Source organism: Macaca fascicularis, chromosome 3 (genome assembly GCF_037993035.2).
Source record: "Macaca fascicularis isolate 582-1 chromosome 3, T2T-MFA8v1.1".
Lineage (NCBI taxonomy): Eukaryota > Metazoa > Chordata > Mammalia > Primates > Cercopithecidae > Macaca > Macaca fascicularis.
The window spans coordinates 125,799,544-125,943,722 of NC_088377.1; the positions used below are offsets into that span (position 1 = coordinate 125,799,544).

At 38.3% G+C, this 144,179-nt stretch overlaps 2 protein-coding genes across 6 annotated transcripts; one reads left to right on the forward strand and one right to left on the reverse strand.

The window, feature by feature from the left end:
• Positions 1-1,228: 1,228 nt before the first annotated feature.
• ASB4 (ankyrin repeat and SOCS box containing 4) lies at positions 1,229-54,320 on the reverse strand. Its single transcript, XM_005550171.5, has 5 exons — positions 54,105-54,320; positions 44,589-44,888; positions 12,866-13,356; positions 4,890-5,003; positions 1,229-3,872 (listed from the first exon to the last, which is right to left on the reverse strand). Exons 1-5 carry the CDS (start codon positions 54,289-54,291, stop codon positions 3,684-3,686), a joined length of 1,281 nt encoding a protein of 426 aa, XP_005550228.3. The 5' UTR covers positions 54,292-54,320; the 3' UTR covers positions 1,229-3,683.
• A 56,793-nt stretch (positions 54,321-111,113) lies between these two features.
• On the forward strand, positions 111,114-141,022 carry PON2 (paraoxonase 2). Of its 5 annotated transcripts, XM_074035479.1 has the most exons (10): positions 111,114-111,276; positions 111,958-112,126; positions 121,106-121,176; positions 129,540-129,595; positions 133,383-133,548; positions 134,080-134,206; positions 135,774-135,974; positions 138,831-138,912; positions 139,645-139,773; positions 140,397-141,022. In XM_074035479.1, exons 5-10 carry the CDS (start codon positions 133,440-133,442, stop codon positions 140,553-140,555), a joined length of 807 nt encoding a protein of 268 aa, XP_073891580.1. In that variant the 5' UTR covers positions 111,114-111,276; positions 111,958-112,126; positions 121,106-121,176; positions 129,540-129,595; positions 133,383-133,439; the 3' UTR covers positions 140,556-141,022. The 5 variants fall into 5 exon arrangements, with proteins under 5 accessions (XP_073891580.1, XP_045244756.1, XP_045244757.1 ...); XM_045388821.2 differs by lacking the exon at positions 111,958-112,126; XM_045388822.2 differs by lacking the exon at positions 111,958-112,126 and having other exon boundaries at positions 134,116-134,206.
• Positions 141,023-144,179: the final 3,157 nt, after the last annotated feature.

Below are 144,179 nucleotides of genomic sequence, written 5' to 3' on the forward strand. Positions count from 1 at the left end.
GTGAATAGAAATCTACAATGTATCACCTGCAGCTACAGCTTCACTCTAAGGATATACTACTCCACTGGTGGGAGTCTATCTGTACAACATAATGATTACGACAAAAACAAGGACATGAGTAGTAATAAAATGCTACTGAGTGTCATGGTCTGCTCTACATGCTTTAATCTGTTAATTAACTTAACCTTCAAAACAATCCTACAAAAGTCCTATGAAGTAGGCACCATGACTATTCTCATTTTACAAATGAGAAAACCCAGGCATAGAGCAGGTGTGTCATTTTCCATATACTATGAGTCAGATAAAGAGGGGACCCAGACAGATAGCACTGGAGCCAAACCTCTGAACGTCTAACTGTAATGCATCTACTTTATCCTCCTAAAGAAAGTAACAGGAATTCCTTCCAGATACTAGCTGCGGTGTTTGTGTTTCAAAGAAAATGAGTGAGTAGTTGAATTCATTTGTAAAAGTTTTGAAAGTGTACCAACTTAGAATTTTGTAAGTTCTTCACAATCAGATAAGTAATAAAAACATAAGGCTCAGCCGTCTTTTCCAACACTGATAACCCACTGCAAATGGTTTGTTACTTTTCTTATCCCTACAATCATCGTTCGACTACTGTGTTTTTATCAGAACCCACTGGGTTTAGAATGGAAGGACGAAGTAGAGACATAACACTCGGTGATTAAAAAATAGAACACAAGTATGTCTAGTTCCTAAGAAGCAGAGAAAACCAGATAGGTGGTCTTTCCCTCATATCTAAGATTCTTCCTCTCATGTAAGTTTCAGAAGAGAGATAGTTTTTTCTTCAAGATAGTAGATCCTATTTACAGAAAGTTTTCTAAGAAAGTAACAAAGGCATCAGGAGGATATAATTTCCTCTGTGGCTTTGCCCAGGGTTTAGTGGACAGTGAGAATGAAGGAAAATGAAAAACCCCAGGAAGACAGATACGGTGAGAGGCAGAGGAGAATGATTCAGTACAATTTCTTTATTATTATTAAAACACCCTGTTCTTATAGCAAGAGTCTGCACTGTATTTGTGTTTTGGTCACCCTTTACTTTCTTTTGAAAACATTATTTATTTACAGGCACAATCCCTGATTCTCTTTTTCTTTCTAACTGTTGATAAAAGCAATGAAATGTATAGAGTTCTTCAGTGCCATTGCTGAAAAGTCAAAGTTGGGTTAGGGAAAAGAGTCTTATTGGTAAGTAAACAACTTACAAAGATGAAAGGAGACAGAAGAGCTTTATTTAAGTTCTCTAAATAGAAGTTCAAAGTTAAGGAAAAATCACTTTAATTCCACGAATAAAAAAATTACAAACAAGTAGCCATGTATTCTACACTAGATGAACATGAGTGTTTAAGCACAAGCAAGGTGAATAAGAAAGGTTTTCATTTCCCTTGGCGAGGAACATCTTCTCCTTTGTCCTCAGCATCAGTTTTACCTGCCCCAAGTCAGTGCATCACAAGTTTTTCTGTTAGAATACTCCTTAAGATGCAGGGCAGCAAGCAATCCTCCAATTGTTCCAGGGTATGATCTTGTTTTACTTTTTAAATTACTACTATTTTAAGATTGCAATAGTTTTGGGGGTCCAGGTGGTTTTTGGTTACACAGATAAATTCTTTAGTGGTGACTTTTGAGATTTTAGTGCACCCATCACTGGAGCAGTGTCCCAATATGTAGTCTTTTATCCCTCACCCCACTCTCAGGCTTCCCCTTGCAAGTCCCCATAGTCCATTATATCACTCTCTATGTCTTTGCATCCTCATCGCTTAGCTCACACTTATAAGTGAGAACATACGGTATTTCACTTTCCATTCCTGAGTTACTTCACTTAGAATAATGGCCTCCAGCTCCATCCAAGTTGCTGCAAAAGACATCATTTCATTCTGTTCTAGGATGTGTTCTAATACCAGTTGTTGCAAGCAAACTATTTTTTGAAGGATCAAGATTTATATGAATAATTCATACAAATTCAGCATTCTATTCCATAATATAGATCTTGTTTTAGTACAAAATATCTCTACCAAAATATCTGAGTAAAACTGATACTTAAAAGAGATTACTGTATCCACCTATGACTTTTCCTACACAGCCCTGGGAGTAAGACAATCCCAGTTGAGAAGCACAGTCTCAACTGGGATTAACCAGTTAGGTGATTGCCAGTTACATTAAATGATAGCCTATTGGAATATCTGACATCATCTCTATTCAACACTCCAGCATCCAAAGTTAAATATGACGGAGAACCACACACATAAAAGAAACCTGCTCACAACTGACAGATTTGTTTGCAATTTACTTCTGCTTTAACCTCTAAAAAATGATGCTAAGAGGCAATGAGCTTATCTAAAAGTGATTAGCAATAACAAAAAAAGTGAAGCAAAATTGACCTCATAAACCACAAAGCCCAGAGCTTAATCGCCTACATTTCTCTTCCTGCAATCCACTAACTAGCTAGCCTGACTAACACATTTATCTTCCCATGTTTCTCAAACTTTTACCATTTTCAAAAAGTCTCTCTATTTGCTTTTTGTAGCCCACTGTCACTAGCAAAGTGCTCCTTATCTCTTAGCTACAATGCTATGAAATGTCAGTCTGCTACATAAAAAGACCAAAGTAATCAACTAAGTCCCCTCACACACTTTCTTTCCCCCATTTTCCTATGCTTCCTTTCCACATGCACTGGAGCCATTGAGTGTGCAATATTTTTCTCAAGGAGTCTGAGAAAGTGTTAATACTAACAAAGAAACCATATCAAAATGACACACTTTCTAGAAAAAACCTTAAAAATACCCTAACAAGAGCAGGAGATCCCTCTACTTTACATAACCCCTTCACTCTTTATCTTCATGCTTAAAAGAAAAATCACACTTCATGTCAGAAACACAACTTTGAAAGACAAGCGTTAAAAATGAGTCTGCACCTGTACTCTTGCCCCGTCACTTTATATTGCAATTAACTGTGTATATGTCTGGATCCTCTGCTAAATGGTGAGAACCTGGAGGGCAGGAGTCACATGGGACTCATCTTTGCATCTCCAGTCTCTGGCTCAATGATGTCTGTTCAAATGTCCATTCTTGACTATTAACTGGACTGATGTTTCTTTCTCATTTCTAATTTGACTCCAAGATCTCCTTGTTTTGACTATGCTCATATGCTTTCATCACTGAAATAAATTCGAGTAGCTTGGTTTGGGGGGCAGGAGTTTGCAAAACGAGCGACAGTAATTACTGCTAAGGGGTAATGGGGGAAGACACCAAGTTTAAGAGGCCAATTGCAAAGGCTACTATATGGCCATTAGAATGAGAATGTAAACATATTACTGATAAGGCACAGAATTAGATTGGTTGGAAGAAAACCTGGGTCCCATTTCAGATGAGATAAGATATGAGAAGTTTTACAAAAATATTTCAGGTACTTAGAGCACTATACGTATTAGTTATTACTGTTATATCACTGCATTCTGAATACAACCTTGTCTTTGAAAATTCCTTAACTTTACTTCTTGTTTATTTCCCCATACCATGATATTCTAGGATTAATGACAGTGTTTGTAAAGTGTTTTGAAATCCCTGAAGTGTTATAATCAACCCAAGTACCATTTTATTTATGCAAACTGTGTCTACGCAGCAAGTCCACTTAAATACCTACGATTGGGAACTGCTGTCTCATAAGGCTTAATAAATAATTCCCTCTGGCTCTAAAAGCAAGTACTTTTTCAATGACAATGGGAGGGAAAGCAAAGGAATTGCTCTATGGCATCTGTTGTGTAACGTTCTTCTAATGGCACATCTCGATAAATGCATGAGAGTCCTTGGAGAGTTACAGCACACAGTAAAGAGAGAGTGATAAAAATCCCAGTATTTCTGAAAAGGAAGGCAAGACAAATTAAAGTTAGCAAGTCCCCACAGTTTACATCAATAAAAATCATCAAACTAACCTCTACTTTACACATAATGGCAGCTTCCTAGGGTCTCTATTGGTGAGGCAAAAATTAAATGCAATATTGAAATGGGAGCAGTGAGGCGGTGGTATACAAGGAAAGGGGAGGGGAAATAACACTCTACAATTCAGAACCCAGGAGATAAGATAAAATATGCATGTGTGAACTGCCTGGACCAATCTAAACCAAAATAGCAATTTTAAACACATTATATGCTTGGTGTGATGCATATATTCAGATATTTAATGGAAGTGAAGGATTAATGCAGCTCACTCAAGTTAGGTGACTTTAAAAAGTAACACAGCTAATAAGTAGCAGAATAAGATTACACCTAAGCCACAGACCTCCAAGCCCAGTGAACTTTGCACCCTGTGCCTGATACCTTTCATGTGTTAGAGACAGACTTTGACTTCTAAAACCAAGAACCAAGGATGTTCAGTGGGAAGGACTGGTATACATAGGTAGCGAAGTCTGAAAGTCTGCAAGTGAGAACTTGACTCTGCCAATAGCTTTCTGTAGGACCCAAGGCAGGGTTTTTAAAACTCTTTCCTGCCTGATAGTCACTTCACGATATTTAAAAGTAAATGAAATAATCTACACAAAACGCTTTAATATTCCAGTAAAAATACTATATGAGTAATCCCAAATGCCATCATTTAACTCATCTAAATTAATCAGAAGAAAGGAAAGCTGCTCCCTTTATATACTTAATTCAACTTGCCCTTAAATGGAGGAATTCCCCAAAACACTCCTTAATGCCACATATTTGATGGAAATATTAACTCTCAAACTCGTATTTTATAACCCTTTGTCTCACTGCATTTGAATAGGCTATAAAGGCATTCTCAAAACCAACTGTTTTATTAGAATTTTGCGTACTTCTAGAGCAGTCTGGAAGTACTCGATAGTGAAAATTATAGGAAAGGAATCGATTATTTACCTCCAGGTCATCATTGGGGATAGCTCTTCTCCACTTTGTGTTCCATCTGATGTGTTCATAGGCATTGACTACAACTTCAATTGCTTTAGGACAAGAATGGCAGGCCTGTATCACCTGCAGAGGAAGCACAGAGTTTCATTAGCTTGATACACATATATGGTTCATTCTTTTTGCTCACAGAGGCATCAAGAGTTCACAGACCAGTGGGCATGGTAGCATGTTCCTGTAATCCCAGCTACTTGGGAGACTGAGGCAGGAGGATTGCTTGAGCCTAAGAGTTCAAAGCTATCTTGGGCATCATAGCAAGACCCTATCTGTAAGAATAAAAAAACAAAAAACAAAAAACAAAAAAAACCCAGAACCCACAGACTAATTAAGCTCCCTGTATTGCTAAAATGATTTTAAGAAGTCTCATGCCTTTAAGTATTCCAGTACACTGCCACCATGGCAGATAGGCAGATTAATAAAAATCAGATCAATTTCTTTCACCTTCCACGAGCAAGTGAAAAAGAGTCACTAACAAAGAAGATGAGAACCGAAGAATTACTTTGCCTTTGTACATAACTGAAGCAATTTTGAGACAGACTGGACACAGAATACGTTTCCAGCTGCCTGGGAAACTCTTCCAGCTCTACAGAACATTTTATCAAAAAATTCTATGTTAATCAATCAACTTAGATTCGCTGGTGACCACGAGGTAAAGTAAACTACAGAGTAACATGCAAGTTGAGCCTCGTTATCTTCCCAGTTGAATACCTGCAGAGGACTGGTGTCATGTACTAAACCACACTTATTGATGTTTTACCTTTCATCAACAAATAAAAGACGACATGAAATTCAGTTCGCTCTTAGCACACTCTGCTTAACAGTTTATTGACCAACCAAAAATACTCGAAAGCAGAGTCAAAGTGGCCAGAATTTCCTTCAGGAGACAGAAAGATTTAGGTTTAACATTTAGATCAAATTAGATGGATGTTTATACACTTAACCAACTTTTGGTGTGGCCAGGAAAAGGCCCTCCTGAGTCCTAGTTTAATCATCTTTCTTTCCATTGCCACCAGACAAGCAGCTCCAGCCACAGACCTGCTCTTCTAAATTTTCTCATCATGAGTTTCATATCAGTCCCATTTTTCCCTTGAAACTTTGGAAAACATAAATCAACTTCTCCAAGGGGTCCTCCTAAAGCCCCTTTCACTTCATGTTAGGTGAGGAGGAAGCCAATCCTTCACCATTAGAAGAGAGGCATGCCTCTGCACTTAAACAACTTTCTCCAAAGACATTTCTTCCTAATTTCCCAGACCATCTCAACCTCAACTTATTATTGTTGAGCAAAAGATCATAAAACCGACTTTCCCTCCATAGGGAAATGTGATGCTTGACAACCTTCCTCATAGGTGGTCTAGCATTGCCTTTTTCAGTGTAGGGTGGTAAAGACCTAATGTCTTGGGATCACAGATAAAACACAGACGGAAAGGCTATGATCTTAATACCCAACTAAGTAAGAGTGTGTGCATGTGTGTGTGTGAGTGTGTCTGTGTGTGTTGACAGTAAAGAGGCCAACCTGGATGGAGTCAGGGAAGGGCTAAGGGTCAGAGCTGGTAAGATGAAGCCAGCTGGCAGCACACCTGGAAGCCAGTCTGAAGAGCTTGGGATTGGCTTGACAGAGAACAAGAGGCTATTATACACTCTTAACAAGAAGAGGTGATATTCAACCTATCCATTCCATTAGGAAGCCTTTATTGAGCACAGGTGTAGTACTATGACAGTAATTCTGGGACATTTATGACCTGTTTTTTGTCTTTAAGGAGTTTACAACCTAGTTGAAGAGAAAAGACACAAATAATTTCAAAGAGTTAGAGAGCAATATAAGTCAGTAAGCAATAAAAGACTAACTTAAAGATCATCAAGTGCTGCTTGAGCACCATCAGCAACGCACAGAGGAGACCAGTGCATCAAGGGCAGAGAGTGGAGGGGAGGCTGACGGGAAGTACACCAACCGGCTCCTAGGCTGGCGTCAGCGCTAGTGCTGGGAAGGAAGGGTGGCTGAAGCTGGGAGAAGGAACAAGTCTAGGGCTTAATATTAATCAGATAGGAGGAGGAAAGAATACAACTTGGAAGCCAGAGATAGAGGACAAACAGAGTTGCCACTGATTGACAGAAATGAGGAACATACTAATCTGGGATGGACAGATAATGAGGAGGAGGATCGTTCTTTTTTTTTTTTTTTTCTTTTTTTTTTTTTTTTTGAGGCAGAATTTTACTCTTTTAGCCCAGGGTGGAGTGCAATGGCACAATCTTGGCTCACTGCAACCTCCACCTCCTGGGTTCAAGCAATTCTCCTTCCTCACCTCCCAAGTAGCTGGAATTACAGATCATGCCACCACTCCCGACTAATTTTTGCATTTTTAGCAGAGACGAGGTTTCACCATGTTAGTCAGGCTGGTGTTGAACTCCTGACCTCCAGTAATCTGCCCGCCTAGGCATCCCAAAGTGCTGGGATTACAGGTGTGAGCCACCGCACCCAGCCATTCATATCAGCCAAAAATGTACACAATAGCGGCTCCCATGAGAAGGCTGATATATAGTTATTATGTGTCATCAAAGTATGTGCTAGCTAAAGCCATAAAGTTCAGTGACATTCTAAATGGGTATAAATGGAAAAGATAGAGGATCATTACCTACAGCTTCAGAAATCCTAGTAGGCATGAGAGAGGAAGAAAGGAAAATAACAGCTACCATTTTTTGAGGACTTACTATGTGCAAGAGACTGTGCTAAATCTTCATATACTTTAACTTGCTTAGCCATTCAACAATCCTATGAGATTGGTCCTATAATCATCCCCATTTCAGAGATTGAAGGCCAAAGGCTGAGAAAATTTAACCTCTGGGTCTTTTAGCTAGGAAATGGTAGAGTCAGGATTTAAACTCAAGTCTGCATGACTCCAAAGTCAAAAGAAAACCAGACACGTCAGAGTAAAAGACACCAAATGAAGAAAGCATTCAAAGTGAGGTTATCACAGGGGTCGTGAAGATCAAGAGATGAAGACAGATTAAATACTAGCAGATTGAATTAGAAGGTTAAGTCACTGGGAGTTGAGTGGACTGAAACAGGTAAGGAACAGATTATGGGGGATAAATAAAGGATAAACGAAAAGTTGTAGCTAGGGCTGGCCTGCCCTCATCTTTAAGACCCTTGGTGTCATAGCATGCAGAGTATTAGAGGCCCAATAAATAATTTTCCCTTCTTAGTGTAGGACCCATTAAAAAATGAAATGAAGATGACAATCAGAGATCAGAATATCATCTTTATTACCGATAAAATAGATTACATATGTTTAGTTAGGGGCCATACACAGATTCTAACACTCTGCCCCTAAACTGAATTTATGTCCCCAAATTGCAGGCCTCTCCCTGCCAGACAGAGTTTATTATTGGAAGCTTGCCACATGAATGAACAAAGAATTCAAAGATCCTCTAGACCCAAGGTTAAGCAAGCTAACTCAACTCCGCCTCCCAACTCATCAATCTGTTAAGTGAAGTGAGAAGGTTGGGGACAGAGATTAGTGGGGGTTTTATTTTAGTAGCATTTTCCTCATGAAAACATGAGACAAAGGAAACATGAGACAGCAGACTGGTGTGGACCCCAAAGGGAGAAACCACAGCCTCCTTTTGGCCTTCCCAGCCCAGAAAACAGAAGATGCTCAGTAAGCTTCACCTTCATGAGTCTCTGGCATCTCTATTCTCCCTTCATGGAGGAACAATTAGACAAAAAAAAAAAAAGCTATTTCTACTGTGGTGACTACTGGAGAGAGATTTAGATACCTCACCTTATCATCCAACCCCAAAATCATGGATTAATACACAATCTATTAAAAAAGAGATTCAAGGTAAGTCTCCCTGCCTCTCTTCTCATCCAAACATCATCTGTAAGTCACTTCAGCAGAAACATTCTCAAGCCACTTGCACTCTTATATATTGATATATATGTGTTCAGAAAGGTACTTAATGATCAAAGAGAACTGCCTAGCTTCATACACAGCATTGTTCAATGGCAGAAATCATCCTCACCTCCCCCAAACCCTCATGTTACCTTTCCTCCTGTAGAAAAATGTCTTTCTTGCCCTACAAGAAAACCCGATCTTGGCTCCCTGGGGTGTCACTTTCTTCTGAATTATGCTGGGAGGAAAAAAAAAATCAAATGTCCTTTTGTACCCTGGAAAGCAATTGCAGACCCTATAGTTCTTTTTTCCCCTGCTTATGTAATTTACACATTGGCTTTCAGTGAAATACACCCTCTACAAATTTGCTTTGTGTTTGGAAGAAAGCATCTTCAGCTCTGACCTTGTTCCTTGTAAATAAGGAAACTGAATTCCCCATCCACACAAGAATGAATCACTTTATCTTCTGGATAAATGAGTCAGTCACTTACTTGTCATAAAGATGACTTTCTCTTTGGAAAGTCAGACTGTGGAGTAGTTGTTCTAAATCACTTTGAAGCATGTACATAGTAAATTGAATAGTTTTGCTTTGCTTTTCCTTTGGAAGGGGTCCAGCTCTCCTACACAGTCTGTTGAGTAGCAACGAAAATGTTTGTTTGTAATACCAGCCATCTACCAGTAGCCAACTCTTATCTTAATCTCTTTAGCATACAGCCAAACTAAAGGAACTCAAAGGAACAAAATAACTGAATAAGAAAATGCTAACCATGGACAAAGTTGGTTGGAACACACAATTGTATGCCTACTTTAGAGGCTGGTGGAGCCATCAAGAAAAGCCAGCAGGGGAGATGCCTATGCTGGACCAAGAGCACATGTTGAGAGGAGGAGAAAAGAAAACACCAGGGTTGAATGCCACTACTGGAGTCCACAGCAAGTTTCAGAATACAACTCAACATTTAGTCTCTGGGCAGGGACTCACACACATACTGTCGCTCCTGGTTGGGAAGATCGCTATAGTAAACCAGGCCCAGGAGCACCAATTCTCCTGCTCAACACATGTGTAAGAATAATAATAGTCATAGCCATCATTTGTTTAATGGTTACCATGCCCATGGCACTGTGCTAACCACTTCTCAAATACTATCTCATTTAATTCTCAAAACAACCTTACAAGAAGGCTATTACTAATCATGGATAAAGTGATAGAGTATGTTTCTCTGGCACCTTCATGCCCTGTGTCCCTGTCCATCCTTTTCCCTGGAAGGAAAGTAGTCTTTGAACGACAATATGCAGAAAATCATGCTTTGTGAAGTGAGCTGTATTACAGAGGTAGATGTTTTTGTCTTCTAGAGGTAACATCATGAAGAATGACCAGCCCTTAGCAAGATGTAAGTAAGAAAAAAAGATGGAAGTAAACAAAGATAGAGATGTTTATAGATGCAGGATAAGACTGAAGGGAGGAACTGGAAAGAGACTCTGCAAGGACTGAAAGAAGTCCAAGAGAAAGGGGAAAGAAATGTTTGGCACCATCCTCTGGGCTTTGAGCATATTTGTGATGTGCTATGAGTAGGAATAACTTCCTTCTGGGGAAGGATTCAGTCTGCATATTATTGCCAAGGCATAAATTCAGGGTATACTCATTCAACAGGGGAAGAAACTGAGGCCCAGAAACTTTCAGCAGTTTATTTAGTCACACTCTTAGGTAAGTGACAGAAATCAAGTTTGACCCCAAAGTCTGTGCTTCTCACCACCCTCACTATTTCCGCTGTGAGTCTAAGCTACCCTCATCTCTCATCTAAATTATTACAACTTTGCTGGCTCCCACTCAGAGTTATTCTCTTAAAGGCAGTCTAAAGGATCATTTTAGAATGTAAATCAGATTTTTATTTTTCCCAACTCAAAATCTTTCAGTGACTTCCTCTCCCATGCGGAGTAAAACACCAAGAACATTCCCACAGCTTACAAGGCCACATATATGGTCTGCAGACAACCCACATATATACCTCTTGGATTTATCTTCCCCTTGCTCACTCCACTTCAGCCACTGTGGCTTCCTTGCTCTCCTTCAAACATGCTTAGCCCTCTCCTACCTCAGGACCCTCTCACCTGCTTTTCCTTAGGCCTGGAATGCTCTCCACACCTCCCCATCAGGTGTTTGCATGGCTTGTTCCTCCACATCCTTATTTTTTCTAATCAACTTAAAGTAGCACACATAATCTGGCATTCTCTCTCTTTTTTTTTACCCTGATTTTTCTCCATAGTACCTAACATATCAGAGTATATTTATTTGGTTTTGTTTTGTTTGTTTTCTGTCTCCCACTAGAAAGTATCTTTCATGAAGGCCTTTGGTTCATTGCTCTACCTCCAGCAAATAAAACAGTGCTCGACACTTTGGAGGTGTCTAGTAAATATTTGTTAAATAAACAAATGAGTGAATTTGACACTTACTCTGTGTGACTTGATGAAAATATATTAAGACTATTAGCTTTAGCTTAATCGCCTTTTAAATGTGAATAATGCCAGTGCCTACCTCAGAGTCGATTATAAAAATAAAACGAAATAATCTGTATAAAACCTATTTAGAGCTCAACACAGGACAGTTATTGTAACATTCTTCTTACTCTATTCCTCGTCTTAATCATTTATAGTTCTCTAAGAAAGTTTTGTAAAAATTCATGACATTCTGGGTTTTACATACAATTTAAAAAAAAAGAATTAGTTAATCTTCCATTAACATCCTGATAACCAAGAGAAAATTCCTTACTGAGATCACAGGAATTGCTGAATCCATCAAATCTTCATTTGAAAGTTCTCTGGTTTGTCCATCTGGAATTTGTCCTGACTGAATGAACTACCCTTAAATTCTCTAGTAGAACTTTTCTTCTAACTGAGCCTCACACTGCAGGACTTCAGACGAGTCCCTGACATTTTACCCAGGTAAGAGGTAGAACTTAAGCTGTGAATTCAGAAAAACATCTGTTAATTTGCTTTCTGTGGCCTACTTAGTCAGCTGTTGTATACTTCAAACTCTTCTTCTTGTTAGTTAAATTTTTAGAGTAAGGGAGAATCCTAAGTATAGTACTATTTGATTTATTTTCAGATAAAATGCATTTTGGCCTCCAAATTACCAGCAAAAAAAACTATGCAAAATTCGCTCTCTTCCATATTCCTGTAGCACTCATTATTCTTCTACCTTATCATTTATCACAGCCTATTAAAATTACCCCTTTATTTGTTTGTCTCATCTGCTAGATTCTAAGCTTCTTGAGGATAGGTCCCATGTCTTGGTCATATCAATACTGTTAGCAACTGGTCCCTACGAGTCTGTTTGAGATTACGACTGTTATTAAGAAAAACTGTGCAGTGTGATATCATAAGAATAGATGCTAGAACCAAAATATCTAAGGTTGAATCCTGGCACTGGCACTGTGGAAGCTCAGGTAATTTACTTAACTGTGCCTCAGTTTCCTCCTCTGTAGAATAGGGGCAATAATAATATATACCTTGTATGATTATTGTAAGAATTAAGAGATACAAAATTCTTGTAACAGTGTGCTTATTTATTATATATAATAAATATAATTTTTAGTACTTAATAAATGTTAGCTTTCATTAAACTGGAAAATCGGGTGGCCCTTTCATGGCTACAAGCTAATTTCAAAGCAGACTGAGTCATCTTTAGATCAGTCATTCTGTTTAAAAGATGGCAAATGTATGCCTGTCTAACACTATTCACCTTTCTGGCAGACTTACCTCAGTCCCCCAGGAAGCCACCAGTGCATTGGTGTTCACACAAGGTATAAAAAATTATTTGCTACTCTTGTTCTCATTCTAGCTGTCACACCCAATTTCAAGCAAACCTAGACTAGGATGAGATGAGGAGACAGCTAGGATTAGGTATGTAATGGAAGGTCAGAGAGGATCAGAGGTAGTTAGCCCAGGACTCAAGCCTCAAACAAGCTTCAGTTACTTGGAGATTTCAGACAGGGCCGCCATTTGAATCTCCCTCAACCTCCTGACCACTGGGCAGAGCCTCACCTTGTGGAACTGGGGAGGGTATATTCGGGCGGCACCATGGTTCAACAGGAGCTGGTAACAGATTTCAGGCTGGGCAGCAGGGCGCACGGAGGTGACCTTCAGCACGTACTGGATGGCAGCACAGCCGTTGATATCCATGAGATTGGCTTCGGCGCCAGCTTCCAGCATCATGTGCATGAGCACGTGGTCACAGTTCCAGGCTGCCTTGTGGAGGGGAGATTTAAAGTCGTCATCCCGGGCATTGACTTCGGCTTTGTAGTCAAGCAGCATGCGGCAGACGAGGTGGTGCTCTGTGCTGTACTCCTGCTCCTTAAAGCGGAGGGCCCAGTAGGCGGCGATGGCCAGGGGGGTCTCCATGTGGGCATTCACACTGTCCACTATGGCCCCGTGTTCCACGTAAAAGGCCACCAGCTCTGAAAGGCCGAAGTGGGCAGCCGTGTGCAAGGGCGTCTCCTCATCTTGGTTGTTGGTCTTCATGTTCACATTCGCCCCTATAAAGGGAAATTGAGGAAGACAATTATTTAAACGGGTTTTGTCATTATTCCTAAGGTTCATTAAATAAGACTTTTCTCACTGTTTCTCTTTTAACTTCTGACTGCCATATAGTATCCCCAGCCCTCAACCCCTTTGTCCCCAGGCTCCCTTCCTGGGCCTGGTGGAAGCCATTCCCTTGAAGCAACATTGCCATCTCCTGGACAACCAGCAAAGGTACCCAAGGGAGGAGAAGGAAGGATTTGTGCCAGAATGCTGGAGCCTTGCTGAATTTTGCTTCTTACTCCCAGGTGGACTTGGAAATACCAAGAGATTTCTATAACTAAGTCGTTTTTATCAATATAACAATGATAATTGCTAATATCATTAAAAGCAAATGTTATATCACAAACTTTGACTCTTTAAAAATCAACCGTTTTGAATATTCCACAAAATAATACTTCTCTTCTCTTTCATAGCAGATGAACCTAAAAGTTTGATGCAAGTAAACTTCAGTGGTATGGAAATTTCCTATCCCTTTGACTGAAATTACAGTATTAGGGCTGCCCAAGTCTGTGAGGCTTTCTTGGAACACAGTACCACCACCACCAAATATGCATGTGCGTGCACACACACACATACACACACACACGACTTTAGTCCCCAAACTAGCCTAAAGGTTATACTTTTCATCAAAAGGTGTAGAAGCTGGTATAGTAGAAATACTCACTGAAAGACAGAAAATGATTCAGAGACTGTAAAATGTTTGATTTATGGTTGACAAAGGATGTTAGAAATACGAACTTTTTGTGCTTGGAAAGCTCCTTAGAATTACTTAATCCAACCCACTTATTTAACAGATTAGAAAACTTAAGTGAATTTTGTTTTTCTAATTCGAAATGTTAAGTGTGAGAGCGGTCAACTCAAGAAGCTGAAATTTTCCTTCTCTGCCTAATTTAATGAGGTGAACCAAATGACCCCTAGGGGGCCAACTCTAATTAATCAACTCTACTGGAATTTTTTATAGCTACTTCAAGTCTGTAGAGACTTATTATTATTATTATTATTATTACTATTACTATGCTAGTAACTAGTATTTATTAAACTCTTAACCATGTGCAACATTCTGGGCTAAATGCTTTTCATATACTGCTTCATTGAATCTTCCAAGTAATCCTTTGCAGTAGGTGCAGTTTTTATCCTAATTTGACGGATGAAGAAATTTGTACTCAGAGAGTTTAATAATTGGCCAAAAGTACAACCAGCTAGTTGTCACAGGTGCAACTAGCTGGGGTCAGTGTCACAGGTGGTAAAGTAATTTACCAAGACAGTTCTAGGTAAAGAAAGGCAGATTTATTAGAGAAGTATGAAAATACATTGCAAGGTTGCAACCGGCAGCACAGCAGAGAAGAGGCTGGGTAGAGGCAGGGTGCAACTGCAGCGAAGTTTTATAGGGTTGTGCTGGAGGGAGCTGCTGTGCTGAAGGAGGTCATTGTGCGCACAGAACAAGGTCATTGTGCCAGGAAGAAGTCATTGTGATTTCCCATTTCTCAGAACAATTGTTCATTGTTCTTCCCCACCTGGGGCTCTCGCCCACCAGGGACCCCTTCCTCATTGTTGAACCAAGGTTTGAAAACAGATAGCCTGGCTTGGAAATTCCTTATCACTGTTCTATTTTACCTCATATTACTTTTCTGAAGGAAAATTTTTCTGTAGTTTACTCTCTTTTACTATATGAAAACCAGAAAGTAGTAAAAAGATAACATTACATTTTGTCAGCTTTAAAAAAATCCGTTCACCATGTTCCTTTATGCCCTTATTTATGGCATCTGCTGATCATATGGAACATATTTGAGAAAACCAAAACTCCTACAAGCATGCTCAATATCCTATACAAAATCAGTCCCCAAGGAAGGTACCCAAGAGTACATTGCTCTGTAAACTCTGAGACTGTATTCGTAACTTGTAGAAGGCAGAACTGTAACCAAAGATGGTGTTTCATGAAGCCATCTGTGTTTATCAGTATTCTGCCCTAGAGAAGTTCTGGGTCAGGTCTTATTTCAGGTCAGCTCGTCTTTGCTCTAGAGTGAAATGGAATGAATGAGAATGTCTTCCCAGAAGCCATGTGCAGGGTCACTTCAGACGCTGGAGAATTTCCAGTAAGGAAGAGAATCAAAGGGTCAGGATGAAATTCTTACAGGCCAACTTGGAACAAACCACATCCTTTACTTTTTAATGCAGTTGGACATTTACAATTGATCTTTGACCTGTTGGTACAACTAGATATGCTACATGGTTTCCTTTTCTGAATAGGAGTTCCTTATTTTCGTACTTGAATTATGTCGCCAGTATAACTTTTCCAGGAAATATATAAAGTACAATGATTTGACTACTTTTTTATTTTAGATTTTGTGATTTATTCAATAAATTAGAGATCAGAAACATAAATTCCTGGGAGCTTTGAATATATTTTTAATGTGAAAATACAATGTATTAGTTTCCAAGAGCTGCCCTAACAAAATACCACACACTGGGTAGCTTAAAACAACAGAAATTTATTCTCCTACACCTCTGGAGACTAGAAGTCCAAAATTAAAGTGTCTAGTGTTGGTTTCTTCCAAAGACTTTGAAGGAGAATCTGCCTCAGACCTCTCTCCTACCTTCTGTTGATGGCTGGCAGTCCTTGGCTTGTAGAACTATCACTCTAGTCTCTGCCTTCACCGTCACATGGCATTCTCTCTGTGTCTCTGTGTTGTAGGAAAATCCGGGTTCTTGTCACATGACCAGGTTAATTTGGCATGCAGACACTTTGAAGGATGAGTGGTTACAGACTTTATTCAACAAAAAGGAAAAAGACTCTCAGCAAAGTGAGAGGGGTTCCTGTTAACAGGCCCCATCTCACAGACTGAATCCCAGGTTACCACCCAGGAACAGGAGAGGCCAGGCTGCTCTCCACTGCAAACGGCAGGAACTTCCATAGCTCCATCCCATTCTCCCAGTGTGCAGGTTGGTTGGAGGGTCTCTGGGGACCCCATTATACTTGGCTGTCTCATTTGTGTCTCCACATGGTCATCTTCTTATAAGAACAACAGTCATACTGCAATAAGGAAAAACCTTACTGTAGTATGATTTTAACATAACTTAATTATACCTGCAGCAACCCTATTTCCAAATAAATTCACATGCTGAGGTATTGGAGATTAGAACTTGAATGTATCTTTGTGTGTGTGTGTTTTGGGGAGTGGCACACAATTTGACCCATAACACATAACATACATTACACAGTATATAAAAATAAGTATGCACAGTTTTTTAAAATTATTATAAAGCCATCACCATCTAATTACATCCTTGGTCAAGAAATTAGACACTCTTAGACCCAGAAAATCCTTCCATTTTTCAATTTTTGAATTTTGAATAAATGGAATCATAAACACAAATTCTTTTGCTTCTTTCACTCAACATTGTATTGGTGAAAATAATGTATCTTGTGAGGTTTAGTTCTCATTTGTTCATTTTATTATATCTGTCTTTTAGCACAATTTATCCATTCAACTGGAGGTGGGCATTACCCGTGTCAGGCTATCCCAAGCACTGATGCCATGGGCATTCTTGCACATTCTTGTACTCTGGTGCTCACGTGCAGGGGTTTCTCTGGGCTCTACATCTATGAGTGGAATTGCTGGGTCACTGAGTATGCATATCTTCAACTTCATTAAGTACTGTCAGATAAGCAGTTGTACCAGCTTACACTCTGATAAGCCATGCATGAGGGTTTCTCATTGTACTACAACCTTATCAACATTGGTATTTTCCGTCTATTTAATTTTAGCCAATTTGTTCGTTGTAGAGTGATATCTCATTTCATCTGAATGGTTTTCCTAATTACCAATGAAGTTAGACATGTTAATATTTTTACTGACCAACAGTGCTTTTATGTTACTCTTAGAAGCATTTCCATGTTATCGTATAGACATTTTAAACATAATATAAAATAACTACATACTCCTTAGAGTAAGTTTACCCCACTGTGTTGATTTTTTCCAAAATTTTGATCTTAAAATTAATGCTACAATTAATAATTTTGTATGTAAGTTTTAGGATTATTTCCTTGTAATAAATTCCCCAAAATAGAATTATTAAGCTGAAACATTTGAACTATATTAAGGGTCTTTATTAATAACTACCAAAAGTTACATTTTTATCTCTCTCTGTGATGCATAAGACTACTTACTTCACTAACCAGTATATTACACATTTAAAGAGAAATTCTTGCTAGTTTGGTAGCAAAAATAAAGTCTTATTTTTTTGAAATCCAAATTCATTTGACTATTAGAGTTTAGACACTTTATCTGTAATTATTAACTAGTGGTATTTCTTTTTTAGTTAATTGTCCAAATTTAGTTCTCACATCTTTATTAGTTGAAATTGTTCTGCTTTCTTTGCACTTTTATGAGCTCTTCATCAAGATATAAGCTTATGCTCTCATAATTGCTATAAACATTGTAACCAGTTTGATTTTTCCTAAATACAGTGATGTTAACTTTCGATTGTCAAGTTTTCCCTTGTCTTTTCCTTTGTACCAGAATGTCCTACTCCTTTCATAAGTTGCATAACAATCTCAATTAATTATAATCTAGTTTTTATAAATGTTAAAAAAATGTTTAACATTTGATTCGCCTGGATTTTATTTCGGTGTACATATCAATTTAGGAAGAATTGACATTCTTACAGTAGGGAGTCCTTCCATGCAGACATACTTTCTCTAAAAAGTTTTCTTTACATTTCTATAAACTATACCCTATAAAATTTGCAGCAGTTTTCATTCTAGATGGGCAGAGTACATTGTTTCTTGGGGAGATAAAGTGACTTTTAATGGGAGAAGTTCCTTCATGAATCTTTTAATTTTTGCAAGAGGGTCTCCAGAACTAGTCTAGAATGATAGCAAATGAGACAGATAAAAATTTAAATTTTCTCTGCATGATAAAGAAGAAGGAATTTTCAGATTTCATCTGTGGGCAAAAGAAACACTGGTTTGTGTGCACTGAGAATGGGATGAAGAGCAGAGACAGGATAAGAATTTCAGCAGAGAAGATGGAGACCTCTTCCGGTCCTGATGGTCTTGATTCCTTGAAGAGCCTTTCTGTGGTACTAAATGGGAGGACCAACTCAGATAAGTGCTTCCCATCCCTTCCAGACACTTCCTATGCTGCAGTGCATGCCATAGAAAGCAACATCTACCTTCACACATAATCTTTTAAAAAGAAATATAATGCCCTGGCTAACATGTAGAGGAAAACTCATGATTGTTAAAAATAGAATAAATAAATTATAGTGATGTAGTGTGAAATTCAATATGTTAATATTTAGGAAAGATTATCCTAAGTGAGATAATGAAATATGATTTGCTCGAACCCATGCATAGAATCCAAACAGCTACATATTCGAACTGATAGAAGTGTTTTATATTGTAATTCAAACACCACGAGCATCATTGCCATCATGAATGGTATTCTAAAATAAGAAAAATTATTGGTAAAGTTCTGAATAAATCAAAGTTCAGCCTCACCTTGATTTATACCATAGCTGCATTTCTAGAAACCTCTATAGTTATTTAAAAATTCAAAATTATTTTGTGTTTATATATAAAAGAGAGAAGTCTGCTGTGTTACTGCATCTAAATATCTATGATTACATCAGCACTAAATATAAGTCTTTAATGAATTATGAAATAGTCAAACACAGGGAAAATTCCAGAAAATATTGACACCTGTATACCATACCCATATTTGACTGAATTTAATTATTGCCATATTTGCTGTAGTTCTCTTTTGTCCTATGAATTTTACAGAAAGCCCTAGCCCTTTTCTTTCTTCTCTCCTCCCATGTTTTTTTTCCTCCACAGAGATTACTACTGTTCTAAAATTGATGCTTGTCATTGCTTGGTAAATTTTTGTTCTTTTTACTATTTGTATGTGTATCCATTTAAAAAATATACTATTATTTTGTGTTTTAAAAAACTACATACATTGTGTCTCACTTTTGCAACCAGTTTTTATCCATCACAATATATCTTTGAATAGAGAACTGGTGTTTTTTTTTTTTTTTATTTCAACTGCTGAACAGAATTCCCTTGTATAAACCATAGTTTAGCTATTCCTTTACGAAGGTAAAGTTGTTTTAGCTTTTTCCCAATAATAAGTATCTTTCAAATTGTGCAGTAGTTACTTGAGAGGAAGAAATAGAATTACCGGGAAGCAATGTATGAACATTTTCAACCATATTAAATTATATTCATCAGTGTATATATCAATGTGTATGTCCATCAGTAGAGTTTAAAGGTTCAAAATCATTTCCAACATTTGATACTCTCAAACTTCTTAGTGTTTGCCAATTAAATGGTATTTTGATTTAATTTGCATTCTCCTGATTACCAGTAAAGTATATTCTTATATGTATACAGGCCACAGAATCTCACTTGTAAGAATTGTCTCTTCATAGCTTCTGCCCATTTTTCATTGGGTTGTGCTTTTCTTATTTATTTTTCATAATAAAGGTCATATTCAAAAAGGAAACATTTCTTTATGTATTGAAAACATAATCAGAATATATAAAGATCTACTATGAAGGAAATGATAAAATTTTTATTGAAGGCAAAAGACAATAAATGGAAAGTTTTACTAAGTTCATAAATAGAAAGACTCATTATTGTAAAGATGGCAATTCTTTCAGAATTAGTCTATAAATTCAATGCAATTTGAACATTCTTCCCCACAAAATTTGCAGGGTAAAGAGCAAAAACAACATACCAATTTTGGGAAAGTGAAGTAAAAAGAATGAGAAAGAAATTTTTTTTTAATTACAAAAGAATAAGATGGAAAGAAAAGACAGTGAATAAGGGTACTTACCCCACCAAATATCAAAGCAAACTAATTAAAATACTGTGGTGCTGATGCATAAAGAGAAAACTGGACCAATGAAATAGAATGTAAAGCCTAGAAACAGACCTACCTACAGAAAACATTTGTAATGACAGGTGTGGCAGTGGATAAATAATGGACTCTTAATACAGGTATTGGAATCAAAGACAAACAAAGTTGTAAAAGCACAGATTTCATCTCTAGTGTGTGTGGATGGGAATGGGGGGTGGGGAGTGGGAGTGCGTGTTTAATTTCAGATAAATTAAAAGTAAATGAAAAGCTAAATAATAAGCTTCTAAGATAAAGATATAGAAGTAGGGATTGGAAAAGAATGAGCAATACTCTGTATTCAGTCACTATGTTTCCAGAATACCCTCTCAGCTTATTTACTTTTGATGGGTGCATTTTAAGCCAAGTCTTCTATTAGATCTGAAACAACAGAGCATTATTATTTTTTTTATTCTTCCACCAGTTGAGCTTGTTTGAATACTTTCCAATAAACCTGAGTTTGTAGACAGAGTGTTAATTGTTTTCATTTTGTTCAGTCTCTTAGCTGGCTGGAAGAGGTGGAGAGATCAGCCGAACAGCTGTTAATGGCATATTTTGTTTCTGCTCCCTTTGTCCATAACTTCCTTAAAGATCCTGCAGTGCAGTACCCACCACCGTGTCAGAGGCACATGTGCCCCTGTTGGGGGACATTCTCAAAATTCAGAATTCAAATTATTCCTTAACTCAGGGCTATAGCATGTTATTGAATATAATGCCCCAGCACTGAAATTTAATATTTTATTAAAGGTTTTTCTGGGTTTAGATGTTTTCATTAATTTTACCAAAACTGAACCTACCCATTTCATCTCTAAACAAAGGCATGTTTCTTAGATGAAGGTTTTTTTCTTCTACTCTGTTTTGATACATTGTTCATATTAAAAAAGAAAACACTTCTTTATGTATTGAAAACTATAAAACCATTTTTGCTTAAAATATTCACCACCCACCAATTATCAAGTAAGTTATAGTCAATGAAAAAAAAATCCCCTCTCACAATTTTTAACTCCAGTCCTCAAATGCATGACTTAAAACATAATAAATCACTAATGCCTGCCTTTTTAACATCACCTTAAAAAATTACACTTTTCTTAGCAAAGGGATTAAGACAAATCAGAAAGACCATGGAGAAAATATTACCATGGTTTATTAGTAAGGATTTGAGAAGAAATTTGGTTCCATTTACTATAACTACAGGTAGAAGTTCAGAATGCTTGTTAGTTGTTTATTTTATCTGAGATGTTTGATCCTTGTTGGTTTACACTTGTTCTCATCACCTTGATCTGCACCTGCCTCAGTACAAAACCCTGCTGGGCTGGTATAGGCTTCTGTGCAAATAAAGAACAGCACATTTGTCCTGCGTTCTTTTATGAAAATATTAATTGTGTCTGCTATTTTTTGAGCACTCACCAAGAGTTTTACATATATCATCTCGCTTATTTTTCATAGCATGTATTATTTAGAAACATCTATTATTCAAAGGTTAGATCCCTTTTATTCTATTCAGGACTTTTCATTTTCTGTGTGTTCTGGAATTATTTCTCAAGTCTGCTTCTTTTTCAAGGATGCAATTTTGTACAGTGTCGAGTATGTTATGAACTGTCACCAACGCATATTTTCAGTTGGCTGCTTTGTTCTAGTTTCAATTTTGCCCTTTCAGTCTACATTCTATGGCAAATATATTCTGTTGTGTCTTCCATAGTCTTGTCTCAAATGAAATCTTAAATGAAATACTATTTTCCTTAAGTTCTCATTTATCTAATACTCACATTCTCTAGAGTCTGGGGTTGAGAACTACCTTCTTCTAGAGCAACAGGCACCATTAATTCCTCACCTGTGCACCTCATTCTTTAAGATTTATGTCATCCAGTGAAATTACCCTTTATTTCTTCTTATCTATAATCTTACTAACTCCCAGTGACTCTCCCATTTTCCCTGAAGGCATAGGTATCTGGCTCAAGTCTTCCTTTTATCTCTGTCCTGACGTCACCCTCAGAAACCTTTATGGATGCCCATTCAACACACTTGCACTCACAATTCTAAACCTTCTGGGGCAAACTGTATGGCAATGATAAAAAATCTCATTGGTCATTCCTGCAGTGGACTCCCTGTTAAAGATTTGTACATCATCTTGTTGGACTCAGTTTGAGTTACTGGTTCCAGTTGCCCAGTTTCATCTCTATCTTACCCTTATTTAGGTATCTAGGTCATTCGACTCTTTCTTGAGTGCCAGTATAGTTTATTTTTTTTTCCTTAGGTTAGGATTTAACCAGAATAACCTTAATTATGCTGTTGTAAAGACACTCATATTTCAGTGGCTTAGAGCAACAGAGGTTTATTTCTCGCTGTCACATAGTGCACTGCAGTTCCAAGGGGCAATTCAGAATCAAGGCCCTCCATTTGATTTCTCAGGGCTCCGAGCTGCCTCGGTCTTATGGCTTCACCATCTCTACCTGAGGCTTGCCCCACTGTCACAATGCCATGGGGAGAAGAAGGCTTTAAAAATCCCTCATGGACTTTTCATTGTCTAAGCCTGGAAGCCACTCTCATTTCTTTTGTTCACATGTCATTAGCTAGAAGAGACATATGCCTGCTGAACTTCAAGGGGACTAGAAAATGTGGTCTTCCATGAACCTGGAGTGGAAGATAACTAGATATTGGTGATAGTTATTTCTACCATAGCTGAATTGAGTTTCTGTGGGTTTTGGTAAAACAAACAAAAAATGCTGACTAATTCAGCATCTTTACCTTCTCTTTATATTTTAGGGTAAGTGAGATCTCTCCTCCAATTTAAGACCAACACCTTCCTCTTTGCAATGGATCATACACCCAGCAGTACAATGTTGCTCTACAAGTAATTTATCTGTATTATTTACCCAACATCTCCACTTACATGGACTCTTTGCCCTCATTTTCTAAGCATACTTAAGCTTTTGCAACTCTTTTCTCCCGTTTAGCTAACCTCTAATTTCTTTCTGTTGCTTTTTGTTTGAAATCCTGGAAAGGGCAGTCTCTGTTTTCTGCATCCACTGTCTCACCATCCACACACTCCTCAGTCCAGCAAACCCTGCCTCTGTCCCCACATTCCACTGGAACTGTTCAGACCAAGATCACTAGTGGCGTGCAATTGATTATCTATAGTTTTCAACCTTCCAGTTACCACACTTCTCTACTACATCTAATGGTATTGATGACTCATTTCTCGAAATTCTTTTCTGGTTTTTTTTTTTTTTTTTTCAGTTTTCTTGGGTGTGCTTTCTTCTCCCTCTCTGAAAACAAAATCCGAGATGATTTTTCTGTTATTTCTTTCTTCCCACTCCCTAAATTTTTGCTTCACTTTGGGTGTCATCATTTGCTCCTTGCACTTCCTATTATGCACAACTTCCTTGAGCAATCAAAACTACAATTTTCTCTTTATCTGTGAAGACAGCTCCCCAAATTCTATCATCATATATATGATAAAAGACTTGTGTCTAGAATACATAAAGAGCTATTAAAACTAGACCTGGCATGGTAGCTTACATCTGTAGTCCCAGCATTTGGGGAGTCTGAGGCAGGAGGATTGCCTGAGCCCAGGAATTTGAGGTTAGAGTGAGCTATGATGGCTCCACTGCACCTCAGCCTGGGCAACAGTGAGAACCTGTCTCCAACAATAACAACAAAAAATAGAACTATTACAACTCAATAGAAAAAGCCAAATAACCCAATTTAAAAATGGACAAAGTATATAAACAGACATTTCTACAAGAACAAACCACGCAAATGATCATTAACACAGGGATAGGAAACACCTTCATTCTGGACATGGAACGCTTGAGAGGATAACTAAACATCCAGTGGAGACAGATTATATACAGTTGGATAGATGAGTCTGGAGTTCAGAGCAGAGGCTCAAGCCAGAGATACCAAGCTGGAAGTGAACACCATTTGATGACATTTGAAGTCATAGGAGCAGATGGGATCACACAGGCTTGAGTTCAGATGGAGAAAAGGGCCTCTTAGACTGAGCCTAGGACATGCAAACATTTAAACATAGAAAAGAGTAACGGATCCGGCAAATAAGACTGAACAAACACCACTGAAGGAATAGGAAAACAGCTCGGTTTTATAAATGCTTATTAAACCAAACTATTTGACACTTGGTCTGTTCTCATAACGAGTTTCTTCTTCTTTAACAGCTACTTGTATTTTTTAAGCCATATTGAAAACAGGAAGCAAATATCACAAACTATTTCCCCTGTCTCCTGAAGCAAATCTTTTTCATATCAAAGCTTACTGCCAACTCCTCAGAATATTGCTTCTCATCCTTTGGGAGACACATTTTTTTCATTGAACCCATGTTTATTTATCATTTTGTTTATTTTTAATTTACTCAACCTTAAAGAAAAGATATCTTTCTAGACGTGCTGTTGGAGAATAACCAAGATGCAGACACTGAGCTCAGTCACCCTGCATTTATTTTATTTTTTATCTCTTTAATTCCAAAAAACTATTGATTAAAATTTTGCAAAGTAACCATAGATAAGACTGAATAACTCAGACTTTGGAATATGTACATTACTATATTATTTTGCACTAATCTGTTGAGCTCATGAAATCAGACCATATATTATCATTGGAGAGATATTTTCACTGAAGGAAATTAATGCTGCTATTATCATTCAACTGAAAAAGAGGTTAATCCTGAGGAAGACTGATTTTTTTCAGAGGGTACAAGTTTGGATAAAGTGATAAGGACTTCTTCCCCCACTCAGGGACAAAATTCTGTCTGTTCTGGACTCAAAGGCAAGAGGAGGCCTGGACCAGCCCTAGGGGTAGAGGTGAATGGCTCTGGCTCATGGAGGTGGACTGGAGTGGAACAGGGAGATGATATGGCATGAAGGAGAGTGGTACCAATGGGGCATTGGGTTATCAGAAGCCACTTGTATGAGAAGGAATTCGTCAAGCAACAGTGAGCCTACATTTTTGAGTGGCAGTAACAGCAGCAAAAGCAAGGGTGATGATGCCCATCTCTGGAGCAGCCAGCATCTTTGATAACAAGAAAGGAGTCCTTTAGTCCAGGGGGAATACCAGGGTTTATTCTACAACCAGTGCCTTACATAAAGAGCAACTGCAGCCAGGCACAGTGGCTCATGCCTGTAGTCCCAGCACTTTGGGAGGCCAAGGTTGGGGGGATCACAAGGTCAAGAGATTGATATCATCCTGTCCAACACGGTGAAACCCCATCTCTACGAAAAATACAAAGCTTAGCTGGGCTTGGTGGCACATGCCTATAGTCCCAGCTACTCAGAAGGCTGAGGCAGAAGAATTGCTTGAACACAGGATGCGGAGGTTGCAGTGAGCTGAGATCGCACCACTGCACTCCAGCCTGGTGACAGAATGAGACTGTCGAAAGGAAGAAAGAAAGAGAGAGAGAAAGAGAGAGAGAGAGAGAGAGAAAGAAAGAAAGAAAGAAAGAAAGAAAGAAAGAAAGAAAGAAAGAAAGAAAGAAAGAAAGAAAGAAAGAAAGAAAGAAAGAAAGAAAGAGAGAGAGAGAGAGAGAGAGAGAGGAGGGAGGGAGGGAGGGAGGGAGGGAGGGAGGAAGGAAAAGAAAAAAGAAAGGAAGAACAGTTACTTGGACAGCGGTTGTCTCTGCTGGGAATTCATATCAGGAAGGAGTACCTTGAAGAAACAACATTCCCTGCTAACACAGTATGTGGAGGACCATAGCTGTTAAACACAGGGGTACCTAGGTGTGATACTGTCTACTTTACCAGCTGGTGAAACTAGGGCTATGGCTATATAAAGGTTTAAGAACAGCCCCTTAGGTGAATGGAAGAGAGAAGTTTTTTTTCCTCCAGCTCCCTTTGCATTTCTGCCTTTATCTCAGTCCATCGTCTCCTTAGGTCTCATAGAGGCCAAGTCCCCTTCACACTTTGGATGGAATTAAGCAAAAGCCTTCACAATTTTTGTCTGTTTCTTGCAGAAAGACCATTTCAGAATTATCTTCCCCTGCATAGTCAGGGTAGGGCTCCCTCTTTGCTGGGCCGGAATATTTTCATGGACTCCAGGTTGCACTTCTTTGTACCGTCTTCATCACTGAGAAATGGGTAAGACAGGCAGTGACTAATCATCTGAGAGTGTCTCTTCGAATACCTGACAGGTTGCATGCCTGTCAGAATGATGAATTTAAGGGGAGGGAGAATTTGTGTACCCTGAAGCCAGACACTGAACATGTCAGTCAACCTCTTCCTCTAACTCTTGGGGGCGTTGTCTGTCCATTTTGTTTAAGAGGGACATCCAAATTAATTCCCTTTTATTATGTAATTAATAGAAATTTCACCATTCTTTGGTTTATAGTTTGTTCATATATTTAGTTTACATAGCTATTGCTAAAGGGCTTTGTTTGGTAAGTTTTTCTGTATTTTTATAGACGATTTAATAGTAGGCAAGGAGCAGTGTATTAGAGGTGTATATGGTCTGTGCTAATCTAGAAGGATTGTACTGTGGCAAAGTGATAGTATCAGTGAGACAGTAATTCAAGTAATCAACAAGGAAGCCCAGACTGAGTGGAGAAAGAAATGAAATTAAGAGAGGGTGAGAGACCTGTATACAAAAAGGGGCAAGGAACTGGAGTCATGAAGACATTAAAGAATTGGCGCGGTGTAACTGAGAGAGAATGATGGAAAGATAAGAAGAGAAAATACTGGAGTGACATAAAAGGGCCAAGGATGAGATCATGTGAGTGGACAGCTGACCTGGAGTGAAATGCAGGTTGTTAGAATTGTGGAGGTCCAGGAGTTGTGAGGGTGATTTTGGACTGGTAATTTATGTCAGCATCAAAATCCTTTGTGGATGATGGCAGAATTAAAGAAATGAACCAGAACTGAGAGACAGATGACCAAGTCCTCAAAAGGAAGTCACTTACATTATAGCAGATAGTAATGCCTAGGATGCCTAGGGTGCCTAGGATGGGTAGGTGAGAGTCCTAGCTTCTTATTGCTTCTGTCACAAGTTACCACAAACTGGGCAGCTGAAAACAACACAAATTGATTATTTATAGTTATGCAGGTCAGAAGTCTGACACAAGTCTCAGTGGATGTAATGGTTAATTTTATGTATCAACTTGACTGGGCCATGCTGCTTAGCTATTTGGTCAAACAATATTCTGGATGTTTCTGTGATGCTGTTTTTCTGGATGAGATTCACATGTAAATCAGCAAACTTTGAGTTAAAAACAGATTGTTCTCCTTAATGTGGGTGGGCCTCATCCACTCAGTTGAAAGTCTTAGTAGAACAAAGACTGACCTCTCATAAGCAAGGAAGGGCTCTGGCAACAGACTGTATCTCTTCCCTAGCTCTCCAGCCTACTGGTCTTCTCTTCAGATTTCAGACTTGTACCTTCACACTGCGTGAGCCAATTCCTTAAAATAAATCATTCCCTCTCTGAACACACACACACACACACACACACACATACATACACATACATTCTATTGGCTTGATTTCTTAAAATAAAAAAAAATTTTAAAAAACCCTGACAGTGGGCTAAGATCGAGGTCAAACAGAATATATAGAGGAGTCTATTTCCTCACCTTTTCCAGCTTCTAGAGGCTTCCCACATTTCGTGACCATGATCTCCTTCCTCCTTCTTCAAAGCTAACAATGGTGGGTAGAATCCCTTACACATCCTATCTCTCTGACCCTCCTTCTATAGTCATATTTCCTCTAACTATAGCCAAAAAAGGTCCTCTGATTTTAAAGAGACAGGACCAACATGGATAATCCAAGATAATCTCCCCATCTCAAAGTTATTAATTTAATCACATCCGCAAAGTGCTTTTTTGCCATATAAAGTAACATATAATCACAGGCCCCAGGGATACGGACTTAGACATCTTTGGGGGTCATTTTTTCTGCCTAACACAGTGATAGAATCTGCCCTCAGAAGAGAAGCTGGAAAGAAGACTGATGTACACAGGGCTAAATGGAGTTCTTGCTGCACCAAATATGAGTTCCCCTTCTAGCTACAGGCCCTCATTTCATTCTTCTAAGCCAGCATTACCCAAAGTGTGCTTTGTGGCATATTAGTATTGCAAGATGCATTAAAAACAAAAGCGCTGTGGTTAAATAAATGTGTAGATTCTATGTACCTTTGTATCTTTACAATTCACATTAGCATATGAAGGATTCTGAGAAGTTTATGATGAGGAAGTCTGTCCCGTTTAACATGGGTTTTCCAGGACTTATTTTTCCAGGGAATTCTCTTTTTGAAACACCTATTAACAGCTCCAGAATCATTGTTTAATACAGTGGACTTTGGGAAATGCATTTCTAGACAACACAAAGATACTTTCACAGGTCCAGGGATGGGGGAAAAGAGCCTTACATAATCCGTAAAGCCTTGCTGGAGTTCCCTAGAATCAACTTGAATTATCCATAGCCCCATTTAGTAGGTGAGGGATAAGATTCAAAGAAGTTAAATTTTGCCCTCATGAGTGGAAGAGTCAAGGTCTGAACCCAGTGTGTCTTACTCCAGAACCTTCAGTTTTAAGCACTGTACTTGAGTTCCTTTTTTCATATTAAGCCATGTCCAAGCCTCCTAACCAGCCCTTGGTTGAACACCACCCCTGGTCTAATAGGCTACAGCATGGAAGGATCAAGTGTTACAGAAGATAGCACCTGTGCTTCCCCTACATCAGGGGCTGTGAGCAAGGCAGTTATAGAAGAAGCTGAGGGAATGGCAGGTTTGCTGACTGACATATACAGTCTACAGTGGAGATGAGATTCACAGAATAAGGCAACAACAGCAAAGTCCCCTAAGGCAGTCCCAAGACTAAGTTACATTACCAGCAGGACTCTAAGTAGCAAAGGGAAGGCAGCACCACCTAGTGGACAAAACGAGAGCTCTGCAGTGAGGTCACTGCGGTCAAAACCTGATTTCACTATTAAGCAATTTGTCTCAAGCTCAGTGTTTTAATCCGCAAATTAGGATAACAGTCTTAACATCATAGGATAGTTGTGAGGATTAGTGAAAGCATAGACAAAGTGCCAAGCGTGCAAAATAAATGTCATATCCAGCTGTTGTTATTATTATCTTTTCTTTTCTTTTCTTTTCTTTTCTTTTTTTGAGACGGAGTTTTGCTCTTGTTGCCCAGGCTGGAGCGCAATGGCGCAATCTCGGTTCACGGCAACCTCGGCCTCCCGGGTTCAAGCGATTCTCCTGCCTCAGCCTCCCTAGAAGCTGTGATTACAGGGTTATTATTAATTATTAAGTCCAAGCCGATCTTTCTTCATGGCTCTTCCTCCTGGCCCCACCCAGGTTAATTCAACTATGCTTGCAAGAAGTGCGTGTACTTCCTCCTCTTACCACCCAGGGCTTTGGTTGGTGTGGCCCTCTTAATTGAAGAGTGTTGCTGAGGGCTGCGAGAATTCTGAGGCCGCAAGAAAACAAAGCAAAAGGGGCTGGAGTGATTTGCTTTCAGCGGACTCCCTAACTGGGCCTTCCCTGCAGCGTTCACTTCTTTGTAGCTCTTGGTGGGGGCTGGCTGCCAGCAAAATGTTTTGTCTTGAAAAAGAGAGGGGTCCACCGTTATTCTGTCTCCATTAGCTTTCTAATTAGTAAAAACTTCAAGAAGCTGGCATGTGCTTGATTCTTAGCATCCAATTCTGAGCTTTCATCATTTCACCTATTTGTATGTTTTCTTGGTTAGCTTAATGGAAAAACCTTCTAAAATTCTTTAGATTATCTTCCATAAGTTATTACTTACAGAGATGACAAAGAAAACACTTGCATTTCTGTTTTTAAGTCTGATATCTTTTGCTAAATGGGTATTTTAAATGTTCAGAAGATAATAAGATCCAGGCTCCCCTAAGTAAGAAACAAATTAAAGAAAAAGTGCTGATAGAAAATAAATAAAGAAGTACAGGCCCAAGGAAATTTCATCCTTTAATTTCCGGTTTCAGATGCTTCCAGTTATAAAACAAAGATAATACACCCAGACTGAAAACTCAGAACAGAAGACACATATGGTTTTTGATTGTAGAATTTAAAGAGAGTCGGTCAGAGAAGGAAACCTATAATGCTAACAGGTGGGAAAGAAGGCTGTGATTACTACTTCTCCTCTGAAAATGCACTTGGGAATCACCTGGCTGCAGTAAGCAACCCAAACTTGAAAAAAATTGACCTAAAATTGTCGTATAGGTGAGACCAAAACAATTAGTGTTTGGAGAAAAAAAGAAAAATGCTAACATCTAAGGTTAGTGACAGGGATATTTAACATACATCTAGTTATTTCTATTATTTTAAACCTTGCTATATTACATTGTTGGAGGTAGAAATTAGAAATTGATCAAAGTGTTGCTTTTAATTAAAGAGTTTAATTTTAAGGAAAATGAATTAATGGATTTTCAATATATCTTTTTCAACCACTTATCTACACCTTTGTTGGAGCAAGTCCAGAAACCAAAATAAAGGCATGATACTTAAAAGGAAAGGATCAGTTTCTGTGTTGAGAATGTGCTTTGCAACTCCAATTCTTCATGTGAGAAAACGATAGAATGGGGATAAACAATTGCCTTGGTGGGACTCATTTCAGAAGAAACATCGACAGTTTTTCATGTCTTTTAATTAAACACACTTCGAATATACCCAGCTGCCTTTTTTATTTTTTTAAGAAAAGCCTTTTAAAAATCTTAGGATAGTTAATTTTTTTAAGCTAATAGAATTCTGATATAGCATTTAAGTTTCTCTTTTAGATAGTGTCAGCTTAGCACAGTCTTTTCTCCTAATTTTTTAATTAGCCAAATGTCCCAGAAAGATAAGCATTATACAATTTCCAGCAAGACACAGTGGGAGCATCACAGACCCAAAACAAATAAAATTTGATCGGCTCGAATCTGACAAGCTTTGTGAACTGAGGCCTGATTCAACTTATCTGAGTCTGTGATTCCTCATTTTTCAAATAAGGAGAACAATGTGCAACCTCACATGGTTGTTGCAAGGATTAAATGAAACATTTTATTTTCAAGTACCTGACATAGCCACATCATAGATGCTTAATACATGTTATTTTCCTTTCAATTTTCCCCTTCATATGCATATATACCGGCAACATTAATTTCCTTTATATGTAGCCCCGATGCTGTTAACTTTATTAAGCTAGATTTTCCATTAAGCATTTATCCTTATTCATTAGCTAGGAGGACTGACGCACAAAGATATTAAATTATTTACTCAAGTTTAATGAATGAAATTGAAAACCCTTTTCCTCTGCTTAACATGAATGTGCCCTTTTCAGTATGCAGAGCTTTGTTGCATTTATTCAGAAGCTATTGCTAAGTGCTTAGTTTGGAACATAGGATTAATGAGCCCGGAGACATGGCGTTGGTCACCATGGCAACCAAACTAGCTTTGCTGTGTTCCAAGCTCAAACAACGGATGTGGGATGCTTAACTCTGGCCTGCGGTATATAGCTGGGTGTTCTTTTTCATATGTCTGACTCCCCATTGCTCCTTCCAATTACTCCCTAATTCTCGTGGAAAGATAAATAAAAAGAACACCCCTACTTCTTTAGGGCTTTGCTTTTTCAGCTATACCACCTAATCTCCTTCCCTAATATAATTATCTTCCCATCTGTTTCTTAAGATTTTGGCACCTACCTCACATTACTCCTCTCCTCAAAAATTCCTGACGTTATTCTGGGGGTCTTTAATACTGCCTGAATGACCCACCCAATCTCCTGGTCTCCCCGTTTCTGAATTTCATTCCCTTCAGTGACTTTCTTCTACTCTGACTTGATGACTCCAACCCACAGTCAAACCTGGACTGAGTCATTACCTGAAATTTATCTGTCTCCAGAAATCACTGATTCACATATGCAATCCTCTGCCCACAATCTTCTATCTATGCATCTTGCTTGTTCAGTGTCCACTATAACCATTCTTGGACTCCATCAGATCCCTCTCTGTGTTCTCTTTGTCCATTAAATGTTCCTTTCTTCTCTCCTTCTCTATCCAGCTTAGTTCCATATTTTATCATTTTAATAACTCTTTTGCTGAAACTTTAAATTCCCTTCATCTCTTCATAGCATCTACCTGGGGCCATTATGAGTGACCCTAACCCTGCGTGAGCCCAATTATCTGCTGTCTCAGCGTCTGCACCCAAGCAGCTGAGTGCTGTGTGGCAAAAAACACCTGTGCCACCTGTGCAAGACCAGTACCATCATAAAGTCAAACATCAGAACTCAGCTGGACCCTCCAGACTGCTCAGAAACCCAGTGTTTCTCTGTTTTACTTAGTTTCCCATTCTCTGTAATTCTCTATAATAATTATTCTCTATAATTACAGAAAATATAATATATTCTCTGTAACAATTATTTCAAACCTCTTTTTGCCTTGAATCTTTTATACTTCTTCTCTTTTCACTCTCAACTCTCTTCACTTCTTACTTTACATAAAAAATGCCCTTCGAAGGGAAGCTTCCTTAAAGCCTTCCCACCACACATATCAACTCTCATTCTCTCCTTTTCTGCTTCTGGCTATGATAGAACAAAGTTTTTCCTCTCCAAAGTCAATCCCTTTACCTGCTCTGGATCTCATTTCCCAAACTTCTCAGAATCCTCACACCAAAAATTATCCCTCCTCTCTTCTTTGTCTTCAATCTATGCCCTACTGGTGGATTTTTCCATCAGTTTTTTAAATGCTCAGGTTTCTACCATCTAAAAAAAAAAAAAAAGTTCAAACCCATTTTCCTCTTCATCTACTTCTCGTCTTCTCTTCACAAATACTCCTTAAAAGACTTGTTCACACTTTCAGACACCCTCCTTTTTAGTTCTCAATCGCCCCTGCTCTGATTTCTGCATCCATCGCTCAACTGATTGGTATAATCTTCAGTTCCATCCGTGTCACTAAATCCAATAGCAGCTGTTTAACTCTCAACTTACTGGATCTCTCCATAGTATTTAACACTTCTGACTTCTCCCTCCTTCCTGACATACTCTCTTCATATGGGAAAGAAGCAATGTGTACAACTGAGCATGATTTTACCAGTAATGATCATGAAATTGCTCTGGTTCAATCGCACTCTTTTCGCTAGTGCTAGAACTTGTTGTCAATTAAGCATTCAATAAATTTTTAACAATCAACACCCAATATGTACTATGCACTGGGCTCTGCCAAGCAAAATGGTCTCTGCTTTCATGAAACTTATGGTTTAGTGAAGGAGGCAGATACTAATCAAAGAATTCAACAAATAAAATATAAGTACCACAAAGGAAAGCTACAATGAGATATGAGAATACAGAACATAGCATAGTGTCCTAATTGAGTTTAAAGGAATGAAGGAAGACTGATCCTCAGAAGTGAAGTCTGAACTAACACCTTGCATAGGAGTTGAAGTTTGCTCAGCAAAGAAGAAGGACAGGGCATTCTAGATAGCAGATATGCTATATTTGCATCCCCAGCCTTTTCCCCTAACTTAGCACCTGGAATAATGGCAATTAGGTCTTGATTCTCTAGGAAAAAAAAAAACAGATTTTTCTTCAGAGAATCTGACTAATTCATAAGAGACTATGTCAGAGATTCCTCAGATGAAACGTCCAGCCAGATACTGTACAGCAAAAAAAAAAAAAAAAAAAAAAAAAAAAAAAAAAAACCACTCTCCCTAGATAATTAGATTCTGAATCAGCTTTTAGTGACTCGATCTTAAATATAGGCAGACAGCCAAGGATAATAAGACATCTAAGGAAAACCTCTAATATACTTGACGGAGGCAATAAAAACAGAGAAAAACAACCTAGAAAAGATCTCCCAGAAAGCAGAGAGTAAAGAAACGTAAAATGGGAGAGATGATACAAGACAATTTAGAGAAACAGTCCAGGAGGGTCAATATCCAAATAATAGTAATTCAAGAAAGATAGCATATAGAAAGCAGAAGAAAAGAACTCATGCAGGAAACAACTCAGGAACATTTCTCAGAACTGATAGACAAGCATTGTGGAATTGAATGGACTCAGTACAAAGGATGAAGATAAACCTACCAAGGCAGTTCATTGTGAAATTTTAGAACATCAAAGACCAAAAAAAAAAAAAAAAAAAAAAAAAAAAAAAAAAATCTAAATTCCCCAGAGAGGAAGATAATAAGTCCCATAAAAAAACAAAGAAGTACATGGCTTTCAATTTTCCAGCTGCAGTACTGGAAACTAGAAGGCAATGGGGCAATGCCTTCACCATGCTAAAAGAAAATGTTTATGAATCTAGAACTCTACGCTAAGTCGTGGGGTAGAATTCATGCACCCTTTCTCAGAAAGCTACCAGAGGATTTATCTAACCCAAACAGGCAAGACACCAAGATTTAGGAAGACTTGTGGTCCAGGAAACAGGGGAGAGGAAAAGGGTGTTCCTGGGATGGTAGGGAATGGGGATCCCAGGATGACAGCGGTTCACCAGATGCACATCAACCTGAACCTAGGTGGAGCAGGTCTGAAGACTCCAGAAGGAACTTTTTCAAGAAAATAAAATTGATAAAATACCCACTAAGTTTAAATATTTCAGAAAAGATTAAAACTATTGTCTGACCAGGCACAATGCCTCACACCTATAATTCCAGCACTTTGTAGACATAAGCAGGAGGATCACTTGAGGCCAGGAGTTGGAGACTAGCCTCATCAAAATAGCAAGACCCTGTCTCTACTAAAAATAATCTTTTAAAAATTAGCCAGGCACGGCCCATGCGCCTGTAGTCTCAGCTACTTGGGAGGCTGAGGTGGGGGGATTGCTTGAGCCTGGGAAGTCAAACCTGCAGTGAGCCATGGTCATGCTACTGCATTCTAGCTTGGGTGACAGAGTGAAACCCTGTCTCTAAAAATAAATAAAATAAAATAAAATAAAACTATTGGCAAAAGCTTTGAGGTTAAATAGCAATGAGTATGTAGAAAATTAAGCCAAAGAATGAAATAAGACAATTTTCTACAGAGATAACAAACATTGCACAAAAAAAGAAGCTATCATAGTTGACCACAAGCCTCATAGTTATAATGTAACTCCATCATAAGGGACAGGGAATGAAGAAGTACTTGGGGAGAGGGACACGGAGAGCGGAAAAGGAGCCAGATCCTCATTTTCCATTAGAATCAATCAATAGATTCTCATAAAGCTGCTTCTATTGCTACTTATTCTTTTCCACTTTTATGGATAAATAAGTGGTATTTATTTAGTAGTTTGGAGTGAAATATCAAACTAATCAGCTCAAGGAAGTAAAAGTGGTTGCCTCTGAAGAAGGAATAATCTAGTACTACATATTTCATAATAAACCTTGAATATGGTATCTTCTTAATGTCTTTTAAACAATGTTCATATTTCTTCCACCTCTTTTGCTAAATATATTTTCTAGGCCCCTTAAATTTCTTGTGATATTTTAAATATATCCTTTCTTACATTACAATTTCTAGCTGCTTATTTCTGGTATACAGAAATGTAATTGATTTTTATATATTGATCTTAAATGCACTACCTCTGCAACTCAATTACTAGTTGTAACCATTTAATTGTAGATTTTCTTGGATTTTCTATGTAGACAAACATCCTGTTTTAAATAATGGCCATTTTGCTTCCTCTTTTCAATCGTCATACATTATTTAGTTTTCTCTTCTCTTTGTGCCAGTTAGGACCTCCAGGACAGGGCTGAAGAGACTGTGATGAGAGCAGAAAAGTTGTTTCATTCCTGATTCTAAAGAGATGCTTCTACAATCTCAGCACTAAATAGACTATCAACTTGAAAGCACTGCTTAAGGTTGTGTTCCCCGAAGTGTGGTATGATTTTTCGTGGAACATTCTTTACGGGACTGGAGTAACTGCTGACTGACCAGGTGTGAGATAGGGACTGCAAACTCATTTCAAGTTAACTCACTCAGAGCAGAATGATTGGAGGCAAATCTTCTGGAAAAAGCAGTGACCAGAAGACGCAGCTTTTTAGAGTCATTTTCTGCCATCCGAGAACAGAGGGTCTCTGAGCAGACAGAGGTCAAGAATTTAATTGCCTTTTATTTACTGTTACTGTTACCCTCAATGTATGTCAAGGGATTTTGGGTTTCGATTTTTTATAGTAATATCAGATTTCCTTTAAAATTGAATTTAATAAGTAATATCAATTTGATAAGAACATTAAATTCATATTGTACAGGTGGTACTCACAATTCAGCAGATGTGGCAAAAATCCTGAGGGTGGTTTGCAAATGACTGGTCAGATTTATGCTATTACAATGTATAACTTAGAAGATGAAAAGATGGAAGGCGATGAGGTGGTAAAAGCAGTGTCTGTCCAGCAGGCATATCTATTTCGGATTAAAATGAAGGCCAGTGACATCTTGCCTTACCAAGTTACACTTCATTGACCAGGGAATTTCCTAACATGTGGGTGAGTTGTGTCACTGTCACATAAAGTAGCAGGGAACAGTCTTTTAAAAGGCATGGTCCCCTTTACATTGCCCCCATGCTACATTCTGCTAAGGAACATTTGAATTTTTATGGCTTTCCTGCAGTAACAAATTTTTCTCCTACTGTCAGGATTTGCTTCATGCAGAGTAAAGCAGGCAGCTTTCATTTTCCTCTTACGAATGGAATAGGTAGAAATAATATGCTGCTTGGCAGCCACCTAAACCTGCCCTGACTCTCTTTATTCATAGGGAAATGCAGGATTCAAGGAGAGGACGTTTTTCACCAAGGTAAATAAGCCTTCTCAACTGATGAACGCTATTATACTAACACCAAAGGAAACAAAGGCCAGGAGATGGGGGCATTAAGTAGAAAGGCAAACAGAAAAATAGCAGACAAAATCCAGCATGGGGACAAAGCAGGCTCTGCAACACTGAAAAAACAGGGAAAAATCCTTTAAGAGAAAATTGGATGCAATTTTTTGGCCTCAATTAGCCTTTTCCACAAAGAGCACTTTTCCACAAAGAGCCCATTAAATAGCAAATGAAATTACATCGGTTTTCAGTTGCCATGGCATTGGTTCTTCCTCTAATGGACTTCTCTGGTCCTGAGCTTAATGTTAGCCTGACTTATTTTCCTTGTCTGTATGTTGTCTCAATTTCCTCTGTCCTGCTACAAAATGATGTATTTGAGTTCTCCCCCAGAGTACCTATGATATAATCTAAGAGAGAGAAAATTTAGCCTTTGGCTATATCTCTAGAGACTGAGAGGGTAAAACTGATGAAGAGCAGCATTTCATTAACCATGAACCACGCAGTTTTCATTTATTAGGTGGCAGTGGGTCCCCATCCATGCACTCAGGGCTTCTGGAGCCATTCCCAGATCTGTCAGTAACTTCAGTAACTATTTATTGAGCACTTTCTATGTGCCAAGCACTGTCCAAGAAGCTGAGGCATAAAAATGCAAAGGAAAGAAGACAAGATGCTCACAGTCTTTTAGTTTCCAGGTTAGAAGACCCACCTGCAAAACACTTACTTTCTCCTTCTATTTCCTCATCCATAAGATGGGTTGAAATTGTCCCCAATGATCTGATACACAGGTTTGTTTTCTTATTTATATGCCTGCCAGCTGCCACACTTTAAAAAATTATTCTAACAGCAAGGATCCGAAATAATACATTAGCCTTTTTGAAATTGCTTAGCTACAGTTAAGCATTAGCTATGATATCAAGTTTGACTCTGACATTTTAAATATTATTTTGATATGCATAGTCACATACAATGTTTTAAAAAATACATCTATACAGTCCATACTGTCCTATAAGCTGCTTTTTACAACCTTCCCATGTGAACGGACATTCTTTTAAACATCGTTTTAAATATCTGCACAGCGTGGCGGTAACAACATGAAATTTTCTATTAGATATGTAAGTGTTTTTCAGTTTTTCAGTAATATAAATGACTCTCTGAGGGCAAATAGGACTCAAGCAATTTTTTGAGACTCTAAATACATTTAAAAATTAAAAGTGCCTATCTATATATTTTCAATTGCGGTACATTTTAAATGATTTTCTTAACCAATCAAAACTTCTAAGACAAAAATGTAAGGTAAAATAAGTAAAATGTACTCTAACTGCATTATTCTGAAAACTTACAGAAGTAGGAGAAAGTCTCTAATTTCTAGTGTACTGCAGGTCACGTGACCATGCACAATTCTAAGTTACATGATCAGTGTCTCTTTTTCTTTCTCCTCAGTTATCTCTTTGACTTTAGGTATAACCTAGTTCAGAAATAACATCTAAAGTCTGAATTTGAGGTCCTAAGTAAATGATAGCCCTGGGTAAAAAGGTCCCCTGCCTAGAATTGGTCCCTAATCCTAGAGGTGAAATTTCTAAGTTAAAAGAAAGTTTTCAGCTTTTTATATGTGTTATCAATTTGCCACCCAGGCTTGTACCTATTTCCTTTCTATTAAGAGTGTGTGAGAGCACTTCCCTATGTGTTTGTCACATATGTGTTATCTTTCATATGCTTATTAATGTAATAAACAACAACAAAATATCTCATTGTTATTTTAATTGACATGTTACTGATTACCAATAAATGCTATCATTATGTCATACATTTATTTGCTATTTATATGATTATTCCTTTTTTTCCCTTAAATATTCCTGTTCTTGGTCCTTTTGTTCTTTTTCTTTTTTTTTTTTTTTTTACCTCCGTCTCTCTTCTTTTATTTTTTAGTTGTTAGCCTCGTTACTTTAATTGAAAAACTTCTGTATATAGTAAGCCCTTTGTCATATAGTCTCAAATATTTTTCCCACTTTTATGATTGCCTTTTAATTTTATGATGTTTGCCCTACTGAAGTTGAACATTTTTGCTTTCTCTAATTTATCTTTATTTTCTTTGTGAATTCAGCCTTTGATGACATGGCTTGAAAGAGTAAGTGGATCTTTAATGGACTTCCATTCTCTCTCCTTGACTGTTGTAAGCCTAATTCATTAGTGTCAGCCTACAAGCATTGCCCAAGCTTCCCCCTACCTCTTTCTTCCTTCTCATCTCTAGGTAGTCTCCCTCTGTTGACAGGAACAAAAGAGATGGGGAATAACTGTACCAGCTGGGAAAGGTGACGCCTCTAGGGAGTGAAAGGTTTGGCCACTCTGTCAGTTCGTGGTTGATGAAGTCACATGAAAAGGTGACAATATAAAAAGTTAACAAAGTTTCAGTTATGTGGAATGAATAAGTTCTAAAGATCTAATGTACAGCAGGATGACTATAGTTAGTAACACTGCATCATTTACTGGAAATCTATTGAAAGTAGATATTAAATGTGATTATTGCAAAGTAAGACAAAAAATGTTTTAATTAAAAAGTTAATAAATTAATACATAATTTCCAAAATTCCTAAAACTCTTAAAAATAAAAGCTTGCATGTTTAAACTAATTAAATTTTAAAATCAATAAAGATAAAAACTAAATCGAAACATAAATGAATGAGTAAATGTGAAGAGTGGTGATGGCCACACATAGAAAATGTGGGTAAGCTCCAAATGATGCCTAACCTTGTCCCTGTAGCTTCCTTCCTAAGGGGGAGGTTGCAAAAGCAAACATAAGAAGAGCATGATTGCTGGAAGGAGGTCACAGACCAGTATTATCTAGAGTTGGAGATCAGAGAAAAACCTTGTGTGCCAAAGGAAATGATTCATAGGAAGAAAACAGTTGAAGATGCATGAGACAGGATAACTGAAAGCTTCCAGTCTTTCAGAAGTTGAGATGAGATGAAATCCAGAGAATATGGGATACACCCTCATTTTTAACAGGTGAACCAAAGAAGAAGGAGAATAAGCTGGGCTGAATTTTTTCTTCCCCTTCATTTCCACAGGTTGAAAAGATCATGGTTTTGTTTCTTTTTGTTTGTTTGTTTGTTTTTTTTTGAGACAGATCTTGCTGTGTCACACAGGCTGGTGTGCAGTGGTCCAATGATAGCTCACAGCAGCCAGCCTCAAACTCCTGATCTCAAGCAATTCTCCTGCCTCAGTCTCCTGAGTAGCTAGAACTACAGATGCACCACCATGCCTGGTTAATTTATTTTTCCTTTAGTAAAGATGTGGTCTCATTATGTTGCCCAGTCTGATCTCAAACTCCTGGCCTCAAATGGTCCTCCTGCCTCAGCCTCCCCAAAGTTCTGGGATTACAAGCATAAGCCACGGCTCCTAGCCGCACGGCATCTTTTATAAGTCCAGTAATCCTACTACATTTCTTTAGTAAGCTTTTTCTCCCGTTTTTTTTTTTCCTCCGGAACTTCCCATTCCTTCTCCATTCTTGTGAAAATGTCCACACTTCCTGCTCTCCTCTCATTTTTTGGCTGATGACTGCCCGACACATTGTTGAGGGGAAAAGCCATCAGAACTCCCTCATCTTAGCGTCATCAAATCTACAAACATTCTGGCATTTAAAACCATCTTTTACTTTGTCCCACTTCTTAAAAATGAGGATGTTCACAGCTACCAGGGAGGCAGAGCTTGCAGTGAGCCGAGATCGCGCCACTGCACTCCAGCCTGGGCGACAACGTGAGACCATGTCTCAAAAAAAAAAAAAAAAAAAAAAGAAAAAGAAAAAGAAAATAAAAGAGGATGTATCCCATAGTCTCTGGATTTAATCTCACCTGAACTTCTGAAAGACTTTCAGTTATCTTGTCTTGTGCATCTTCAACTGTTTTCTTTCTATGGATCATTTCCTTTGGCACACAAGCTTTTTCTTTGATCTCCAACTGTAGGTAATACTTTCCTGTGACCTCCCTCCAGCCCCTCCAGCAATCATGCTCTTTTTATGTTCACTTCTGCAGCCTCACTTCTTTTCAACAACTGTTTACCTGTGACATCTCTGGTTTCTAACCACCCATTTGCACTTTATACCATTCAAATCTGACTTTTAACACTGTTTCACCGAAACTATTTTTGTCAGTGATAACTCTGTCACCTAATCTAATGAACATCTAATTAACCCTGGGTAGCTATCACTATAGCTGGCCACTCTCTGCTTCTGGAACCTACTACCTCTTTCTTAGTCCTTGTGTTGCCAAAATACTCTTGGTTTTCTCCAACTTTACTTATCAGTATATCATACTCTCCTTTATTGGCTTCTCACTATCCTTCTAACATTGAAATGTTAGAATTCATTGGGGCTTATTCATAGATTCACTTTTCTCTGTGTATATACTCTTTATCCAGGTGATTCCATTGATTTCCTTGGCTTCAAATACAATCAATAGGCTGACAATTCTGAAATTATAGCTTTAGTCCAGGGCTCTGTTCTGAAATCTATACTTTTATATAAAGTGCATCCTTGACATTTTCACTGAAGTCTCAAAGAGAGATGAAAACTCTCATACTTAAAACAGATCTAGGAGGACTTACTCTATCTGATTTCAAGACTTGATACAAACCTATGGCAACCAAGTCAGTGGAGCATTAGGAAAATGAAAAGATATATAGGTCAATGGAATAGGCTGGAGTCCAGAAAGAAACCCAAACATATATTGCCAATTGATTTTTGGCAGAAACACTAAGGCAATTCAATGGCGAAAGAATATTCTTTTCAACAAACAGTGCTGAAACAATTGGGCATCCATATCAAAAAAGACAAACCTAACCCATAACTTATACCATATTTTAAAAAGTAACTCAAAATGAATCCTAGACCTAAAAGTAAAATCTGAAATGACAAAACCTCTAGAAATAAACATAGGAAACAAATTTTGTTGCTAGAAGGAAAAAAATTTATAAATTGAATTTATCAGAATTAAATACTTCTCTTTGAAAGATACTGTTAGGAAAATGAAAAGCCACAGAATGAAGAAAAGTATGTGCAAACCGTGTATCTGATAGCACTAGTATTCAGAATATACATAAAGAACTCTCTCAAATCAATAAGAATACAGGCAACCCATTTTTTTAAAGGAGTAAAATTTACAGACATTTACCAAAGTAAATAATATACAGATGGCAAATCAATACATGAAAACATGTTCAACATCCTTAGGCATCAGGGAAATTCAAATTAAAACAATGAGATACCATTACAAACATATTAGAAGAGCTAACATTCTAATGATCTACCCCCAGTAGAGGGACATTTAGAATGTTAGCTAATATGTTAGTCATTCTAATACGTTTGTAATTATTGCAAACTGATGTTGCCCACGCTGACCTCAAACTCATAGACTCAAGCAGATCTCCCATCTTGGCCTCCCAAAACACTGACACTATAGGTGTGAGCCACCATGCCCAACCTAATTTGTTTTTTATCTCACATTATCAAGTTCTGCCAAGCAATTGGAATTCTCATACAGTGCTGACAGAAATACAAAATGATAGAACTACTTTGGAAAACAGTGTTGCAGTCTTGTAAATTAACCACATAGCCATCATCCCACTCCTAGGTATTTACATAAGAGAAATAAAAACATCCACATAAAAACCTGCATGCAAATGTTTATGTCAGCTTTTCTTTCAAAATTGACAAAAACTAAGGACATTCCAAATGTCCCTCTACTGGGGGTAGATCAATTTTTTTATGTGTATACAATGGAATACTACTCAGCAATAAAAAGGTCGAATTTATTGGTCCATGCAACCACATGGATGGATCTCAAATGCATTATGCTAAGTGGGAGAAACCAGATTCAAAGGCCTACATATTTTATAATTTAATGTATATGACATTCTGAAAACAGGCAAAATTATAGGGACGGAAAACATCAGTGGGTTGTCAGTAGATGTAGAAGGGGAGAGGACTAACTACAAAGGGTGTCAGGAAACTTTTTAAGATGATTGGCATGATGGTTTCACAAAAATAGTATTTCTCAAAATGTTAAATTGTACTGTTAATTTTGCTGCATGGTAATTATACATCCATAAACTGACTTTTTAAAAAATGGATTTAATTATTATCCCTACATAGGTGCTTCTTCCTCAAGTTTCTTTATCTCAAAAAATGGCATCACTATCTGCTTATTTTCTAAAACCTGAAACCTGGCAATGATACTTGGGACTTCCTTTTTCCCTCACACCCCACCCACATCCAATCCATCTCCAAATCCCAACAATTCTACTTCCAAAATGTATTGCAAACCCATCTCCTAAACTCCCTATCTAAACTTGCCCCTAGTGCAAGCCACCATCTTCTCTCACCTAGACTATTAAAATAGCTTCCCTACTGGTCTCCCTGCTTCCATTCTTGTCCACCTCCAATCTGTTTTCTGCCGAACTCCAGAATAATGACTTTAAAGGAAAATGAAATCATGTCACTGTCTTACTGAAAACTTTCCTGTGGCTCTATTTCAGAGCCCTACACTTTCACCTTCGAAGGCCCTGCAGGATCTAACACATCCAATGTCATCTTGTGACTCTCTCCTCTACCCTCTTGTCCTTCCCACCCTACCCCACACCCATGATACTCTGATCGTAGTAGCCCTCTTCTATCCATTTAATATTCCAAGTTTTATTGCTCTCTTAGCAACTTTGCTCAAGTTGTTTCCTATAGCTAGACCCCTCTTCCTCTCGGCTTTCTTTTTTAATGGCTGTCTCCTTCCCATTTGATTTTTGTTTGTTTGTTTTTGCTTTTTGTTTTTTTGTTTTGAGACAGGGTTTCACTCTGTCAGTCAGGCTGGAGTGCAGTGGCATAATCACAAGTCACATAATCACAGTCTCCTGAGTAGCTGGGACCATAGGTGCATGCCACCATGCCTGGCTAATTTTTTTTACTTTTTGTAGAGATGGGGTCTCCCTATGTTGCCCAGACTGGTCTCGAACTCCTGGGCTCAAGTGATCCTCCCACCTTAGCCTCCAAAGATTCTGGTACCACAAGCATGAGCCACTGCACCTGGCCCTCCTTTTCATTCTTAAAGTTTCAGCCTACCTAGCATAATATCCTTAGAGAAGCCTTTACACATTTTATAGTAATTCACTTCTGACATTCTCATTCATAACTCTGTTTTCTCCTTCACAACACTTTCCCAATTTATAATTATATATTTATGAATTTATTTTGTTAATATTTACCTCCCCTGATAGAATATACTTTCTTTGAGGGCAGGTGTATTTTCTCTTTTTCATTTACTTAGTGCATTACCTGATGCATAATGGGAGCTAAATAAATATTTGTTAAGTAAATGAATGAACTTCCTGCTATTAAATAATAATAATAAGATTCCAATGTGATCATCACTAAATTACCTGGATCAACAGAACTATGTATTTTTAGGGCCCTCTGTACTAGGTGTAATTGCATCTTTATGCTTACTACATCACATGGTCACAAAGTCTTGAAACCATGAGTATACAAGCAGACAACAATGTTGGCCACCCAGAAAGGCTTACCTTTCCAAACCAATTGCTTGGCACAGAGAATGGAACTTGGAGTTGTACAAAAGTGCAAAGCTGTATGTCCACTTAAGGAGTAGCAATTGAGCTTTGCCCCACGATCACAGAGGATCTTAACACAATCCGCATTGGCCATTTCACAAGCCACGTGAAGAGGGGTTTTCCCATTGGGTCTACAGTTGATTGTAGCATTGTGGTCCAGTAGCACCAGAAGGCATTCCACATGACCAAACAAGACAGAGAGATGCAGGCCTGTGGCCCAGGAAGACTTCAATTTATAGCTAGGCAACCAATAACCTGAAGAAAAAAAAAAAAAAAAGAAAAAAGGAAAGAAAGTTTAACTTCTTGACCTAGGCTTTCTCCCTGTTTTATGCGGATTTTTATAAGGTATTTTATTTTGGTCACATTTACAAAAGTGGAGTGGAGAGGGGATGACAGAGGTTTTAAATTAACAGCTAGTGGGTCTGCAGGCATTTTGTTTAATAGGGTATTCTGATGTTCATCAGGGGAACAGGCTTTCTCAAGCTCTCACTGTCTCTACTATTTCTTATTACTGTGTCTTGTTCCTTTATTTACTTTACCTTTCTAGGTCTTACAAGCATTTAATTTTGGGATTTTCATTTAGGTAATTGTATTTTATTTTGCATGGTGAGTTACTTGAGATGCTTCAAGGATATTTTTTTTAAAGCTGTCAATCATTGAGAGTTTGTCTTGAATGATTCCAAGGCTATTAGTTGCAAGCTTATAATTTTTATTCTATCCAAAATCTGTTTTCCTATAGTTGTTGTCAATCAAACATATGAATGTGTTTAATCTTTTTTAAAAATTATCACTCCAAAATTTTATTTGCCTGCCTGTTGATTTATGCAAAATCTCTTTCCAAAGATGAATTTAAGGCAACTCTCAACTTTCACACACCTTAAGATTTGTAAAACGATTTAGAAAATAAGGGCAAAATTAAAAAGTAGGAAAATTAAAATGTCAAAAGTAAGATAAATACATACACAAAACATAAATTCTATCCTGTACACTAGAATGGCATTGCAAATTTGCCTTTGAATTTCCTAGCAGCCAAAATAAACAGGAAAATAAGATATGTTGCATAATTAATGATGTCTACAGCCCTACATAAATGAATTGGGCAGGAGAAGTGTAGATGCGCCTAGAACTGAGATCTTTGATAATTTTTCCCATTGGTTTTTGGAAATGTGCATTCTCTCTCTCAGCCTCTCTCTCTCTCTTCTCCCTCTGATCTCTGACTTCTATATGCTGAGCTGGTCTTTTTTCTATAAGTCTCCAACTATTGCCACGTTTGACAAGCTATAACTATGATGACTTTATAAACTTCCTTTCTATGTCAATGTCAATAGCCATAGCATTTAAGCTTTTATGAGTGGAGAATGGAAAATAGGTACAGAAAGAAATACTGAGGGCAAGAAGATGAAGAGATAGTTATTCAACAGCCACAGCATAGAAGTTACTTTAGGTCTGAAACAACAAAATAGATTTTAACATGAGTAAATCAAAAGTTTGCTTATAGGTTATAAAAATTCCACTTATAAGTACAAGGTAAGCAGAATATGATTTAATGGTCATTTATTTGAGAAACAACCTAGGGATTTGAGCTGTAATCTCAAAATAAGCCAACAGTGGGATGGTGCTGCCAAAAAACTAATACAATCTGAAACTACATCAATAAAAGTGTAGTGCCCAGAACAAGAGAAGCAAACATTGTATTGTTCACTGATTAGATAAGACCAGAAGAAATCTAGAATATTACGATTACTTCTGGGCATTGCCCCTTACAAGAAATGATGAACCACTAGAGGGTGCTCTGAAGATGATGACCACATTAAAAGTGGGCCTGGTGATCAGGTATTAAATTTCTCTCATTTAAGTGAAAAACACTAGGGACATGCCACTCCTGTGTATTTGCTATAAGCATAAACACCCATGTGAAACATCCTAAAGGACCACTGTATTGCACAACTTCACAAAGAACACCATTTGTATTGTACTCTGTGAAACATGCTCCCGGACTTAGGAATCTTGACAACCTGGTCTACATATAAGAACATGCACTACACTACAGAATTCTTTGACTGGTTAAACAACCTCCATGTCAATTGATAGGAGACTTCTTAAATAAATTATGATACATCCATCCAATCAAATATTATACAACCATTAAAAAAAATGGGGCAGTTCTGTATAGACTGAAATGGAAAGATCTCAAGATATATTACTGAGTGAGACAAGCAGGGAGCCAAACAGTATACAGACTATGCTATCATATGCAATTATATTTGTAAACACCGAGAACAAGAAACTGGTTATAGTGGTGGCCTCCAAGAAGAACTGGAGGGTTAGTGGATCAGGACAGACATGCACTTGTTCTTGAATACCCCCTTAGTAACTTTTAAATGTAGTATCCTGTGCATGTATTGCTTTTTAACAAAAATAAATAAAATTAAAACAAGCAATTGTCTCTCTGTCCGGAGGGGAAAGAATTATTTAATTTGAATAAGCTCTTTACAAGGTTGTGCACAGTGATTAATCCCACAGGAATGAATGAACTCAACCGGAAGTTTGTCTTTCTGCAATGTATCCTCCAACATAGCTTCACACACACACACACACACACACACACACACACACACACAACTTTAATCCCTTTTTTACTCCATTCAGAATTCAAGAGCCATCTTGCTTTCTCTCCCTCCCACCTTTCCCTTTATCCAAATCTACTCTTTAAAAAGAAATCCAGTTATTTCACATTAAGGTCTAATGGACTGAGGATTGTTTAAAGTGTGATCACTCTCAGGATTATCTGAATTTATGGAAAAATCTATATTCAGCTAATAGAATTAAATTCTAAGATATTAATTTGAGATTCCAGACACTGGGAAGAGATGGTGTTGGATTATACGGACTTTCCGTGGCAGAACTAAGTAATGTCATAGATGGTCTGAGCTGGGGAGTATCAACTCCACGCCTCGTGTGTATGTGTATGCAAACTGATATGCACACACTATGTATGTGCATATAGATTCATTTATACATTTCTACTGAGTTATGTACGTTGAACCTCTGTTCCAAGCAGAGTTCTTAAGCTGTATGTTATGCAGCTTGCTTTTGATGATGAATGAATCATATTAACATCAATACTTAATCAGTCATTTTAATACTCAAATTTCCTCAAAAAGCAATTGACAAAAACAGTCTTTTCTAACTGCCTAAGAAGTTGGTTCCAGGTCTGAAAACCAGGGTGTGTTTTGCCTGCTGATTAACAGCAAAAATTAGGCAGCTCTCTGTGACAACTGATTGGAAACTTGCGCCTGCTTCTGCAATGGGAAGAAAAATGATCCCAGAAAGGAAGCAGCAGAGAGCTGATTAAGAAAACACCATTTTGATGTAAAATCAAAGAAACACAGAATGTCAGCACTGGAGGGAAGATTATCCAGTCCAAGCCTTTTTATTTTCCAGATGAGAAAACTGCCACTTTTTCATCCTGCTAGAGCCATGAGTTGCCTGCCTCAATCCAAACTCATAGACTCAGAATACCCGCAATGCAGAATTTCTATCTGTCTTTGTCTTTGTCTTTGTGGAAGCAGAATAGAATTACCTCCAAGCCTGCTTCACAAATCACAAGGAAAGGAAGAAGATCCACAATTCATCTGTAATATTTCACATCTCTGATGTGGAAATGCATTTGCTAGTTGAATCTTTTTCCTCCTCCTAACTTGCCAGTAGCACCTAAAGAATCTCTCCTGCCCATGTATTACGTGAATCAGTCATCCTTGGCCTCTCAGTCAGTTTTTTCTGCATCTCCTGTAATCGTAAACATTAACTGGTCAATCAGGCTTACAGACTACCAAGTCCTGGAAATCAGCCAGCTCCCAGAATGGAGTTGTGGCTACAACTCACCTCTCCTAAGATAGGAGTGTGTGTAGGTAGGTGGCAACAAGACACCTTGGCTGCTGCCCCTGGGGAGCTGAAGTGGAGAAATGGGAAGAGGACAGATTGCAGGCTATGGTTTAGGGTGTACTGAAGTATATCTGGAGGCTGTGTTGCAAAACTTTGGTAGTAATGTGGGGGGAGGGATTGTTGAATAATTCAGCCCCGAGCATGTCAGGAAAGCCTGCTGCTTTGAGCAGAGAAAAGAGCAGCCCCTGGCAAAAGGGACATGAACGTACAATCATAACTTTAAAATGAGGTGGGGCCTACAGGTCGCTGTGTAGTAAGTGTGGAAGTAAAACACACTTACTGTCATGGAGGGCCAAACCACAGGTAAAACTATCTTCAAAAACCACAGATGAGGCTGTGCCTGTTCACAATCTTGTGCTGATGCTGATATGTCAAGAGATCAGAATTCGTCCCCCAAAATATAACCACCAATGATCACAGCATGCTAGAAACACTATTAACTGATCAGGCAGATTCATTTTTTACACACTCCCTTCTTCCCACAGCAAAATTTTCCCAGGACTTCGAAACCTAGAATGTGATTTATTCCTAGTATTTGTCTTTCAAAGCCCCTCTCTGTTCACCTCTGCAGATTTCAGGTTGCCCTTTTACTATGTGTTTAGACTGCACAAAGGACAGAGGTGAGGCAGAACCAGGAAACCAAGCCCATGGGAGCTGGGGATGGGAGGTGAAGCAGCGGCTGCCTCCCTCTAATGTAAACCACTCACACACTACCCCATGTCTACAGTCTGTGTGAGTGACAGCTCCTTGCAGAAGAGTTCTGTTTGAGTAAGAAGCTCACTAAAAAGAAAAGAAAAATACAGATTATTTCCCCTATGTACAAACCCCACAGGAACTCCCAAATACAGGCCATGCTCATGTGGCTTTGACCATGATACATAATCTGTTTACACAGCTTCACCTGCATAATATGATTAATTATCTGTATGCAGGAATCTGAACTTAGAGAGGGTCTTGTCAAAGTTTCCATTTTACAAATGAAGATAATTAGTCTGGAAGAGGTTAAGTAGTATAAAGTGTCCATGTTCATATAACAAGTACTGACAGAATCAACTCGAACTCTCAAACTCCATTGCCCCCAAATCTTTAAATAGCCATCTATGATCCAAAGGCTTCATGCAGTTTACCTCCAAACTGATATCACTTGTAGCTAAAAGTTCTAAAGGAATTTTAGAAGTTTTTTCCCTGGAAAAAAAAATATGCAGACTAATCCTGTGTGTGTGTGTGTGTGTGTGTGTGCTTAATTTAAATCTGAAACCAAAGAGATATGCCCCAATAGCTGGGTAGAAAGCTGCCTAGAAATATAGCAAGGAGCAAAGTGTTTGGGCCTTCTTTTGGAAGAGGGGCTTCGTTCTGCTCCAGCGTTTGGAGAGGATGTACACATTTCTGGTAAACCTTCAGCTAAGCCTGGGCTCTGCAACAGTTATCAGCTATAATGTTATCTGAGTCAAAAGAACCCCACACACGAGAAGCCTCTGTTATTACAGCCAAAGGTTACACACACTGCTCGTGGCTGGATTAGCAGACATTTGCTCTGCCTGTGTCCACGTATTTACACAGTCCTGAAGGATTACAGACTGAAGCACAATTCTTGGCTATTTTTTAATAGCTAATATTTTCCAGATAACTCAAAGTTCCCCTGGGAAGCAGGGGGAAAAAGCAAGTTTGAAGTGTAAAATGTAAAAGAAAAAAGTTTGAACATCGAAGAAAGGAAAAGAACCCTAGGATGGAAATGGGAAAGCAGGAGAGTGAATTTCTGGCAAAGAGGAAAATTAGGTGATAAAGAAATTATTCATTCGGAGAGTGGAAATAAGAGCTTTCACAATATTTGGATATAAGTTACTACTTAGCAAAGTAGATAGAGTACCTGCCAGAAAGTTTTCAAGTGAAATCATTCATTGGTTATTTTAATTACAAATATGACCACCAACCAAGGAATCAGTGGCTATGGGCCATAAACGAAGTACTTAAAGTGCATTACCCTGATTAATAAAAGGACTCCGATGAACCTTGCTGACTAGGGAGTTTCCTACCAAAGAGATAAGTATGAAATTCTGCCCGTATCATTTATGAGCCAAAGCTCATACATCTGAAGGAAGATCAAGCTGTGTAGTTGGTAAAGCCTTTGACAACAGTTTTATGGACAGTCCTTCATGTTTCCAGTATGGAGTTCACCAGTGAAAACCAATAGAAGGGACCTTTGTGTTTTCTTTAAAGATTTATTTTATGCTTGGCTCATAATAAATTTTATATCACTGACATCCCTTGACTTTCAATGACTTATCGCATTTGGTAGTTAGAAAGTTGTTCTTTACGTTTTCTTTGTATCATTTTTATTTTAAAGTGATCACCTGGTAAATGCAATTTTTGCTTACTTGTTTTTGCTTTTAAGACCCATTCTCTCCGCCATTCCCAGGGAGGTCTCTCGAATGCCAACCAGTACATTTTAAATGTTTGCTTTACAAAATGTGAGGAAATTTTCTTTAAATTAATACAACATGATTTCATCTGAAGATTTTATTATGAAGCTTAAAATAACTTAGAAAAGTAAAGTGAGAACTCTCTAACTTTAAGTATCATGATTAGGTGCTGGAGAAAGATAGGCTCCACAGTTTGAACATGAACTTGTTTTCTGTCAAACTGGAAAGAGAAGATACTCAATGAGATGGGCCCAGTGCTACAGAGGAAAGCAGAAATGAGCTTCCAGACTTATTTGTACTCCAATAGCTTTATTCGGTCTTCCTCACAAAATCCACATTTCATATTTGCTTATGAGCTCAACTTTTGATTACTGGTGTGCCAACTAGATTGTAAATTTGGGGAGCACTATTTAGATTTTAGGTGATTTATTTGCCAGCAGAGTTCTGAGTTCCCTTTTCAAAAATTATACACTGACTTTCATATAGGCTTAGATGGACTATATTTCGGGATAAAATTTAGTTAATTTTTAAATCGTATAAAAATGCTGTATGTTCTAAATAAATAAGAATGGTTTAGAATTGATTGTACTACTTTTCATTTTCTATAGGACTATCAAATGTTGAATATAGAATTTTAGTATTGATTATGCAAGGAAATTTAAGAGTAGCATGAGATTTGTTATAGGTTTTGCACATTGTCTTTCTTATTAAGCCAAATATAACTGAAACCTGAAGATTCCCACACTTTAAAAGTAAACAGGAATGTTCTGTTTCCTCATCTGGATGTTGGCTACGTAGGTTTGTTATTTTGTGAAAAGTAATCAAGTCGCACACTTATTCATGCACTTCTGTGTAGAGCTTTTCAAAAGTGCTTAAAAAACAATCAAAGAGCAGTATGTAGCAGTTCAACAAGCATCCAATGTCCAAAACTTCTCCTTTGATTTAATAAAGTCTCACAAACTTTAATCCAGCCACACACCCTTTAAGACCACATAGAAATAGGTCCTATTCCTTTGAACTATTTAGAAAACAACTAACTAACCACTGTAGACTGCTCAGCTCCATGCTGTTGCCTGACAATGACTTTATGACTTAAGAAATTGATATAACCACTTAGATCTCTAGCAGCTAGGATTCTATTTATCTTTTCCATTTCTAACTTTCCATTCCTAAGTTTAAAAGGATCGATGATAAGGCTGGAAGCATGTGAAAAAAATTTGAAGAAACTTTTAAGAAAGATGAGGTCTTAACCTGGATTTAAGACTAAAGAGACAGGTCCTTATGCCCATACTCATATTAAACAGAGTAGTGTGTTTCTTTCTACACATGAATGCACAGACACAAATTTCCTGCATAAACCCTAAAAGTAAGACCACAAATTTTACTAGTTCTGTGCAAACATCCACCTGGCATACATAAGAATGAAACTGTTCTTTTCCTTTTCCAGAGGGTGTAATTTGCTATCTCCTTAATTGAAAGCCACATCCCACAGTCCTAACACTACGAAAACACCTCAATTCGTGTGAATGAAAATTTAGCTCTATAAGGACTGTAGGAGTCAGCTCACATTGACAAGAATAATTTAAAATGTATTTTCTTTTCCTTCAAGGGTGATGACACCGGTGGAAGCAGGAGAACCAACCCCCCACTCCCCTCCACTTCCCTAGAGCCTGCACCTAAAACTTTGTTTCTTATATCCTCAGAAACTTTGCACAATCTGTGCAACTTGACTTGCTCAGGAGATGAAAGTAGACAGTCTTTGCAATTCACGGTCAAATAACTTACCCACTGACTTGAACCTGAGTTATTTCGCCCTAGGCAGAATTATAAGCTTTTAAAAACATCTTTAAAATTAGTTTAGCATTCAGACACTCTATCACTGAACAAAGTTATAAGATGAAAGCAATCTAATTACATAGTATATACAAATTTTCTTTCTAACAGAGACCCCATAAACTTTTTAAAAAATATATCCCTTCTTTGTCTTCCCATCAATATATTAATGCCACTAATGTGAAAATATTATAAAGCCTTCGAGTAAAAGTCTTAAACACAGTAAGTAGCTTCAACTCTTCTATACTTCCCTCAGAACTGACAGAGGACAGTAATTAATGAAGAAATATATAATGTACCATTAGCATTTGTATTTGGAAATGGATTATAATGATCATTTATATATGACCCGAAATCATCTTTAAACATGAAAATAATGACTGTCTCTAAATGCTATACACAAGACCTTAGCATCTATATTGTATTAAACATTAGTGATGTTGAGCAGCGTGTTTGCAGTATGCTCACCAGATGATCTAACTGCTCACGTTCCCCTCCATTAGCCAGTTGATTTGGGAAATCAGAATCAGTGGAACTCTAATTTATTTCTGATTTATTAACCATGGGTTCCAGAAAATTTCTTGGTAAAAAAGAAGTTCTAATTTTTGTTTTCCTTAGGTCTTTATAAGGCAGGTACTCTGTATTAAGCATATCTACAATTTTGAACAATTATTGTAGTCCAGGAAAAAAGTTAACTTTTTGGTTTTGCTGAATTCAGCTTTTGTGCCTGAACTGAAAACTCATTAAAATGATGAAGACCATCAAGGTGCCTATGACACTGCTTTATCCATTTATTAACCCTCCAAATGCCTGGGAGAGTCCTCTTTTTTATCCACATGGACATAGAGAGGATATATCTTTAAGTGGCTGTTAATGGAGAATTAGCAGCCTGTTCTTAAACCAGGTACATTGTCTAAGATAGGGTTTCAACAATCTGCTTAGTAATAATCTAGAAATGTTTTCTTCCTTCTATATCATCATAGTCAGAAGAAAAGTTAAAAACAGGGAGTGCGTTGCTAAAAATGATTGTCTGGGATTCCAAGTCCTAGGCCCAAGGGTGGGAAAACAAAAGGAGAGACACAACTTATACATATATATCAGTCCACCATGTGTTTTAGTTTAAAAAGAAAGAAAATACCAATTTAGAAATATTTTTAAAATGAATACTTAAAGAAACAATACAAGCTACTGTTTAGAGTGGATAACTGACACTGCATTTAAAAAAAAAAAAACATTTTCTACCAGTTTTACAATAACACCTATATGTTTTTACCTTGTTTATAAGATGCCAAAACCATATTCTCATCTTCGACTTCAAAAACAGTGTCCACATCTATTTGCCTTTGGATTAAAATAGCCTTCAATTTTCCGAAGTCATTGGACTTTAGAGCCTCAAGGAAATTTCTCTTAACTAACTTGGCAGCTCCAGATTTAGTAACAGGGGCAGTGGTGCCGTCCATCCTTCCTCTCCTTCTGGAAGCTTTGTTGTGATTTATCAAGAGAACAGCACCAAGCAAACAGGCGCAGGCTGGAGAGTCCACAAACTGTCAGCTAATTTTATCCCAAAGTTATGCTGATCCGTTCTATTTATATAGGGATCATTTCAAACTTCAAAATATCCTTCTTGGCTGTCACTACATTTTCAGGTCCTTTAAACTGGTTATATATTAACTGATCCATTCAGTAATATATAGTGTCAATATGAAGGAAAGCCCCCATGATACATTTCCAAGCACGAAATGTCACAATTATTTCTTATATGATCAAAGTAATAACATAAGATTTAAAAGCTCTTAATGCTCTTTTTTTTCCCCTCAATAAAAACATCTGGTGCCTGGCTGGAGATCCAGTGTCTTGCTCTGACTAACCAATGAAAATCTGTTACAGTTGGTGATACATGTGCTTCTAAAAACCTGTAATAATTTTACAGTATGAGCTTGTAAAATCAACCACGGTCATACATATTTGAAGACAAACAGGAGGTTTTCGAGCGACCTAGACTTGAAAAATTTTAATATCATGAAAAGCTGGGTGTAGAAGGATGGTCGGGGGCAGAGACTATTTTAGGTAAAAAAGAAACTGAAGAGATAAAACAGCTAAATGCAACATGTGAATGAACTTTATTGAATCCTGTTTTTTAATCAGCTAGAAAAGACAGTATTGGGACAATTGTGGAACTATAAACGTGGACTAGATATTACTTGACAATATAGAAGTGTAATGATAAATGTGTTGTGGTTATGTCAAAAAATATTCTTACCCTTAAGTGATACACTAAGGGATAAATTGTCATGATGTCTAAAACTTCTTTAAAAGTAGCTCGGAAATGCAGATAGATAGATGTGTGTGTATATCTATATTCTATTTACACATGCGTGTGTATGTATATATGTATATGTATACGTATATATGTATATGTACTAAATATATATGTACTAAATCTATGTACTAAATATACATATATACGTATACATATACGCACGCATGTGTAATATATATACACACGTGTATATATACATATACATATATATACAAGTATGTATAAATAGAAACAGAGAATAGCAAGTGTGGCAAAAACTTAAAGAGTTGGTGAATCTAATAAGGGATATATTGGTGTCCATTACACTATTCTTTCAGCTTTTCTGTAAGTTTGAAATTTTTCAAATAAAAAGTTGGAGAGAAAAGTATATACTTAATTTTTCTTACATAAAATCATTAAAAATTAGGAAAATTATAATGGCAAGTACTAAAGAGAATGCAAATAAATTGCATTTTATGTTGTTTGTGGAAGTCAAAACTAGTGCAAACTTTCTGCAGAATAAGAACATGACTTTTTAAAAAACTTACAATGATACTATTTGATTCTTAGAATTTACTTAAGTATGTAAATGATGTTTTTTTAACTTGTTTTATTGATGTGTAATTCAAGAAATTGACAAGTTATAGGTATACAGCTTGTCAAATTTTGAGTGAACACACTCATGTAATCAACAATGAGGTTAAATCATAGACTAGTTCAAGTTTACCTGTAATCAACAATGAGGTTAAATCATAGACTAGTTCAAGTTTACCTGAAGCCCCTTTTATGTCCTCTTCTAATCAAAACACCTGCCTCACAGAGATAACAATAAGTCTTAACTTCAAATACTGTAGATTAGTTTTGTTTGTTATTTTATTTTGAGACAGGGTCTCACTCTGTCGCCCAGACTGGAATGGAGTGGTGCAATCTGGGCTCACTGCAACCTTTGCCTCTTAGGCTCAAGCCATCCTCCCACCTCAGCCTCTGGAGTAGTTAGGACTACAGGCATGCAACCGATACACCTGGCTAAATTTTGTATGTTTTTTTGAAGAGACAGGATTTTGCCATGTTGCCCAGGCTGATCTCCAACTCCTAAGTTTAAGCGAACCTCCTGCCTCGGCCATCCAAAGTGCTAGGATTACAGGCATGAGCCACTGTGCCCTGCCAATTTTTTTTTCTATTTTTTAATGTTAAATATTTTACAATTTTTGAAAATTTTAAATTACATAATTTTTGAAAAATAGCAATAACAAAAAGAGCCATATATGGAAATACTTCCTCAACCAAGGGATTGGCTCCCAACTCTCTGTGACACACTGCTTTTGTTGAAATTGTATTGGCATTCTTAGAGAGCACTTTGCAAGTCTGTTTTATGCTATTGTTATGATTCTTTCCACATATACTCACCGAGTACCTACCATTTGCCAGACACTTATTCTGGGCACTGCAGATATAGCAGTGAACAAACACAAAAATCCCTGCCCATGTGTAACTTAACTCACTAACAGATTTAAGTGGCAATGGGAATCCCTAGATCGTCTCCATTTCCTATACACTAGAATTTGTCACAAAGTTGCAAATATACTGAATTTCATACAAAAATAATACAGTTTGTTTATATCTAATCATTTGTTCTGATCCCCATTATGGGTCTCCACACCTAACTTAGTGGCAAAAAGAAGGACAATTTAATTTTGGTCCAACCTGAGGTGTTAATCTGATCCAAATATTTAGCAGTCTCTTTAGGTAAATGACCAGTCTCTTTGAATAAAATTCTCTGTGTTTGAGAGTTCAGGCTTTCCCCCTAAGAGAGTTTCAGGGAATATGGGATACATGGAGGAACAATATTCACAATGCTAATATTTAACAACTGGTATTAATTGGAAGAGACTTTTGTCATAAATTACCAGTATGGCCAGACCACGTGTATCAAGTGAATAGCAGTCAGCAGTAAGAATGCACCTTACAAGACTTCATGGTGACTGAAAGGCAAAGGGGTCATCAGATGGACTCATTGTCCTCTGGACCCTTCCTGATATCTCCGTGGCAGAATGAGTCCTCACTAACTTGGTCTTATCTGGCTACTGAAGTGTGTGATTCTGGTCATTTGACTACAGTTTTGATGTCCTCAAACACTGCAGCCCATTGGCTGACAAGGACGATGAAGAACAAGTCGTCTTCTATTGTGCCACCTTCTTGCCATCTTCTTAGGGCCAGAATAGACATAGACCTAAGCTAAGGAATGAAGTTTCCAAGGGGTCTACATTCTCTCTAATGCTGAGCCGCTAACCTCAGTGGCCTCGAAATTCCTCAGGCATATCTGGTTGTTTCTAAACCACCCCCCATCCCATCAAAGTTCAACCTTGGAAGAAGTGTGTGAGGAGGGCTGAGTACATGCCATCTGACCCCTGGATGAGCCTATATATCCTCTCACAATCCATCAAGGCTTCTAGCCTTCCTAGCTACAAGGGTCCAGCTGGACTATTTACTGCCTCTCTAGCTTTTCCTTTGCTCCCTATGTCAGCAAGCCTATTGATCTCCCTCCAGAGGTGGAATGGTTATCATCTTTGCCTTGTGAAAGAAACCCTATGACGTGAGTCCTTCAGGCATGGTCCTTGAAGTGCTAAATAAGAAGATAAGGTGATTTAGAAATATCCTTGTTTTCCTAATGCTTGAGTCTCACAACGGCTATCTTTCTAAGTGTCTGCATTGAGACTTAAACCTGATCAATGCACAGATGGTCCTTACTCAGGTTGGCAAACTTCAAAACTTGGCCCTCAAGGTCGAAGGCCGCAGGGGACATGACTTCAGAATGAAATTTTAAAGCATTGCTTTAATATCTGGATACAACTTTAAAATTTTAGCCTAAAGAGATGGCTATAATTTTTCCCACCGAAGCTATTTCAGTCTTGTCCCATAGCTATATAAATAAATCCTAGATCTAAACTTGGTGGAATAATCCAAGAAAACAAAGCAAATTTTCATTTAAAAAATGTATCAAGTTGAAAATATTATCTATGTAATTCTGCTAAAAATCAATTGATTGATTTACCTGAGCAGCAAAGCATACAACTTACAGATTATTTGCACCTACAAAGCAAATAGCAGCTTAATTAAATTGCCCATCAAAATCCTTCTCACATAGGAAGCAATGCCACCAATGCTAATAGCAGGTTTGAGACCTGCCTCCACTATCCAAGCCACTGCTTCAAGTCACCTCAGGAGGTCAAATTACACAGTGGTCATGTTTCACACTGTCTAGTCAGGCTTGTCAGAAATTCCTGTCTCCTCAGCTCTTAAAAATGAAAACTCTCCATCCTATAAGATGAGCTTTTTATTACTGTTTCATGACATGTCCAGAGCACTGTCCTTTGCTCTTGAAATAGTATGAAGACCTTTCTGACAAGGCAATGATGTTGAGGCAAGTGGCCCTTAAGACCCTGGTGTACTCTCTGGGGACCCATGGCTGAGACAGCAGGCACGAAGTCCCAGCTGCTTGTCTGTGTACAACATAATCTCTCTACTTGGAGTATCTTCTCTGGAACACAAATGGCTCCTTGGTTTATCATAGCATTTAAACATGAATTTGATGCTACTAAGCCACAATCACTTATCAAATGCAACTATAGGGAAGAAATTTGAAGCCAGTTAGAATTGGAAACTAGAATTTCTGTGGCAACAGAACCCCTTGGGCCTCCTGACTTTCCCAGCAGCTGAATTAGGATGTCCTCCCTATTACAGAAATGGATGATTAGGTGTCTGACATCCCTTTCTTCTTATCTGTTATACTTCTCTAATATGTAGCATCTTACTCATTACACGTCATCTGGTTGGGTTTTTTCTTTTTTCTTTTTTCTTTTTTTTGCTATTCTTTTATATGTTAGTGTTAGTGCTTAGTATAAAGATGCCTTTGTTTGTAAGTAACACTAGCAACTGGAACTGATTTAAACAGTAAATATTTATTGGTTTCTATAATGGAAAATTCCAGTTGTAGTGTTTGGGTTTCAGCGGAGGTCTGATCCAGAAGTTCACAATGTCAACAAGGCTCCTCAAGGCAGCAGGTATTATTTGTGATGTAATTTTAATTGTTATTATTATTTCTAGTTTACAGATCAGGGGAACTAAGAATCAAAGACTATAAATGAATTATACAAGGTCAAATAGCAAATAAGCAGCAGATATAACACTCAAGCCTAGATCTTGAGACTCCCAACCAATGTTCTATTGCTTAAATGGATTTTTATATGGTTTTATTCAGGTTAATTAGATATTCTATTTGATCACTGAGTAATCTAGTAAGAAATTGACTCACATTTAGCCCTTCATTCAATAAATATTTATTGGGAACTTACTATGAGCCAGACACTGTATTAGTCATCTTTTGCTGCATAGCAAATAACCTCAAAATGTATTGGCTTAAAGCAACAGTCATCATTTATTATCTCTCATGGTTTCAGTGGATCAGGACATAGTGGGAAAGGCTTGTCTCTGCTCTATGATGTCTGAGGCCTCAAACTAAAGACACAAAGGTTGGGGGTTAGACAATCCCCTTTAAAAGTGGCTCAGTCACTTAGCTAACAAGTTGATACTGGTTATGTGGTTTGTGTCCATGTAGTTCTCTCCACGGGCTGCTTGAGTATCCTCACAACATGGCAGCTTGTTTCTCCCAGAAAGAAAGATCCAGGAGAGCCAGTTGGAAACTGCAACATCTTTTATGACCTAACCTAGTAAGTCATACACCACGATGTCTATCATATCCTATGGTCACACTGACTAACTCTGATTCAGTGTGAGAGAGGATTTTGTTAAAGGTGTGAAAACCGAGAAGTGAGAATCAATGGGGTCCATCTTAACTACCAGCAGTACTTTTTCTAAGTACTGCAGATACACAAAGAAAACAAGTTAAAATCTTTACCTTTATGGAGCTTTTATACTAGTGGAGGGGCTGCAAGGGAGCAGACAAAAAACAGACAGTAAGATATATAGTTTGTCACATGGTAATATGTGCTACCAAGAAAAGTAAACTGGGTAAGGTCTAGGATTGCAGCCACACCATAAGCCACCCTTGTATAGATCAGAACAAGGTGTGCTCCTGTGGACCCACAAGTAAGAAAAGTCTCCTCCACTTCCACATCTTGATTTGGGGGCATGGCCACAATATTATAATAAAGAGCCAGCAAGCTAGTACAATTAAAACTATACTTTTATAACAATACAGATCAATTCTGTGGACTAAGCATGTTATTTCATAAGAATAATTATCAGGGTTGTAAAAATCACGTGAAACAATGTATACAAACGTGCTTTGCATATTGTGAAGCATTATAGGAAAGTTACAAATTATTACTGTTGTTCGTATCAGTGGACTGACAGAACATCACAATTTTTCCTGAGAAATACTAAGTGGTGTTACGGTGAAAGACCGTCAGACTGAGACACCTGGATCGTGTTCCCAGCTCTGGTGGTCATAGCTGTTATGTTTCCAATAATTCAAAATATCTCTCAGTGACTTCTTTTCCTGTAAGTAAAATGAGACCTACTAGACCCACTCCTCAGCCTTTAGGGCTTTTTTCTCCCTTATGGAACACAGTGTCCTGGACATTGGCAAAGATTAACACTATTTTGCAAGGGCAGAAGACCTTGCTGAAGTTTTTGAAAGTGTTCCCTGTGGAAGCCATGTTATGGGCTGCCCTTGTCCACAGACTGATTCAGGTTCTGTCTTCAAGCAGTGGGGGGCGCTGGAAGAACTGCTAACATACTTCAGCTCTAAAGTTCGGCGTATTTATTCTCAATCTTACATACTGGGAACATGTGTGTTTAGCCTAAAATCTGTTCAACAATCCCCACAAATGGCAGAAATGATTGCTTGGTAAACGGGAGGGTCCAAAGTCCTACGCAAGCACATCTTCGCTTGGAACTCTATTTGTGGCCTGGCATCCCTCTCTGTGGAATGCTGAAGCGATTATTTAGCCGCTACTGCCCACTTCTTGGATCCCATATCAGCGAACAAACCAGCTGCCTTTCATGTAAGAGTATTTAAACTGAATTCGTAGCTAATTACCCTGAGTGTTTCCGGAGAATCTTGGTCAGCGGCACGATGCTAGATTGTTCCCTTTCAGCGACTCTCTTTACAGGTGGTGGATGTCAGAATGGCTGGATTGACACAAGCAGTAACCAAGCACTGGCCCACCTGAATTTTGACAGACTATTCATTTAATGTCATCTTTGACTGTGAAAGACAAGGTTTCTTGAGATCAAACATCCCTGCCCCACAGAGGGGGCATTAGCTCTGTGTTGCAGGTCTCCTAGCAACTGACTTGCATTTACATGCCATCCAGCACAGTTTAAACATCAACACCAGTTTGTATTTCCATCCCTCACCCAGTTACACACTTCACAACATTATCTCGAGGGAATAATTTACCATAATTTTGTCGCATCAGAACATTAACCTCACAATTGTGCTCCAGGCAGCATTTGTATTCTCTTTTTACTTTTGACAAATTTATGATGCAGAGGTGCAGTAAGAGAAAAAATTCATCCTTCCCTTTCACGGGGTAAAGAAATTGGACTGTCCTCTGAATTGTCTTTTCTAACGTTCTTTTTACACCCACAGTTGTCAGAAGCCAATAAGTTGTTTACCAACTGCAAAGATTCATCAGTTTTATTTTATAGTATGGAACTATCTAATTCATGAAAACTGAGCTGGAGTAATCCTCAACACAACGCCAAAACTATGGGACCTTGCAGGAAAAAAAAAAAAAAATTGCACAACAAATTATGCAGACAAAGCTGTAGTTAGGAATGGGAAAGAGGAGTGGAGAGAAAGGGGGCACATATTTTCAGAAAACCATAGAAAAATAGTATACCTAAAGAGAAACAACACTCTTGCTTTTTAAAAGAACTTAATTTTGCTTGTAGAGTCACAGAATTATAGCAAAAAAAGGTTCTTGTTAGGAGTATCGAACCTTCTCATTTAAGAAAAAAAGCACTGAGGCCATCTCGCTTACATGTTTGCACAAAATTGCATAATTATTTAGTCACATAGTGAAGACTCCAACCTAATGTTAAGCTTCATACTTTAGTTTTTGAACTACACTATGCTGTCTCTCTGTAGTTTTCTATAGTTTTGTAACTCCCCTCCCTAAACTGACAGTGTAAAGAAAAAATAAGCAACCACACTAGTGTATATAAGAAAAGTATTCCACTCTTTTTACAGTATATAAACTTGTGAAAACTTGACAAATTTATAAAGTGAGCAATGTTCAATTATTATTTTATATATTTTTTGATGTGATAACTATATGCTTGAGAAATTCAAAAGGCGACATAGAGTTGATCCTTTGGCAGATATTTTAAGGATGCCATTTCAGAAAGGTATTAACAAACACAGCTTCAAACGACGAAGCACATTTTAAAGCCACAAACATTTTTCTAGAGCGAGAATCAAAATTAAAATCGTGCTGCTAGTTGTCTTTTAGGGACTGTGTTAACACGTCAGGCCACATGATGGCAGTGTTCCTCGATAAATGAACCCGGAAGAACAGCTGCAGTATCCTGGGGGGGAAAAAAAATCTGAGGCAATGCGGATAAAACGTGATCCAGATTAAATCACAAATATGGATTTTAAAAATTTTGTTTTAATCCATGTAAACCATATCTTCCCTGATCATATTTTCCTACAATGAATTTCTCTACTGAGAATTTGCCATGGGTTTATGATTTCATAAAATGAATTTCAATATGTAGCTAACAAATACATAAACATTGTTTGGAGGAGGAGTGGGTTGTCCATTTGTTGTTTGTTTTTGCTACAGTAGTATTAAAAAGAACATTCAAAATAATAAGCTAAATGTGTTTTGTACCGTTTGTCTCCAGATTCTTTGCAGACTGTTGTCTTATGAGTCTCTGTCTTTGGGTATGGGAAAGCAAGACAAGCTTGCTTCTCATGCTCACAATTTTTCTCCTAGGCTGAAAATATTCCCTATAAGACCCGAGTGTGATTTCCTGAGTCCTTTCTAAAAAGGCGTGAAGCCACAGATGGAGGTTAAAGCAGCAGCTACTGTCAGTCAAGGCCCCAGGCAAGACTGTGAAATCAAAGATTTGTTCCCGTTTCCCAGCCCTGGTCTTTTCTAGTGTCTGTAGCTGCCCCTTGATTGCTCCAGGGGGTAAAAAAGCTAGGCTTGTCCTCTAGATCTTCCTTCCATTTCTTGATTTCTCATAGGTGAATTTTGTACTTTAAACGTGGGCTGTGAGCTTTCTATAAATCTTTTTTTTAAATACAAAAAAGAATGTCAGTCACCTGCAAGAGAATATTTTGGGACAAGCATGCAATATGCACCTACCTCACACAGCTAACAGCCTTGTCTGAAAGCTATCCAATGACTCTGGGCTGGGCTGGACGCCCTGCTGCTCCATACCACAATTTGAACACTGTTGACTGAGTTATTATTAGGTGTCTGACACTGTGACAGGCGTAGTAGGGACCGATAGATGAGTAGGATTCAGCCCCAATCTCAAGAACTTATAGACGAATGAAATTAGACCACACCGGTTATACAATAAGGCAGACCAGAATCTACTGTGCAAGAAATATGAAACACAGGGGGCTGGCATTATAAAAAGGAACGATCACACCATTCTGTTTGAGGAATCAAGAAAGATTTCACAGAGGAAATGGTACTTGAAATAGAATCTTGGGATCTTGATACATAGAGACCAAGAAGTTCAGGTAACTTGATTTCTTTGTTTACACGGTGATGCCATTTAGGAAGGCACTCCCATAAATCTTCACTAATTAAAGGTTCTTCACAACCTTGCCAGCTCATGACAAGGATTAGAGACAGGGGAGGGAATGGCCATCCAATTTTACTAAAAGATAAAGAATATGAGCAGGAAAAATAGAAGATGACACTGGAATACATGATTTGGTTTTATAAAGACAGAAGACCTTGAATGCAAGTAGAGCGATTCAGCTATTAAATAAATTCAAGACCAGGCGCGGTGGCTCATGCCTGTAATCTCAGCACTTTGGGAGGCCGAGGTGGGTGGATCACCTGAGGTCAGGAGTTTGAGACCAGCCTGGCCAACATGGTGAAACCCCGTCTCTACTAAATTCAAAACTCAGCCGGGTGCAGTGGCACACACCTGTAGTCCCAGCTATTCGGGAGGCTGAGGTAGGACAATCGCTTGAACCCAGGAGGTGGAGGTTGCAGTGAGCCAAGATTGAGCCACTGCACTCCAGCCTGGGTGACAAAGTCAGCCTCCATCTCAAAAAATAAATAAATAATTAAATGCAATCTGCAATGGGGAGTCACTGACCACTGCCAATACTATGGGTTGTGATTTTACTTCTAAATTCTATATCCAGGTGGACATGGGGAGGGACTATGTAAGGAAAGGTGGTCATTGGCTATAGTGTAGTGAGTATAAAGCATATGACCCTACTGTATTCTGTTGACAGCCTGGATTATGACAGCCCTTCTCAAATTTTTCGGTACTTCAGAGTCCTCTGGAGGGTTTGTTACAACACAGACTGCTGGGTCACACCTCACAGAGTCTGAGTGATCTGAGTTCTTGTTAAATGCCAGTGTTGCTGGTCTAGGCACAATACATAAAAAACAGCTTGTCTATAGGCTCTACAGAACATTTGCCAGGTTATAGAAAGTCACCTCGTCCTAAGAATCATACTGCAAAAGTATCTCCTGAATCCCTGCTCCTTAATTACTGTTTCTAAATCTCAATGATCAGTAATGTCAGATAATTTTTACCTTAACTACATGCCTATTTGGGGTAAAACCATTTTACCGTTGAAAACATGGTATGCGTAATGATATAAAAACTAGTTTTTAGATGAGGCATGGTAGCTCATGCCGTAATTCTAGCACTTTGGAAGGCGAGGCAATTGCTTGAGCCCCAAGAGTTCATGACCAGCCTGGACAACTTGGTGACATCCATCTCTTAAAAATTTTTTTTTTTAATTAGCCTGGTGTGGTGGCATGTGCCCGTAGTTTCAGCTACTCAGGAGGCTGAGGTGGAAGGATTGCTTGAGCCCAGGAAGTTAAGGTTGCAGTGAGCCATGACTGCATCATTGCACTCCAGCCTGGATGACAGAATGAGACCCTGTCTCAAAAAGAAAAACAAAAATGGAGTTTTAAAACAGGATTTTAAACGGCACATTCTGCAATCATAACCAGGTGTCCAGTTGTTGAGGGCTAGAATAAGTTAAAATGTTAAAAGATACGTACAAAAACAGAGATATAAAAAAACCAAATTGATAAGTGAGCAAGATCCCTTTTGGTAAATTTTGTTTCTTTAAAAAATCAAAGCACACAAGTTATTATCAACTGCTACAGTCCATGTATATCCTATTTTTATATTTGACCCCCCAAAAGGAAAATATAAATAGCCAAGAAAAATAAATGTGCAAAATGGCAGAGATAATTATTAAACTGAATTTTCAAGAAAAGGAGAAGACTAAAATTCAGCACACGTGTGCACTAATGTGAAGCCAGAAAAGTATTTCTACCTGATTTAACATGATCTTCATGTGATTTACGGACTGGGCCAGATCAAGCATGGGTGTGCCCAAACTTTAACAAATGCCACACACAAAAATCTAGCTTTACAGAAAAGATCAAGATCCACTGAACACTAAGGCTGAAAGAGTTCTGGAGGTAACTTATGGCTTTATTTTCAGTTAAGGAAAGTGAAACCTAAAGATTAAGAAATGTCCCCAAAGCCATCCAGTTCCTTTTTTCTATCCCCCTTCTGACCTAACTCCACAGCCAGTGAGTAAATCCTCTTCCCTGTTCTCATTTTCCACACCATTCATGGGTAAAGACCACAGTGCGGCATTTGCTTAAACCAGGCCTGGAGTCCCTGGCCATTGTTCCCCATCTGTTGGTTCTGTCTCTCCAACAATGATTGCAAATGCCTCAAAAACAGGAACCGCTTCTTCAATCCTCTCCTGAATTCCCTATGGATACATGAAAAGGCTGATTATTCCGTTGATAAAAAAAAAAAAAAAGAATCTCCAGATTACAAAAGCATTCACAATGGCATCTGTATTCTATAGGCTCTTTCAGGTTGCAAGAGCAGGGGAGACCAATCGTGCTTCCCTCATTAATGGGGGTTTATTGTAAGGACAAACAGTACGAAGCCTAGCAGCTGCACACCCAGCCAGGCTCCACTGGGAACTCATCACTGCTTGTTATTGTCCTGGATAAACCTGTGGCTCTCACAGCTAGGCAGCTGCTCTCCTGACTTAACTGCTTACCCTGTCTGTGCCTTGGGTCCTTCACGTCTAAAATGGAGATGATAATAATACCTCATTGGGTTCTTGTGAGGATTAACTAAGTTGACATGTGTAAAGCCCTTACAAGGGTATCTAGGGCATAGTAAATGCTAGAAGATGTTAGCTATCATGATTAATTCAGTGCAACCCGACAGGTCTCCTTGAATGGGAAAGCTCTGACTCCTCTGACAGACAGAGGTGAGAAATTCCCTTTTTGTCTTCTTCGAGAAGTTGACTTTTTTTTCTCTCCTAGTTTCTGCTCATTGGGATCATTACTTCCCTGGTGGAGAAAATCAGCTCACTGCCCTTCCCTTCAGAAAAGACATTAGGAGCTACCGACTCCATGGAAACTTGCCACTGGTGAGCAATCATTTATTCTACTGCCAAACTGCTGGAGCATCGAGAGAGGAAATAGAGGATTTAGCAGTTTAGCTTCCTTGTACTGAGACAGTTTGATTTTTCTCTACAAGTTTTGGCAAATCTTAAGTATAGCATGCCTAAATTATGCAAACACCGTGGGATGAGAAGTGCACGTTTCCAGGTGGACCAGAAGTGAAATGTTATACGTAGACCTGTGTTGCTCCTGAGGAGTGCTCCTTGGGGCTAGCTGCAAATCCAGCTGAGGTTAACCGTGTTTTATCATACTGCAAAGAAGCTCCCTTGTAGTTAACCCTGCTGTGGAATTCAGAGCCTGTCCTGAGCCTTTTTGCTTGAGGCTATGCACGTGGACCTTGGCAGAACATCATTAAAACCCCTATTAGTGAGAGTAGACTGCTTTTCCCTGTGAGGAAAAGTATTATATTGTAGTAAAATGCAAATCCACTAACAAACAACTGCAGATTTATAGCACTGCAGTTCCACAGGAATCACAGGGAGACAGAACCTTGTTTCCCCCAGCAGATTGGAGCTACTAGTGTCTACAAATTGCCCAGAATACAGGTACATAATTTGCAGGGCCTAGTGCAAAATGTTCAAATATTATTGAGATTTGTTCAGATATTATTGAGATTTTCAAGATGGCGTCAACAGATCATTCGTCTAAGCATCTGGTCATTCTGAACACAGGGTCCTGTGCTACTGCCCAGATTCTATGTGTCATTGAAAAATGGCACTTTCAATTTTGGACACATCATATGGCCTTTGGGGAAAGAGTATGAGTGCAGATATAAACTTTGTTAACTCAATTCCTTCAGCCTGGGACAACCACACATTGGTAGAGAATCAAAATGGCATGAGCTACTGAGCCCCCACCTAGTGTCATTATTGATATTGTAAGTCCCCTCCCACCACCACACAAACCCACTCACCTCCCTTTGCTGTATGAGGACACTCATACTCCTCCTCTGATCCTTATGTTTTTTTGCTTTGTATTCAGTAAGAAATGGAATAGCACAATACTTAAGAGTATAGACTCAATACTACTAGTAGTTGTGTACCCTTAAGCAAGTTATTTTACCTCTGTGTGGCTCGGTTTCTTTATCTGTTAAACAAAAAGCAGATGATAATAGTACCTGCCTAAGAAAGCATAGTGTTAGCACACGTAAAATACTTAGTATCGTCGCTGGCACATGGCAAATGCTCTGGAGGTGTTAGCTGATATTAACCTGCTACCTTTGCCCCAGCTGCAGTCAACTCCACTGTTGCCACCACTGCTGTCCTCTAAAGTCCTAATGTTCATGTAAGGGCATTCCTTTATGAGAAAAGAGGGCATTAAGCCGAGACCTCAAGTTAGTTAAGGGCCAAAATTAGACAATTATTGTTTATTTCCAAATGAGTTTAGATACATACAGTCAAAGAAGTACACTGAAAGTGTTGGAAGAGCCTCCAACTCTCATACAAATGTAATTGCTAATAAGTGTAAACATTTTAACTACAACAGAAACCTATTTTGACATGTCTTCGTTTTAAAATATACCTGGAGCCTGGAAAAGTACAAGTGGCCTTCTTAACAGTATGGAACATCCCTGAAGCAACCACTCGTGGTCTTCCTCAGTTTTCCTTTAGTCATAAGAGCAACAACAGAATTCACATTGTTTTGCAAATGAGGAAGCATGCAGGAAAGAGACAGGACAATAGCAATGGCCCTGGAGCTCTGGGGAAGCAAACCTGACTCAGACACCAACTCTGTTTTCCACGGGGCAAGCTGCATCATTTGAAGGGGGATGTGCGTCTTTTTTTTCTATAGAACGCCGTTCATAATGAGGGTCCTCCCTAGGTCATGGTGCTGCTGGCAATTGTGCAGGATATGGACATTAGAAAACACACTAAGAAATGAGCCAAGGGGACAGAAAAATGAGAGACATTTTGAGGAAGCCAATAATAACGAAATCAATATGGCATCAACTAAATCGTTTCAGGCATCAAGGATGACTGAAAATGGAAATATGGAATAAAGTAGGAGTTGAATTTAGGGCTCTGAAAGAAAACAAAGTAAAAGTTAAAACGTACTTTGTAAACAGGGAACCACCCTGAGAGTTATTATGTTAATGTCTTTCTCTTCTTTGGTGGTGGCTTAAAAGAGAATTTTGAATAAAACATGTAAGTATCTTTCCTAATGGGGGGAAAAAAGAAAACCCTATCTCTCGTTTCAAATGAGTTAATGGATGGGACAGTGCCTTGAAAAGTCCTATTATGAAACCAGCAGAGCATTATCAGCCTTTCTTCTTAGATTCAGTCGCACAGCTGCCAGGCCTGTCCAAACAGCAAACAGGAAATGAGAAAGGAGCTGACACCAAAGCTTCAGTGAGTTCTCACTGACCTCCTGGAGGTGTGGGGGCGGACAGGGAATCTTGAGCAAATATGAGTACTTTCTGCTTTATTGATAAAAATATACTTTTATTGCACAAGATTTATCAAAGTGGCCCTGTCTACAAGTGTTTGTTCATTCTTTTAAAACCTTTTTAATGGAAAAATTGCATTTCATTTACTTAGATCTATGGATTAAGAGTTTTTTAAAAAATAAGAGTAAAAGTTCCTATTGCAGCAAATGATCAAAGAGAGCTAATTTCCTCCTATAGCTGTTCCTTCAGGTGTTTTTTATTCTGAAAGGTTCTTTTCCTCTTCTTTTCAAAATGGTGCTCAGAATGAAAAGGTAATCTGTATTTAAATATTTGCTTTATATTTCCTTTGTTATTCAAGAAATTATGTGTGCCCAGACATTTAGTGTTCACATTACATTTATAAGAAAACTGGAACAAGTACTCTGAAATTGTTTATCTGTAATGTGGGAGAATGTGTTTAAATTAAAAAAATAAAACTTTTTCCAGGAAGAGGCTCTATGCACAGTATCAGGATGGGGCTACTCCATTCAGAATCTGTTGCCATGGTGACCGACCTGGGAGCCTCGTGGGCTCTGTACAGGAGGCATGTGTGGTAATTATATAAGCTGAAGAGCTGTTGAATAACCCCAGGAAGGCAGGACTGCCACAGTGCAATTTCTCAGAAACCACTATTTAAAAATTCATACATCATAATGCCCTCTTCTTTTATATGAAAATTCACCATTTAAGTATTTTTCTTACATCAATCTGATAAGATTGATATGACGGAAAATAGAACTTACTAAATTCTGAGCATATAAAATATGCCAAATGAGCTGCATTATATACTAACGAGTTTATTTCCAATAATTGTATTTTTTATGAATGAACAATGAACCAACAATTAAATGCATTACTGTTGTTCTCATAATAAGCCATGTGTGACTTACTCTCTTTCTTTAATATGTAGTATATAATAATTATAAAAGTATAAGTAGGCAATTGATTGAAACAATAAATCAATACCATTTTTAATTGAACAAACAAGTTAAATTGGTTAAACATGAAGTGCAATCAATACATATTTTCTGATAAAAAATGGAAAATTTTCTCATTCGTGTTCACATTTAACATTTCACATTGTGACATGTAGGTCGCAGGCCACACTTGTAGGAGATAGGTCATTACTTGACACATAGGAAATTGGTTTCTGGTGATGATGTAATGTTATTCTTTTATTCAACAAATAGTTATTGAATGAGGAAAAATAAATGTTTGATCTTAGCAAGTCTTTTCGCCTCCTCAGGCCTTCAGTTTCCTCATCTGAGGGCCTTTTGAGCTCAAAAATTCTGTCATTCCAGAACTCACAAGATAAAATTGTCTGCATGTCAGTTGTTTTATAATTTTACTTTGAAGCAACAGAACAACTGTTATGTACTGAGTGTATTCTAACACTGTGCCAGACATTTAACTTATATTACCTATAGCACTGTAAGGTAGACACTGCTTTCCCATTTAACAAATGAAGACACAACTTATATAATTTAAATCTGCCCAGCTCCAAACAAATGGAATGAACTTTGTATTGCCCCATGCTGCCCATACACTGGTGAAGAAACTTCAACTCTCTTACAGATAAATTATTTTTTGTACTGATAAAGAAATGGAAAGCATGATTGTACAACATGTCAAAAACTCTAAGCACACTGATTTTTTAAAATTGCTAAAGAACCCTGGAATCAAAGCAACAAAAGACTAAATTGAACTGTCACAAAACAGGGATTTCCAGATTCATCCAAAGGCAATAAGATGCAGAAAAGTGGACGCTATTTATTGTAAGAACAATACTAAAAACAGGACTTGGACATGCATTTGCTGCTCATTAGTACCCACTTATGTCTAGTCATACACAAGTGATTAATCATGGCTCTATGTCTGATCAATTGAATTTTGTACAAAATTAAATGACGGTTAAAAATAATCATTGTAATGAGCACTTAAAATGACAGATACGACTTAGTGCAGGGTTTCTTCATTAACCTGAGTGTTTTTTCCTACTACTCTTCTGAAAGTGCTTTCTGTCTCCCTGTATTTGAAGATGTGGCTGATAATGCTGTTACCATTCAGGTGTCCACATTTATTTGTGAAACCATTGTGCATTCCACAAGCTCCCTCCATTACATGCATTGTCTTCTGTTCAGTGGTTTTATATACTTTTTACTGAATTAGTACTGGCCCTTTCCTATTCTGTTTATAGACGAGGCCCCCCCACATGCTTTACAAGTCAATGAATGCAATTTCTGCCTCTTTATCTTGAAGACTTTTTTGCCTCAAGTCTCAATGTTATACCCCATCTTGGTTTTTGTTGTGTAAAAGAGTGGACTGATGACAGATTTAATTTCCCAGAATTTATTACCTATTGTGTATATTGCAGTTCATTCACAATAACCCCATCTGCATTTAGGTTGAATGGGGCCCCCCAGCCCAATTTAATAAAAAAATAATGAGCCACTCAAAGCTCATAGATGTGTCAGCACTATGAAAAGGCTCTATAATCAATGCAAATGTGATGTTTTCCTGCTTTGTGGAGCACAGAGGTTTGACACCCATTTCTTTTGCTGGATCAAATCAGGCTCCTTCTTTGCTTTGAGAACCTAATGAAAGGTATGAGCTCTCTTCTTCCCTCAAAAAAAAAAAAAAATGTATGTGGCTGTATAATTTATTGAAATGTTAATTGTTGAGTTGTTTCATGCTGGATTTTTCCTCTCTCCTGCTCCAAGAATGTGGTCAAGCCTCTTGAGATGTGAATGGTGCCCCAAGGTTGTGCAGAGCCTAGGCTATCAATCCATTTATGTGAGCCCCGCTGGAAAGTTCAGGAACCTTTGTACTGCCCACAGGTGGGGTTAAGAGAGTAGCAGCGATGACTAAGCTTAGATTTTCTCCCATCCAAGACATAATGGTGGCCTGAGATCAAGTTAAATTTGATTTAAAATTTACTAAGAAATATGATGTTTTTGCACACATGTGTAGGTGTAAGTTCACATCTTCTGTAGAGGTCTATAAACACATACATACATACACACACACACACACACACAATTTTACAGTGTTTCTGAGGACTTGTGATCTCTATCCTCTAGCATGCCCTATCCCACTCCCTGAGGCCATTAGTAAGAAACTTAACATTTATCAAGTGCTTACTACTGAGTTTTCTTTTTTTCCCCACACCCCACCCACCCACTACTGAACTTTCACAAAAAGTAATTCATCTCTTTTTCTGAAAAGGAATAAGGGTTCAGAGATTAAGTAACTTTCTCAAGGTCACATAAGCTGTGTTGGAGTCAGGATTTGAATCCAGATATGAAGAGGGTAGCAGTAGGCTATACTATTGCCACAAAAACCGCTGCCTCTAACATTAATAAATGCTGTATTAATGGAGGCATATATTTTTGTTGAAATTAATATTTCTTTGCATATGATTTTATATTCTCAATAAGCATGATTTGTTAAATGAGTTTTAAGTAACTTAATTTTTACATTTGGTAAGCTGTTTACATATATATAAGTTCACAGAAAAAAATCATTGTTTATCTTGTGATTCTAGAAAAATAACTTATTGTCGGCTGAAATGGTTTGGCCGTGTCCCCACCCAAAACTCATCTTGAATTGTAGCTCCCATAATCCCCACGTGTCATGGGAGGTACCCAGTGGGAGGTAACTGAATATGGGTGCAGGTTTCCCCATGCTGTTCTCATGATAGTGAATAAGTCTCACAAGATCTGATAGTTTTATAAAGAGAGTTCCCCTGCACATGCTCTATTGCCTGCCTCCATGTAAGACTTGCCTTTGCTCTTCCTTCAACTTCTGCCATGATTGTGAGGCCTCCCCAGCCATGTGGAATTGTTAGTCCATTAAACCTCTTTTTCTTTATAAGTTACCCAGTCCCGGGTATTTCTTCATAGCAGTATGAAAATGGACTAATACATTGGCAATAAACATTAAACGTCTTCCTTTTTTTTAGTTTGTATAAATTGACTGTATAAGTTAAGGTTGGTAAGATAAAAATATCTTCCTTTGCACAACCATAGTATTTCGAACATATTTTACTGTTGTTTTTGGATTCCATAAAAATTATGTTTACAAATATCCATTTTCCCTAAGTAGACTTAGGACCCCTCAGGACTGGATTTGGTTTCTTTCATTTTTCTTAGCTTCCTAGAAATATACTTGTGTAGTCCACAAATCTAAATTTGGTCATAATGTACCCATTCCCTACACAGTGATCAAACACTAAAACATTCTATCATGTTAAAGGGCCACTGCTGTATGCCCTCACCTTTTACACCTGACTCCCTATCACACCACTTCACCCCTTAGAACTGTGTTGCTTTGACTGGCTATTTTACCTCTTGAAACTCCAAAATCTTCGTAAGTAGAATAGGGATGATAAGAATACTGATGAAATGAGATTGTTGTATGAATTATATAAAAGGCGGGGGACATTAAATACTTGGCATAACCAAGGTGGCTGCATAGCTCTGTTGATGAAAGCATAGTGGTAATACTTGGTATAGGGCTTAGGACATGGTAAGATTCCAGTAAATGGCAGCTTATTATCATACTTAAATTGCACTATTCTAATTGTGAAGACTTGTATTCAGTTGTCTTTTTTCTTTTCTTTTCTTTTTGTTTCAGAAACAGGGTATCATTATGTTGCTTAGGCTGGAGTACAGTGGCTATTCACAGTTGCAATTATAGTGCACTGCAGCCTTGAACTCCTGGGCTCAAGCAATCCTCTTACCCCAATCTCCCGAGTAGCTAGGACTACAGGTGAGTGCCACTGCACCTGGCTTTGGTTGTCTTTAAAAGCAAACAAGTAAGGTGGGAGGATCACTTGAGACAAGGAGTTCAAGACCAGCCTGGGCAGTGAGATCCCATCTCTAAAACAAAATTTAAAAATTAGCCAGGCAAGGTGGCATGTGCGTAGTCCCAGCCACTCAGGGGACTAAGGAGGGACGATTGCTAGAGGCCAGGAGTTCAAGGCTGCAGTGAGCTATGACCATGTCACCACATTCCAGCCTGGGCAGCAGAGCAAGACCCTGTTTCAGAAAATTTTTTTTAAAAAAAGTGAAAAAGACCATGAGTCTGGGATGATTCCTCTAGACTTCTAAATTCTTCTTTTGTACTACCATAGAATTTTGAACATATTTCTTTGTTGTTTTTTAGATTCCATAGAAATTAGGTTTACTTATATACATTTTCCCTAACTAAACTGAGCATATCATATCGATCTTTGATATCTCAGTATCTAGCACGGGAGCCGGGGCTCTAGACGATGCCATTTGTATTATATTTCTTATAAGTAGCATCCACACCAGCCCCAGTTGTGCCTTGCTGCACTCTGGGTAAGCCCAGAATAAAATATGACTATAATAAGGATGATTCTGTATGTTGAAATACTAGGTATAAAGTCATATTTGGAAAGAAATAGGAAAGAGGCAAGTGTGTTATTTTCAACTATTTCATTCTGTAGTATTAATCTTTTCCTAATTCTTCTGAGGTGTCATTTAATTTTCCCCAAAAACAGAAAATTCAGAAGGTAGCAGTATTCCTAAAGACATCCAGCCATAAAGTAGACTAAAGATTTTGTTAGATGTTCTTTATAGGATTTCATTTAGAATTTAATATTGAGAAAAATAACTTATTGTTGTCAATAAACATAAAATGTCTTACCTTTCCCTAGTTTGTTGGAATTGAGATATTTGTAAGTCAAGGTTGGTAACATAAAAATATCTTCCAAGCTGGTGCACAGAACTTCTGTATCAGTCATTTAAATTAGTTCTCAACTAATTTAAAATAATCTCGATTTCATTCAACCTTACTATTGATGTGTGTCATGGGAAAAATGTTAACTGTAACAAAATAGTCAGACTTGAGGGAAGGTTTCAGGAGGACAAAATTAAAAGGGTTAAAAATTTAAAAGATAAATCAAGCTTTTCACTTTAGAACAGAATATAATTCCGGCTAGACTAATTTTAAATTTATGATAATTTCATTAACTGCAGAGAAGCTGCCTTAATCCAATCTGTGAAAGAGTAGTTTGCTAATTAATAATTACAAAATATGGACGATGTTTAAGCATTATTTTCAAGCACTATTTGCCTTTGTTGTTTTCAAGCATCATTTACTCACAAGCTGCTAATTGTCACTTTAATTTATTTATCAATCTAGGTCTAACAGAATCTCTAGTAATGTTTTACTAGTCATTCCCAATATTATTGTAATTACTAAAAAATTATATAAAAATATTTATTTTCAAATAATGTAATTCAGAATTTTTAAAGTAATTAAACTTTACCTAATGGTGTAGGCTATGTGTTAGCTTTCAACTTACTCAAAAAGATTTAACAGACAATTTCTAAGTTCATATTCTCAACTATATAGTCAAGGGTGAAGATAGTAAATAAACAAGCTAGTCTTAGAAATGTATTAGAAAATTGGAAAATGACTGTTGGAAACCTGTCAGAATGACTTTTTTTACTAAGCTACAAAATTTTATCTATCTGTCTAAAACTCACAATCATCAGATAAAATAATTTATCTAAACTACTTAATGCACTAGGGCATCTTTTCCACTTTAGTTAAAATCTTTACATCTCCACAGCTGTCATAATTTGTTTTTCTTTCTCAAGCTGTCCATGTTAACTTCAGTGGGAAAATGACAACTTATAGTAATTATTCTAACAGAGATGATTAGATTGAAGACAACTTGTATGAATCCAGGATTGCTTTTCAAAATGGTTCAATTTCTTTTTATATCAAAAGTTATATGGAAGTCACAGTATTAGTCTGTTCTCACACTGCTATAAAGAAATACCTGAGACTGGGTAATTTATAAAGAAAAGAGGTTTAATTGACTCACAGTTCCATGGGCTGTACAGGAAGCATGGCTATAGAGGCCTCAGGAAACTTACAATCATGGTGGAGGGGGAAGGGGAAGTGAGCACATCTTCACATGGCCAGAGCAGGAGGAAGGGAGAGAGAAAGGGGCTGCTACACATTTTTAAAGAACCAGATTTTGTAAGAACTCTACCACAAGAGCAGCACTAAGGGGATGGTACTAAAACATTAGAAACTGCCCCCATGAACCAATCACCTCTCACCAGGCCCAACCTCCAACATTGGGGATTACAATTGAACATGACATTTTGGTGGGGACACAGATTCAAACCATATCAATCACAGATCCTCCAGTGTTTCTCTTAAATCTGTGACAGATCTTAGAAGTTCTCCTGGCTGGGCACAGAGGCTCATGCCTGTAATCCCAGCACTGTGGGAAGCAGAGGCAGGAGGGTCGCTTGAGGCCAGGAGGTAGCAACCAGCCTGGGCAACATAGCAAGACCTCTGCTCTACAAAAATTTAAAAAACAGACCAGGTGTGGTGATGTGCACTTGTGGGCCCTACTGAGGCAAGAGGATTGCTTGAGCCCAAGAGTTCAAGGTTCCAGTGAGCTATGATCATGCCACTGTACTCCACCCAAGGTGACAGAGCAAGACCTTGCCTCAAAAAAAAGACAAGAACTTGTCTCTTAAGAAAAAGAAAAAAAAAATGTCCCCCGAGACTTTCCTTATTTCTCTTTTCTCTGGGTTTCCCTTAGGATTCTCACCTAATTTTTTTTCCTTTCTCCTTCTCATTTACCTTTTGCATAATCTCAACTATTGCTATGGAGTCAACCATTATAATAGTTCCCAACTCAATAGCTGTTTAATTTCTCACAAGCAACTCAATCCAATAGCTCAATTTGTGTTTGTGGTATGTCTTTATATATGCAAAACCAGAATAATCCCAGTTTTAGTTATTCAACTGCTAATACTAGTTGATGCATACATTTTGACTAAAATTAGTATTTTTTGCATGTAATTTCATAATTCTCAGTAAGCATGATTTGTTAAATGAGTTCCATATTCTGTAAGCCTGTTACATATAAATAAGGTCACAAGAAAAACATTCTTTATCTTTTGGTTCTAGATGACAGACTAGGCCCATGAAGTCTCTTGTTTTAATACTAAATAACTAGAAATAACAGAAAGATAAGTCATTTGAAAATTTACTGTCACAGAAGTAAAATTTTTTTAATGGAAGTAAATATGAAGGGGGGAGCCTGCTAAAATATAAATAGGTGCTATAACAAGATGTCTTAGAAAAAAAACAAAGACTTAAAAGAGCATAAATAGGAATAAGCTATCACAAAGGGGGCTGCTCTGGAGATTTCTGGTTCCAGATAAGATGGAGTAAACACATTCCATTTTATTCCCCCCACTAATCACAGGAAATATATATATATATATATATATATATATATATATATATATCTCACAGAGAAGACTTTGAAAGGAGGAACGAACAAGGTAAAATGGCTAGAAACCTCAGAACTTGAGAAACAACCTGGAAGTGAGCTTCCTGAGTGTTTTGTTGTCTCATAAATACCTTGGCCTGGGTGCTAGAGGAGGCCACTATATTAGTCCATTCTCATGCTGCTATGAAGAAATACCCAAGACTGGTTAATTTATAAAGGAAAGAGGGTCAATTGACTAACAGTTCCACGTGGCTGGGGAGGCCTCAGGAAACTTATAATCATTGCAGAAGGGGAAGGAAACATGTCCTTCTTCACATGGCAGCAGGAGAGAGAAGTGCCGAGCAAAAAGGGGAAAAGCCTCTTTTAAACCTCCCTTTAAAACCATCAGATCTTGTGAGAACTTACTCATTATTACAAGAACAGCATGAGGATCAGCCCTATGATTCAATTACCTCCCACCAGGTTCCTTCCATGACACATGGGGTTTATGAGAACTACAAGACGAAATTTGAATGGGGACACAACCAAACCATATCATTCCACCCTGGTCCCTCCCAAATCTCATGTACTCACATTTCAAAACACAATCATGCCCTTCCAACAGTCCCCAAAGTCTTAAATCGTTCCAGCGTTACCTCAAAAGTCTGCAATCCAAAGTCTCGTTTGAGACAAGGCAAGTATCTTCTGCCTATGAGCCTGTAAAATCAAAAGCAAGTTGGTTACCTCCTAGATACATAGGCATTGGGTAAATACACTCATTCCAAATGGGAGAAATTGGCCAAAACGAAGGGGCTACAGGCCCCATGAAAGTCCGAAATCCAGTAGGGCAGCCGTTAAATCTTAACATTCCAAAATGATCTCCTTTGACTCCATGTTTACATCCAGGGCACGCTGATGCAAGAGGTGGGCTCCCAGAGCCTTAGGCAGCTTCGCCCCTGTGGCTTTGCAGGGTACAACTTCCATCCTGGATGTTTTCATGGGCTGGCATTGAGTGTCTGTGACTTTTCCAGGCACACAGTGCAAGCTGTCAGTAGATCTATCATTCTGGAGTCTGGAGGTTAGTGGCCCTCTTCTCACAGATCCACTAGGCAGTGCCCCAGTGGGGACTCTGTGTGGGGTCTCCACCCCCCACATATCCATTTTGCACTGCCCTAGCAGACGTTCTCCATGAGGATTCCCCCTGCAGCACACCTCTGCCTGGACATCCTCCACATGTAAGCTGCCAAGGCTTGGGGCTTGCACCCTCTGAAGCAATGGCCTGAGCTGTACATTGGCCCCTTTTAGCCGTGGCTGGAGCTGCAGCAGCTGGGATGCAGGGCACCATGTCTCTAGGCTGCACAGGGCACGGGGACCCTGGACCCAGCCCAAGAAACCATTTTCCCTCCTAGGCCTCTGGGCCTGTGATGAGAGGGGCTACTTTGAAGGTCTCTGACATGCCCTGGAGACATTTTCCCCATTGTCTTGGTGATTAACATTTGGCTCCTCATTACTTATGCAAATTTCTGCAGGTGGCTTGAATTTCTCCCCAGAAAATGGGTTTTTCTTTTCTACTGCATTGTAAAGCTGCAAATTTTGTAAACTTTTATGATCTGCTTCCTTTTGAATGCTTTGTCACTTAGAAATTTCTTCCGCCAGATACCCTAAATCATCTCTCTCAAGTTCACAGTTCCACAGAGGAACTTTGGGCAGGGCCAAAATGCTGCCAGTTTCTCTGCATAGCAAGAATCACCTTTATTTCAGTTCCCAAGTTCCTCATCTCCATCTGAGACCACCTCAGCCTGGACTTCATTGTCCATATCACTATCAGCAGTTTGGTCAAAGCCATTCACCAAGTCTCTAAGAAGTTCCAAACTTTTCCACACTATCCTGTCTTCTTCTGAGCCCTCCAAACTGTTCTAACCTCTTCCTGTTACCCAGTTCCAAAGTCACTTTCACATTTTGAGGTATCTTTACAGCAGCATCCCACTCTCTGGGGTACCAATTTACTGTATTAGTACATTCTCATGCTACTATGAAGAAATACCCAAGGCTGGGTAATTTATAAAGGAGAGGTTCAGTTGACTAACAATTCTACATGGCTGTGGGAGGCCTCAGGAAACTTACAATCATGGTGGACAAATACATCCTTCTTCACAAGGTATCAGGAGAGAGGAGTGCCAAGCAAAAGAGGGAAAAGCCCCTTATAAAACCATCAGATCTCATGAGAACTCACCATCATGAGAACAACATAAGAGTAATCACCCCCATGATTCAATTACCTCCCACTGGGTCCCTCCCACAACATGTGGGGATTATGAGAACTACAATTCAAAATGAGATTTGGGTGGGACACAGCTAAACCATATCAGCCACAATCTAGAAACACCAGCAGTCACCGACAGAAAATAGCCCCCAAGAAAAGTCAGCTTTCTCTAGCTAGAGGATGAGGAAAGAGGCAGCCCAAAGACAGAAACTCTTTAATCATATCTGCCTGTTCTTTGGGTGAATACCAAGCAAAACACCCTATGCCTCCCCCACCACAATGGCACTGCAGTGGCAGAACCAGTGGGCAGAGCATCGTATTCTGCCCTGTCCTTCATAGTAACAAGAAGGTGCTCCTTCCTCCAGGGTCTGTGGACAGAACTCTGACCTCTACATGTCCTTTGAAGGAATGGGCAGAACTCCTCCTTGCATAATCTTTGGGAATAACTTTGACTTCAACCCTTTTCCTGGAGGTGAAAGGAAGATGCTGCTTGCCCACAGAGACTCTGTGTAGAGCTCTGACCTATAATCCCCACTTCAGTAATGTGGAGGTAACCATCGCCAGCTGAATCAGTAGGTAAAACCTTGTCTTCTAAAGTCTTCCATGTAGTAAAGAGTGGCACCCCTCCAACTATCCAGCTAGTGCTAAAAGACTGTGTGATGCAGTACTGTCATCTGGGTAACACAGAAATGGAGGAGATCAGAAGTGGAGCATGGTAAAGTCTTACTAAATTAGGGTAATATTTGTACTACAACACACAAAAAGAGTGTCAGGATATGCATTTAGAACCTCGACAGTTTGCTAAAGTAGAATATTTAATATGAACCAGAGTCTTAAAACTATATTCAAAATGTTCAGGATGCATTCCAAATTATTGATCATACCAAAAACTAAGAAAATCTAAATTCAAATGAGAAAAGATGATCAATAGACCCTAATGCCAAGATAACACAGATATTGTAATTTTCTGAATATGATTTTCAAGAAGTTGTCAAAAAATGTTTTAACAAGCAATTATGAAAACTTTTGGAACAAATGAAAAATTAAAAAATAGCATCAAAGAAATAGAAGATGTGGTAGGGCATGGTGGCTCACACTTACAATCCTAACACTTTTTGAAGCCAAGGCAGGAGGATCATTTGAGTTCTGGAGTTTGAGATAAGCCGTGGCAACATAGTGAGACCTCATCTCTGTAATTTTTTTTTAAATTAGTCAGATATGGTGGCATGTGTCTGTGGTCTCAGACACCTGGGAGGCCGAGGTGGGAGGATTGCTTGAGCCCAGGAGTCAGAGGCTAAAGTGAGCTATGATTGCACCACTGCACTCCAGCCTAGATGACAGTGCAAGACTATGTCACAAAAAAAGAAAAAGATATAAAGAAGAACAAAATGTAAATTTTATAACTGAAAAATACAATAACCTAAATTTAAAAACACTTACTAGGTGGGCTCAATAGCAGACTAGAGATGGCCAGGAAAGAATCAGTGAACCTGGCAGCCTCTCTGAACATATCCTGGTTTGGGGGCTGCCCAATGGAAAAAAGAAAAAAAAAGAAACTTTAAGACAAATAAACAGAAAGTAAATAAACTGAGCCTATACACCAATGAGGGAATACATCTAACATTTGTGTCATCAAAGTTCTAGAGGAAGGGAAAAAAGAATGCAGGACTGAAAAATACTTAAAGAAATAATGGCTAAAAACTTCCTAAATATGATGAAAGACACAAACTTAAATATTCCAGAAGCTGAGAAAACCCCAAACACAGTAAACCCAAAGAAATCAACACCCAAATACATCACTGTCAAAATTGTGAAAACTTAAGACAAAAGAAAAAATCTTGAAAGCAGTTAGAAGAAAATGACAATACCTACAGGGCAACAATGTTCAAATAATAGTAGATTACTCATCAGAAATCATGGGGCCAGAGGAAGTGGTACAATATTTTTAAGTGATGAAAGAAAAGAACTATCAACCCAGAACTCTATATCCAGTGAAAATATCCTTCAAAAATAAGAAGAATCAATATATTTGAAGACTTAAAACAACAAAACAACAACTAAGGGCCGGGCGCGGTGGCTCAAGCCTGTAATCCCAGCACTTTGGGAGGCCGAGACGGGCGGATCACGAGGTCAGGAGATCGAGACCATCCTGGCTAACACGGTGAAACCCCGTCTCTACTAAAAATACAAGAAAATTAGCCGGGCGAGGTGGCAGGCGCCTGTAGTCCCAGCTACTCGGGAGGCTGAGGCAGGAGAATGGCGTGAACCCGGGGGGGCGGAGCTTGCAGTGAGCCGAGATTGCGCCACTGCACTCCAGCCTGGGGCACAGAGCAAGACTCCGTCTCAAAAAAAAAACAAAAAAAAAACAAACAAACAAAAAAAACAACAACTAAGGGTATTTATCACCGGCAGAATAAAAGAATAGCTAGAAGAAATTATTTATAGAGAAAGAAAATGATAACAGAACTAAGAACTTAGTTCTGTTGCAACTAAGAACCTCAGATATGAAGAAAGATGTAAAGAATAAATATAAGTCTAATAAATAATTTTTTTCTTTGTGATTTAAAAAATGTGTTTAACAGTTAAAAGCAAAACTTATATTGTCTGCTTTGGTTCTCAATGAATGTAGAATATTTTCAGACAACTACAAAGGGAGAGAGTAAAGTGACCTAAATGGCGGTGATGCATCCATATTCCACTGGAAGTAGTAAAATGTTGATAGTAGTAGACTATTAATTGTAACCCTTAGGACAATGGCTTAAAAAAAAAAAACTATGAAGCGACACACTCAAGAGTTATATTGTAGATAAATCAGAATACTAAAGAAATGCTCAAGTAGCTCATAAGAAGACTGGAAAGGAGAATCAGAGAGATAAAAAACAGGAGAAACAAACAAAATAAGTTAAAAAATGGCATCCATATATTCTAAAATATTAATCATTACCTTAAATCTAAGTGGTCCAAAAATACCAATTAAAAGACAACAATTGACGAAAGGATTTTTTAAAAATGACCGACTATATGCTGTCTACACAACTCACTTTAAACATAATAACATAGGTATGTTAGAAGTAAAAGGAATAGAAAAAGTTATACCATGCAAACAACTAATCAAAAGAAAGTCGAAGAGGCTATGTTAATACTAGATGAAGTGGACTTCAGAACAAAGAAAATTACCAGGGACAAAACAAGGCATTACATAATGATAAAAGGGTCAACTCACTAATAGAATATAATAATCTTGAATGTATATGTACCAACACACACAGAGATTCAAAATACATGAAGCAAAAACTTGCAGGAATGAAAGGATAAACAAATCTACAATTATAGTTGAGGACTTCAACAACCCTTGGCTAAAAATTGGTAGAAACACTAGACAAAATGTCAGCAAGAACTTAAAAGAACTGAACAATATCAATTAATAAAATCTAATTGATATTCATAAGAACACTTCACCCAACAACAGCAGAATACACATTCTTTTTAAGTATGCATGGGATATTCACAAAATTCCAGGTCTTAGATTATAAAATAAACCTTAACAAATTCAAAAAAATTGAGATCATAAAAAGTATGTTGTCTGATTGTAATGGAATCAAACTAGAATAGAACAATAGAAAGATATCAGAAAAGTCTCCAAATACTTGAAAATCAAACAACCTATGTCTAAATAATTTGCATGTCAAAGAGAAAGAGGTTAGGGAAAGGGGGGATGACAGAATGGTGGGTTGGTTATAAAAGGGCAACACAAGGGTTCTTTGTGGTGTTGGAACTGTTCGGTATCTTGACTGTGATGGTGGATACATGAACCTACAAAGGTGACAAAATTGTTTAATATTTAATACACACACACAAGCACACATGCAAATGAGTACAAGTAAAACCAGGAAAATCGAAATAATATCAATGGCTTTTATTAATGTCAATATCACGATTGTAAAATTATACTATGCTTTTGTAGAATACTACCACTGGGGGGAATCCGGGCAAAGTATATAAGGACTATATCTCTCTATATTATTTCTTAACCACTGCATGTAAATCTGTGGGATGTAGCTAAAGCACTGCTTAGGGGAGATTTCTAGCAATAAAAAGCTCATCCTTTAACCCAAGTTGCCACTAATTTTTGCTCAGAAAGCTCTGACTGCAAAACCATGAACATATTAGCTGTATTAGTTGTATTCTAGACAAATAGATCATAGATTTAAATATGAAATGTAAAATTATACAACTTTCAGAAGAAAGCATAGGTGAAACTTTTGGTGATCTAGGGTTAGGTGACCAGTTAGACATGACATCAAAGGCATGAGTCATAAAAGAAATAATGAATTATAGTAGGTCAAAATTTAAAATGTTTGTCTGCAAAATACACTACAAAGAGGATGAAAAAAGCCCAACACTGGGATAAAATATTTGCAAATTATATATCCAACAAAGCCCTTGAATCCAGAATATGTAAAGAAAATTTTAAGATCAACAGTGACCCAAACAAGCCAATTAGTAATTGTGTAATTAGAAGGATGTGAACAGGCACTTTACCAAAGGAGATATGCAGGTGGCAAATAAATACATCAAAAGCTGTTTAACAGCATTATTATACTGGGCAGAATAATGGTCTCCAAAAGATTTCCACCTCTTAGTTCCTAGAGCCTGTGAATATGTTGTCTTACTTAGCAAAAGGGACTCTGGAGATGTGACTGAGATGAAGATGATCCCAGTCTAATCGTACGAGTCCTTAAAAGGTGACAACGTTTCCTGGCTGCAGTCAGACATACGTGAAAACAGAAGAAGGCTCAGAGCAATGTGGTATTGTTGACTTTGAAGATGGAAGAAGAAGGGTCACAAAGCAAGCAATGCTGGGAGCCTCTAGAAACTCGAAAAGGCAAGGAAACAGATTTTCCCCCTAGATACTCCGGAAAGAAACACAGCCCTGCCTATGCTGTGATATCAACTCAGTGAGACCTGTATCAAACTTCTGATCTACAGAACTATAAAATAATAAATTTGTGTTCCTGTAAACTGCTAAAGTTGTGGTAATTTGTTATTGCAGCAATACAAAACTAACACAATTAGTCATTATAGAAATCAAATAAAACCATGATGAGATACTACCACATGCCTATTAGGATAGCTAAAATAAAAATTACCGACAGTTCCAAACACTGGAGAGGATGCGGAGAAACTGGATCTTCATCAATTGCTGGTAAGAATGTAAAATTATAGGCTATGATAAATAATTTTGCAGTTTCTTAAAAAGACTAAACATGCAACAATCACAAGACCCAGCAAGTACACTCCTGGGCATTTATCCTAGAGAAATGAAAACAAATGTTTACACAAAAACTTACAAAGAATATTTATAACAGCTTTATTTGGAATAGTTGCAAACTGGAAACAATCCAAATGTCCTTCAATGGATAAATAAACTGTGGTATACTCGTACTATGGAATACTTCTCCACAATGAATAGAAACAAAATACAAATATATGCAACAACTTGGATGGATCTCAAGAGTATTATTCTGAGCAGAGAAAGTCAATCTCAAGGGAGTTAAAGACTCCCTTGAGACTCCAGTTGCATAACATTCTCAAAGTGACAAACTAAGGGTATGGAGAACAGATCAGTGGCTTCCAGTGGTTACAGTAGGGGGAAACGTATGACTATTAAGGAGTAACATGAAGAACTTTATTTGCGGTGATGGAACAGTTCTGTATCCTAGTTGTGGTAATAGTTCTTTGAATCTGTGTAATAAGATGTTATAGTACTGCCTCTCCATAAAAGTATATCCAGCATTATACATAATACCCAAAAAGTAGAAACAACCCAAATATCCATCAGCTGATGAATGGATACTCAGGTGTGGCATATCAATACAATTAAATGTTATTTGGCAATTTAAAAAATTGTGCATCCATGTTGTGTATGAAAAGGAAAAGGAAAAAAATGAAGTACCGATATGTGCTACAACATGGATGAAAACATTAGGCAAATCTACGGAGACAGAAGGTAAATTAGCAATTGCCTAGGGCTGAGTGGTGTGGAATTAAGACTAACCACCATTGGGTACTGGTCTTCTTTTGGAGTTGATTAAAATGTTCTAAAATTAAATTGTATTGATGATTGCACAACTCTGCGAATATACTAAAAATTATTGAATCATACACTTTAAATGAGTGTATTCAGTGGTATATGAATTGTATGGCATATGTATATGAATCACATCTCAATAAAGCAGGTTTTTTTTTTTTAAGAGAATGTATATAAAAATTGATGGAGAGTCAGGTGCAGTGGCACATGCCTGCAGTCCTAGCTACTCAGAAGACTGAGGTAGGAGGATCCATTGAGCCCAGGAATTCAAGTCCAGCTTGGGCAATATAGTGAAAACCTCATCTGAAAAAATAAAATTTAAAAAAAGGAAAGAGAAAGGAGAGAGGAGGGGAGGACAGGGGAGGAGGAAAGAGAAAAGAGAGAGGAGGGGAGGATAGGGGAGGTAAGGGGAGGATAGTGGAGGGGAAGAAAGGGGAGGGGAGAAGAGGGGACGGAAGGGAAGGGAAGAAGAAAGGAAGATGGGAAAAAAGGGTAAAAGGGAAGAAGGGAAGAAGAGAAGAAGGGAAGAAAGGAAGGGAGAAACCCTGGTGCAACCTGAATGAAGTCTGTACCTGGGCTGGGCAAGGTGGCTCATGCCTGTAATCCCAGCACTTTGGGAAGCCAAGGCAGGCAGATTGCTTGAGGCCAGGGGTTCGAGACAAGCCTGGCCAACATGGCAAAACCCCCATCTCTACTAAAAATACAAAAATTAACCAGGTATGGTGGTGCACGCCTGTAATCCCAGCTTTTGGAGAGGTTGAGCCATGAGAATAGCTTGAACCCAGGAGGCGGAGGTTGCAGTGAGCTGAGATCACGCTACTGCACTCCAACTTGGGCAACAGAGTAAAACTCCATCTCCCAAAACAAAAACAAAAACAAAAAAAAACAGTCTGTACCTGAATTAATAGTATTTGTACCACCATGAGTTTTCTGGAGAGTACATAGAAATTCTCTGTACTATTTTGTTGCTTCCTGCAAATCTTAAGCTATGTCAAAATAAAAACGTTATTTTCAAGAAAATGGTACTGCTCGATGCACATAAGTAAAAGATATTTGAAATAAGATGGAACCTTGGAGCCTCAGGACAATGAAAAGAAAGAGAGTGTGGTTATTAGAGTAGGAACAGACAAGTAGGTCAGCCGCCCCATGCTTCCTTCTGCATAAAGCAACAAGCCAAAGTGGTGCCCGCCTTTAGGCAGCAGTAACAAATGTAGGGCCCTCAATTGGAAAGGAAGGACTAGGGCCTTTAGAATAATGGTCACTCTCAGGACAATGAGGAGTATCTAGCCCAGAGACTAACTATAGGTACCCCTCAACCAGCAGCCTGTTCTGCCTCTTCCCCCAAAGCAGCCAGCCACAGTCTGCTGGTCCACTCCAGCATCACTTTAAGAGTTTCTTCCATAAGCAGACTGGAGTGAATAGATTGAGCTTTCTTAGGACGGGCTGGCAGGGCCTCCCAAATATAAAAATGCACGCATGAATAATCGAGGTCAGCCAGCATCACGAGAGAGAGGCACCAAATATGGAAGAATGAATACACAAAGAAAGTTAATAGCGTAGGCAGCACTGGACTTCAGAAACACATCATCACTTCTTTCAACACATATTCCTTGAGCCTCTCTAATGTGTACTGGACACTCTTAATTTTGAGGGACACTGCAGTAAACAAAACAGGCAAGGTCTCTACCATCATGGACATTGCAATTTACTGATTGAGACAGGCAACGAAAAACTAAGCAAAACAAAATATCTGTAGGCAAAAAGTATTTTGGACAAAAATAAAGCATGGAAAGTAAGGGGTTGCAGAAAGAGAATACATATGAGGATATGAAGTGCCACTTTGGGTAAGGTAGCCAGGGAATCCCTCTCTGCTGAGGAAATGATTGTTAAACAGAGACCTGAATAATGTGCCAGATCTAGCTCCTATCATCCAGGGGGAGACCACGGCAGCAGGGCTAGGAACAAGTGTGTGTGCTTGGAGGCTTTGGAATGTTGACCACAGCAGGGAGGCCAAAATATCTGGAGCAGAATGGGAATGAAGGAAAAAGGTCAGAGAATTCATGGGGGGCCCTGTCATATAGGCCATTCTCGGCCATTATCAGGACTTTTGATTTTATTCTAAGTTTAATTAATACAGTATGTTCCTAGAGACACAAGAGAGTGTTTTCACCACCAATTCTTTTAAAAGAATCAACCAGCAGACCGGGCACAGTGGCATACGCCTGTAATTCCAGCACTTTGGGAGGCTGAGGCGGGTGGATTACCTGAGGTTGGGAGTTGGAGACCCACCTGGTTAACATGGGGAAACCCCGCCTCTATCACAAAATTAGCTGGGCGTGGTGGCAGTCACCTGTAATCCCAGCTACTCGGGAGGCTGAGGCAGGAGAATCACTTGAACCTGGGAGGCAGAGGTTACAGTGAGCCAGCATGGCACCACTGCACTCCAGAGTGGACGAGAGAGTGAGACTCCATCTCAGAAGGAAAAAAAAAAAAAAAAAAGAATCAACCAGCAATCATGCAAAGTAAAGGTTTCATTTTTGAAATGAATCATTCGATAGATGAGTAGAATAGCAGATGGGACACCAAAAAAAGAACAAATTAGTGAGCTGTGCAAAAAAAACCAAACAAAAAAAAAAAACCATTTTTTCTCAGAATACAGGACACACACAATAAAAAGATGTAAAGGAATAAAAGGAAGAATACTTAAATGATCCATCTAGGAGATCCAAGTTTATTTAATACAAGTGTTGAAAGAGACTATTAGAAAAGTTCATTTAGGAAAAATGAAGATGGAGCAACAATATTCAAAACAATATAAATATAAACAAATGCTTGAATTTTCATTAAAATCTTTAATTTATAGAAAACAGAAAAAACTCTGTACCTAATAAAGATACAAATACTTATCAAATAACCATAGATCATTATAAAATTTGATCATATACTATACCACAAAAGAGGTCTCAACATTTTCAGAGAACAGTCATGATACCAATCATGGTTTTGAATCTTATTGCAACAAAATTTAAAACAAATAAATCGATTCCTTTTTTAAATTCCATGAATTTATAAATAAAAAATATTCTAAATAGTTTGAGTTAATAAAATAAAATATCATTTTACATCCACCAGAATGGAAAAGGGGAAAAAAAAAAACCAAGTATGAAAGAGTGTGGAGGGGCCGGGCGTGGTGGCTCACGCCTGTAATCCCAGCACTTTGGGAAGCCGAGGCAGGCGGATCACGAGATCAGAAGTTCGAGACTAGTCTGACCAACAAGGTGAAACCCCGTCTCTACTAAAAATACAAAAATTAGCTGGGTGTAGTGATGTGCACCTGTAATCCCAGCTACTCAGGAGGTTGAGGCAGAAGAGTCACATGAACCAGGAGCTTGCAGCAAGCCGAGATCACACCATTTCACTCCAGCCCAGGCAACAGTGCCAGACTCCGTCTAAAAAAGAAAAAAATAAAAATAAATAAATAAAAGTATGGAGGGCAATAGGAATTCTCATAAGCTGCTGATGGGAATGTAAGTTAGCACAGCCTTTTTTATTTTTATTTTTTTCGTAGAGACAGGGTCTCGCTCTGTTATCTAGGCTGGAGTGCAGTGGTGCAATCACAGCTTACTGTAGCCTCAGCCTCCTGGGCTCAAGTGTTCCTCCTGCCTCAACCTCCCCATAGCTGGGACTACAGGCACGTGCCACCAAACCCAGCTTTGTGTGTGTATGTGTGGAGATGAGTGGGTTTCACTATGTTTCCCAGGCTGGTCTTGAACTTGTAGGCTCAAGTGATCCTTTCACCTCGGCCTTCCAAAGTGCTGGGATTACAGGCGTGGGTCACTGTGTCTAGCCAGCACAGCCATTTTGAAGAACAATTTAATATTATCTAGTATAGTTGGAGATGATTGTACCCTAGACTTACTCTTAGGAATATATCCTAGGAACTCTTGGTAAAGAAACAAATGGACACTTGAATAAAAATATTCCTTAAGGTATTGTTTCTAATAATAAAAGTATAAAATCTGCTTAAAGGTAAGTCAGTAGCTAAGCAGATTAATAAAGTATAGTAACTTTATAGAAAGAAAATACTGTATGGCCTATATATATCAACTTAAAAATAGTGAAATCTCACCAGGTTAGATACACTATAACACTTACTTAAAGATCATAAACATAAAAAAACAACATAGTGCATTGTTTATGAATAAATTCACGGAATAAAACATATAAATTCTGGAAAATGATTACCTTAGGAGGGAGGGGGAAATGGAATGGGGTAGTTTAGAGGGGACTTCAATTGTATCTATATTTTATTAATTTAAACACTGGGGTGGGAACAAACATTTTGGAATGTAAGCTTCTCTCAAGGCTATTGACTGAGTAGCTAAATCCACCTTTACAAAGACTTTAGTATTGGTATCTGAATACAGTAGTTCCCCCTTATATGTTGGGGATATATTCCAAAACCCCCAGTGGATGCCTGAAACCTTGCATAGTACTAAACACAATTGCTGTCCATTGGAATATGTTTCTTTTCATGTTTTCTACCCACAAATTTAACACCTTTTCCATCTTAACTAAGCACTTATATCACACACTGTGGTCATAACTTTCACTGTTTGAGGTGCAACAGCAAAATCGGCACAAATTTTTCTTTCCGTCTTCACAATTTCATGGATAGAAGATTTTTTCTTAGTGTAGATCTTAGCAACCTCAGCATTTCTTTTGTCCTTAAGTTGAGAACTTAAACCTTTTCACATAAAGAAAGCAGTTTACAGCTTTCGTTTGGCATAACCAAATTGCTAGATCACTACGCTTGCACTTTGAGGCCATTATTAAGTAAACTAAGGGTTGCTTGAAAACAAGTACCATGTTCCCACCACAGTTGATGTGAGAACTAAAAAGGTTACTAGGTGGCTGATGGGCGGGTAAATAGACAACATGGATAGGCTGAACCAAGGGGTGATTCACATCCCAGGCAGGATGGAGCAGGACAGCTCGAGATTCCGTGATGCTACTCAGCATGATGCACAATTTAAAACTTATGAATTGTTTATTTATTTATTTATTTGTAAGATCTTGCTCTATCACCTAGGCGGGAATGCAGCAGCACAATCATAGCTCAGTGCAGCCTGAAACTCCTGGGCTCGAGCAATCCTCCCACCTCAGCCTCCTGAGTAGCTGGGACTACAGATGCATGCTACCATGCCTGGCTAAGATCTTTTTGTAAAGATGAGGGTCTCGCTTTGTTGCCCGGGGAGGTCTCAAACTCCTGGCTTCAAGCAAAAGTCTTTTCTCGGCCTCCCAAAATGCTGGCATTCCAAGTATGACCCACGGTGCCCAGCAAAATGTTTAGAATTTTTAAACATCTGAATCCTTATATGTCAAAATTTAAAGGATGTGGCTAAAGCCATATTTACAAATTTTTAAACTCAAGAAACTGAAAATTAATGAACCAAGGTTCAACTCAAAAAACAGAGAAAAAAGTAGAATAAATTCAAAGAGAATGGAAAGGAACGTCAAAGCTGAAGAGGAAAATTTAATGACTTATAACAAAAGAGAACCAGAGATGATCAACAAGCAAAACTTAATTATTTGAAAAATATTTTATTATTATTTATTTATTTTAGAGCTCAGTCTCACAAGATTGAAAAATCTTTTAAAGTAGATAAACCTTTGGTCATACTGTTGAAGGAAACAAGAGAGAAGATAAAAGTAAATAGTATCAGTCAAAAAATGGAATGAGGCCGGGCACAGTGGCTCACACCTGTAATCCCAGCACTTTGGGAGGCTAAGGCGGGCAGATCACTTGAGGTCAGGAGTTTGAGACCAGCATGGCCAATATGGTGAACCCCTGTCCCTACCAAAAATACAAAAAATTAGCTGGGCATGGTGGTGCACACCTGTAATCCCAGCTACTCGGAAGGTTGAGGCAGGAGAATTGCTTGAACCCAGGAGGTGGAGGGCACAGTGAGCTGAGATTGCATGACTGCACTCCAGCCTGGGCAACAAGAGAGAAACTCTGCCTCAAGAAAAAAAAAAAGAAAGAAAACAGAAAAAAAGCCATAATCAAATCCCCATCCAACACAAAGTATGAGGTCCAGATCTGCAAGGCGCAAAGAAAATTACCTATACATTTTCCCACAAAATCAAAAGAGAAGGAAAGATAAACGGTCACTTTATAAGGCGAATATAATCTCGAAACAGAAACAAGGTAAATACTGCCCAAGAAATAAAATTAAGAGGCCAATCTCACTTAAGAAAATAGAGATAGGTTCTTATCTCTATTATCATTATATGCCAAGATGATAACCTATTATAAAAAAAACTGTATATGTAATTTGCCATGCTAGGTTAAAGATAAAGCAATATGATCATGCCAAATAATGTAAGTAAAACTTGGGGCAGAATTCAACATTTATTTACACTTTTATTTTATTTTTTAGGTAAAATAAAGAAACTTACTTATTAAGGAAGGGCTCCCAGGACACCAGTAAGTGAATGTGAAAAGGTCAGGAAAAGGGAAGAAGTTGAGCAAGGGTGTGATTTCATGTGAAGTCCCAGCTTCAGCCTGACCTTAGGGGAACTCTGGAGCATAAACTACTCTTAAAAGTATACTCTTCCTTGAGGTAAGGAAGCTGGACTTTTGGACTCCCAAAGCGGTCAGTCTCTGGCCTCAGGCCAAGGGAAGCGGTAGAGTAGGGCAGAAGGTCTGGTGGCCAAAGGAGACATAAAACTCCCAGACACTGCTAGCCCTCCAGAGGGGCTGAACCGGCTCCAGTCCAGGGAAGATGCCATCCTTTAACCACAAAGTGCTTACCTGGGGACTGGGCCCACAGAGGTGTTAAAAGATACCCATGAGGATCTGGGTGGCACACCAGCTTCCATCACAAGCTCCATATCCAATACTGCCTGCTCTCCGCTGGTATTATGGGTCTTTCATCATGTTCTGTTGCAAGAGGAAATCAGTAATATCTTTGGAAGTCCCGAGGTTCACTTTTCATCATTGAGAGACACACCATCTTCTTCTAGTGAGTAGAAGTGGTTGTCTTTGAATGCTTCTGTAAGATTGAGCAGCCATCCTAGTAGAAGATGACCTAGATGATTTGAAAGTTGCACAGGGCCTTTAGTTCAGTGATTTTCTGAGACAGGCATTGGCTAACAGATATAGTGAGTAGATTTCCAGAGGCCAGACATTACAGAGAATCTATCTAGGTATTCCTGAAGTCCATCATTTAACCAAGCGCAGTGGCTCACACCTCTAATCTCAGCACTTTGGGAGCTCCAGGTGGGAGGATCACTTGAGTTCAGGAGTTCAAGACCAGCCTGGGCAACATAGTGAGACCTTGTCATTACAACATTTAAAAAATTAGCCAGGCATGGTGGCACATACCTGTAGTCCAAGCTACTTGGAAGGCCAAGGTAAGAAGATCGCGTGACTTGAGAAGTTGCAGTGAGCAATGACAGCACCACTGCACTCCAGCATGAGCAACAGAACAACACCCTGTCTCAAAAATAAATAAGTAAATAAATAAAATTTTTAAAAAGTTCATCATCCTCTTCCTTGGTCTTTGGCTGGATTTTCCCAGAAGAATTAAGCCAGAAGTTCTCAAAAGTCCAGGAATTATTTGTTCAGTATTTAGCTTAGTGGTGTCTTCATGCATTCATCCTCTAATGCTCTTCCTTTCTTCGTGTAGATCTGAGTTTCTTACCTATATCATTTTCCTTCTCTCTAAAGAACTTGTTTTAACATTTCTTGCAAGGAAGGTCTACTAGCAACAAATTCTCCCCTTTTAGCTTTTTTGAGAAAGTCTTTATTTCTCCTTCACTTTTGAAAGATAATTTTGCAAGGTACAGAATTCTAGGTTGGTAGGTTTTTTTTCTCACCACTTTAAATATTCCACTCCACTCTATTCTTGCTTGCATGGTTTCTGAGGAAAAGTCATGTAATCCTTATCTTTGCTCTTCTATAGGTAAGGTATTCTTTTCCCCTCTAGCTTTTTTTTTTTTCAAGATTTTTCTTTATTTTTGTTTTCTCAAGTTTAAATATGATATGGCTAGGTATAGATACATATATATGTGGATATATATGTGTGTGTATATATGTGTGTGTATATATGTGTGTGTGTGTATATATATATAGGCTTTTATCCAGCTTGGTGTTCTCTGAGCTTTCTGAACTGGTGATTTAGTGTCTGATATTAATTTGGTAAAATTCTCAGTCATTTATAGCTTCAATGTTGTTTCTGTTCCTTTCTCACTTCTGATATTACCATTATGCATATTTTACACCTTTTGTAGTTGTCCCACAGTTCTTCGATATTCTACTCTGTTTTTTTCCCCCAGTTTCTTTTTCCTTTGCAATTTCAGTGTTGGTTGTTTTCACTGTCATATAGTCACACTCAGAGATTCTTTCCCCAGCTGTGTCCAGTCTACCAACATGCTCATCAACGGATTCTTTATTACTGTTACAGTGTTTTTGATCTCTGGCATTTCTTTTTGATTCTTCCTTATAATTACATTTCTATGCTTACACTATCCATTTGTTCTTTCATGTCATCTAGTTTTTCCCATTAAAGCCCTTAGCATATTAATCATAGCTTTTAAAAAATTTATCCTCTGATAATTTCAATGCTCCTGCCATAGTTGACTCCAGGTCTGATGCTTGTTCAGTCTCTTCACACTACATTTTTTGCTTTTTAGTGTGTCTTGTAATTTTTGGTTGAAAGGTGTACATGAGGCACTGGATAAGAGGAACTGTGGTAAATAGGGCTTTAGTGATATGGTGGTAAGGTGTTGGGGGCAGAAAATGGTTTTACAGTCTGAGTCTTTTGGTGAGCCTGTGCACTTAACCAGCATTTCTCACTTTTTCCTCCGACTTACGTGGAACAGGATGACTACAGTAGAGCTGTCACTGGGTACTTTTCTTCCCTCAGGTAGGTTAGGCTCTGATGAAACCCAAGTAGGTTAGGTTTTTGTGAAATTGTTTCTTCTGAGGTCACACGTTGTAAAGAAGGGTAGAATGCAATGAAGTATTTCAGAATGGTTCCTTTTTCCCTCCCTCTACCAAAAGCAGGAGGGGATTTTTCTCTGATACTCACTATGAAGACTTGTCAGAGCTCCTGGAAGTGAAATTCACAAAAGCGTGGGCATCTCTCTATGACTGGCTTTCCCTGGGGTTCGTAAACTGTCACACTTGACCTCACTGCACCACCAGCAATTGTAATTCAGGCGTTCCTACCCTGGCATTGGTCTGGAGATTTTTGGATGGTCTGGAGATTTCTGCTCTTGGGTTTCTGCTCCTGTAAGTTGTGGTGATTCTTTGTAGTTGCCTATTTCTCTAATTGTGAGGGTGGTAGATTGCCCTGTGACCTCACTTCTCTGATGGATCTAAGAAGAGTTGCTGATTTTTCAGTTTGCTCAGGTTTTTATTAATACTTCTTGTTAGAACACAGTGGCAACTTCTAAGTTTATATGCCCTATACTTTATCTTTTTAAACAGTCTTAGCATAGTAAGTATATAAGGAAACTTCTTTAACTTGAAAAAAGGTATCTATCGAAAAGTTAGGCCAGGCATGGTGGTGCATACCTGTAATCCCAAGACTTTGAAAGGCCAAGATGGGAGGACTGCTTGAGCCCAGGAGCTTAAGACCAGACTGGGGAACATAAGGAGATCCCATCTTTCCAGAAAAAAAAAAAAATTAGCCTGGCATGGTGGCACCACATATGGTCCAGTTTGAGCCCCAGAGGTTGAGTCTGCAGTGAGCTGTAATTGTGCCACTGCACTCCAGCCTGAGAAACAGAGCAAGACCTTGTCTCAAAACAAAACAAAACAAATACAAAAAAAATTTTCAACTGCATTTAATGATAGAACTTAGAAAAAATTACAGTTAACATAATTGTTTCTCTTTTTACTCATATTCAATGTATCCTGGAGGGCTTAGTAATGCAGAAAAAAAGGGATACAGATATAAATACTGGAAAAGGAGGAAGAAAACTCTTTATTTACAGAAATATAATTTCCTACTAGAAAATACAAAGAAATAAACTAACAAATTCTTCAAAGTACAAAGAGAGTTCAGTAAGGCTATAAGATACAAGATCAGTTTTTCAAATAATATATTTATATATTAGCAAAACCAAAGTAGAAAATAAAAATTTTAAAGTATCCCTTTCACATAAGCAACAAAACCACAAACTAATTAGAAATGAAATTGATTTAAATTATGTGTAGGCCAGGCACAGCATCTCACACCTATAATCCCAGAACTTTGGGAAGCCGAGGCAAGAATATCATTTGAGGCCCGCAGTTTGAGAGCAGCCCGGGCAACAAGTGAGACCTCATCTCTACAAAAAAAAAAAACAAATCTTTTAAATTAAAAATATATATATGAGTAAGATGTTTCTGGAGAAACTATGAAACTTGGTTGAAAGACATCAAAAAGACTTGAATAAATGCGGTTGTATTTAATATTTTATTAGAAGTCCTAACCAATGAAAAGAGATGGAGAAAACTAAGTATAAATTGTATAAAGAAAGATTTAGAATTGGTCTTCTTGCAGTCAATACTATTGATTGCTCAAGAAATTAAAGTGAATCCAAGAAGATACTGGCAAAATGTTTTCTTGAATTTTCAGCAACAGAGCCTAGATGTATAATTTACATGTAAAAATTATCTTTTCTATATTATATCAGTTAATTACCAGTTAGAATATATGTCAGAAAAAAAAGTTATTTCCTATTTGTAGTGCACCCCTGAAATTCAGGTTCACCCAGAACTTCAAAATGTGACTTTATTGGGAAATAGAGTCTTTGCACATATATTATTTAAGGATCTCGAGATAAAATCATCCTGGACTTAGGATAAGCCCTAAATCCAGTGACTGGTATTTCTATAGGAGAAAAGACATGAAAATTTTAGGGACACAGGGAGGAAGGCCATGTGAAGATGAAGGCAGAGATCGGAGTTATGCAGCCACAAACCAAGGAATATGAGGAGCCAGCAGAAACTGAACAGGGCAAGGAAGAATCCACTTTCAGAGCCGCTAGAGGAAGTGTAGCCCTGCCTATACCCTGATTTCTAACGTTTGACCTTCAGAACTATGAGAAAATAAATTTCTGATTTTTTAAGTCACTGATTTTGCGGTAATTTTGTTGTTGTTTTGAGACAGGTTCTCATTCTATTACCCAGGCTGGAGTGTAGTGGCATGATCGTGGCTCACTGCAGCCTCAAACTCCTGGGCTCAAGCAATTCTCCTGTCTCAACCGCCCAAATAGCTGGGACTACAAGCATGCACAATCATACCTGGCTAATTGTTTTATTTTGTAGAGACAGGGATCTCACTTTGTTGCCCAGTCTGGTCTCAAACTCCTGGGCTCAAGCAATCCTCCAGCCTTGGCCTCCCAAAGTGTTGGGATTACAGGTGTGAGCCACCATTCCTGGTCTGTGATAATTTTTTATGTCAGCCCTGGGAAACTAGTATGCCATGATATCACACACACACACACACACACACACACACACAAAAAAACAACTATAAATTACCTAGGAATAAATAAATATGCACAATCTTTGTGAAAAAATAACATTTTTTACAGAAGGACAAAAAGAAGCACTAAACAAATGAATAAATACCAAGTCCAAGGATGGGAACATCCACAATTTAAAAAAATGTCAATTCTCCAAAAATTAATCTATAAATTCAGTGTACACCATGACTAAGGTCAAAATGATTTTTCATACTTTTACCTGGTGATTATAAAATTATATGAAACTGTACATTTTTAAGAATAACCAAGATTTTTTAAAAAAAATATTGGGCTAGAACAATAAACTCATTCAACCTAATATGAGGTTGTATTATAAATATATAGTGATTAAAATAGTGAGTTATTGATACAATAAGTAAAATATCTCAATACAAAAAAAGATAAAGATTCCAGAAACAGATCCATGAATATATAAGAAAGCCAATTGCAGAATTATAAATGGCAAGTGAATATCCAAAAAGTTACTTAGCTTCACAAAAATTCAGAAGGATACAAATAAAAAGGAAAATAAAATACTCTTTTTTAATGCAAGTCTGGCAAAATATAAAATTTTTAAATTATATCTACTGGCAAGAATGAGGAGAAGAGCTATTTTCATATTGCTTATGTATTAAATTAGTATAAGTACTCTGGAGAGCAACTGGCAGTACAGTCATTGATTAAAATTAATATGTGCACACCAGCAAATCTAATTCTAAGCATTTATTCTATAGAAACACTTGTACTGTTGTACAAGAAACCACATCCAGGATTATTTATTGAAGAATTATTTATGGTAGCAAAAATTAGAAACAATCTGAAAGACTATTTGTATAAGAATGTAAACTATAAGATACATCTATAATATTTTATCAGTAAAATAAAGTATGGAACACCCATGCAATTAAATATTATGCATCAAAAAATAAAGTACTATTAATAAGGTACTATTAATACTTTATTATTATTATATATTATATTAATAAAGTACTTTAATAGTAGTATTTAATCAAAGAATAAAGTACCATTAAAGTGCTTTGTACTATTAAGTATAATACCAAATACTCAAGTTTTAGCTATTTAGTATTAGTATTTTAAAGTACTATTAAAGTACTTTGTACTAAATAGTACAAAGTACTATTATGCATCAAAGAATAAAGTACTAATAAAGAATTAGAACCAACAAGGATAGTATGCATAGGTAACCACATGCTCAGAAATAATACTTAAATATTTGTAAGAGTGTCATAGGGCCTTAACGAGAGACAGTATTGATAGATAGCATAATAAAATAATTCAGGTAGGTTTTAGGCAAACTCAAAAGTCTTAACAGTTAGATGGAAATATATTTACTTAAAAAATTTTTTTTGAAACAGGGTCTCACTCTGTAACCCAGGCTGATGTGCAGTGGTACAATCATGGCTCATGCAACCTCGACCTCCCAAGGTCCAAGCAATCTTCCTATCTCGGCCTCCTGAGTAGCTGGGACCACAGGTGTGCACCACCATGCCTTTTTAAATTATTTGTGGAGATGGTGTTTCCCTGTGTTGCCCATGCTGTTCTCAAACTTCTGAACTTTAGTGATCCTCCTACCTTAGCCTTCCATAGCACTGGCATTATAGGTGTGAGCCACTGCGCCTGGCCAGATTTTCTTATTTTAGCCATAGAAACACAAAATTTAATCAAGTGATGTTGCCAACTGGGTGAGGAGTTCACTTTCTAATCTGATTTAAATTATGAGTAACTGTGATGATCAGTTTTATATGTCAACTTGGTTAGGCCAGTGTGCTTAGATAGTTGGTCAACTGTTATTCTGGATGTTTCTGTGAAGGTGTTTTTTGGATAAGATTAACACTGAAATTCGTGGAGTTTAAGTAAAACATAATACTCTTTGTAATGTAAGTAGACCTCATCCAATCAACTGAAGGTCTTAATAGAACAAAGACTGACCTTTCCCAAGGGAGAAGGAATGCTGATAGCAGACTGCTTTTAGATTGAGACAGTACCTCTTCCCTGAGTCACCAGCCTGCAACCCTTCCTTGCAGATTTTGGACTTACAAAGCCTCTATAATTGCACGAGCAAGGTCTTTAAAATAAATCTCTCTTGCTATGTATATATACTCTGTTACTTCTGTTTCTCCAGATAACCCAATGTAGTGATGATATGGCTAAAACCCAGGGATGTAAGATAGGTATGTGGCTAGCTCACTCTTGAGATTGGTGCGTATCATCATGGTCATAGTGGTTCACTCACATAACAGTTTATATCCTCTGTTTGCTAAGAAACACCATCAAGCAAAGAAAGCAACCTCAAAGTTGTATAGCAAAATAAGCTCAAAAATCATGTGAGATAAAATAAGTTTTCTTTAGTAGGTAAGCATTTTTCAACCCGAAGAATATTTGAAATTAAGTATATAAATGTCAAGATAAATCTGTATTATCAATAATTTAGTATTAAGAACTTTACACATATTTATTGTCTATATACCTGTAATAATTTAGATTTGGTCTAGTAGAAGAATAGCTTATTTGAACAACAGTCTTGTGATTCTAATTTTAAATGCATTATTAAGTAATTTATTTAGACTTGTGATTTTAATTTAGTATTTTTTCTTTACAAACATTAATGGAACATTAAGAAAACTTAAGAATCACCTCTTTGGACAGGCTTGGGGGCTCATGCCTGTAAACTCAGCACATTGAGAGGTTAAGGTGAGAGAATCACTTGATCCCAAGAGTTCAAGAACAGCCTGGGCAATCTAGTGAGACCTCGTCTCTACAAATATAAAAAAATTAGCCAGGTTTGGTGGCAGACGCCTGTAGTCCCACCTACTCAGGAGACTGAGGTGGGAGGACTACTTGATTTTTTTTTTCATGTCTTTATCAGTTTATTTGATCTAAACATCTTTCATGGGGCTGGGCGCAGTGGCTCAGGTCTGTAGTCCCAGCACTTTGGGAGGCCAAGGTGGGAATACCATTTGAGGCCAGGAGTTCAAGACTAGTCTAAGAAAGAACCCATCTCGGCCAGGCACAGTGGCTCATGCCTGTAATCCCAGCACTTTGGGAGGCTGAGGCGGGTGAATCACCTGAGGTCAGGAGTTCGAGACCAGCCTGGCCAACATAGTGAAACCCCATCTCTACTAAAAATACAAAAATTAGCCGGGCATGGTGGTGCGTGCCTGTAATCCCAGTTACTACTTGATTTTGTGAGCTCAGGAGGTTGAGACTACAGTGAGCTGTGATTGCACCACTGTACTTCAGCCTGGGCAACAGAGAGAGACCTTACTTAAAAAAAAAAAAGAATCACCTTAATTTATTTGATATATGAGTTACTTAAGTACTCAAAAAAATTTTGTTAAATCACACAATGTAGAACCTAAAAAGGAAAAAGAATATGTCAGTTTTTGTGAATACAGCTTGACATAAAGAAATGTAGGTAACTACATTTATAAATTGGACTCAAGATTAATCAAAGACCTCTTATAAGTGATTGTTAAAATTTGGTTTCATAGCCTATACCTTTAATAAGCTACTAATTTTTAAAACCAAAGATAACTTTTGTAAAATATTTTCTTTCTTCTTCTTCTTCTTTTTTTTTTTTTTTTTTTTTTTGAGACAGTTTCATTCTGTCACCAAGGCATGATCTTGGCTCACTGCAATATCTGTCTCCCGGGTTCAAGTGATTCCCCTGACTCAGCTTCCCAAGGCATGTAGCTGGGATTACAGGCATGCCCACCACATCTGGCTAATTTTTATATTTTTAGTAGAGACAGGGTTTCACCATGTTGAAACTAGTTTCACCATGTTGGCCAAGCTAGTCTGAAACTCCTGACCTCAGGTGATCTGCCCACCTTGGCCTCCCAAAGTGTTGGGATTACAGGTGTGAGCCACTGCGCCTGGCTGGTAGAGTACTTTCCATGGTGAAAAAAGTCATGCTTGGGGCACCAAAAAATTAGTTGACAATATTGCTCAATAAACACAGACACACACACACACACACACAGATACACACACATACACACAAACAATAGGACCATGTGTTTGTAAAGGTACATATATTTTTTTAATTACATATATGAAAATAAGAGAATGATAATAAGTAAGAAAATAAGATGATAGATAAGAAAGGAATACATCTTAAACTGAAAATAGTGTTTTCTCCTAGAAGAAAGCCAGGGAGACTTTAAGTTTACCAGTAACCTTTGAATATTTTGCAATGCAAGAGAATTCATGTATTGCCTGTGTATGGAAAAATAAAGAAAGCCCTTTATCAAGTTATGTGTACCTGTTTTGGGTTCGATAATCTGGGTCGATATACTTCTGACGCTCTATCTTGTCTCAAAATGAGTCTGTGTTAAGGGGGTTAACCTTGCTCTTTTTATTAGCAACAGAAAGCCATTCTCCTAGTACTATAGTTTCCAACCACCTTTCTGCTTGAGGAGCTTCACACAATGGGCAAAACTAAAAAATACAAACTAGATTCACAATGCAATTTTGGCACTAATGTTGAGAGTTTAGTTTTATTTGAGAATATGGCCGTGGCAAGGAGTGAAGCATCTTACAATGGTTTAGGAAATATTAATGAGAGAAGTAAAAAAGCATGCTTGAAAAGGGACACTGGGGTGGGAAGCTATTGTCAATAGAGACCATATTTTCCAAATATAGCCAGGAGAAAACACTTGTTATTTTCAAAGAACTAAAGGTAGAAATCTTCTTAAGGAACTAAGACTCTTATTTGTTTGCTATATGTTGGTGCAAAAGTAATTGGGGTTCTTGCCATTACTTTTAATAGCAAAAGAACGTGCAGGCAGGTTCTGTGTGAAATAATAGCCTTTGAGGCATGGTCTAGAAGAGAAAGAAGAACGGAGTGAAAGCTGAACTCCTTGCCATAAAGCTTTCATCCTAGGGAGAAACTGGGAGGATTCTAATATTGAAGCTGAGTGTTCTTTTTTAGAGACGGAGTCTTGCCCTTATTGCCCAGGCTGGAGTGCAATGGCACAATCTCAGCTCACTGCAACCTCTGCCTCCTAAGGTCAAGCAATTCTCCTGCCTCAGCCTCCCAAGTAGCTGATTACAGGCATGTGCCACCACGCCTGACTAATTTTGTATTTTTAGTAGAGACGGGGTTTCGCCATGTTGGTCAGGCTGGTCTCGAACTTCTGACCTCATGTGATCCACCTCCCTTGGCCTCCCAAAGTGCTGGGATTACAGGCATGATCCTTTTAAAATTATCCTTTTTGATTTTGTCTTGAAGAAAAAATAGGCAAAATAAAGTGGCATTACTAGAGCTTGTATACAAAGGTTTGTGGAAGATGGAATATTTAATTAAAATTACAGTTATCTGTTGAAAACTTATGCTTAGAAAATTCTATTAGGTTGTAAAATCATGAGGTTTTAATTTTATTTATTATCATTTTTTCTTAAGAAATAGATCAGTAATGCATATTGTCTTCCTTGATAACGCTTTAGTAATTATCTGTTAGGATTACCACATTGTTGAAATTTGTTGTTGTTGTTGTTGGAGACAGGCTCTCACTCTGTCAGCCAGGCTGGAGTGCAGTGGCACGAACACAGCTCACTACAGCCTTGACCTCGCATCTGGGCTCAAGTTGTCCTCTCACCTCAGCCTCCTGAGTAGCTGGAACTACAGGCATGTACAACCACACCCAGCTAATTTTTTTTTTTTTTTCCCAGAGACAGGGTCTCGCAACGTTGCCCAGGCTGATCTCAAACTCCTGGGCTCAAATGATTCTCCTGTTTTAGCCTCCCAAAGTGCTAGGACTACAGGCATGAGCCACTGTGCCCAGCTCCTTGCTGAAATTCTGTGTGAAAACTTGCCCAGCACAGGAGACAGCCCCACTCTGAGCTGGAAACCAGAGCCAGGTGCTGAAAGTTCTGATCCAGCCTTCCTTTGTTCCCATGTGTTAAGCCTCAGAAGAACAAGAATCTCAGGTTTTCCAGGTGAGACACCCAAGTGCTGAGCAGAGCTGAACTCTGCAGGACCCTCCAGGTGAGAATCAGCTCTCCTCTCCATGGCCCACCAGTGTCTCAGGGTGGCTGCAACGAAGATCACTTATTTTTCCACATCGTCAGGATGTTAGGTACAATTAATCAAGCAAAGACCAATTGGGATTATTTACAGAGAAACATTTTTCAGTGCTTTTCTGGAACAATGAGTAAATGGAAAGGATTTTGGTTTTGCCCTTTGGAGACCAAAGAGGGGGAAAAAGGTGCTGGAGAAATGGATTGAACATGAGGTTTCGGTGAGGACACAAATCCAAACCATGTCAGAATACTATCTCCAGAATGTTACTAAAAACCCGTGTTATAAAGAATCAGCATAGGCTGGGCACAGTGGCTCACGCCTGTAATCCCAGCACTTTGGGAGGCCAAGGTGGGTGGATCACCTGAGGTCGGGAGTTTGAGACCAGCCTGACCAACACGGAGAAAGCTCGTCTCTACTAAAAATACAAAATTAGTCGGGTGTGGTGGTGCATGCCTGTAAACTCAGCTACTTAGGAGACTGAGACAGGAGAATTGCTTGAACCCGGGAGGCGGAGGTTGCAGTGAGCCAAGATGGCACCATTGCACTCCAGCCTGGGCAACAACAGCGAAATTCCATTTCAAAAAAAAAAAAAAGAATCAGCACCAGACAAAGTAGAATAAAATGGAGTATGTGTGTAGTGAGAGGCAACAGTTCTAACAGTTAGACATCAAAGCAGGGTCAAAAAGTTTCAAATATGGAGTACAAGAGGGAATGAGCTAAAAAAAATAAGAGGTGGTGATTGGAAGGTGCGATCTTAAAATTGTGATTTTGGAGGTGTTGTCATTACCAGTAATGGAAAAGTCTTCAAGTATAACCACAGGAGTAGGTGTCAAAGTGGAGTAGAGACAAGGTCATTGGAAGAGAGATTATGCAACTGAAAAGTTAGGTATGAAAAGATTACACACGGATGCTAAAATCACCAGGAATTTTGGTGGTGTGTTATAAAAGAGAATGACTTTGAGCCAGGAGCTAGAACCTTCTGGAACAGGTGGCAAAATGTCCTGGCATTGGGGTCAGTAGATAACATGAAAGTTGAAGAGACTATTTAGAGATATAGTGAATATAAGGGATTTTGCTAATGACTGACTATGATTTCCAGGGGACATAAGGAAGGAGTCTGGGGAGTTGGGGGTGAATTGGGAGATGGGGAAAAGTACCCAACCACATGGGGAAGAGAGTCTGGAAGATGAGGGTTGCTGGGGAACCGCAACTTCTTTTGGGGACTGAAGAAATCTAGATCAAGGGGTACCACAAATATTGGAAGTGAGACACTAAGCACTGAAGAAGAGAGTGGTCTTGCCAGAAGCACACTCCAGGGCTTGCTAGTCACTCCTGCTGCTGAGGGTATAGAGGCCACGAGAGGGGCTGTCTTATGTCAAGCAAAACTAACTGGAGATTTCTTGCCAACCTCCTATCCTATCCCCATCCTCTTCTTTCAGTTGGTTTCCAGGCTCTGTGGAGGCATAGCAAATAAGGTTTCATTCTCCATAGACACAGAATGACTGCCTGGAGCCAGTATGAAGAATTTCAAGGTCACATATGCAGATTCAGGGGAAAGAGAAAAGGGCACCTTTATGTCAGCATCTGCTTTCCTTGGTTTAAGGTGATCCTTAAAGCTCAGATCAATTTCTAATTCTCCATTCTATTTCCCCGCCTTTCCGCATCTCCTAGCCACCTGCATACCTGTAAAGCTCTTAGGAATTCTACTTACACCACCTCAGGCTACAGCCTCAAACCTTCCTGTAGCTCATTTACTCAGATTGCTACACTCTGGGTTAATGATTCCCAAGTCTCTATCTCCAGGCAAGATCTCATTCCTGAGCAGCAGAAACTTGGCTGCAAATGTTTACTGAGCCTTGAGCACATCAAATGTGCTATGTTCCAGGCTGTACTCATTATTTTGTCCTGTCCCTGCCACCCCAAACTGTTCCTCCCCCACCCCAGTTACTCCCATTCACTCATTTACTTTCACATCTTTTTTCTTTTTTAAAAAAACTCGAATCCCATAACAGATTACACCCACATTAAAAAAAAAAAAAAAAAAAAAAGGGTCTCCTTATGTTGCTGACACTGGACTGGAACTCCTGGGCTCAAGTGATCCTCCCACTTCAGCCTGCAGAAAAGTCTCCGCCCACCCCCATTTTATTAGCCATTTCTATCCATTCAACCTTCAAAATTCCTTAAATCTGCTCCTCTCTGCCATCCCCATACCTCTGCCTTGTACACATGTGTGTCTTCTCTTGAATAGACTCCAGCCCACCTTCTCAATATCCCCATACCTATCATAGTGACCTTTGAAAACACAAACATGCCTCCCTTCCTAAAAAGTCGTTAGTGGTTTTACATCACACACAGGATAGAGATCAAAGTTCTGAGCCCCTGATACAACATTGCATGTTTGTCCAACTGCTTAGACTCTGACCGCCACCGAGGCAGGGAAGGTCTGCCTAGTTTTAAACTCTCCTTCATGCAAGTTTACATGATGTAATTTTCTACAACTCTCACTACCGGCTCATTCATCTCTGCTCTTACCAAGAATAGCAAAGAAATAGAAATCTGTTTTTATTTGACAATTAACAAAAGACAACCAAATGGTTGTTAAATGAGGCAGTGTATGGAATAAGAAGTGCTCAATAAATTATACCTGTGGTTGTTACTTCAGTGGACCCCTTCATTAAGCCTTTTTCATTAAGGCTTCTAAAAGGAGTAGAACATATGGTTCATTCATGGAGAACTACAAATAATGCTGCTTTGGACAATGGAAAACATGCATGCATTTCCTAGAAGAGGATGTAATATGTCTTTACTTTTTCCATAGAGTTCAGCCCATCCAAAGTCAGCCTCAGATGGAGGTTGGGGAGTTTTTGTATCTTTCTCTCCCTACTCCCCTCTTCTCTCCCAGTGTTTTCTCCCTCTCTGTCTTCTTCCCCAGGGTTCAATGGTTCCTGGAAGAGAGGCAACAAAGCCTATAGCTCTCCAAATAAATAGGCTTGGGTCTCATGGGGACGGGCAAGCCAAAGTTTACAAAGAGCCTTAAATGTTGACTTTCAACATTATCTCAGAATTCATTTATTCATACATCATAAAGATACATTGACACAACTGAAAAAACTCATTCATTTTAAACTTCAGTTCTACGACTGGACCACTCTGCCTATAGCAAAACAGGAATAAGTATTTTTTATGAATTGCATAATTATTCTGTAACTAGCACATTACATTGTGTTTTATCTCTGTTTATGAATTTGACCTCTACAAACAACAAGTTAATATCATTCAACCTATTATTTGAAGATGTTCATTTGTTGAACATAAATATTTTAAAAAATCTTTATGTTTCTGTTATGGCATTTCTTCACTTTTTAATATGCTGGAATTCTCAGAAAATGGCCTGGCTGGGGGGAGGTTTCCTTTACTCTTTGAGAAGCCATGGAGTGAGGCGTCTAAAAGGCAAATCTTTCTTTTGCTGATAATAACCATCTTTGATAGCATGCCTTCAGTGCATTTTTGCTCCCTTTTTAAAACAGAGGTAAGGAGAGGAAGGGATAAAAGGAATATGGAGGGTCCAACTCCCCATCACATATTATATGAAATTACAATAATCACGAGTCACCTATTTCACAAATTACTGTGAACATTACAAGTAAGAATACAACGCAAAGAACTTTAAAGGGTTAAAAGTACAATTATGAAAGGCAGTGTGCTCCATTGACCATTTTCAGTCTGTGAACTCTTTGTTTCTGTTCCATGGCTAGTTAATTACAAAAAATTGAAAGTAAGCATTTAGAAACTGTTGCAGAAATTTGACAAGTCATTTTATGTCTGTTGAACCAAATAATAAAAGATTTGGGCTTGTATTTTGTATGTCTGGTTTTTTTTTTACTTCATCTTCCAGTAAGTCATTTTCATTGTATTTTACAAAGGCCAAGAAAAACCCGTCCTTCACTGCACATAGTTTGAGAAGCATTGATAAAAGGTATTATTTCTGAAATTTTGCTTAAAACCCACTAAATGTCTAATCATAGTCAGAAGTCATTATTTGAGAAAAACTGTTTCATACCAAGTATAAGGAGTTGCCAGCACACAAGCAAGTTCCAGAACAAGTTTGTTTTGTATTAAGTAACAAGTTTGTTTTGTATTATTTGGTAGTCAGAAACCACTTTCCCCAGGAAACAAACATAAACCAGGGGTTATGTTCTTGGTGTAGCCTATACATCCTAGTTATCTCAAAAGACAGCTAAACTATACTATACAATGTAATAACCACTATAACATTCTTACAATGGTTTCTGATTTCCTAATTAGAAAATATGCCTCATCTCCATCTCCATGTGAGGAATGACAATTCCAGCCCTAGGATGGTGGTGGGGCTGGGGGAAAAGATGGATACTACTTCTGCAAAAGTTGTTTCAACAGCAACATTCAGAAAGAGAAAGAATATGGGGGTAGAAGATTCCTCACACAGATTATTGGGGGAACTCACTGGTCATGTTAATTAAGTTAAAATAAGGTTTCTGTTTCTCTGATTCTCTGAGGGTGAGCTTTGGTGGACTTGAAAGCCCTGGCTCATTATCACAAATGCTTCCATGCTAAATCCCAGAGCATTGTTCCCCCTGACCACCCAGCACCAAGATGGCAAATAGGTTTCATCCTGAACTGTAATCTGTTCCCTAGCTCAGGGATTCTTATTTCCCTTTTGTTGTTGTTTTAACAAATTGTGAGGACAAGTCTGGGTGTGATGAGACACTTTGCCAAAATCAATCAGTGACACCTACTATGGGCCCGGGAGGAAAGGAAAGTCAGCACAAAAGCTGGTTTTGGTGGTGGTGGTGGTTGTTGTTGCTGTCCTGAGACTATCCTAAAGATGTAGACCTCCAATCCTATAATGTCACCTGAAACCAGGTTGAAGAACATGACTATTAGGAACATGACTTTTTTCTCTTTTTTACAAATTGGGAATAGCAAAACGGAAACAGACATAGAGAATAGGACATACCTGGATATTCTTATTTACCATCTGTGTGGTTTTCGCAGTTTGTGGAACCTGTGGAAAGACACTGTAGCCTGGCTCCTGACCCAGAATCCATGAGGCATAGTTGTGTGTACTTCCCTCAGGGCCTAAGAGATTAAGAGAGAAGCCCAGGCAATAGTCCAAGACCCCTCTGCTTTAGGTCTTTCTTCTAAATTCTGATTTATTTATTTTTGTTACTTTTAATGTTTTTGTAGAGATGGGTTCTCCCTATGTTGCCCACGATGGTCTTGAACTCCCCACCTCAAGTGATCCTCCCACCTGGGCCTTTCAAAGTGCTGAGATTATACGCAAGAGCTACCTTGCCAGGCCTAAATTCTGATTTTGTATCTGAGGCTCTTCTCTTCCTCAATGATTGACAACAAAATAGTCCTAGGAAGGAGATTCCACCCTTCTCTAAACAGTCATAGCCTTAGCCTATGTCAGAGTTCTTAACCCAGTTGTCCATTGATAATTCAGAGGGATTAATGACCTCAGATAAGAAAAAAAAAATCTTGATTTCAAATGGAAGTTAGCATTTTCTTCAACTACAAAACTAGCAGACAAACCTCAGAAGCATTTGCAGTACTCGTGACTGTTACTAATGGAAATGACAATTATTTTCATTATTTAATTACAGTTGTTTTCAGTATCATGAAAGAACATTTGCGCTCATTATTTAAAAGGATGTTGCTAGATCTTGTTATTTACTATGTTAAATAATGTTGCACACATTACATTACCACATTACTATAGCAAAAATTATGTTTTAGATATTTTAACAATTACATTTCAATTGTCGACCTTTAATTTTGAAGCTAAAGCAAAATTAATGTAAGTAGAGAGTTTATTTGGGCCAAGTTTGAGTACTGCAACCCAGGAGCATAGATTCAAGTTTCCCTAAATATACACGCTGATTAGCAGTAGTTACACATAGATTTTTAAGGGGAAGGAAGAGGCAGTTCCTAAATTCTTTGCGTTAAAATAACATAAGCTGTGGATTGGTTATACTTTATTCTTGGTATCATAAATTTCAGGAATATGAAGATAATGGGTGGGACAGCTACTCGGGAACAAAATATCTTTAAACAACTGGCCCCAGGCATGGGTGTTGGGGCGTGACTGAAATCCCATACTCATGTCACTCTGGCCCTGATAAATTTTGCCTACCTCACAGAGTTCAGACTGCTCTGTTATTTTTTTTTCTTACAATGTAATTGATTTTCTTTGCAATCTATACATTTTATTCACTTAAAAAAATTATTTTTCTTTTCTTTCTTTTTTTCATGAAACACTCAGGAGAAAATCTATGCATTTTATTGCAAGCATTTATAAACATTATTCTGAGAAGTTAACCACAGGCTCATCACTGCCAGAAGGGTCCACGACACAAAAAAGGTAATGCCTCCTGGATTTTCAAAGGACAACTTCTTACTTCTCTTTCTACCATCCAGTATAATCCAATATCCCTTAGGACTGAAGCAGAGATACACACACATAGAGGAAGAGAGAGGGTTTTTTTTTTTGTTTTTTTTTTTTTGTTTTGTTTTTTGGTGAGAGGCAGGCGGGAAATTGGCATCTACTTTTATTCACTGGTTCTTTATAAAACTGATAATTGTTAAAAATTGTCAAGTGTGACCATTTCTGCCTACATATTGTAGGGTGGCAATTAAATACTAAAAAGCATTAGAAACTTATTTCAGATGTACTAATATATTGTAATGGTATCAATCTTGATGGGTAAGTTTCATTTTATTCTTTCAAAATTGTATTTTAAATTATTCCTTCATGTTACGGTTGTCAGAGTGAAAAAGGAAAAGAAAAAAACTACACTTCTTCCCATTAAGTTGAGTTTGGATGAAAAAGATGTGTCTAAGTCCTTAAGTCTGTAGTCTAGAAGTATTAATAGAGACTGGGCATGGTGGCTCATACCTGTAATTCTAGTACTTTGGGAGGCTGAGGCAGGAGGATGGCTTGAGTCCAGGAGTTTGAGACCAACCTGGGCAACACAGCAAGACTCGGTCTACACACACACACACACACACACACACACCACACACACACCTTACACACACTTAGCTAGGTGTAATGGTGCGTGCCTGCGGTACCAGCTACTCAGGAGGCCGAGGCTGGTGGGTCCCTTGAGTCCGGGAGATCTAGACTGCAGTGAGCTGTGCTTACGCCAATGCACTCCAGCCTAAAACACAGCGACACCATGTTTAAAAAAAAAAAAAGTATTACGAGACACAGGATTTTTCTTTCTTTGCAACTACGTCCTGTTATAAAAAGTAGTGATTCCAAAGTGAAATATTTACACGACGCATCCCATTACTTTCCCTCCCTTGGCCACCGTCCCCCGCCCCCAAAAGCAGCTTTCTCTGTAAGTTTCTCACTGGAACAGCGAGTGAGAAATGTGTTTGAAGACTAGGGAAACGAGAAAGGTATGCGGGCTCCTAGAGGGTTTCGGGTGAGTTGTTTGAAAAAGGAGGTGAAGGAATTCAAAGTTTCACGTCAGGAGCCTAAAGTAAGGCGTGTCAGGGCCGTCCCGAAGGTATCTGGGAAAATAAGTTTGTGAGGACAAAGACCAGCGCCAGGCCCAGGGCGGAGCCTCCGCGGCCCCGGCGCAGGGACTCGACCTAGGCGGAGGACGGGGCGGAGCGCGGCCGGCACTGTCGAGCCGGGAAGATGGCACCGCCCACGGAGCTGCCGGCGAGGCCCGAGCGAGGCAGCGCGCCCGGCTTCCGCGCCATGGGGCGGCTGGTGGCTGTGGGCTTGCTGGGGATCGCGCTGGCGCTCCTGGGCGAGAGGCTCCTGGCACTCAGGTAGGTGGGACTCCCGCGCGCCCCTCCTCGCCGGTCCCCAGGCTGGGGGTGGCCGCGTGGTGCGGGGAGGGCGCAGGCTGGGGGAGGGATTCCTGCGGGACCGGCCCTGCGGCCGGGGTTGGAGAATTTTTGATTGCCGTCCCTTCCCCAGCTACTTGAACCCCATCACCCCGACTCTCCTCTTCTAGTGAAAAAACTAGCAAAGTTTGGAGTGAATCGCGACACTTTCTTGAAAGTTGATAAGCCCTTGCTGCTAATAAAGTTCCCTTCTGCTTAGGCTGACAAGAGAATGCTTTACAATTACTCAAGGGCCAAACCTGAAAACAAAACGACTACTCATGCATTGAAACTTTAATTATGAAGATTTATTTCAGGTCATTGGTGCTGCTTCTCCTTGTTGCCCAAACGAGCCCCGTCTTTAATAAAGTTGTTCTCCACCCATTTCTGCATACTTTGAGAAACACTTCAGCTGTAGATCAAAGACACTTGAAATATTCAGCTACTGTTCTTACTTTTATTTATTTACAAGGGGAGCCTGAAGCCAGAATGCCAGACAGTGCAGACACTATTCCATCTCGCATTTTAGTTTTAATGAAAAATCTCTGGTAGGTAGACATCATAGTTTATAAATTGCCAACTCAAAGTTTATTTTTTATTTGTTTTATTTTATTTTTTGTACAGATGGGGTCTTGCTATATTGCCCAGGCTGTTCCCTAACTCTTGAGCTCAAGCAATCCTCTGGCCTAGGCCTCCTACAGTGCTGCGATTACAGGTGTGAGCTGTCCTGCCCTGCCTCAACCAAAATTTTATAGGCCTCATGCAAAAGAGTTCCAGAAATACTGAGCGCCTGGTATGTGTGATACTCTCTCTTAGGCTCCTGTAGTAGACTACGACCCTTATGGAGTTTAATACAGGGGAAGAGAGAAATAAAATACAGTAAATGTATAAATTAGGATGTCCTAAGGACAGGCACAAACGAACCCCATAGGCTTAAAGAGGAAAGATTACATCCCCTGAAGGTGGAGTTCCAGGAGGAAGAGACATTCGACCTGACCGTGAAGGGTGGGTGCAACACATACAGGCATGAAGGGGCCCATGCCAAATGCATAGTGCAGCAGGAGCAAAGGGACTAAGGTGGGAAGTTGGAAGACTAGCAAATGGGCCAGTTTGAAGGGAGCATAAAGTCAGGAGATGAGAATAGTAGGGTGGTGGGAAGGATAGGTTTTGAGGCCATTAAATATAAGTTGAAAAATGGGGCCCCACTTTGATAGGCCCAATAGTCCTTCAAAAGGGAAATATTGGTGGGTTTTGCTTTTCAACAAGAACTTAATATAACTAGTTGTGTTTTATAGAGATAAACCTGGAAGGGGGGATTGGAATAGAGCAATGGTTCTCTGTAAATTAGAATCTCTTGGAGGGACGGTGTCTGGGTGGCACCACCAAAGATTCTGATTCAGCTGATCTGGATCAGAATCTACAGCCACACGTGCAATCCCAGCACTGTTAGAGGCCTAAGCTGGAGGACTGCTTGAGCCCAGGAGTTAGCGACAGGCCTGGGCAGCATAGCAAGATCCCATCTCTACAAAATAAATAAATAAATAAACAAAATTTGAGTTGGTAATTTATAAACTATGGTGTCTACCTACCAGAGATTTTTCATTATAACTAAAAGGTGATATGGAATAATGTACTGTTTGGCAAGGTGTCTTCAGGGTTCACAGGTAAATAAGAAAGTACATAATGTAAGAACAGTGGCTGACAGTAGCAGTGGTATTTTGTATTTTTAAAAACACTCCTAATAATTCTAATGAGCAGTCAAGGTTGAGAACTACTAGAATAGAGAGCGGACAGGGGGAAGCTGGTTAAGGTATTGCAGTAGGTCAGTAGACGATAACAGGGACCCAAATTCTGGAACCCCAGGGATGAGGGAGAAGTCAAAAGTACTGCCAGAGTTTGTGCCACAGCTCTACTGTCCCATGGTTGTAGTTTCATCTACTGATAAAGCAATGCAAAGAGGAAGAGTGTGGTGGCTGAGATGGCAGTGAGAGTTGAGGAAAGAATGCTCATGGGTAGGAAATGGACATGTTGACCTTAATTTTCATGTTAGGTAGTGCCCATTGTGCTCTACAGAACATTCATGAGTTGGATGACTTTGTATATGATCTGTCCTGCTCTCCGTTTGAAAGACAAGACCACCAAAATTTACAAGCTTATTATGTTGTCACTAATGTGTAAGCCACCAGTTTTTCTGCAAGTTGGAAGTTTTCTCAACAGTCACATTTTTCCCCTTCTCACTAATCTTAAGGTTTTAAAGTTATAGCTGCAAATCTAAAAAAAAAAAAAAATGAAAAAGTAAATAAAACTTATTGACAGATGCCCCGGATAGTTTATTTACAGGTTTTTGTTTGGTTGGTTTTTGTTTTTCTTTGTTTTTTATTTTGAGACAAGGCCTTGCTCTGCTGCCCAAGCCAGAGTACAGTGGTACATCAAAGCTTACTACAGCCTCAAACTCCTAGGCACAAGCAGTCCTCCCTCCTTAGCCTCCTGAGTAGCTGGGACTACAGATGCGTGCTACCATGCCCAGCTATTACTTTTATTTCTTGCAGAGACAGGGTCTCACTTTGTTGCCCAGGCTAATCTCAAACTCCTGGCCTCAAGTGATGCTCCTGCCTCGGCCTCCCAAAGTGATAGGATTATATGCATCAGCCACCACCCTCGGCCTACTTTACAGTTTGATGCAACTTTTCTTTATGTGACTGTGATACACTTTATTGGGCAGTGACTTTATAAAGTGATAACTTTATTGGATATGTGAAGCCCCAAATGGGCTGACGTGAGAATGTTGGGTGGCTGGATTTAGCAAAGAAAAATGTAGGTTACCCAGTTAACTTTGAATTTCAGATAGATAATTTTTTTTTTAAGTATATGTATGAAATACTTACCATACTTTTAGCATAAGCGTGGAATTTGGGACATAATTATACCGAAATATCATTCATTGTTTATCTCAAATTAAAATTTAACTGGGTACCCTGTATTTTATCATATGGTAGAGTGCCTTCTGTTTACAGAATTTGGTGACCTTTAGTGTCTGTTTTAAAAAGGAGCATGTTCAGCCGGACACGGTGGCTCATGCCTGTAATCCCACACTTTGGGAGGCTGAGGCGGGCAGATCACTAGAGGTCAGGAGTTCAAAACCAGCCTCGCCAACATGGTGAAACCTGCCTCTAATAAAAATACAAAAATTAGCCAGGTGTGGTGGTGCATGCCTGTAATCCCAGCTACTTGGGACGCTGAGTCAGGAGAATTGCTTGAACCCCAGAGGTAGAGGTTGCAGTGAGCCAAGATTGAGCCGCTGCACTCCAGCCTGGACAACAGAGCAAGACTCCCTCAAAAAAAAAGAAAAAAAAAAAAAAAGCAAGTTCCCACTTCCTCATAAGGAAAGGCTCTTCAGAGGAAGTTGAAGAGACAGAGGCTTTATGTTTGATTTTTTGCTTTAATCTGATACCTACTGTTTGATTATTCAATATTTAGAGATGGTGCTTTGGCAATTTCTCTCCCCAGACAGACAGTTATTTCTCTCCCCAGGTTGCCCACTTCAATTTTTAGTATAAGGATGTCCTAGAGGGATAAATGTCATCAAAGCTGTCTTTCTTCTTCTAAACTGTAACTGGGATTCCACACCCTCATTTTCCACCCCTCCCTAGTTGAGCAATAAAGGAGAAAATAACAGTATACAAATATTCCCAGGCCAGTTCCTGGTGTCAAGGTACGCAGCTGTGGATGAATCATGAGGCTTGAGTGCATCAGAGACCTAAGCGTGGGCAGGAACCCCCAGAGTACCCATGTGAATGTTCTGCTTGCTGCCTGGCACCTTTTATGACAATTCCCACAAGAAGCTATGTGGTCTGTTTCTACTTCTGAAGCAGCAGTCTTTTTTTTTTTTTTCTTTTAAACCACCATCCTTTAAATCGTTTATTAGGTGACTCTTGTGTGCTGGTCAGTGTGTCAAAAGTGTAAACACTTCTTTATTCTTTTTTTAATCTATCTTTAAATTTTTTTTTTTTTTTTTTTTTTTCTTCAAGGCAGGATCTTGCTCTCTCTCCCAGGCTGGAATGCAGCAGCACAATCATAGCTCATTGTAACCTGGAACACCTGGGCTCAAGTGATCCTCCCACCTCAGCCTCCTAAGCAGTGAGGACTATAGGCATGCACCACCACACCTGGCTATTTAAAAAAACACGGCTGGGCATGGTAGCACGGTGGCTCATTACCGTAATCCCAGCACTTTGGGAGGCTGAGGTGGGCGGATCACCTGAGGTTGGGAGTTCAAGACCAGCCTGACCAACATGGTGAAACCTCATCTCTACTAAAAATACAAAATTAGCTGGGCATGGTGGCGCATGCCTGTAATCCGAGCTACTCAGCAGGCTGAGGCGGGAAAATCGCTTGAACCCGGGAGGTGGAAGTTGCAGTGAGCCATTGCACTCCAGCCTGGCGACAGAGCGAGACTCTGTCTCAAAAAAACAAAAAATACATTTTTTTTGTAGAGACAGGGTTCTTGCTGAGTTGCCCAGGCTGATCTCAAACTTCTAGCTGCAAGTGATCCTCCCGCCTCAACTTTCCAAAGCACTGGGATTATGGGTGTGAGCTACTGAGCCCTGCCAAATTTCTTTATATTAAACCAAAATATACATTTACTGACATTTGGACAGAAAGCTCTTTTACTTTTATGCCTTCATCCAGTCTTCATAGATATCTTCCCCTCTACATTATAACTGTAAATACTGAGGTCAGAGAGGTTAACTAGTTAGTTCAACAGAATAATATAATTATTCAATAATATAATTAATGAATGATTAGTGCTGAACCTGTCCCCTCAGCCAGGTCTCCTGATTCCAAATAAGTTGGCCCCAGCTCCCCACAGTCTTCTAGCTTCTCTGCCAGTGGAGCAAATTTTCCCTAGGTTTACAGGCCTAAGCACAAATTCCTAGTAACTTAATGCAAGTATTGCCAGAGTTCAAGGGGTGAATTCCAAAGGGTTTTTACAAGGCTATACATAAAAGATAAAGCCCTGGCTTCTATATCACTTGCACATAGGAGATAAAGCCCCAGCAGTTGTGTGTAAATTCAAAACCAGAGAAGTATGGCACAAAGAAACTCCTGATAGTAACACTGTGTTCCCACTTTGCTCAGGGGCATATTGGCACCATAGCATGGTGCACCCTTACTGCTACCTGCCGTGAGACCAGATAATAGCTAGCAGCCCCTGGTCTCATTCTCCTCTGGAAGGGTACTGCTGTTTCCTGAATGAAAGAAACTGAGATTGATTTCATGCTAATGACTGTTAGTTAAGAGTTCATGCTTTGTGAACAGGTAGCCTGAGTTCATTCATAGCTCTACTATTTACCTGAAAACTTGGACTGATTATTTCACTTTTCTGTGCCCTGGTGTTCTAATCTGTAGGATGGGGAACTACCTACTCCACAGTGGGACTATGAGAATGCTTAAAACAATGCCAGGCACACAGTCAGCTCAATAAATGTCATCTATGAAGACAATGAAATTCAAGCAAAATTCCTTAAACCTTTGTGCCATACATCCTTTTGGCAGTCTATTGAAGCCTTCATTCCTTCTCAGCATCATGTTTTTAAATGAGTAAAATAAAATATGTACAATTACAAAGGAAACCAATTATACTTAAGTACTGCTACCAAACTATTTTAAAATCTATGATATAATATGCTTTTTTAATTAAACCCTTAAATGGATCTAGAGGTAGGTAAATGTCTAACAGATATTTTGAAGTAGCTATGAATGTAAATAGCACTTTGAGCTATCTACAACTGAAATGCGATAGAAAAGTATCTGTAATTTCTATTAGTGACAGAATCACAAATACTACTAATAGTATTGTGGTTTGTTGTGTACACTCATCATCAAAGGAAATACTCAATTTGAATTAGAGGTTTAAATAAAGATGTATTTTTCCCCCATCCAAGTTCATGGATCCCTGAATTCTACTCATGGATTCCTTGGTCACTGGACTCCATAGGGGTCACTTGGGGAATGATTGTGACACCAATGAAGGAAGCCAGCAGATACTGTTTCCTGTATTTTACCTACCATAGGTTTGTGATGAAGAAATAATTAATAAATAACTGTAATGAAGAAGAAAAGAAAGAAAAACAAAAGGAACCTAAAATAGAGAAGGCAAATAGCTTTCCTTTTGAGTGTCAGTTTTAACAGACTCCCTGTGGTTGCGAAACAGTGTGTCTGAGGCTGGCTCTGGGTTAAATGGAGAGTGCGGCTATTGATTAGTGATGCCTGCCTGACAGCAGAATGGCAATAGCCATGCATCTCTGACCTAGCACAGTCATAAGCATGTTATAGACATAAAAGTGTTAGGGAATAAATAGGCTCTGGCCGAAGTAGAGTGTTCCTCCTCTCATATCATCACTTATATGTGTTTATACCATTTATGTCGTGCTTTTCTACATGAATACTTTTAGGCTTATTAATCTAATCCGAAAAGGTTTGTATAGCTTTCTCTATATTGAGAGAAATATGTGTATTTCTTAAATACACAAACTTCTTAAATCTGATGCCAGTGAGGCTTGCTTCCAGCCACAAGTAACATACATCAGATTAATGGTAGTTCATTCGAAGAGGGATTTATTTTCCTCACGTGACAAACACCTCTGTAGGTGACCCAGTATAGAGCTTGCTCGTTGAGCCAGTGATTATATCAAGGAACTGGGTTCTTCATATATTTTCATTATTTGATCTCTCCCTATTGACTTTATAGCTGTATCTTTCTCAAGGATGCAGAATGGCTACTGCAGTCTCAAGCACTACATGTGTGTTTAAATCATGAAGAAAGGAGACAGAGTGATGCCAGCTAGCTGTCTTCTCATGACTCTCCTTTGTATCCAGAACACAGTATCTTTCCCCAAAACCTGGGTCATATGATTACATCTCAATACAGGGGAGTCTGGGAAAGCAAATATTTGCTTTGCCCACCACTACAATGGAAGCAGCAAGGGAGAAAGAAAGCGGGGTGGGAATGGCGTGAATTTTGTCAGCCACTACGGTCTGCCACCCAGAAAACAGAAGTCCACTAACAAGCAGGGAACTGATTGTTCTGCCAGGGAAAATGTCTGGCAGTTTCCAACTGAAGAAATTTGGAAGTCTTAATGGTCCAGGAAGGATAGAGACAAAACCCCCATTTTCTTTTATCGAAAAGGAAAGCCAAGAAAAAAATCAGTTAAGTGGAAGTTATGCACAACCCTCACGTAACTCTTCCATGTTAATAGCAGGTAGGCTGCATATCAAAACATGATATTGTACAAGAAAACTAGTTGAAAAAGATTGCCCTATTTAGCATCAATTATTTATGCAAACCTAAATTGACTCTGAAACCGGAAGCTCATATTAAACTTTCCAATCACATCGGAATGTGTTACTTTGAACAGATTGTATTTAATCCAAAGAGATTATCTTTGAAAAAGGTAGATGGTAAACATCGTTATTCCTATTTTTGTATAGTCAAATAGGCATAGTAGTAAGTTGTGTAAAATTGACATCCAAACCAATGCTTGATACTAAAACTTAGTGTACAAACAGCAGTTATAACCTATTGCTTTGTAGCTGCATCTGTTTCTGGAGTCATATAACATTAGTAGAATCTTGGAGGTGTTTTAGGCTCATGCTTATTTTATCCATAAAGAAGACTGACACCTATAGAGATTAACTGACCTGCCAAGGGTCATGGCAATTTCACTGCTAAGACAAGAACACAGATCCTTTTACTTCTTTCTGAGAAAAGTACAGAGTAGTTTAAAGCAAAAACTCCCCTGCTTTCCAGCACTTCTGGCTAAGTTGAGCCTTGGGAAAATTGTTTTGTCTGATTCAGTTTTTTCATCTTTAAAACTGGAATAATGCTACCTAATTTATAGGGTTGTTTGAAGAATTAAATGAATTTATAGGGTTGTTTGAAGAATTAAATGAATGCATGGAGGTAAATCACTTAGAACAGCGGTAAATTATACGTGTTTTGTTATTTATTTCCTTTGACTACCCATGATTATCACGAGTGTCATCGTCATCATCACAATTAAGATTACTACCACATTAGGCTACATAAACTTTTTTTTTTCTCTCTGTTTTATAATTTCGATTTTTTTTTTTAGATTCAAGGGGTACATGTGCAGGTTTTACATGGGTATATTGTGTGATGCTGAGGTTTGGGGAACATGATGCCATCACCCAGGTAGTGAGCATAGTACCCTATAGTTTTTCAGCCCTTGTCCACTCCCCTCCTTTCCTCTTCTAGTAGTCCCCAGTGTCTACCATCATCATCTTTATGTCCATTTGCACCATTGTTTAGCTCCCAGTTAAAGTAAGAACATGTAGTATTTGGTTTTCTAGTTTATTTTTCCTCTCTTGAATCACTTCTGTGACACGTAGGAGTGAGATTTATTGTATTTTTTAATGCTTTATTTAAAAATTTGTATTATTTAATACATTTAATGCATCATAGTTTTATTATATTTAAATATTGATTTATTTATACTTTTTGCCTTATTGCTATATTGTTTCGAAAGATTTAATATTATTTAAGTTACATGATTTCAAATACATACTGATTAACATTTTAATTAGAAACTTTGTGTATGATATGAATTGCCAAAATGTGTAGTTGGTACAAACTTTGAGTAGTTCTGGGTTATTTAGAAGAAACCGGTAGCCTGCGCCATACTCTAGAAGCCTTCCCCAGTGTCTAGACCTCAGAAACTGTCAGGGATATGCACAGGAGAAGAACACACGGCAAATAGCTATTTTGTCTCTTAAATGTATGGTATGTGGGAACCACTGAAAAATGTGAAGTTTCTATAAGGTGCTATTTTTATTATTTATGGCTCTAGAGAACAGAGAAGGTGAAAAAATGTGAGAGGAGAAGGGAAAGCCAATAGTATGTGGCGTTCAAAACCAAAGATCCCACAGGTGTTGCCCCAAACTGCTTCCCGGCCCTTTAGAGTGGAGAGGGAGGGGGAAGATATCCTATTAGAGTTCAACATTCTCTTATTATTTCCTCCTTTTAATTTTCTGGATATACAACACTTTTGCTAAAGTAGTTACAAAACTAGTTGGTGTTCTCCATCCTTCCTACTCCAGTAAATGCTGTCATGGGTGGGTACACTAAAATCTCAGAATTCACTGCTATATCACTCATCCATGTAACCAAAAACCACTTGTACCCCCCAAAAGCTATTGAAATAAGATAAACAAATTCTTATTTAAAAAAATACTGTGATAGGCATGCTACCTTCTCTTTTTTGTTAGTTAACTATTTGTGGGATGTCTTTGGTGTGTCAGGCTCTGAGCAATGCCATTTTCTCTTGGCTTCTTTGCAGTCTCTGTGTGAGGCTTGGAGTCATTTTTCATTGTTTGACTCTTCAGAAGGAAGACAGGGCTTCTGGTTCTACATCTGGAACTCTTTTCCCACAACACCAACACTGTGAGAAATGTGAGCTGGTGCTGTGTTTACATTTGGATAGGAACTTGCATTATAAGGTTTATTGGTTGAGTTATTGGCTTTAAAATTTAAAAAAACCCGTATCAGTATATAGAACTTTGCAATAGGCCTTTTTGTTTTAACTTCATTTCTGGTGCAGTTTTATGTTCCTACCCTTGTTTTTCTATTTTCTCTTTCATCTGCTTTAGACTTAAAACGCTGTGTTTTATGTATTGCTGCAAGCCTCTTTAAACTCTTTCTAAAACAAAGCAGGGAATACATAAACAAATATATATATATTTTTTGTAACAGAAATCGACTTAAAGCCTCGAGAGAAGTAGAATCTGTAGACCTTCCAAACTGCCACCTGATTAAAGGAATTGGTATGTATGTGAAAATGCTTGTTGGGAACATTGCATTTTTTGGCCATTAACATTAAAACACTCATTAATGGTATTTTAGCATGAAATTACTGTTTTCCAGTGGATAAATCACATTGGATCAACAAAAACCTCTTTGGTCAACCTCTTGATCTCATGCACCCTCTATTCTTCTTTTCTACCGTCACTGTAAATTATTCTTTTTTGTGTGTAATTCTATGTTTAGCATTTGATTTCTTGCTTGTTTTGTGACTTCTCTGAACTATTTTTGTCAAGTCTGTATTGTTTGTCAGGTATGGCCGCTGCAGTCTGTGTTCTGTGAGCCTCGTGATCAGCTAGTGAAGGAAGCTTTATGTAGGCAGTGACAGCATTTACTCTGCTCACTACTCTGTAACTAGGATCTGATCTTATGGCTAACATGTAACTGACCAATATGGTTTGGTTGTGTCGCCACCCAAATCTCATCTTGAACTGCAGTTCCCATAATCCCCATGTGTGGTGGGAGGGACCCAGTGGAGAGGTCATTGAATCAGGAGGTGGTTACCCTGTGCTGCTGTTCTCATGGTAGTGAGTGAGTTCTCATGAGATCTGATGGGTTTGTTTGTTTGTTTATTTATTTATTTATTTATTATTTATTTATTTTTTGAGACGGAGTCTCACTCTGTCGCCCAGGCTGGAATGCAGTGGCGCGATCTCAGCTCACTGCAAGCTCGGCGTCCTGGGTTTACGCCATTCTCCTGCCTCAGCCTCCCGAGTAGCTGGGACTACAGGCGCCCGCCACCTCGCCCGGCTAGTTTTTTGTATTTTTTAGTAGAGACGGGGTTTCACTGTGTTAGCCAGAATGGTCTGGATCTTCTGACCTCGTGATCCACCCGTCTCGGCCTCTCAAAGTGCTGGGATTACAGGCTTGAGCTACCGCGCCCTGCGAGATCGGATGGTTTTATAAGGGGCTTTTCCCTCCTTTTGCTCGGCACTTCTCCTTGCTGCTGCCATATGAAGAAGGGTGTGTTTTCTTCACCTTCCACCAGGATTGTAAGTTTCCTGAGGCCTCCCCAGCCACACAGAACTGTGAGTCAATTAAACCTGTTTCCTTTGTAAATTACCCAGTCTCAGGTATGTCTTTATTAGCAGCGTGAGAACGGACTAATGTACCGGCACGTCACAATATGTATTATAAAAACTTCTGTTTATTTTATCTTCTAAGCTGTCACTGCAGAGGAGGAGAGTCTCCCTCTTCCCTTGACTTTATGTAGGATGTATTGTGGAGCCTGAGTCCTTGAGGAGGGGCTCCTAAGAGCAAGCCCTAGTTTTGCTATAGATAAGGAGGGATCTGTCCAGATTCTTCTCCAGCACTGAGGGTCTCTCTGGCGTGTTTGCAGTTTTTCTCCAAGGTAGAGTCCGTGTCTTGCTGTCTTTTACCCTTTGTCATCTACTAAGTACATGTCCCTAGTACATAATAGACTCATAGTAACTGTTGTTAAATTATCAATGAACAGTAAATATTGGCTTTCCTTTTTTTAAAATTTTCTTTTTTTTTGATAGGTGGCCTCACTCTGTCACCTAGGCCGGAATGCAGTAGCGCAATGTTGGCTTACTGCAGCCCTCACCTCCTGGGCTCAAGCAATCCTCCCGCCTCATCCTCCTGGGTAGCTGAGACTACAGGCACATGCCACCACTCATGGCTAGTTTTTTATTTTTGTAGAGACAGAGTCTTGCTATGTTGTCCAGGCTGGTCTTGAACTCCTGGCCTCAAGCAATCCTCCCAACTTGGTCTCCCAAAGTGCTGGGATTACAAGAATGAGGCACTGAGCCCAGCCAATATTGGCTTTCCTTAGATATGGTCCATGGTATGATTAGAAACAAAAAGAATTAGAAGTCAAAATATCTAGTTTCTAGTTCTATTCTGCCACAATGTGACCTTAGGCAAAATTGGCTTTTGTATTTGTTACCTATAATGATGAGTTTGTGATTAGACTGAAGGTTTTAGACTTTAAAAAGCCTGGAACCATTTATTTATAATCTTACTCTGAGAGCCACAGTGTGGAAACAACTAGACTGTCATTGGGTCCCTTCTAGTCGTTTATGACAACATCCGTCTCTAGAGGTAGGAGAGACAATTTAATATTTTGTTTTATTCTTTAGAAATTAAAACTCAGGTTACATGGCAATGTTCTCCTCTTGGAATAGGTAACATTGTTAAACAAGTTTTGAGTGTCCTTCCATCTTTTTCTGTCTTTTTATGAATACTCCTTTACATAATTTTTAAAAATATAAATGGGGTCAAATTATGTATAATATTTCAAAACTAGCTTTTTATCTTTCCTGATAGTTTCAGTCCATATGCAAACAAATATATTGACTTTTTTTCACAAACAGAATTTTAGTGTAAATATTTCACAACCTGCTTCATTCCTAAAACAGTGTGAGCAGCTTTCCACATCAGCATATATAGTTACTTTGTTCTTTTTAAATATTTTCACATTCCATCATTTATTTAACCAGTCCCTTTTTAATGTACATTTGGGTTGTTACAGTTTTTTGCAACTATGAACAGATCAGTGAACATCATTGCTATTGCATTTGTTTATCTGTAGAGTACATCCTTAACAATGGGATTGTTGTTCCCTTAGGATATGTGTTTAAAGTTTTGACAGTCATTGTTAAATTGCTCTCAAGTTGGCAACAGTAATAAACTCGGTACCTCATAGTTGTAACCACATTCACTACAGACGGGGTTCTCAGCACTCTTTTAGTAAAAATAAACCATCACTTGACAGTGCAGCCTTCAGAGTTTCTCTACAAATCCCTTGCTTGCCTCCCTTGTTTTCTTCTTTTAAATCAGCTTCCTCAGGTTGCTCTGCCTCTCATTCCTTAGGCATCTGTTTCCTATGTGTTCTTTCTCCTTTTTTTCATTGATACTTTTGTGTTTCCCCGGTTCCACCTCCCATCCCCTAGACTGGCTGGCTGTCCTGGAATTTCCCTTCTTTCTTTCAATTGCCCAAACACTTAGTGGGAGGAGGCAAACTCATAACAGATAGCAGATTGACAACATCTGTGCTGGATCCTGCAGACAGTTCAAGAGTCCCAAGTAACTTAGCAGCTTCATCTTGCCTTCCAGCTGCAATCAGGAGGAGACCTCTCAGAACTGGTCACTCAGCAAAAGCCAGATGGCATTAGTAAAAGATGTTGGGCAAGGGTGGGAGGTTGGGCCAGTGATCTCTTAGGTTACTTTTGCTGCTGAGTTAATAATTGTCACATTATTAAACAGCCCTTGGCCCTGGGAAGCCCACCTTCTGTGAATACAAGTCTCAGAGTAGACAATAGGGCACAACCAGCCATGTTACATGACAGACTGCCAAGTGCATTCTTCTTACAACTCACTGGGATGGAGCACTCCTCAGAGAAAAACAAGCCCAGCAACATTTGTATTCTGAACAGGCATCTGTCTATGTTTGTGACCTTTATGTTGTGATGTGTGTGAGCTGCTGTCTGGAATTGGAAAGAATGAGGAAATATGTCACCTATGGCCCCTCTTGTGAAGTGTTAAATGCCTCTGAGGCACTTCAGAAGGCAACAGAGCGGAGAGGATGAGTGATTAGAAGCACATTTGGGATACATTTTTAGATCTAATTAGAATTGTGCCTTTTTTTTTTTTGCTTTTTTGCTTTTGCCCTGTGGTTAGCACACACCATATGAACATTTGTCAAACGCTATGTTAGTGATGCATAATGGTTAATAATAACTTGTGGTTATATATCTTTAACAACAGTTACTTATTCACAAGTCTTTGACAGTAAGGAATAACAATGTGCTGGACACACGTTTCTATACAGGCAAAAGCAACTTTTTATGATAGAGAAGGGCTGTTTCTTTTCTGTTTTGAAAACAGTAGTAGCTATGCACTTGAGGCCAACTCATCCCTCTAAGAGGAGAACCCACCTTCCCCCTTGCCCTTGATTCCCGTCAACACACACATACATATGCACACACTACAGTGCTTCAGTCACCATCACTGGAAGTGAACTATGTGCAGCTTTTGGGTGCTTTATATATATCGTATCATATTGTGTCTGTTTTAATAAATCATAGTTATTGACTACATATCATACCGGATGTGTGCCTTCTGTGGGGCAGAAAGTAAGTTCACTATTTAGTCCTTTTTAAAAATTCCTTCCCAGTGTATCTTACAGACAGAAACTAAGCTTTTATACACCCAAGATTTGCCAGATTAACACCTGCATATTAAAAATTAAAATGTCAAGAGCTAGTTTATTTGAGGCTTAAAAGTTTAAAAATCTTATTTTCTAAATGTCTGGCCTTCAAAATTTGAATGGACTGTCTTTCTCAAGATAACTAACAATTTTATGCACTTGGCAATCAAGACCTTTACAATAACTGCTGCTTGGGAGATTGGGGGGGAAAAAGCATTAAAGTCTGTAACCCTTATAATCAAGTACTTTACAGTCTACTGATGGGAGAAAAGGAAAACAAAGCAAAACAAAACAAAAAACCACTGTGAGATATAGATACGTCTTTTCTTTTTCTAACAGATAAGGACCTGAGGCTCAAGGAGGTTAAGCAACTTTTGCAAATTCACTTTCCAATATAGTGTCTTTTCCCAGGGTGGTTAATATATATACTTGATGAGTGAACCAGAAAAGTAGAAAATAATACATTACATTACATATGGGATACTCTATTGGGTATAGTAAAGGATGAGTTGCTGTTACAAAATTATAGTGGCTTAGAAAATAGATAAGTTTATTTTTATTTTTCTCCCGTCAGTCTTAAGGTAAGCGAATGGCCTAGGGTAGTTGGGTGACTGTGTTCCATGTGGTCATTCAGGGGCAAATGCTGATGAAGCAACACTGCTATCTTCGTCTAAGACTAGAACTCTGCTTGTTGCCATTTCCCAGCAGGAAGGGGTAGAAATAAAATTTATATAGATTTTTTTTTCTACCCAGTAGTTGCATATATATTGTATTCTCACATCCTATTGACCAAAACTTAGACATATGGCCACATCTGTCAGCCAGAAAGGGTGGGATATGTTATCTATAGCTATGTTGCTACGTGCCTATTGCTAAAAAGGCTAAAAAGGAAGAAGGGGAACATGGATGCTGGTGAACACTTGGCCACCTCTGACACAGATAATTGCTAAAGTAATAAGATACTGAAACTAAATGTGATAAGCTAGGAGACTTTCTAAAGAAAGGGTTTGGCGTGCTGCGCTGTGCCATTCGTGGGTTTTTGCTCATGCTGTTCCTTGTGCCTGGAATTTCTCCCCCTAATTCCCCTAAGCAGTGGATGCAGTGGATGCCCTTCCCACATCCCCCCAGCTTCCCTGAGTGTTGGCTACCAAAAGCTCTCAGTGCACCCAGGGAGCTAAGTCCCCTGCCCACAGGCAATAACGGACTGACATGGTGTAGATTAAAAGAAATAAGAGACACATCCATCAATTGAAATGTGTGGGACCTTACCTGGACTCTGAATTAAACAAACTGTAAATTTTTTAAAGCTACACCTTTTAAAAGTGATTGGCTATTTGAACACTAACTAGATTTCTGATGATATTGAGGAATTATTGTGAATTTTTAGGTGTAATAATGATATTGTGGTTTGTATAAATATAGTTAGGGATAATGCAATGCCTGGGATTTGCTTTAAAATAACACAGGATGAGGATAAGTGGTAAGACTGCAAGGGAAACAAGACTGGCCATGAGCTAATAACTGTTGAAGGTGGGTACTGGGTATATAAGAGTTCACCACACCATTCTCTCTATTTGTATCTATTTCCTATAATAAAAAGTTTAAAGAGAGAGAACCAATGAAGGGGAGGGAGAGAGTCAAGCACACAATAAGAGTGACAAACAGTGCCAAATCAGTCCACATTAAGTTTTTACATATTTACATAAATATCAACTGGAATGCAATGTTGAAATTAATGTATATCACTAGAATAAAAAAGTAAAGATTTATTAAGTGTGTTTTGAAATAAAATAAGTTGAAATACAAAAAAGAAAGAAAAGGTTTTGAAAGAGGTTTTAAAGAAAAGTGCAGGATATTCATTGGTACAGATGTTGGTGAGAGGCATGGAAGCAAAACTTTAGGGGAAAAAGACAACATATGGAATTGACACAATTGAATTTACGAGGAAGTGGCTTTACAGAGGAATCAGGGGATGTTTCTGACAGAGGAAATTCAGTAAATTCTAGCTTGAATATTTTGTTTGCTTTTAAGTCAGACCAAAGGCTTTGAGTTCCAGCTTCCCAGTTTGTGACCTTGAGCAATTGCTTAACTTTTCCAAAGCCTCCATAGTCTTACTCTAAAACAAAAGATAATCATACTGGCTCTTAGTATTATGAAATCATATGAGATATTGTATGCAGGGTATTTACATGGAGCCTGGTACTTGGTGTACCTAAGTATGATAGTTATTATCATTAAATTAGAGGAGCAAAAATTTCTCTAGCATTGACTGCTCTTGACGTAATCACAAAAAATTGGGGATATGCAGTGATAAAATGTTCCTGCAGTAGTGGCTATAGAAATGATGACAGGGGAGCAGATCTGGAAAATATTCCAAAGCAGGCTACAGATGGAGACATTTTATTCCATTGGAATTAGACAATGGAGTTAAACAGAAGTTACAATATGGTTGAAGTAAATGTATTTCTTTTAAAAAAAGATTTCTCTTTCCTTAATTATTAAAAAATATAAAATTTTGTAGAAAACTTTAAACAAAGGATAAAGAAAAATAAAAATAATTCATAATCCTATCACCCAAAGAAGCATAGTTATTTTTTTCTATATATCCTTTCTTTTTCCATGTGTGTAAGCATTGTATACATGGAAATTAAATTTTTAAAAATAATTTTCAGGAAAAACAAATTTTAATTAATTGAGCTTCTACTAAATAGGACTGAAAAGCAAAACCTGGACTAGAATTCTCTGTGTGTGTGCGTGTGCGTGTGCATGTGTGTGTGTGTGTACATGCGTATGTGCTGTGTATACATGTGTATGTAGTGTAGTGTTCCCCTGATTCTTATTATCGGTGGACAACCACTGTGGAACTGGAGTCTAGTCGTTCTGAACCTTTTTAGGGGAATCACAGTCTCTTTTTTGAATCTGATGAAAATCAGGGACCCTTTTAACAGAAACATTCTCGTGTGTGCATACATGAGACATTTTGCGTTGCATAGAATTTCAGAGGGTTCACAGATGCTTTGAAGCCCAAAAGGGATCCACAGACCCCAGATTGAGAACCCCTCCACTATGCCATGCTTAAGCTTATTTCTATGTATCTTCTTTGTGAGGAGCAGGCAGATGGGTCATCTTTACAATGTGAAGTTCTTGGCATTTTTATTTTGTTTTGCTTTTCTGCACTACGATGGAGCAAGCAACACTGGAGGCAACTGGCTAAATGCAAACTCATGAAGCAAGACCAAAATGGCTGGATAGATAGATGCTGTTTGGTTTTGACAACCTAGAAATAATCTTGAAGAAATCCTATGGAGAAGTCTGAAAGAGGAAGATTGGATTTTGTAGACTCAAAGAGTGTGTCATGGTTTGGCTTAATCTAGGCCATTTTTATTCTTCTTTTCTTGTGTTTGGGTCTGTTATCTGTCTGTAGAATTTATACAGTGAGACTGCTGGGAAAGTCTTACGTCTAATTATTTGCTGTGCTGTGTGGAGTGTACTGCAGACAATCAATAAACAATCAATAGTAATTGTAGCCTGCCTCAGAGACAGTAGTGAGAAGCTTCAACTGGCTTAGGTGCATGGTATTTTTCATTAATTTTCTTCTGTTAGTTTTTTCTGTAAAGCCTAAATTTAAAGATTAAATAGAAAAGCTTTCTTTGCTTATGAGAACAAGTAGGCACTGTTTTTAAAAGAAGGAATATATAATCCCAGGTGTTTTACCTCTGTTAATGAGAAAGATGTCTGTTTGCTTCAGATTGAATGAGCAAAGAAGAGGACAAGGATATTTGCATGGTTAAATGCCTATGAGCCCTTCCTTCAGAAAGTAATATTCCCCTGATGTCAATTACTTTTATACGGACATCTGGATGTTTATCATAAGAGTGTACAGATGTCAACTTTTTCTGTATTATAGCTGGAAATGTGGTGATAACTTGACTTTGATTTGAGTAAACATAAAATATCTAACATTTAAAGTCAGAAGTTCACTTCAGGAAGGGGTTTAAACTGACATTTATTAAAAAGAATGGTTCCTTGGAAAAAACATCAGAACCATCCCTAAAGATACAGTCACTCTGATAAAGTAAACAAAGTCCCAGTTGTGCTCTATGTAACAAATAACAGAACTTGAACATGACATTTATCTGTTCCTTAAACCTACAGAAGCTGGCTCTGAAGATATTGACATACTTCCCAATGGTCTGGCTTTCTTTAGTGCGGTGAGTGTCTTCTTCCTTCCCCAAATTCAGCAGAGGAGATACAAGGGGATTTGATGAGGGCTGCAGAACAGTAACTTGCTTTTAAAATTCATTTTCCAAGATGCATTCTGAAGAAAAGAGAGGTCAAACAGGATCTTGGAAAACTTCCTCCAGCTTTTCTAAATGTAGAGATGAAGACTCTTTGCCCATTGAGATAGTGTTCTTTATTTCCCTACTGCATTGCACTAAAATATTCCAATGCAATCTGTGTTTTGTTTTCTTTTTCCTTTTTTAAATTTTTTTATTTTTTGAGACAGAGTCTTGTTCTGGTTGCCCAGGCTGGAGTGCAGTGGCACGATCTCGGCTCAATGCAACCTCTGCCTCCCGGGTTCAAGCAGTTCTTTTGCCTCAGCCTCCCGAGTAGCTGGGATTACAGGCACCTGCCACCATGCCCGGCTAATTTTTGTATTTTTAGTAGAGATAGGGTTTCGCCATGTTGGCCAGGCTGGTCTCCAACACCTGACCTCAGGTGATCCACCCTCCTCAGCCTCCCAAAGTGCTGGCATTACAGGAGTGAGCCACCATGCCCAGCGCAATCTGTGTTTTAAATGTGCGTTATTAAAAGGGATATTTGAGGTCTTACTGTGGATACTCAATACTAACATTATACTATTTTAAATACAGCATCTACTCATCTTTCTGTTACATATTCAACTTGAAGCAAATATTCTTGCCATTATTATTTATTTTCAAATATTATACCAACCTTGCCCTTTTGCTTTCTTTCTTTTTTTCCCCTGAACAGTCAATCATAAGTGGAAAGTCACTAAGTTTATTTACACCCTTCACTTTGCCTTGATTCTTGTAAGCTGAAAAACAATATCCTTTCTGGGTATACAATAGAAAGACTTTAAAAACAATTGGCTTGTGAATATTGCTGTGAATATTGTTGAAACTAGCTTGTAACAATATCCATTCTAATTGGGAATCCAGATAGGGGGACAGATGAGGAGGTTCTGACCACCTACCTCCCTGGCTTGGGCAGACATAGGAGTTCTTGGCATCTTCACAGGTCCAGTTTTTCTGGAGGAAGAAGTAACCAACTCTGAAGCCTGACTGTAATTATTCTACTTCCTCTCAACATCCATTATTTTCAGGCTCTGAGACTCAAGAGGGATGTGAAAAACTGGGAGATACTTAGAAGGGAGTCACCACACTAATAAAATAGTTGTTAGACTTATGAGAAAGGTGAGAGAACTCAGCTTGGAGTAGAATGAGAATTAGAACACTCTTCAGGTTCCTGATGGTTTTTATATGAAAGACTGTGAGCAGCTGGTTATTACCACTGAGGGAATAAAGAAGTACTGTGGGCTTTAGCAGAAACACCAATATATATATTTAATTTTTAAAATAAGATTTTAAAAGGAAGATTTCATTTAATTGCCCACACAGAATGAATAAAGTGATATTTATAGTAGGACTCTGGGTCTGTTTAGGAGCACATGCTTGCACATGTGTATATAGGCTTAGGAAAAAACACTGGGACCACTGGTCCCAAATATTCATAAGTAAAGATGCAAAAATTCTGAATAAAATAGAAGGCAGTTGCACTGATTTTTTAATTTGTTAGTTTATTTGTGTTTTTTGTTGTTGTTTTGCAAGGATGTGTTCTTGGAGAGTTTTATAATCTAGAATTCACCTATTTCAAGATTTCTCTCTGGCCCCCTTAGTAATAAATCTGAAGTAGGAGGGATGAGGTCTCCAAGCACATAAATCTACAGCCATTTTAGCTTGGGGGCGTATTATAGTTACAAAGATCTTATAGCCACTTCAATAGAATTTTTCTGCTTTTTTTCTGTTATCCTCCTTTGGTTATTTCACTTTTTTAAAAATTTAGAAACATTCCCAGGTTGCTGCTGTTTTTCATTTACTTGGCATTGTCTCTAAATAAAACCCAGGGTGTACTCTCTTCTAAGTGAAGAGGTCCTACATTGTGGAGGTTGTTCATTCTTCTTCCCAGCATTTTAGCTCGTCTAACCCAACGTATTTTACAGTTATGGGTTGTGGGTCACCTCAAACTAATGTCATACTTCATGAAGAATTGGATGACATAGAATAAAATATAAAAAATGTAAACAATATGAGTGTACTTAACACCACTGAACTGTATGTACACTTAAAAATGGTGAAAGTGATGAATGTTATATGTATTTTATCACAATTAAAAATAAATTTTTAAAAAGAGAAAAAATACTTAAATAATAAGGAGTGCTAACATAACCATGACTAGTTATCACCATCTGATAGTGCTTCCTTTGCATGGAAATCATGCTCTTGTTTTGGGGACATTCATAAAGAATAGAGATTATTAAGAACTGAAGTGGCACTGCCATGTAACAATAGCATAATTCCAGTTTGTTCTACTTACCAGGCCTGCCCTCCATGAAAGTATACAATTGTAGATAATCTTTTTTAATTGGAGAGATTTCCTCTTATGTCCAATTTTATACAGAAAGTGAGACTTTTTTATTGTGTCCCTAATTATGTGTAAATATGACTGCATTGTATTAGTAAACTGAATAAGGTAGTGCATTCACATAAAATTTAACATCACCAAGAAGGCTTTACCTTAAGAATGTAATGATGAATCACCATTTTAGATAGACTGATAGGTAATTTATTAACTGATTTAAAAGAGAAAAGACCTAGATCATCTTAGTACCAAAAAAGCATTTAATAAAATTCAATACTCATTCCTAAAGTTCCAAGCAAACTAGAAAGAGAAGGAAAATTCCCACAAAACTACAGCAAACATCATTCTTGATGGTGAAGCATTAGCTGCATTTGCATTAATGTTCAGGACAGGAAGAAAATACCCAACAATACCATAACCATCAGTAATCTACTAGAGTTCTTAGTAATTCAGTAAAACGAGAAAAAGAATGTGAGATAGAAAAGAAAAAAGACAAAACTGTCATTAGAGACAGTAGGGACTGGCTCAGTTGCCCAGGCTGGTGTGCAGCAGTGCAATCATAGCTCACTGCAGCCTGAACTCCTAAAATCCCGTGCTCGAGAAGTCCTTCTACCTCAGCCTCCTGAGTAGCTGGGATTACAAGTGCTCACCCCAACACTTAGCTAATTTTTTTTTTTTTTTGTAGAGACAGGGTCTTGCTATGTTGCCCAGGCTGGTCTCTAACTCCTGGCCTCAAGCAGTCCTCCCACGTCAGCCTCCCAAAGTGCTGGGATTATAGGCATGAGCCACCAGGCCTGACCTAAAGCTGTAGTAATTTAAAAAGTGTTATATTGGCACAGGAATAGACATGAGACATTAAAAGAACAAAACAGAGAGTCCCTAAACAGACCAATGTGTAAATGTCAGAGATCCAGCACACGATAAAGGTGACATTTTGAATGAGTGGGAGAAGGATGGGCTATATGCCAGGCACTGTTCCAGGCACTGGGATCTAGCAGTGAACAAACTTTCCACAGTCAGTATGTAGATATCACTTTTCTCCACCCTCAGCTCTCCCTGGAATCACCTAGTCCACCAACCTTCTGATTACCCTATGAAGAGAATAAATCCCTGATTTTCTGTATCAACTAAACAAAATCAGTTATTTTCAGGCTTTCAGTGTTCCACCTCCCCGTTATTATTTTTTCTATTATCTTTTCTCTGTTTTTTGAGTTTTTGTGGCTTTATGCCACTACTTTAACCACAATCTCTATTTATCCTTCATGTACAGTTCCCATGTTAGTCCATAAAATTACTTAAGCTTTTGTATTTAACATTTTTCACTGTTTTGGAAAGGGTCTAAAATTCCCAGGACTCCACAGCTTTGCACCAGATAAGCCTGGAGGAATACTAATGATGGATCTAAAAGAAGAAAAACCGAGGGCACGGGAATTAAGAATCAGCCGTGGGTTTGATTTGGCCTCATTCAATCCACATGGCATCAGCACTTTCATAGACAACGGTAAGAGCCAATGAGCTACCAATGTTCAGTAATGTGTGATAGTTCACAAATGACTGTGAAAATAGATTCGAATCATATTTATAGGAAGAGAAGAACAATTAACTCATGAATGATTTCTGTATTCTTCATTGCAAAGAAGTTGTTCATTTGCCTCTTCAGCTGGCAGTAAGTTATGCTACATTTTGAAATTTCTAACAGGTAACATCTGAAAGAATGTTTATATGTCATAATCTTTTCATATATCTATGATCATTGCATTTAAAAAAGAACTGTATTTTTGAATTAAACTAGAAACAGATTATGCATGAATTTTGTATATGGAGTAGGAAACACTTTCTTAAAGGTCAGGGAACCAATGATCAGAAATAACACCAGACAGACAGCAATAGGAAAGACAGAGAATGATCTGTTAGGTCGTCCAACAGCTTATACATTCAACCTTTCCTTGCCTGTGGTATTTAAATGTCAGTGTCTGCCCAGAGGTCCCGTGGTTATGTCTTGTAAATTAACTCTGTTCTTTCAATTCTTTAGATGACACAGTTTATCTCTTTGTTGTAAACCACCCAGAATTCAAGAATACAGTGGAAATTTTTAAATTTGAAGAAGCAGAAAATTCTCTGTTGCATCTGAAAACAGTCAAACATGAGCTTCTTCCAAGGTATTTTCTCATTTTGTTCCTTCTCTAATTTATCCCCAGCATTTTCAAACAATCCCCATGGTGGGTTGTCCTGCCATCTTTTATAAGTGCCAGTGTATATATTAGCTAATATGTAAGAGCTAAAGAGCTTATATTTCTTTCTTTATATATGTGTGTGTATATAGTTTCCTTATAAACCAGGGCGAGCCTGGCATATGAAAGTTGATGTCACTCATTATATTGTTCACTGTTCTATGCTGACTCCTTTGAGAAAGGATGAAGTGCCTGACTACAGGGTGATACTCTTCAGGCCCCTCTTGAGGGTAGAAGGCAAACCCTAACATTTTTTCCTGCTGTCACCCTCCATCTTAGATGACTTATCACGCAGATGAGTGTCTTGCCAAGGAAGAGTGGCCTCTTTTTTATTGGGTTTGTATGCTTTGCATGGGACTTTATACCAATTGCTTTCATAGGGTTAGCGGTGGTTGCATGTTAGTAATCCCATAGAATTAGGGCCACTCAAGTTGAGAGTGGGTCATTACACTTCAAGAACATAAAGCTGGTTGAAAATGTGGCTAAAAGAGAATCATGTGTACCCCTACTCCCGGTTCAGTGTATATTAGCCTACGGCTTCTTTTACTTTAAACTCGATGAATATTTTAAATTTCTAATGAAATTAAAAATTTCTAATTTCTAATGAAATTAAAAATATTGCCTATCTAGGGCCTATCTATGCCTATCTAGGGCATAAGCATGTAACTTCCAATCATTCCTTCCAAAAATGCACTTGATAAAAAAAAATAGGAGCATACACACCATCCAAGCATTATGGTGCTCTTTTAGAAAAAGGAGACCTACCTTCCCCATAGCTCTGTATTTTTCATTTAGCAAAGAATAAAGCAGCTCTTTCAGAAATTTTTGCATAGAGTAATTGGAATTTAAATTTAATAAAACCCTCACCTAACTGGTCTTAAAAATGAAATTGTTTTTAGCATATAAATCTCTCACCTGAAGCATTGTACTATGGCAATTTCATCATCCATCTCTCTGCAGGTGTTTATTGAGTGCCTATTCATTCTCGGCATGTCAGCTTTGTGAGGCAGGTAGAAATTGAACAGTCAACCTTAGTTTGACTAATAACTAAGCAAGGGAAATTAGAAAAATCCAGGAACTGAGTGAATGGAAGCTAGGTAAAGGTTACTGACTGCCTAACCGGCTCATCAGCCAATCAGGCTGTCTCCAGCTCTGTACTGTGGACAGCTCTGTCCTTACATGTAATTGTTAAACTCTACATTTCTTGCTGTCAAAAAACATGCCTTGATGGCACTAAGTTCCCTCTTCTTTTATAGTAATCCTGCCATAATTGCTAAATGACCTGTGTTCAGATTACCTGGTACCATACAAAATGGTTCTCTGGCAACAATATTATAGTATATTGTATATGAATATATTCATGTGATTTCAGCTCATCTTTTCCTCTTACCAAAAATTTAAAGCACATGTTGTGTAAATCATATGAGTATTTAATATTTAATATGGAGACTAACAGGCCTTTTATTTCCTCTCACATGCTATTTTTCTTTTTCAGTGTGAATGACATCACAGCTGTTGGACCGGCACATTTCTATGCCACAAATGACCACTACTTCTCTGATCCTTTCTTAAAGTATTTAGAAACATACTTGAACTTACACTGGGCAAATGTTGTTTACTACAGTCCCAATGAAGTTAAAGTGGTAGCAGAAGGATTTGATTCAGCAAATGGAATCAATATTTCACCTGATAATAAGTACGGCCCCTTATAGAATATCTTCATTTTTCTTCAGTTGTGGTGCTGGCCAAATTCTTTACCTTGCTTTCTTTGTCAATGTGAAAATAGTTTTCTTGACATTTGTGGTGTATTATACATATAATATGTAGATACACTATATATATAATTATGTATATTTTGTATATATATTTACATATAATACATACTTAGTCACATTATTTATATGCAAATATAATACCATATATGTAAGTATACTATATAATACAATAATATATGTGTATTTACATATAATATATAAAGTTTGGAATACATCATTGTCCAATTTAATTTTATAAATATAAATTTTAAAGTGTGATCATACTGATGCATACATATTGAAGTATCAGGTATTTCCTTTCAAATAAATGTGTTATTATTTTTGTTGGCTATATATTCCATTATATATATATTATTCCATTATAAGGATGATCTTAAACTAATTTAACCAATTCTCTATTGATGGATATGTGTATGGGGGTGGGGAGTTCTACATAAAAAAGTTGTATACTTCTTATGTACCATGGAAGTTTAAACAGGTATTTTTTTTTTAAAGAAAAAGTCCCTAAGATAGGGTTTTGTTTTTTTGGAGATGGAGTCTCACTCCATTGCCCAGGCTGGAGTGCAATAGCGTGATCTCAGCTCACCGCAACCTCTGCCTCCTGGGTTCAAGTGATCCTCCTGCCTCAGCCTCCCGAGTAGCTGGGATTACAGGCATGCGCCACCATGCCTGGATAATTTTGTATTTTTAGTAGAGATGGGGTTTCTCCATGTTGGTCAGGCTAGTCTCCTAGTCTCGAACCTCCGACCTCAGGTGATCTGCCAACCTCAGCCTCCCAAAGTGCTGGGATTACAGGCATAAGCCACCGCACCCAGCCCTAAGAGAGTGTTAAAACATAATGGTTAAACTCGCAGATTTTTGACTCATACAGGCTTGGGTTCAAATCCCACTGAAGGCACTGGCTAAATGGTTCTATGAGCTAATTTTCTGTAGAACAGACCCCTAGAAATAGAACGATTTTCTCAAAGAGTGTGATTCTTTTAAATGTTAACTTTAATAGATATTGCCAAATTGTCCTCCAAAATTATCTCATTATATTTATATGCGCAACCACAACCTATAAGAGAAGATATTAAATTCTTTATTAGCTTTCTTATCTACTGCCTCAGCACACTGAAAAATTTAAACTACTACAAATACAACATAAAATAAATTTGGCACCCCTTGACAACTAAATGCCCTTATTTTTGTGATCCAGTTTCTCCTCCTTTCTTGTTGACTATAGAAAAAGAATGTGGAATCATTTAATTTAAATTGTCTCTAACTGACCTGATCCAACCTCTGCAGCCAAGTCTGTTTTTCACTCTTATATTTCATTTATGAGAGTCAAACTTCCCAGTCACCCAATCTAACAAAAAAATAACAATAATGAAAAGGGGGATTCAGCTTTTACTCCTCTTTCACTATTCCTATCCAGCCTGTAGGCAGGTCCTGTTGGTTCTACCTGTGCCTCCTTCCTCTACCCCCAAACTCCTTTCCCTTTGAGACCTGCCTAGTTTAGGTTCTTATCTTCTCTGACTAGCATATGAGACTTTCTTCCAATCTGTTTTCTGTCTACTTGGATTTTTTGCACTCTTGCCAATTTTTTCTTTCTATGTCTATCAGCCTTGAAGGGCTCCCCAAAGGGGGAACTCTGTCTTCCTCACCTTTGACCCCTCATGCCAGCACAGTGCCAGGCACAAAGCAAATGCTCAGGAATTGTGGAACAGAACTGACCATTTGTTGCCACTTTATTATTCTAAGATTTCAGTGGAATCCAATTGCTTTTCACATCAAGGCAGAGTAAAGGGTTGAACTTTCATAGGCCAGCTCCAACTTCCCTTTTTACTGTTTCCATGCTTTCTATGCTTTAGACAAAGAACTCATTGTTTTAAACATTCCTTCATCTTGTTGCTCCTGTGATTCTGCTCTTGTGCTTGCTTCTGCCTGGAAAGTGCCTCCTCCGTCCTCATCTCCTCAAATCTCGTCTCTCCTTACATAGCCACTGCAGATGCCCCTTCCTTGGTGAGCCTTTCTGTGTCCTCAGAAGTTAGCTATTTCTAGACCTGAACTATTTCTCATGCTTATTAGGTGTTTAATGTGTACAAACCAGTGAAATTGTTCCAACATACTATAAACTTTCTAGGAGAGAGGCTGTGTCTTCTTCATGTTTATATCTGCTACAACACTTGAGTTCATGGCTTTTTACACATGATAATTGCTCAATAGAACAGGTGCCATGAAACAATCAATTCAATGAATAAAATTACCTCAAAATAGTCCATTAATTCACTCACCTTTGATGTAGACAGATTATTCTGAACTGATACTTATCTCTTACTCTTAAAATTCTCTATGTATTAATAAATATTTTTTTGAATATTAAGGAATAATCACCATTTTAATAAGAGTTTCTTTACCATATATTTCTATATGTACATGATATTTAGAAGTGTCAAATTATATTGTGGAATGTAAAAGCTTTTCTTGTGAAGCCAAGTGTTTGTTTTATTGTCATTTCAGTGGCAAATATAGACTTCATATTCAAAATGATGTTCTATATTACTTTTCCTTACAAGCTTTTTGAAAAACAGTTTAATAATTTCAGATTGTTGTAGCACCACTGAATTGATTCTGAAAGCTTACTTTTTAAATAAAAATTGACCTTTATCAAGGATTCCTTGGGGGCCCATGATTGATTAACTTTTTGGCAGGTTATTAAGACTTACTCTTTCATACTGTATTAATGAAGCTTTATATTGGCATGGAGCTCTAACCAGTGTGTCCTTTCTGCAAAGGTATATCTATGTCGCTGATGTATTGGCTCATGAAATTCATGTTTTGGAAAAACACCCTAATATGAATTTAACTCAATTGAAGGTAAAATATTTATTTTTACCTATAGACAGTAATCTGTTGTGCTTTGCAATGACATGGTTTTTCTATAAGAGTACCACATGTAGAACAAAATATGGATGCCAGTGTAGCTATTCTGGGTTTTTAAATACTCCCTACAACTAGAGAAAGCTCCTGTTTCCAGTGATCACAAGGACTGACCATGATTACATGCAGCAGCAGGTTGAGAGTGATATTTGCATCAGATTTAGGGCCCATTCCATGAAGTATTGATGGCAGTGGAAGAATTCCAATAAGAATTTTCACAATTGAAAACTCTAATAGATGCATTCTCAAATGAAGATTTATGCACAGTGTCAGTTCTTTCAATAATAAATGAAGGTAGAAATTGGGTTCCACACCATTATTATTTTCTTCCTACTCAACAACACATATTTTAGGGTAAGAATTTCCTATCTTGCTTTGATAGAGTTCCTTGAGCTAACCGATCATTGTGCATCTTTTAAGGGAAAAGGAGTTCAGTTTTTAAGAGACATTTTTAGAGAGACTGATTATCACCCTAACTTTCTTAGTTTCAGGGAAGAAGCGACTCAATACCAGTTTTTAATAAGTTCCTTTTAAGCAATATTGGTGTTAGCGGGTGGAAGCAGGGCGATGTGTAATTTCCTCACATGTATAGAGGCAGGAAGGTTACCTCTAAATTACTTAATCAAGTTTCTCATGTCATTTAGATATTGACAATTTCTCATTTGGAAGGTACTTGAGCTGGATACACTGGTGGATAATTTGTCTATTGATCCTTCCTCGGGGGACATTTGGGTAGGCTGTCATCCTAATGGCCAGAAGCTCTTCGTGTATGACCCGAACAATCCTCCCTCATCAGAGGTTTTTATATTTTTAGTTTTTCAACCTTAATTATTCAAGTCCTTTTGAACTAACAGTACAATAAATTGTCACAGGGATGATTTGTTTAGTTATTTTAAAGCAATAATAAACTTATGTCGTGGTTTTGTAATTGCTTTAAGCCGATAATTGACAGAATGTTACATTGTTCAAATACTTTAAGAAAGGTAATCTTTTGATGTATTAAATTATGGTGGAAACTAGTCAAAAGGCATTTTTATAAAGACATGTGCCCTTCTTGGGTGGTATACTGACAATTTTTAAAATATCTGATTTATTGTCAGCTCACCACATGATGTGATATTTGTTCATGTTGAAGTAGTGTGAAAGTAGGCATATTAGTATGAAAATATTTCTATTAAAGCTGAATTGCTATAATAACACTAAATCCTGTGTTGGCATGGAATAACTAGATGGTTTAAGAAAGTACTTTCTTTGAAGACTGGAGAAAGTACTTCAATTTAAACATTAAAAAATTGGTAACTGCTATTTTCAACAGCATGTCCCCTTAATCAGTGTGTCATTGTGGAAAACAGGGCTTATTGGTGATTGAGTGACATGCATGTACGGTGGTCATATAGTAATACTTTGTATCCCCTGAATAGGTTCTCCGCATCCAGAACATTCTATCTGAGAAGCCTACGGTGACTACAGTTTATGCCAACAATGGTTCTGTTCTCCAAGGAAGTTCTGTAGCCTCAGTGTATGATGGGAAGTTGCTCATAGGCACTTTATACCACAGAGCCTTGTATTGTGAACTCTAAATTGTACTTTTGGCATGAAAGTGCAATAACTTTACAATTAATTTTCTATGAATTGCTAATTCTGAGGGAATTAGCAACATTGACCCAGAAATGTATGGCATGTGTAGTTAATTTTATTCCAATAAGGAACAGCCCTTTTAGTTCTTAGAGCACTTTTAACAAAAAAGAAAAATGAACAGGTTCTTTAAAATGCCAAGCAAGGGAGAGAAAAGAAAGCTGCTTTTGAATAAAGTGAATACATTTTGCACAAAATAAGCCTCACCTTTGCATTCTAACTGCCAGAACACGGATTCCACTGAAATAGAGTGAATTATATTTCCTTAAAATGTGAGTGACCTCAGTTGTGGCACTGTGACCACTATGGCTGTGTAGAACTACTGATAATAACGTATTCTGATGTTTTGTACTTACATCTTTGTTTACCATTAAAAAGTTGGAGTTATATTAAAGACTAACTAAAAATCCCAGTTTTGTCTGTGTTTAATTCTCAAGGCATATGCCTAGGAGAAATGGGAAAGCAGCTGCTTCCTACGGAGTTTGGATAGTCAGGCATGGCCATATTAATTTCTCTTGTGGAAAGCCGAAAGTGAATGGACGCTTAATTTGACATAACAGCAACAAAAATCAATGACATATTGCAACTCAAATTCCCAGTTCCTAAGGAGGCTTCCATAAGCTGTCTTCCTTAATGGGAGTCCACTTTAGATACAAAGAGGAAATAAGGGTTTGGACAGGAAGGTCATGCCACCTCCTCATTGAACAGAACTGTGAACTAAAGTCAGGAGAGATGAAGTCAGTTGTCCGTGACCACGTGGTTAAGCAGCAGCAATGCTAGGATCAGGGCTACATGCCCAGCTCACAGAAGGAGAGTTTTTCTGCTCACTGTACCTCCTATAAAATCATCATGAGCCCTAGAGAGAGACTTTCATGTGTTTCTTTCCATTGTAATTTATCTAAGTACTTCATTTCTCATACTTTTTCCCTATCATCATCATGAAAATGTTTGTCAGTTAATTACGATATGCCAAACAATGCACTGAAAGTATTACATTTGTTATCTTATTTAATCCTAATTGCAGCTGTAAGTATTGCTATTATATCACTTAACATTTCACAGATGTTCAGTCTATTTCTGATGTCAGAGCCTGTACCACTAACCACTACAGGATACTACTGCCATACAACGAACCAGTATTTTGTTACTCACTTTTTCCTAATGTACACAGTTTCTTCGTGTTTTGTAGATATCAGTTTGAGTTCTGCTTTTAGATGAATCATTTAATGGCTTTTAAATGTAAATTTCAGTAGTAGTCTTAAATTTGGCCTGTATGCATTTGGCCTGTGTTGTTATTTATATATTTACCTAGTTTGTTACATATTGGATTTATTTCATGCTAAAATAATTTTCTTTTTTGTTTACATTATCCATGGGAAAATGCTAAGTCACAGATGAATATAGCAAGATTAAATATTGCAGACCTAGGGATCCAAATGAAGAACTAGATGTTTTAGATTTTATGAGATTATATCAATGAATATCTAAAAAGCTACATTTATAAAAAGTACTGGAATACAGTAGGCATAAAACAAAGTTGGTTTCTATTGCATTTATTACAAATTTTAGAATAAAACCATGTCCTTTGCAGCAACATGGATGCAGCTGGAGGTCATCCTAAGCAAATTAATGCAAGAACATAAAACCAAATATTGCATGTCCTCACTTTTAAGTGGGAGCTAAACATAGAATACACAGACAAAGATGGGAAAAACAGACACTGGGGACCACTAGACAGGAGGGAGAATGAGGCTATGGGCTGAAAAACTATTGGGTACTATGTTCATCACGGTTGACAGGACCATCCATATCCCAAACCTCAGCATCATGCAATATACCCAGGTAACAACTCTACACCTGTACTCTTTCACTACCCCCTCAAAAAATACTGGGAAGTACAATTTGCTCGATCATATGGTAGAAGTTGTTTAATTTTGAAGGAAACTGCCAAACTTCCAAGTTACTACACTGTTTTGCATTTGCACCAAGCAGTGAATGAGAGTTCCTGTTACTCCACATCCTGGCCAGCATTTGGTGTTGTCAGTGTTTTAGATTATACTGTTATGAAGTGGTATCTCATTTTGATTTGCAATTCCCTGATGACATATAATGTTGAACATTATTATGCTTGTTTGCTATCTGTATGTCTTCTCTGATAAGCTGCCTGTTTGTACCATTGGCTCATTTTAAAATCTTTTTTTATTGTTGTTTTCTTATTAAGTTTTAAGAGTGCTTTGAATATTTTGAATAACAATCCTTTGTTAGCTATGTCTTTTGCAAATATTTTCTCCCAGTCTGTTGCTTGTCTTCTCATTCTCTTGACAGTGTGTTCTGCAGAGGATATTTATTTTTAAAAGCAAAATCAGGGCACCTCTATAAGATAATATAGCCACTTCGAATGATACTACAGAATATTAGCATAGACATGTGCTCACAGTGTATTTTGAATAAAGCATGCAAGTATTTAAAAAATTTTTATTTGGACAAAAGTATATGTAAGTTAATAAGCACATGTATGGCCAGCCACGGTGGCTCACGCCTGTAATCCCAGCACTTTGGGAGGCTGAGGTGGGCAGATCACCTGAGGTCAGGAGTTCGAGACTGGCCTGACCAACATGGAGAAACCCCGTCTCTACTAAAAATACAAAAATTAGCTGGGCGTGGTGGTGCATGCCTGTAATCCCAGCTACTCGGGAGGCTGAGGCAGGAGAATCCATTGAACCTGGGAGGCAGAGGTAGGTTTCGGTGAGCCAAGATAACACCACTGCACTCCAGTCCGGGCAACAAGAGCCAAACTCTGTCTCAAAAACAAAAACAAAAACAATTTATAAAAAGCACGTGTATTATTTATCTTAGAAATAAAAAAAAAAAATCTCTGATTTCTGACCTCTCTGGACCATGAGGAATTGTATCAAGCTCTTAGTATATTGTGCACTTATTTATGGTGCCCTCTCTCTGATCTTATACTGAGCTGAACAATTGAAAACAACTGAAACTGTGATTGGGATATGACACCATGAGGTGAATATAGGTCTTACAGGTGTGAGTATGTGTTAATTATTTTTACTCCAAGATTCTGTTTAGTGACAGTAATTGTTTTTTACTTTTTACAAAACCTCAGCTCTTTTATAATGATGAAATGTGAACATGAATACTTAATACAAGGAGTAAGATTAAACATAAGCTATAATACAGTATTTTTTTTCATGTTGCATATGGATTAATCCTTAATTGCAACTCATATAAAGCTGATTATTTTATCTGGACTTTGATTTGCTCAGTTTGAATCCTATCTTGGAGTCACAGCCAATCTAGGCTAGTGAATATCTACTCTTCTCAACAAAGCAATGAAAAAGTAACAGCTTAAAAGTAACCCACCACCACACCAGCCACTTCTACCTTTCTGTGACTACTTGTAGTTTTCATTACTCATGCTGCTTTCCAGGGAAGAATTTCTGGGTGTGAGAGAAGGAGCTGGGTGGGAGAATCCCAGTAGCATTCTCTCTTAGCTTTCTGCGCCTGCTTTTCAGCACTTTTCTTCTAGTGTATTTTAATTTTCATTCTCTTTT

Excerpts from the sequence above, each read along its gene's own strand:
- PON2 (XM_045388821.2), top strand. The coding sequence starts at position 111,140 with ATGGCACCGCCCACGGAGCTGCCGGCGAGGCCCGAGCGAGGCAGCGCG. Across the intron at positions 111,277-121,105 it reads GAGAGGCTCCTGGCACTCAG|AAATCGACTTAAAGCCTCGA; the intron begins GTAGGTGGGACT and ends TTTTTGTAACAG. Across the intron at positions 135,975-138,830 it reads AATATTTCACCTGATAATAA|GTATATCTATGTCGCTGATG; the intron begins GTACGGCCCCTT and ends CTTTCTGCAAAG.
- ASB4 (XM_005550171.5), bottom strand. The coding sequence starts at position 54,291 with ATGGACGGCACCACTGCCCCTGTTACTAAATCTGGAGCTGCCAAGTTA. Across the intron at positions 44,889-54,104 it reads TTTGGCATCTTATAAACAAG|GTTATTGGTTGCCTAGCTAT; the intron begins GTAAAAACATAT and ends TTTTTTCTTCAG. Across the intron at positions 13,357-44,588 it reads CAAGCAATTGGTTTGGAAAG|GGGCGAATGTGAACATGAAG; the intron begins GTAAGCCTTTCT and ends TTCCCTTTATAG.